Below are 124,598 nucleotides of genomic sequence, written 5' to 3'. Positions count from 1 at the left end.
CTCTATACTGCATGCTGACCACACGGCCTCTTTCGTTACTTAAAATCTAAAGCCCATTCCTACCTCAGGTCCTTGCATTGGCTGTTCTCTCTGCTCAGGGGCTATTCTTTTTATGACCTTTAAATGACTGCTTCCTTCTTAAAATTCAGACTCAAGTCCAATGTCACCTCCTCCAAGAGGCCGTTCCTGATTGTCTCCATGTCCCAGTCATTCCCTGTCACATTACCTGTTTTATGTGCTTCCTAACCATAAGTGCCATCTGAAATTACTTTGTCTTGTTTTCATTTTTATTTACCCCTCAGTACTAGAGTGCCCAGCTCCTGAGAGAGGGAGCTGTGCTATCCTAGTAAACACACCTATATGAATTCCGTGTTTCATAACTTCTGCACTTTTCACATGAACTTTCTTTTCCAAAAGCTCATCAGTATACTAGATCAAAGATTGTAAAACATTTCTCAGGACCAGGAGGGTTAGTAACTTTGTGGTTACCTGCCTATTACTTTCATTTACCAGTTATACTCAATATCATAGAAAAGATCTGAATTTTAAGGAAGATAAACAGCATTGAAGAATGTAGAAGCACTGAGTTCTAGAGACTCCTGGTTTATCTCACACGATTTCCACCCTTAAACATGATCAAGTGGGGCTCTTTCCTGGGCCCTGTGCTCTGGAGGTTTCTTCCCTGGCTTGGATCCAGGCATCACTTTCTCAGAGTGAGAACTCCAGGGACCCTGTGAATATGCCTACTCTCTCCTCCCTCACTAGACCGTACTCGCCACATCACACACTAGAAATCTCTCAGATTGAGTCTAGAGAAGAACAAAGGTGGAAGACTCACACTGCCTGAACAAAAGGATTTCCTTCTGTAAATCTCTAGTAATTGAGACAATGTGGTTTTGGCATTATATAGATAAATCAATCAGTGTCACAAGGCAAATTTTAGCAGTAGACTCACACATATATGATCGATTAATTTTCGCAAAGATGCCAATGCAAGTCAGTGTGGAAGAAAATTCCTTTAAACAAATGATCCTGGAACAATTGGATAAAACTGTGTACCTTCTCTCGATCTCTTTTGCAAACTTCTTTTCAACTTGATATCTGAATGGGTTTGGTGCTAGGGTACTTTCTCTTCTCAAGCATTCTCAGAGCTTCTCAGAAGTTGGAGAAAAAAACCTCAAACCCATCTCACACCATATTCAAAAATTAATACAAGATGGATCATAGATCTAAATGTAAATCTTTAACTATGAAGTATCTGGAAAAAATAAGAAAAGTCTTTAGGACCTCGTAGTGGGCAAATAATTCTTAGTGAGGAAAAAATAGCATAAAATACATAAAATGAGATAAATGGGAAAATTATCAAAATTAAAATCTTCGCCTCTTAAAAACATCATTAGGAAATAGAAAGGTAAGCAAGAGACAGGGAAAACATGCACAATACATATATCTGACAAAGAAGTTGTGTCCAGATGATTTAAAGAATTCCTAGAAATCAATCATAAAAAGACAAGCCACTACCAAATGTGCAAAGCACTCTGAATATACGTCTCAATTAAAAAAATACATGAATGGCCAACCTGTTTAGTCATTACTGAAATGTAAATTAAAACCATGATGAAATACTGCTTTGCACCAAATTTAGTTATAAGCAAATAAACAAAACAAACAAAAATCTCTAAAAAGTTCAAGTGGTGAGGATGTAGAACATCCCATAATTGCTGCTAACGATGTCAAATTATAAAACCACTTTAGACACACACCTGCCTAGCGTGTAACTCAGCATTCCCTCTCCTAGACATTTTCCCAAGAAAAATGAGTTCTATATCAATGAAAAGATGTGTAGAAAAATATTTATAATAGCTTTCTTCACAATAGGCTAAACTAGAAACAGTGAAAATGTCCATTAACAGATAAATGGAAAAACAAATTGTGGTATATTCGTGAAAAGTAAATATTACTTAGCAATAAGAAGGAATGACCCACTGGTAAATGCAAAGTCAGATTAATCTCAAAATCATTATGTTGAGCAAAAAAAACCAGACACAAAAGAGTATATACTGTATGTTTCCATTTATATAAAGGTCAAGAACAGATAGACTTAATCTAGAGTAGAGATTCACTCTGGCGTGACAACATGAGAAGGTTGACAAATCCTCTCACCAAAAAGCAACTGTGATACTGAATAAAACTCTATGAACATGATTTCAGCACATACGAAGGCATACAGCAAACTGAGAATCATTTATTTATGAGAACAATTGAACTTTAGGTAAGAACAGTGCAAGTCTATGGCAAGTTCTTGCCCAGGGCTGCTCCCATTCCTCATTAGTTCTGTCAGCACAGTAGTTCAAACTAGATAGGAGAGACCATGAAAATAGACACCTTGCAGTGTCTACTGGAGAGAGCTCACTTGATGAGAGCATTATTTGTTAAACTAGCAATCTCAGTGACAAAAAAGAAAAAAAACAAAGAAGGGCCTGTGATTTCCCCAGCCTGCAACGTTGAATAAGTTTGGAGCAAACAAGGTGCCAGAGGGTGAGGTGGGGTTTTAATAGGGAGGTGAAACAGCTGTTGAGGGTTTAATAAGACCTCCACAAGTCCCACATTAACCTGACGATGTGTACATGTGCCACAGAGGTGGAAATGAACCCAAGACACTCACACATCCCTGGCTGGCTGAGTCTGTGCACAGACACAGAGGAGACACAATATATTATCTAAAATATCTAATATTGAACAAAAAATTATGAGACGTGCCAAGAAATAGGAAAGTGTGACAAATACACACAGTAGAAAGAACACAAAGGGAACTTTCCTTCAGGAGATATAGATGTTGAACCTAGAACACAAAAACTTCAAAGCAACCATTATGAATATTTTCAAACAATTGAAGGAAATCATGTGTAAAACAATGAAAGGAAAGTATGATGACAATGACTCATCAAATAGAGAATATCAATAAAGGAATAGAAATTATTTTTTAAAAACACGAGCAAAAAATCTGGAGTGGAAAATTACAATGCCAGGAAGGAAGAATTCACCAGAGGGATTCAACAGTAGATTTGAGCTGACAGAAGAAAGAACCAATGTACTTGAAGATGCATCAATAGAGATGATACAATCTGAAGAACAGAAAGAAAACAGAATGAAGAAAAAGGAACAAAGCCTGAGATCTGCGAGACACCATTAAGTATACTAGCACAACGAGAAAGAGAAAGAAGCAGAAAAAATATTTGTAAAGTCATGGCCAAGAAGGTCCCACATTTGATTAAAAACATCAAGCTACACATCCAAGAAGCTCAACAAACCTCAAGAAGGATAAACACAAAGAGTCACACTTACATAGATGACACTCTAACAGCTGAAATCTAAAGACAAAGAGAAAATCTTAAAGGCAGGAAGAGAAAAATGACTCATCATATACCAGGGAAACACAACAAGAAAGATAACTGACATTTGAAACAATGGAGATCATAAGATAGTGGAATGACATAGTCAAAATGCTGAAAGAAAAAAGAAAACTATCGACAAAGAATCCTATGTCCAGCAAAACAATCTTTCAAAAATGAGGGCACTCCCAGATGAACAAAGACTAAGATAATTTGTGGTTCACAGACATGTCTTATGGAAAATAATAAAGGAAGTTCTTCAGGCTGAAAGGAAGTGACATCAGATGGTAATTCAAATTCACATGAAGAAACATCAGTAAAGGTCATTAAGTAGATAATTAAACAAAGATAATAAAAATATACACTTTTCTCTTACCTTTTCTTGACTGACTCAAGAAGCCTAAATCATTGATTTTGAAATTGTATCATTGGGCTTATAATATTAATGGTTACAATTCTTCTCACACAGAGTACTTGCTCCATGTTTCTCAGTTTAATGAACAAATGGTCTAATTACTGTCTTTGTGGACAATTTCAAAGAACAGTTGTTTGCCAGAAGAGTGATTTTCAAGGACCGCTTGCATTCCTATGCCACAGTTGAAAAGTACAGTAATGTGTGGTGTTCTTTACTGCCTTGGGATGGATGAGTGGGAAATGGAGCAATATTTATACAAGGTGTGGACATGCTAAAGTGTCTCCTTTTCCCTGAAACACATTTTTCTTACAGCAGACACTTTCTCAACTACTTCCTCATTTTTCAGCATGCCATAAAGTATTGCTTCTTCTGTGATCCGGCACCACACAATGGCTACTTTTTTATTACTTTCATAACCTTGATTTATACTTCTTTTTCTAATCAGCGTTTCTGAGGTATAATTGGCATACCATAAAATTCACCCATTTTTAAGTGTACAATTCAATGATCTTTAGTAAGTTTATAGATGTGTATGATTATCAACACAGTCCAGTTTGACAGCATTTCCAGTCACCCACCAAAATAATCTCATGCCCAATTTCCGTCAATCCGGATTCCCACCTCAGCCCCAGGCACCACTAATTTATTTTATGTTATTTTTTTACAAAGTGTGGTATTAATTATTGTTTAGTTATTCCTGGTAATATCTTTGCACCCACAATTCACAAAATGATGAGCAACAAATACTGCAAGAAATATAAGATTTAACACACCAAAGTTTCTATGAGATTTCCTTTTCTCCAAAAATTATGCCTGCTCTCTGTTTGTTTGTTTTCTAATTTTATAACCACTTTAAAGTGAACAGTTTAGTGGCATTTAGTACATTTACAATGCTATGAAACTACCACCTATATCTAGTTCCATGACGTTTCCATCATTTGAAAGTAAATCCCTTTACCCCTAAGCAGTTTATCCCTTTTCCCCTCCCTCATGCCCTTGGCAAATACCAGTCTGCATTCTGTCTCTATGAATTTATCTATTCTGATATTTCATATAAATGGAATCATATAATATGTGACCTTTTGTATCTGGCTTCTTTCACTTAGCATAATGTTTTGAAGGTTCACCACATTGTAGCATGTAACAGTGCTTCATTCCTTTTTATGGATAAATAATATTTCATTGTATGTACACAATTTGTTTATCCATCCATCCACTGATGCACACTTAGGCTTGTTTTACCTTTTGGCTATTGTGAATAATGCTGCCATAAGCATGCATGTACATCTACTGTTTAAATACCTGTCTTTAATTCTTTTGCTTATATAATGGTAGAATTGCAGGCTTGTATGGTAATTCTATATTTAATATTTTGAGGTATTGCCAAACTATGTTGCACAGCAGCTGCACCATTTTATACTCCCACTAGCAATGTATGAGGGTACAAGTTTCTCCATAGCCTCTCCAACACTTGTTATTTTCTGTTTTACAAAAATTATTACTATACCTATCCTAGTGGATGTGAAATGCTACCACGGTAGTTTTCATTTGCATTTCCCTAGACACTAATGATTTTGAGCATCTTTCATTTGTTAGTTGGCCATTTATATGTCTTCTTTGGAGAAATGTCTATTCAAATCCTTGCCCATTTTTAATTGGGTTGTCCCTCTTGTTATTGAGTTGTCAGACTTCTTTATATTCCTGGATGCTAGACTTATCAGATGTATGATTCGCAGATAGTTTTCTCCTACTCTGTAGGCTGTCTTTTCACTTTATTTGAGCACTTTGTTGCACAAAAGTTTTTAATTTTGATGGAGTCCAGTTTATCTGTTCTTTATTTTGTCACTTATACTTTGCTTTGGTATCAAATCTAAAAATCCATTGTCAAATCCAACGTTATGAACATTTACTTTTATGTTTTCAAGAATTTTATGGCTTTAGCTCTTATTTTTAGGTTGTTGGCATATTTTGAGTTAATTTTTGTATATGGTGTGAAGTATAGTTCCAAATTGATTCTTTTGTCAAGCAGAACACCATGCACCAGTTACCACTGCCCAGGGAAGACTCTAAATACATGGAGGATAGCAAAGATCATCACAATGCGTGCCACCAGGTGTAGAAGTCCAAACACTTCTGCCCACTGCATCTTGATATCAGAGTCACTAAGGAGAACACAACACAGTCAACTACTGGATGGAACAATGCTTTTACTCTCAGAGAAGAGACAAAGCAAGATCAGATCTAATAGTGTGCATCCATTCACCATGGCTAGCAGGCACCCCCAGCAGCCAATGCAGGGCAATTGTCCTATGCATACCCCGCCCCCCCCCACCCCCACCCCATGCTGCAGTGGAAGGACTCTGAAATACTGAAAGCTGGGGACATGCCTGATGGCCATTGATATACATGCTTAAGCAGAACAAAGGAATACTCTTTGCACCTGAATTTCATAAAATTCAGCATTTCTCGGCATTTCATAAGAATGAAATCATACGCAGTCTCTTCCATAAATGGTGGTAGGAAAATTAAATATTTGCACGTAAAAGAATGAAACTAGACCCTTATCTTTCACCACTCAGAGAAATTAACTCAAAATTAATTGAAGGTGTACATATAAGACTTGAAGCCATAAAATTCATAGAAGAAAACATAGGAAAAAAGCTTCTTGACATGGGTCTTGGCAATGATTTTTTGCATATGACATGAGCAAAAAAAAAAAAAAACCAGAAATAAGCAAGTGGGACTACATCAAACTAAAAATCTTCTGCAAAGCAAAATAAATGATCAACAAAATGAAAAGTCAACCTATGCAATAGGAGAAAATATTTGCAAATCATTTATCTGATAAGGGGTTAATAACCAAAACATATAAAGAACTCAATAGCAGAAAAGCAAATAAGCCAATTAAAAAACAGGCAAAGGACCTGAATATACATTTTTCCAAGGAAAGTATTCAAATGTCCAACAGGTATATGAAAAGATGCTTGACATAATTAATCATTACGGGAATATAAAGCATCTCATTCCTATTAGGATGGCTATCATCAAAAAGACAAAGAGAAATGCTGGCAAGGATGTGGAGAAAAGGGAATCCTTACGCACTGTTTTTGAGACTGTAAATTGGTACAGCCACTGTGGAAAACCGTAAGGAAGTCCTCAAAAAATTAAAAATAGAACTATCATATGATCCAGCAATTCCATTTATTTGTGTATATCCAAAGGGAACAAAACTACTATGTTGAAGAGTTATCTGCACCCCCATGTGCATTCTAGCATTATTTATAGTAGCCAAGACAAGGAAAGCACACAGGTGCCCGTCAACAGATGACTGGATACAGAAAAGGCCATAAAAAAAGAAGGAAACCCCACCATTGGCGACAACATGGATCAACTTGAGGGCATTATGCGAAATGAAATAGGACAAGAAGTACTGTTTAATCTCGTTTACATGTTGATTCTTAAAAAAATGAAATTCTTAACATGTGGATTCTCAATAAAACTGAAAGAAATAAATGAAATCATACAGCACATGGTCTTTAGCACCTGGCTATTTTCACTAAGTATAAAGTTATTGAGGTTTCTATCATATGCTTCTTTCTGCTGGGGATTGATTACATTTTCTCGTTTCTTTGCATGTTTCATAATTTTTTGGTCAAATACGAGGCATTTTAGACACACACACACACATACCACCCCTGCTACACGGTGCAGGAACTGGAGACATTTCAGGTCGTGGTCACCACCGGAGCACTCCGAGGCCAGGCAGCAAGAAGGAGCCAGTTTCCGTCCCAAGGCGTCAGCTCTGTCGGAATGGTCTTCAGGAGCGAAGATTCCACATCCCTGAGCGCAGGAGCCGGGTCCTCCCAGCCTGGCCCTGTGGCAATTCCACGGTCAGTTGACCAATCTCCTGTGAAGGCAGTTTGCGAACTTGAACTCCACTGCTGAAAGGAAACTGTTCATCCAGACAGCTCCATTTGCTAGAGCGATTTGACCTAATATCTTGCGATTTTTTAAAGAAGTAACATACGAGTGCTGGGACGGAGAGGTTTTTTAAAGGAAATTGAAGGTCAGGGCAGGTGCATTTAGGGAAGGCAGGAATGGGAAGAGATAAAGAATTCTCTGTTTCGTTTTAGGAAAAACTTTGAAACAATAGTTTGGGCTTATAGGAAACTTTAGGGACAGAAGGAGGACAAGGACTTTCGTGGCCGGTTAGCTCAGTTGGTTAGAGCGTGGTGCTAATAACGCCAAGGTCGCGGGTTCGATCCCCGTACGGGCCAGGCCAGGACGGCTGTTGTTATCTTTATTCGCAGATATCGTCCCTCAGTCTCACGACTGCTCCCAGGACTCAATCTACGGATAAAACAAAAAACTCGCTGAGAATTAAAAGATTCAACACACACCAGGCATTTCCCCCAAAGTTGAGATCCTTGTTTAGTCCCTATCTTCAGTGTCAAAGGACAGCAGTGACCCGTGAAGGGGCAAAGATCCACGTGTGGCAAGGTTTTCCATTGGGAAACTGATGCTTGCAAAAAACTGACCTATTGGGATTATTTCCTTCCGAAAAGAACTTATAAAACCATCTGCGCTTCCCACACTTGCACACTTGGGTCTCCACTAATTCAGTGAAAGATGAAACAAGCTTTTTTAATGACATATGAAAAAATTTTTATTAACATCAACGTAATAGGAAAGAAACAGCTTCGTTTTGAACTTTCTGAAGATCCATTCGACAGGTAGAAGCCTCGTTATTTTAAAAATGTTTCATTTCAGGTAAAATATATTCACACGTTTCACAGAAAACATAAAAAGGTACAGTGACAAGTTTCCTCCTCTCCTTGTACCTCATCTACCGGAAAACCATTTCCAACTTCTGTAGGTGAACTCTGCGCATAATTGCTTACTATGGTTTCCAGTTTCCTTTATACAAGTAGACAAGGTATATAAGTTTTTGTTTTCCCTTCTTTCCATGAAAGAGTCGGCTTATTTACACATCGTGCTGCAACTTGCCTTCATCACTTAACAATATAATGTGGAACCTCTATTTTATCAGTATTTAGAGAGCTTTCAAATAGCACTTTCAATATTGTACACTTGGCAAAATCGGAGCTTACTTTCTGAAAAGTCGACATATTCAGCAGAAGTTGACTCTGAAATATTCCAACCTTTCGCATCGTGGAAGAAGAGAATGTACACAAGAAGGAGACTGTGAAACCACAGAGCAGGAGGGGAGATGACGTTGAGAAGGTTCTTCTACAAAGGGGGACAAAGCACTTTCTGCTAAACTCATGAGCGTGAAAAGAGCCCTGAAATAGGGGCTCCCAGATGTTTTGGTGATGAAAGAAAATTAGGTATTAATTGGACAAATGTTTATTAATCCCGTCACTCTTCAGAATGCAATAATTAGTTGTTATTCTCTGTCTGGTAGATGAGGAAGATACATTTTTATGTGAACAAAGCAGAATCCAAGAGAGTTCGTGCAAGATTCTGATTCTTTTGTTTTAAAGTCAACTTCATTATGGAATGATTTGCCTACAATAAAATGCACCCATTTTAAGTATAAAATTTGATGAATTTTGACATATTTATACATGCATGTAAGAGCTAACATAATTAAAGTAGAGAACATTTCTATGATCTGAAAAAGCTCCCCATGCTTGTGGTAGTCAGAATAATGGCGCCCCCATAGATGTCCATATCCTAACCCCTGAGAGCTATGAATATGTCACTTTACATGACCAAAGGGACTTTGCAGAAGTGATTAAGCTAAGATCTTGAAATGAGGTCATTATCTTGAATTACCTGGATTGGGCCCAATGTCATCCCAAGACTCCTCTTAAGAGGGGTCGGCATCAGAGAAGGGGAGGAGTCACATCACGGAAGCAGAGGTTCTGGAGATGCAAGGCTATGGGCCCAGGGATGCCGCAGCCTCCTGAAGTTGGAAGAGGGAAGGCAACAGAGTCTCCTCTACAACTTACAGAAGGAATGCAGTCCTGGTGACCCATTTTAGACTCCTGACCACAGCTGTAAGACAATAAATTTATGTTGCTTTAAACCACTCAGTTTGTGGTTACAACAGCGATAGGAAAGGAATACATGCCCTTTCCCAGTCAGTCACATCCCCACCCCAGCTCCAGGGAACAGCAGATCTGTTTCCTTCACAATGGTTTCCCCTTTTCCGGAATTTCTTATAGATCATACACGATGTATGTTGTGTTCCTGGCTTCTTCTGCTCAGCACAATATTTTTGAGAGTCACTCATGTTGTTGCATGTATCAGCAGTTTATTTCATTTTGTCGCTGAGTTGTACTCGGTTGTACAGACATATAACCATTTGTTTTTCTATTCGCCTGTGTACGGACATTTGCATTGTTTTAATTTTCTAGCTATTATGAGTAGAACTGCTATGAACATTCATGTAGCAAGTATGTTTGAACGTATTTTGTATTAGTCAGAGTTCTCCAGAGAAAGAGAAGATATATAGATGGGTAAAGAGAGGGAGAGAGACTGAGATTTTAAGGAATTGACTCATACCAATGTGGAAGTAGCCAAATACAAAATCTGCGGGTTAGTTTGACTGGCTGGAGACCCAGAAAAGAACTGATGTTACCGCTTGAATGAAAAGGCAATCTGCTGGCAGAATTCCCTCTTCCTGGGGAGAGGTCAGTCTGTTTTCTCTTAAGGCCTTCAACTGATTGGCTGAGGCCCACCCACATTATAGAGGAAATCGGCTTTACTCAAAGTCTATTGCTTCACCTGTGAATCTCGTCTAAAAAGTATCTTCACAGCAACATGTGAACTACTGTTTGACCAAATATGTGGGTCCTGTGGGTCCAAATGTCCTGGCCTTCTTGGCACATAAAATTAACCATCACATGAGTCTTCATTTCTTGTTGTGAAATAGCTAGGAATGGAATTGCTGGGCCATTTGGTAAATGTGTGTTTAACTTTCTGAGAAACTACCAAGTGTTTTCCAAAGGTCTGGTGCCATTTTACATTTCAAATGATATTTTGTGAGAGTTCCAGTTGTACCAAACCTCTCCAACACTTTGTATTGTCAGTTATTTAGATTTTAGACAGTCTACTGTATTTAAAGAATAATCTCATCGTGGCATTAATTTGCATTCCCCATCACTAATAGTGAGCATTTTTTCGTATGCTTCTTGACTATTCATATCCCTTCTTTTTTGAAGTGTGTGTTCAAGTCTTTTGCCATGTTTTTCTTGGGTTTTGTCATTTAGTATTGAGTTGTAAGAGTCCCTCAAGTATTTTGGATACAAGTCCTTTCTCAGTTATGTATTGGAGTATGTTCCCACAGTGTGTGACTTGCCTTTTCGTTTTCTTACTGGGCTCTCGCAGAGAGCAGAAGTTTTTCATTTTGATGGGGAACATTTAATCAAAGTTTCGTGTTTTATGGTTCACATGCTCCATGGTCACGATGATTTTCTCCTATGTTTTCTTCTGAGAGTTTTATAAATTAGTGCTTTTGTTTAGGTCTATGATCTATTTGGAGTTAATTCTTGTTTATACTCTGAGATCAAGGTCAAAGTTAATTTTTTCCATGTGGTTATCCCATTGTTCCAGCACTATTATTTTTTTAAGAAAGAGAGACTATTCTTTTCTCGTCCACTACATTGTCACTACTGTCAAGCCTTGCTGTGGCGGCATCCCACAGAATATAGAGGAAGAGTGGCACAGATGTAAGCTCAGCAACAATCTTCCTCACTATAAAAAAAGAAAAATGCACATTAGAAAAGTAATTTCTGGAGAGTCCTTGAAAATTATGCAAACATCTTCATCCTCCTCAGGGTTTTACGTACTAGTTTGGCATGCATAAATAATTCGGTAAGAATCAATTATTCCTGTAATCCTTTCAAATTGACAATGTAGTAACTGCATTGTTCTCTTGACCTGTGTTGCTTAGAATTCTATTCTAAGGAGGAGGTTCTCCTCCTCTGCTTATTTATTCATTCATTTATTCATTCATTCATTCATTTCAAATGGATTCACGGATTCTTATTCAATGAGTTACAATCATTAACCATTTATTTTAATGCTCCAGTTGTCACAGATCTGACCAATGTGAGCTCTTCAAATTAACTCCAAAGTCGTTTTGACATGTACCATCATTTTTAAAGAAGTTCTTCATTTCTGAGACAAGGAAAGTCTCCTCCTTTATATCGTACTTTTTTTGCCCCAATTTTGAGATCAGCTATTTTTCAAAAAAGCTCTGGATCCATTCACCATCGAATGGTTTTTAGAAATCAAGATCCGAGTACTAGGTATGCTCATTGCTTCTAGGCTCTCTCAGGGGACAGAGATAGAAAATGTGCACATGCATACATATGCAAGTGTCTATATCTATATCTAGTTATCTACAAATAGATATAACCATGATTTCATACTGATGCCTCCAACTCAAATCCAACAACCCAGGGGTTATTGTACTTTATAACTTTTCTATTTGTAACTTCCTTCTCCAACAGATCAAAAATAGTTCTCATTATCTTCAGTCTGTTTTACTTACCTGGAAAAGAGAGAAGCACGTTGAAGAGGATCAGGAGTTCTGGCAATGCTGGAAAGCTCCAAGTAAGATATTTGTTTTCATTTTCCAGCAGTAATTTCCAACACTGTACATTTCACACCAGAGATTGCATGGGGCAGAACACTCCACAAGGTCCAGGCTGAGTTCTATAAACTAGCAAGCCCATGTTAGGATCCTAGGGTGCTGATTGTAATAGTTCTGCTTAATGGAACTTACTAATGCTCTTTTTGTGATATGCTACGTCACTAATTTTTGTCAGTGTTCCCTGTGCCCTTGAGAAGAAGGTATATTCTCTATACCAGGTTATTAATTAATTTTGATATATATCGGTACAAGTTCTACCTTCAGGTTTATGCGGATTTGGTTTTCTATATCCTTCCTCGTTTTGTGTCCATTTGACCTATCATGTGTGGAAGGTGTCATTTTAAAGCCTAGTATTCTTAGTGCTCTTTAAATCTATTCCCTGTATCTTTTGCAATTTTTATTTTACAAATGTAGTTGGTGCATCTTTTAGCACATAACTTTGTAACTGTTCTAGCTTTATTGAAATCATGGCCTTTAACATTAAAAGTTGATCTTTTTGGCCGTGTTTAATCTTTTTGGCCTGAAGTCAAATTTATCTAATGTCGAGATCACAAACCTTGCCTTCTCCTTGTTTCTACCCGGTGTACCTTAGCCCATTCCTTTATTTTCTTCTTTCTGAATCGTTTTATTTTAGACCTGTAGGACATTTGGTCCAGTCCAAAACGCCCATAAGAACTTTGGCACATCTGGAGGGCAAGAGAAAGGAGCTCACCACATTTGTTCTTAATGGAAACATAAAGAATCTCGTAGTTCCACTGGGAATTGAACCCAGGATCTTCTGCGTGTAAGGCAGACGTGCTAACCACTACACCATGGAACCCAAAGATAGTACGGTCTCTTAAGTGCTCTTACTAGAACCAAAATCAGAAAAGAAAATTAAAAATGGACACAGATAGGTATTATGGCTAAGAATTTACTCCCGTGAACCTGGTTCAGAGAGGAGGTATGCAGACACATGAACTATCTACATATTACACACGCAACGTTGAAAGTCTTAATGGGTAGTGTCACCCGCAAATACAGGATCAGAATGACTTCAGATGTTCGATGGCACTCTCCATTTCTAGCCTCCTGGAACACTCTCAGTCTAGTCTACATTTATTCAGTTTTTTGACCCATATTTATTGAGAGCTTACTATGTTCCAGATACTTTACAAGGCATTGGAGATACAGTAGTAAATACAAAGGTCAAAACCCTTTCTTGACGTGACATTGTGGTTTCTAATGCATGCCGGACACTAAATCAGTGTGTTCATATTTCCAGGAAACTGTGGCAGAATTTAGCAGCAATTTATATTACTCCTCCTTCACCCCTTGTCCTGAAGCCAGAACTTCCACATTTCAATTTAAAAGATGAAAAACCACATTCGTTAAGATCACCACCAACCCCATCATAAATATCGAGCATTATTATGAAATTGGTTTAGAATTTGCAGACCCCTCAGAAGAGTCCTGGGTTGTTCATATGCCTGACCTGGCTAATAGAAAGTTATTGGCCTGGACATAAACAACATATTTGTGCTATTGGGCTAATTTTTCTTGTGCTCCTATAGGCAGTCAAACATGCCTGAGCCAGCCTGCTAGTTCCACAGGAGTCTGAGACTCACACGGAACAGAGTCCACTCTCTCTCCCCTCTGAACCTATAGCAACGGACCCCCAGATGTTTGAGCAAGCCCAGCTGAGATCAATAAATTTACCCAGGTGAGCCCAGCCTACATCAACTGACCCTGAGCCAACCAGCAGTCCTGTGAGAATAAATAATTATGTTTTATGCTACCGACATTTGGGGTGATTTCTTATGCAGTAAAAGCAAATTGATTCTTAAGGAGACAAACTTTGAGAATATCCTCTCTGAGATGCAGGAGTTGACTTCAATATTCACCTGACTTCAAGGATATATCCTCACGTATTATTCACTTGTGGAGTGCCCACTTCCTTGAAAATATCAGTCACACATTGCATGAGCACACCTGCCCAGCCAGGAGGCCATTGAGTGATGGATATACATTCTGTGGGGATTTTCCACTCAGCAGTTAACCATTATTATATCCAGTTAATACTCCAATGGTCTCAGAGAGAAACTGGTTTTTGTTGACTTCTGGGATACATATTGACATATGCATACCAAAAGGAGACAGAGACATTAAAAAAAAGAAAACCACAGACCAGTAGCACTCATAAACATAAGCACACAAATCTTTAAACACATTTTGGCAAATCAAATTCAGCAATATGTAAAAAGCATAAGACATTGTTATTACATGGGGTTTATCCCAGTCTGCTTTAACATTCAAAAAATTAAGCAATGTTCCTCACCAAATTAATAGACCAAGCAGACAGAAAGCATACGATCTTACGAGTAGAGGCAGAAAAAGCACTCAGGTAAACTCAACATCCGTTCATAATAAAAATTTATGAAATGTAAATAAAATAAAATCAAACACAGAGTATCTACAAAAAATAATGTACACCTACCATCATACATAATGGTTAGAGACTGAACGCTTTCCCCCTTAACTTGGAATCGAGGCAACAATGTCCCTTTTCTCACTTTTCCGATTCAAGGAAAGTACTGAAAATCCTAGCTGCTACAATACAACAACTGTGCAGATTTTAAAAGAAGAAATGAAACTGTCTTTATTCACAGACCTGATCTTCTATGAGGAAAACCCCATACAATCTACAGTAAAACTCCTGGGCCTAATAAGAGAGATACAAGGTCAACATACAAAATTCAGTCGTATTTCTATATAGCAGCAATGAATGATTAAAATTTGAATTTTTTCAAAAAAGGAAGTATTTAGATATGTCTAACAATATATCTGTAGAATTCGTATGCAAATAACTGAAAAATGAGACACATATCTTGTTTACAGGTTGGAAGACCCAAAATTGTTAAGGTATCAATTCTCCACGAATTGATCTCTGGATTCCTAACAGTTCCAATCAAAATCTCAGCACGCTGTTAAATAGACAGCGACAAGCTGATTCTAAAATTTATATCGATAGGCAAAGAAAACAAAGTAGCCAAAACAATTCTGAAAAAGAAGAACAACGCCAGAGGACTCAAATTATCCCGTTTCAAGACTTAAAGCTACAATAATTAAGACAGTGTGGTATTAGCAAAACGATAGACACATACGTCAGTGGACTAGAATAGAGAAGTCAGGGATAGGGCCACACAAATATCGTCCACTGATTTTCGAAAACCATTCAGTGGAGAAGGACAGACTTTTCATGGAATGATGCTGGAAATTTGGAAGTCTAGATGCAAAAAAGGCCCGTGACACATACATCATGCCTCATACAAAAGTTAAGGCAGAATGTATCATAGACTGTATTTGTTTCCTATGGCTCCCCTAAGATATTACCACAGATTTGGTGGTTTAAAACAGCAGAAGCTGCTTCTTCACAGTTCCGGGGCCCAGAAATCCAAAATCATTATCACTGGGCTGAACCCCAGGTGTTGGTGAGGTCCAAGGGCTCGAGGAGAATCCATTCCAGCTTCTGGTGGCCACCAGAATTGTACCATATCACTCTAATCTCTGCTTCCATGGTCACCCTGTCTTCTCTTCTATCTGTGTGTCTTAAGTCCCCCCTTCTTCCTCTTATAAGGAGACATGTGGTTGCATATAGGGTCCCCCGGAATAATCAGGACAATCTCTCTATCTCAAGATCCTTAACTTAATCACATCTCAAAGTCTTTTACTACCACGTAAAATAACATCCACAGGTTCTCGGGATTAGGACACGGATACCTTGGGAGGGGATGTTATTCACCCTACTGATACCGGCCCTGATATCAGTTTCCCCACATTAAACCCAACATATATGAGGTTAAAACCAAAGCACTCATTCCCTGCTTACTCCCTGGCTTTCTGGCTCCAGAATCCGCTATCCGCCAGGGAGACAGACACCGCCAAGGATAAGCACCTGGAACCATTGTCTCCACCCCACAAGGAGATACAGGCTGGTGGGAAAGCTCTGACCAGCAAGGCCACAGGCTCCCCTACCTAAAACCCCAAATAAAACCCCCTGCTTTTAGCTTTTTGGGGAGTTTGGGATTTCAGTGTTAGCTGCCCTCTCTCCTTGCTTAGGGGTGTGCAATAATAAAATTCTTCCTTTCTTCCACTGCACCCGGTGTCAGAGATTGGCTTGCTGTGCAACAGGTGAGCAAACTCACTTCAGGTTCAATATCACTACCACATAGACCTAAATATAAAACAGAGATCTACAATACTTCTAGAAGAAAGCATAGGACATAATCTGTGTGACCCTGGGTTTCGCAATCAACTTTTAGATACAACAGGATTTTGATTTCACCTGTGTAAACACGAGTTACTTTTATCTAAATATGAAAACAGAGAGAGAGAAAGAGAGACAGGTGGTGGAATTTCCTGATCGTTACAAGTGCATTTATAGGCTCCTGATGTCTGCGTTTACAAATAGTTGATTACGCTATTCCCACGGATCCGACAAGAGGGGAGGTAGCAGGGAACAGCGCTGAGACTGAGATACAGGTCGGGGACAATCAGATCTGTCTTCTCCCTCCCCTGCTTCCTCGGCCTCTCGACTCTCCTCCTGTTTAAGTCTGGACCCTTAGTTTCGTGCTCAGCCACTTTGTTCTCTTTTCCTTGTGCTGCCCCCTTTTCCAGTTTATTTGCACTTCTTTCTATTCTTTCCCTCAAGTGCCGCCAAGTTTCCTCTTAAGTTTCATCTTCGCGGCACCAGGACTGGATGCTACCTTTACCGGTCTTTTGGGCTCATCCTCTACTACCCCGTCTTCAGCTAAATTGGCTTTCTTCCTCGGGGCCTGGCTGTCCTCTGTGACTGCAGCCCCGAGGGAGCCTGACTCGAATCGCTGGAGCAGCGAGACCGCTCGCAAGACTGGCTTGTCTGGCGGCCGCCGCTCCCGCCCGTGTACTGTATATTTTATAAAACATTTCATGTGCTACAGCAAATTGTTTGCCAGTCTTCGCGAATACCCGAAAATGGTCAGTTTCACGTGGGATACGAAGCAACAGCTTGGCCTCAAAGAGAAGAAAACCAACAGTGTTTGAGTGCCCGCATTTTGCCGATTGACTTACGCGTCGTTTCAGTTAAGCCTCACAGCGATCTTCCTTGCTTTGTCAATCGAACCGATCATTATCTCCCTATTACAGAAACTGAGAAGTATCGAAACTGAGAAATAGCTTCCATAGGAAGCCGCACAAACTCCTCGAAGTGAAAGGGCTTGGCTGCATATTTCAAGATCCAGCGGCTCAAGAAAGTTTCTTTTTTTCTCTCTCCCTTAGCACAGCGTATAACCAGCTGTGCACCTTTTAAGAGAGACGAAGAGAAAAGCTTCACGCAGATCCTGAGAATTAGTCCTGATACTCTTCTGCGGATCAAATATTCTTGAGAACTACGAAGGGCAGACTGAAAAGCAACATCACCTTCAAATGATGTGTGAGTCAGCGGCCCCGTGTCCTGGGCTCCGTGGCTTAGTTGGTCAAAGCGCCTGTCTAGTAAACAGGAGATCCTGGGTTCGAATCCCAGCGGGGCCTCTCAAGGCGACCTTTTGCAATTCACTGGACACAAATGCAGACAACTGGAGCTAGACCTCCCATCAAGCCCCACAAGTGCAAGGGACAGCTTCGGCCAAACAATCTTACGAAAAAACAAGCCAACAAAAATCTCTCCTGATTGCCTGTGACGGGAACACCAAAATATCTCCGCTGGGAACTCAAAACGTTTTTCTTCTAATATGATGACATGAGTATTGGAATTGCCTAGCAGAATCAGGTTTGCTTCTTGGTCTTCGTTTCCTTTACCGTTTTATCAAGTCTCACTCACCACTTAGCTTTTAGGTCATCTCTGTGACTCCCTTAAGGTTTTGTTGTTGTTGTTTTCTGGTTTTTTTGTTTGTTTTTGTTTTTGTGGGGTTTTTTTTTGTTTGTTTGGTTTTTTTGCCTCCTGGAACCTTCACCACAGCTGGCACATTGTCAATATTTGGGTTTTTTGAATGGCTCCTTGAATGACCACTCTTCGCCCCGCCATCCCACCTCGTCCAATTTTGCACCAAGTAGCTTTTTCGCCCACTGCATAGTGCTATGAGCCATGCTTCTCAGAACTTCGTGGGCATGGGAATCACCTGGTGATCCACTAAAATGCAGATTTTATTTCACTACGACTGTGACCAGGATTCTGCATTTCTACAAGCTCTCAGGTGATGTCTATACTGCTGTTACATGAACCGGGCTTTGAGTCATGTGAGCGAATCAAAGACGAGTTGAGTACTTCCCATGCTGAGAACTCAAGACGTTTTTCTTCTAATACTATGAGATGAGCTTTGGAATCAAAGAACAGGTGAGTATTTCAGTATGGTAACAGGAAAATGCTTTCTCTCTACAAATTAATTCCCAAACAAGACCTGGAAATTCACAGATACGCCTTTAACTAAAGTGTCTTATCTCAAACTGAAATCCTGTTTCTCTACTGGAGAAACTCTAACTGGAATACTCTACTGGAATACTCTAAGATTAATGCAGGCTCATTACCCCTAAATCCCATTAAATCTCACCTGGTCCATGACTTCCCATCACCAATGACTGCTCCTCATTTGAACCTTCCTGGCCTCGCCTTACGGTTCTTTTGAGCAGCTCTTAGACTCTGACAGAAGTTTTCCCGGGTGCTCTCTCCTAATCAATCACCTTGTGTGTTGAAGCTGGGTTCTATCCACTTCAGCATTCCTTGCATTGCACCTTCCATCAACATTTGTGTATTGGCAGATGGGATGGAAAGGGTGAAAGATTGAAATGTAAAGAGTGGGGATGCTGGAAAGTTGAGCATTCAGAAAAGAATGTCATGAGTGTTCCCACCAAGTTTTAAACCAGGACTCTTTGGTGTGTGAGGCAAAGGTGGAAACCTCAACATGACGGGATTCACATGGAAAGGACTTCTCTTGCAAACTCATAAGAGTCTTGGTCTTCATCAGCGCTTCTTACCTGGAATTGTACCCTGTTCTCTCTCATTGTAATGCTGCTTCATGTTGACCCTGCCTCTACAATTCCACGTTAACGTTGGTCCCAAGGTACTAGACCAGCCCAGAAATGTCCAACCCACAATCTGTATTGCGCTTGTGAAGCCTCACCTCACACGCATGTAGAGAAACCTCACAGGTCTGGGCACTTATTAGAACTGACGTTAACATTATAATAACACCACAGAAACACTACCCTCTCCGATGCTGGGGGGGTTCCTTCCTCTGTCATCCCTGCACCTCCATAATTTTCTCAGATAGCTGCACGCTGGGAACTAATGAATCATCCTAAAATCTGCCAGTCTTGCCCAGGCCCCTCACCCACTTCAAACTCATATGTCTTATCTCCACTTGTAGGTCACACAGGTCCTGATAACTCAGCACACTTCCAAACGGACTCCTTAACTTGCCTATGGAAGGGATTATTTTCCTGTTTTCCATCTCACTGAGGAATCTGGGCTCCAGATTGACTTGACTCAAAGTACCTCCTCACCCACCAAATCAAAAGTCAACTTCTGGTTTTGCCTCTGCTACCTGCAGAATTCCCTTCCTGGCTCTCTCGCCTGGGAGCTCTAATTTGAGCTCTTATTAGAGCGTCTTCCTCATTCCTTTGTCTGCATTCCTGGCCCCCTAAATTCCTTATTTGCATATCAACCAGAGAGATCTTTAGCTCCAAATGGAAAACGTCATCTCCCTTCTTCAAACTTTCCCAACTCTCCCCCTCATATTGATGCGGGGTCGGTGAGCTGAGGAGTCGAAAGAAAGATTTCTTAGACTCGCAAGACCTGGCAGTAGTGCTCTTTTATTTAGAGAGTAGTGTAGAATAGCATGGGGACAGGACCCATGGGCAGTCAGAGCTTCTGCTGCCGCCGCTTCTGCTGCCCCCGCTGGCATGGGGACAGGGCCCATGGGCAGGCAGAGCAGCTGCTGCTGCCCCCGCTGGCATGGGGACAGGACCCATGCGCAGGCAGAGCTGGTGCGTGGGGACAGGACCCACGGGCGGTCAGAGCTCCTGCTGCTGCCCCGAGTTGAGGGTTAGGGCTAATTTCATAAGGCATGGGTGCGTCACTTATTTTTACTGGAGAAAAGAAAAGATGATGTAAAAAGTCATTAAATGATTTCAGTGCAGATGGGGTCTGGTTATTGTGCGGTCATATAACTTTAGATATGAATCTGGCCATATAGATCGGCATGTAGGTGAGGATGCCCTGGGCTTCTCTCCCTGGGGCGGTCCTAATTCATACCATAAAAAAAGTCCACTGGGTCGTATAGTTTGGCATGTAGGCCAGGTCACCTTGGGCTTCTCTAGCTGGGGCAGCCTTAATCCACATCAATATCCCATTAAAGTGTCAAGTGGAAGACCCTCCCCTTTCTTCCTAGGCTGACCCTTATTTTCCCATTTTCTCTCATTTCTCCCTACTCCCGGCCTCAAATCCGGAACTCTTTGGAGTTTGCCCCAAACACTAGCTTCTCGCTCCATGCTGCTCGGAATGCCAGGTTCCCCTCTCCTCTCCACCTCTCCTCAGCCAATATCTTTCTTTCCACCTGTTAAGTCTCACATCAGTTATCGCTTCTTCTGATAAGCCTTTCCTAATGATTAAGAATCGAGAAATTGCCCCTTTTCTATGCTTCTGTGAAAACACCCTGAGCATTTGTCTCCGTGTTTTCACTTGGCAAGTTTAAAACTAATGACCCTATTTTGCGCAATTTTATCATAACGATCACTGCGTGTGCCCTTTGCTCCCCCAGGCCTTTCTAATTTTTCAGGACATCTGGTACCTGCCGGAGCCTGGGTCAGGATGGGGCACATTATGCGCCACTCATTAATTTCTTTAAAATAAACGTCTAATCAAATTGTTGACGAGTAATAAACAATATCATTGATGCTGCCGACTTGACGTCAGGAAAAAAAAAAATCGAAAGTCTTGCTGATTGGGAAATGCTGCGTGTCTTCTCTCTTTCCTGCCACGTTAGGACCAATCCAAGTTTTAGTTGCCAACAGTGGAGTTTTCAAGTTTGCTCTTCGTCGGAGACGCAGACGCCTTGCTGTCCTGTCACGAAGTTCTCTCAAAGGATTTGAGGGACGAGCACCATGTGCCTGTCGAGCATCTTCTAGAGCCCCATGGGGAAGCCTGGGAAGGGAAAAACGGGCAGCGACGAACGCGGGTTTAAGCGAGGAGGACAGTAAAGAACAGGCAAGCACACCGTCGGTTACACAGGTTGACGCGGGTCACTGAGCACAGGCGTTCCAGAGCAGCCTGAGGACCGCTGCAGAACCGGGTGACTGACGACTCCTAAACCCATTCCGCACAAGGTCCAGTCACATGACTTCCCAAAGCCTACCCCTCTTGTCACCCCCTCCCGAGAGTAGACGGGGCACAGCCCACCTCACCCCTGTCAGCAGTCCCCTGCAGATGAGCGTTGCCCTCGCGGAAGGTCGGATGGTCTCCGGCGCTCGGTGTCTTGGGTCCCGGCTCCTCAAGCTCAGGAAGAGAGATGGAAAGCAAAGCCACGGGAGAACGTCGGGTCATTCCGTGAAAGCGAATCCCCTAGGAGCCCGAGGTTACGGTGGCCGGCTTTCGGGCAGGAATTTGGCGTCTGGTTTGAAGTGACGTTTGGTTGTGAGTCATGAAGTTCCTAGAACGTTGTTTTAACAAACGAACAGTGGGAGGGAAAGAAATGCAGCGTGACTGAAAATACACTAGAAGAAAAATCATTCCAAATTGTTGGATTTGGGGGCGCCCGGGAAAGGAGAATGCGGTTCCATCCCGCCCGGCGAAAGGCTGCCGCCCCCGGGCGTTTCCGTAGTGTAGTGGTTATCACGTTCGCCTAACACGCGAAAGGTCCCCGGTTCGAAACCGGGCGGAAACAGCACGTCCGCCGACCTTTTGTCACCCTGCTCAGGAAATAGAAAGAGCCGCATTTCTCCAAATGCCTGAGCCTTCCGACACCCTCTCCGGTTCCCGCGCCGAAAACCAAGACTTGACCTTATCCGGACAGGAGGAGCCAGCGCTCCTCCTGCATCTTCACTCCCGCCGGGTCAGCCGCGCGACGTTGGCGGAGCGCCTTCCGCCAAGAACTTGGAAGAAGAAGGACTCCTCCTCAAAATCCACCGAATTATTTTTAAGAATTAGATCCTTTCCTCGCACTTTCTGTACTCTAAGAGTTCTTTACGTCATCTGGACCCGAGACCTTTGCGATACGTGCGTGTATCACGCCGATCTTCCAGTCTGCGGCTAGTGTTTCCTCGCTCTTAAGGGAGTCTTTTGACGAAAAAGGTGTTTGGTTTACCTGAGGCCCAGAGGATCAACCTTTCTTTCATCCTTGGTGCTTATGTCCTGTTTAGGAAACACTTGTCTGTCTCAGAGGCCTGAAGTCTTTTTCTAAGTTTTCTTCAACGGGCTTTGTTCTATGGGACATTGATTTGAACAGGCGCTTCGCGAAAGACAACCAGATGGCCAGGAAGCCCGTGAGGGATGCCCATACCTCAGTTACAAAGAAACAAATAAACACGCGCAGGGAATCAAACAAAATGGCAAAACAAACACACATGAAAAACAAAGGGTGATGCCACCAGATGCCATCCACCTCCGCCAAACATTTTCTTTCTTTCTTTTTTTTTCCCTAGCCAGAACTATTTCCAAAAACCCTCCGTACATGATGTGCGTGTGGAGGAGGTGCAGTGGAATGGAGTAGAGGGTGGAGGAAACCAGTAAGAAGAGTTTCCTGCCCGCAGGAACTAGGCGGAGATGCCCGCCTGGCAGAGGCGGTTGCTTAACCTCACTCTCCGTTCCTTTTCTTCCTGTTCCGGGATCCGCGTCCGCACCCTCTCCAACACCTCCGGGGACTCGGTCCGTGGTCGGTCCTAACCTGCATCTCTCCGCTCAGGTGTTTCCACAGCGCGCTCAGGGCCGAGCCGCACCTTTCCGGGAGACCCAGGCGGCGCGCGGTGATCTGGAGTCCGCCCGGCATCTCCGGACCGAGGCTTCCCCGGACCGAGGCTTCCCCGGGTGAGGGGGGCCACTCGCTGCCAGAAGTTGTCAGGTGGGCGCCGAGAGCCGCCGCTTCGGTGGGCTCCACGGACAGCGCCATTTAGGCACAGAACGGTCCCGGCTGGGATGGAATGGGGTTAGGGCGAGTTTACGTACTTGGGTGTGTGCTTAGAAATAAGTCTGTGGGACAGACGGACACGGAATCGGGCACTGGGCCCCTCGCAGGCAGGGTCCCTAGACCGGCGGCTGCTCCTCTCCGACATTTCCAGGGACTCAGCCTCCAGCTCAGCTCCAGACACTCCGCCGGGGTAGCAACCGGGGAGCCCGACTGTTCCCGGAGCAGGACCGCGCCCAGCGCCCGGCGCGCTCTGCATCTGCTGGGCTGTGGGTGGGATTTCTCGGAAGTGAAAAAGCAGAGGAGGGAACGGCTTAATGGTACCTTGAGTTGGTGGTCTGTGTGTGTTTTAGTCACATATCTAAAAAACAAGCAAAGAAAACGAAATACGGAATACAGGATTTCCGCTTGACTGAGTACAAGGCTACCAGGTTCAGGGAAGTTACACTCCAAGATCTTAAGTGCTAGTGCACCTGCATTTGCCCGGCGGCAGAGAATGGGAATTCCAGCTGGGGGAGCTGAATTTGCTGGGTTCTCAAGCGAGACCATCGCTTCTGTCCCTAGAGGACCAAAGGGAGTCACAAGATCCGAAATCCCGTGAGTTTCTCCAAATCAGTTGTGGGAAACTTAGCTGATTTTTACTTAGATTAGGTCAGACCGGATCTCAAATTTTGTGTACTTTGACAGGACAAAGGGATAAAGGCAGAAACTGGCATCTCTAAAAGAATTGACTACCACCTACACATGTCATAGCTATTTCGTTATGTAACCCTTCAGATAACGAAATCCTGAAATCCTCTCCATGGCCGCGCCTCTGTCTTCAGCCCCGTTTAATAGCTCACTGCCCCTTTCTCTTCAACCACACTGCTCAGTTTTCAATCAGTCCCTCTTACTGTGCGCATATTATTTGTTCTACTTGAAATACTCTTCTACACTTGGTTAATATCTCCTCAACCTTTAAACCTGAGCTCAATCATTGCTCCTTCAGAAAAAACTTCGCCAAGACTTTCCAAGTAAATCTTCGTATTTGTCTTAACTCTGTATCCCCCGGTTCCTTTTATTGCGAAGTTTGTGTTAATTTGCGTGATAATTTGATTGGCGTCTGTCTCTCTCACTCGAATAGTATTTCCAAAGGGGTAGGTGCCGTTCATCAACGAAACGCCGTCCGCCGCAGTATTGCACACAATAAACGTCAACAGAACAAATACGTGAATGCTGACCACGGTCCTGCAAGGTGAATGCCATCCCAGTTTTGAGAGGAAGAACCGAGGTTCCCAGGGAGGAGTTAATTGTCTAAGTGGCAGAGCTGGGACTCATGACCTGCAGACGCTGTGGAAGTGAGTAATGCGGAAGAGAAAGAGGAATTGAATTCTTCCATCTAAGGGGATGGATATTAACGATGGCATTCATGGCCAGCTTCATGAAAGAAAAATGCACAGATTGGAGTCTTTGAATGTGGCTTCAGAATCATCATAGTGAGACCTACACTATTCAACTCAGAGAGCTAAATGCTCTGTGGGAAGGTGTTCCATAGACAATAGAACCTTTCCACTTGCTAGCAGTCCTCTCCCCTCTCCAACCTCTGTCAACCGGCTCCCTCTCACGACATAGTCCCAACGGTGTAAAGAATTCTAGACAGGAAGTGCAGACATCTGGATGTCAAGACAGAAGTTAGAAACAATGATGAAAGAAGTGCCTCAGCAGAGAAGGCTGCTTCCTAGAAATGAGGACTCACACGCACAAAGAGGTCAGCTAATTTGCTAAGGCCATTCAGGCAAAAGATGGCAAAATCAGGATAGGAAACCTCTGCCTTCTGGCTTCCAACTTTGCGCTGTTAAGAACATTACTCTACCACCTCTCTCTTCCTCGACATCCAAGATCCTTCTCTTCAATCAGCTTCACATTTCGAGGTGTCTATTTTGCCTACTTTGAAAACTAAAATAAATAAATAAGCAGCCAAATTGTCTAAAGACGTCTGTTTTAAATGTATTTGGTTAATAAATCAGTTCCTAGATTCCAGCATTCTATGTCAAATGTGATTTCTAGAATGTGAGTGCCTTTGTTGAATTCTTGCCTCTTTTTGCCTAGTTCACTGTGTGTTTTTGTATGCTTTTATCTGCTGCGTGATTTATCACACAATTCTGCCATGACTCTCCTTCTTGGTGAGTTATTACCCTTTTAACAGTCAGAGGAAAAGGTGTGATTCTTACAGCCCAATGCATTTCCAAAGCAAATAAATGTATTTTCTTTCATGGTATTTAACTGAAAATAATACAGAGTATTCATTACTAGTCCCTGCGCGCATCATCGGGGCCCAAGATAAGTGCACAAGAAAATATCATGAAAGTGGAAGCGTGGCGGGTAAACAGACTGCGAAAATTAGTGAAGAGCTCACAAGTACACGGATAAAAAGACACACATACACAGACAGAAACTCGCTTTAAAGGAATGACATTCCTTCTATCATATACGTCACGCTCTAAAGATTAAATTTATTTCTTAAGTGTAGAAATTTAAAGCAAAAGCGTACTGTGTAAACTAATTAGAAAGTTCAGGACTCTATTAGAGTTAGCAGTTTTGTGCTGCTCATCTCTATCCTCACACCTGAACCAACGACTTCTAAAGCCCCCTTTTTAAAAGTTATGTTTGAGAAACCCTGGCCGCCACGGGCCAGTGGCGCAATGGATAACGCGTCTGACTACGGATCAGAAGATTCTAGGTTCGACTCCTGGCTGGCTCGTTCTCTTTATGCGAATCTTGTTTAAATCGAAACTGAAATCAATTCTTAAAAGCCTTTTCGGATTCCCATTACTTTGAAACGCCGCAGCCACCCCGCAACGCAACCTTGGCTGTTGCTTAATTAACTCCGAGGGGGTCTTTAGAGTCAGCAAAGAACATCATAAGTGTTCCTTCGATCACCTTTTCGATGGATACATGCTGGTTTATTATATTGTTCTGTTTCTTTTTCACATGTTTGAAATTCTCACAATAAAAACTTTAAAATTGTCATACTTTGATTGTTTTAAAAATGTGTGAAATGTATAAAAATATAATCCCATTCTATTGCTGAGCCGTACCCCATTTTAGACACTCTTTCAAACTCCGGATTCAGCGATGGCATGAAGATCAAAGGAGTCAACCAAAGGTGATTTCAGGGATGGTCGTGTGTATTCGTTTAACTGTTAGCGCTCCTTGGAGCGCACATTCGCGAACCTCAAGAAGCTTCCGCAGGGTGAAAAGCGTAAATTTAAGGAGCTCTGCTGTCCTGCAGGACGGCTTCTCACATCCTTTGACGACGCGGCGCGTCTGCAGCGCCCTTCCCGGAGGTCACGGCGCTGGGAGGCGAGGGCCGGGCTGAACCCGGTGCGGGGGCGACGGGACGCAAGCACGGGGCGCGCAGAGCCGAGCGGCGCCGATCTCTGGTCCCCACATCCGCAGGCTTTCTTGATTTAACATTACCTGGAGCGATGTCTCTTTTCTTTCTAATGAGAGCGGCGGGGCCTTTGCCCAACGAGAAAAATGGTGAGGACGACGCTCGTAGACCCACATTGTTTGCTTTTTTACTTTTTTCTTTTCTTTTTTCCTTTAAAGCCTCTCCGACGTAAAGCTGTCTGTAGGTCTCTGTATGTGATCGTCTCCCCATCGTTAGCGGTTATGAGATTTAAAAACAAAGGCTGAGGTTGTGAGTGTTCCTTTGCTGACTCTAAAGACCCCCTCGGAGTTAATTAAGCAACAGCCAAGGTTGCGTTGCGGGGTGGCTGCGGCGTTTCAAAGTAATGGGAATCCGAAAAGGCTTTTAAGAATTGATTTCAGTTTCGATTTAAACAAGATTCGCATAAAGAGAACGAGCCAGCCAGGAGTCGAACCTAGAATCTTCTGATCCGTAGTCAGACGCGTTATCCATTGCGCCACTGGCCCGTGGCGGCCAGGGTTTCTCAAACATAACTTTTAAAAAGGGGGCTTTAGAAGTCGTTGGTTCAGGTGTGAGGATAGAGATGAGCAGCACAAAACTGCCAGCTCTAATAGAGTCCTGAACTTTCTAATTAGTTTACACAGTACGCTTTTGCTTTAAATTTCTACACTTAAGAAATAAATTTAATCTTTAGAGCGTGACGTATATGATAGAAGGAATGTCATTCCTTTAAAGCGAGTTTCTGTCTGTGTATGTGTGTCTTTTTATCCGTGTACTTGTGAGCTCTTCACTAATTTTCGCAGTCTGTTTACCCGCCACGCTTCCACTTTCATGATATTTTCTTGTGCACTTATCTTGGGCCCCGATGATGCGTGCAGGGACTAGTAATGAATACTCTGTATTATTTTCAGTTAAATACCATGAAAGAAAATACATTTATTTGCTTTGGAAATGCATTGGGCTGTAAGAATCACACCTTTTCCTCTGACTGTTAAAAGGGTAATAACTCACCAAGAAGGAGAGTCATGGCAGAATTGTGTGATAAATCACGCAGCAGATAAAAGCATACAAAAACACACAGTGAACTAGGCAAAAAGAGGCAAGAATTCAACAAAGGCACTCACATTCTAGAAATCACATTTGACATAGAATGCTGGAATCTAGGAACTGATTTATTAACCAAATACATTTAAAACAGACGTCTTTAGACAATTTGGCTGCTTATTTATTTATTTTAGTTTTCAAAGTAGGCAAAATAGACACCTCGAAATGTGAAGCTGATTGAAGAGAAGGATCTTGGATGTCGAGGAAGAGAGAGGTGGTAGAGTAATGTTCTTAACAGCGCAAAGTTGGAAGCCAGAAGGCAGAGGTTTCCTATCCTGATTTTGCCATCTTTTGCCTGAATGGCCTTAGCAAATTAGCTGACCTCTTTGTGCGTGTGAGTCCTCATTTCTAGGAAGCAGCCTTCTCTGCTGAGGCACTTCTTTCATCATTGTTTCTAACTTCTGTCTTGACATCCAGATGTCTGCACTTCCTGTCTAGAATTCTTTACACCGTTGGGACTATGTCGTGAGAGGGAGCCGGTTGACAGAGGTTGGAGGGGGGAGAGGACTGCTAGCAAGTGGAAAGGTTCTATTGTCTATGGAACACCTTCCCACAGAGCATTTAGCTCTCTGAGTTGAATAGTGTAGGTCTCACTATGATGATTCTGAAGCCACATTCAAAGACTACAATCTGTGCATTTTTCTTTCATGAAGCTGGCCATGAATGCCATCGTTAATATCCATCCCCTTAGATGGAAGAATTCAATTCCTCTTTCTCTTCCGCATTACTCACTTCCACAGCGTCTGCAGGTCATGAGTCCCAGCTCTGCCACTTAGACAATTAACTCCTCCCTGGGAACCTCGGTTCTTCCTCTCAAAACTGGGATGGCATTCACCTTGCAGGACCGTGGTCAGCATTCACGTATTTGTTCTGTTGACGTTTATTGTGTGCAATACTGCGGCGGACGGCGTTTCGTTGATGAACGGCACCTACCCCTTTGGAAATACTATTCGAGTGAGAGAGACAGACGCCAATCAAATTATCACGCAAATTAACACAAACTTCGCAATAAAAGAAACCGGGGGATACAGAGTTAAGACAAATACGAAGATTTACTTGGAAAGTCTTGGGGAAGTTTTTTCTGAAGGAGCAATGATTGAGCTCAGGTTTAAAGGTTGAGGAGATATTAACCAGGTGTAGAAGAGTATTTCAAGTAGAACAAATAATATGCGCACAGTAAGAGGGACTGATTGAAAACTGAGCAGTGTGGTTGAAGAGAAAGGGGCAGTGAGCTATTAAACGGGGCTGAAGACAGAGGCGCGGCCATGGAGAGGATTTCAGGATTTCGTTATCTGAAGGGTTACATAACGAAATAGCTATGACATGTGTAGGTGGTAGTCAATTCTTTTAGAGATGCCAGTTTCTGCCTTTATCCCTTTGTCCTGTCAAAGTACACAAAATTTGAGATCCGGTCTGACCTAATCTAAGTAAAAATCAGCTAAGTTTCCCACAACTGATTTGGAGAAACTCACGGGATTTCGGATCTTGTGACTCCCTTTGGTCCTCTAGGGACAGAAGCGATGGTCTCGCTTGAGAACCCAGCAAATTCAGCTCCCCCAGCTGGAATTCCCATTCTCTGCCGCCGGGCAAATGCAGGTGCACTAGCACTTAAGATCTTGGAGTGTAACTTCCCTGAACCTGGTAGCCTTGTACTCAGTCAAGCGGAAATCCTGTATTCCGTATTTCGTTTTCTTTGCTTGTTTTTTAGATATGTGACTAAAACACACACAGACCACCAACTCAAGGTACCATTAAGCCGTTCCCTCCTCTGCTTTTTCACTTCCGAGAAATCCCACCCACAGCCCAGCAGATGCAGAGCGCGCCGGGCGCTGGGCGCGGTCCTGCTCCGGGAACAGTCGGGCTCCCCGGTTGCTACCCCGGCGGAGTGTCTGGAGCTGAGCTGGAGGCTGAGTCCCTGGAAATGTCGGAGAGGAGCAGCCGCCGGTCTAGGGACCCTGCCTGCGAGGGGCCCAGTGCCCGATTCCGTGTCCGTCTGTCCCACAGACTTATTTCTAAGCACACACCCAAGTACGTAAACTCGCCCTAACCCCATTCCATCCCAGCCGGGACCGTTCTGTGCCTAAATGGCGCTGTCCGTGGAGCCCACCGAAGCGGCGGCTCTCGGCGCCCACCTGACAACTTCTGGCAGCGAGTGGCCCCCCTCACCCGGGGAAGCCTCGGTCCGGGGAAGCCTCGGTCCGGAGATGCCGGGCGGACTCCAGATCACCGCGCGCCGCCTGGGTCTCCCGGAAAGGTGCGGCTCGGCCCTGAGCGCGCTGTGGAAACACCTGAGCGGAGAGATGCAGGTTAGGACCGACCACGGACCGAGTCCCCGGAGGTGTTGGAGAGGGTGCGGACGCGGATCCCGGAACAGGAAGAAAAGGAACGGAGAGTGAGGTTAAGCAACCGCCTCTGCCAGGCGGGCATCTCCGCCTAGTTCCTGCGGGCAGGAAACTCTTCTTACTGGTTTCCTCCACCCTCTACTCCATTCCACTGCACCTCCTCCACACGCACATCATGTACGGAGGGTTTTTGGAAATAGTTCTGGCTAGGGAAAAAAAAAGAAAGAAAGAAAATGTTTGGCGGAGGTGGATGGCATCTGGTGGCATCACCCTTTGTTTTTCATGTGTGTTTGTTTTGCCATTTTGTTTGATTCCCTGCGCGTGTTTATTTGTTTCTTTGTAACTGAGGTATGGGCATCCCTCACGGGCTTCCTGGCCATCTGGTTGTCTTTCGCGAAGCGCCTGTTCAAATCAATGTCCCATAGAACAAAGCCCGTTGAAGAAAACTTAGAAAAAGACTTCAGGCCTCTGAGACAGACAAGTGTTTCCTAAACAGGACATAAGCACCAAGGATGAAAGAAAGGTTGATCCTCTGGGCCTCAGGTAAACCAAACACCTTTTTCGTCAAAAGACTCCCTTAAGAGCGAGGAAACACTAGCCGCAGACTGGAAGATCGGCGTGATACACGCACGTATCGCAAAGGTCTCGGGTCCAGATGACGTAAAGAACTCTTAGAGTACAGAAAGTGCGAGGAAAGGATCTAATTCTTAAAAATAATTCGGTGGATTTTGAGGAGGAGTCCTTCTTCTTCCAAGTTCTTGGCGGAAGGCGCTCCGCCAACGTCGCGCGGCTGACCCGGCGGGAGTGAAGATGCAGGAGGAGCGCTGGCTCCTCCTGTCCGGATAAGGTCAAGTCTTGGTTTTCGGCGCGGGAACCGGAGAGGGTGTCGGAAGGCTCAGGCATTTGGAGAAATGCGGCTCTTTCTATTTCCTGAGCAGGGTGACAAAAGGTCGGCGGACGTGCTGTTTCCGCCCGGTTTCGAACCGGGGACCTTTCGCGTGTTAGGCGAACGTGATAACCACTACACTACGGAAACGCCCGGGGGCGGCAGCCTTTCGCCGGGCAGGATGGAACCGCATTCTCCTTTCCCGGGCGCCCCCAAATCCAACAATTTGGAATGATTTTTCTTCTAGTGTATTTTCAGTCACGCTGCATTTCTTTCCCTCCCACTGTTCGTTTGTTAAAACAACGTTCTAGGAACTTCATGACTCACAACCAAACGTCACTTCAAACCAGACGCCAAATTCCTGCCCGAAAGCCGGCCACCGTAACCTCGGGCTCCTAGGGGATTCGCTTTCACGGAATGACCCGACGTTCTCCCGTGGCTTTGCTTTCCATCTCTCTTCCTGAGCTTGAGGAGCCGGGACCCAAGACACCGAGCGCCGGAGACCATCCGACCTTCCGCGAGGGCAACGCTCATCTGCAGGGGACTGCTGACAGGGGTGAGGTGGGCTGTGCCCCGTCTACTCTCGGGAGGGGGTGACAAGAGGGGTAGGCTTTGGGAAGTCATGTGACTGGACCTTGTGCGGAATGGGTTTAGGAGTCGTCAGTCACCCGGTTCTGCAGCGGTCCTCAGGCTGCTCTGGAACGCCTGTGCTCAGTGACCCGCGTCAACCTGTGTAACCGACGGTGTGCTTGCCTGTTCTTTACTGTCCTCCTCGCTTAAACCCGCGTTCGTCGCTGCCCGTTTTTCCCTTCCCAGGCTTCCCCATGGGGCTCTAGAAGATGCTCGACAGGCACATGGTGCTCGTCCCTCAAATCCTTTGAGAGAACTTCGTGACAGGACAGCAAGGCGTCTGCGTCTCCGACGAAGAGCAAACTTGAAAACTCCACTGTTGGCAACTAAAACTTGGATTGGTCCTAACGTGGCAGGAAAGAGAGAAGACACGCAGCATTTCCCAATCAGCAAGACTTTCGATTTTTTTTTTTTCCTGACGTCAAGTCGGCAGCATCAATGATATTGTTTATTACTCGTCAACAATTTGATTAGACGTTTATTTTAAAGAAATTAATGAGTGGCGCATAATGTGCCCCATCCTGACCCAGGCTCCGGCAGGTACCAGATGTCCTGAAAAATTAGAAAGGCCTGGGGGAGCAAAGGGCACACGCAGTGATCGTTATGATAAAATTGCGCAAAATAGGGTCATTAGTTTTAAACTTGCCAAGTGAAAACACGGAGACAAATGCTCAGGGTGTTTTCACAGAAGCATAGAAAAGGGGCAATTTCTCGATTCTTAATCATTAGGAAAGGCTTATCAGAAGAAGCGATAACTGATGTGAGACTTAACAGGTGGAAAGAAAGATATTGGCTGAGGAGAGGTGGAGAGGAGAGGGGAACCTGGCATTCCGAGCAGCATGGAGCGAGAAGCTAGTGTTTGGGGCAAACTCCAAAGAGTTCCGGATTTGAGGCCGGGAGTAGGGAGAAATGAGAGAAAATGGGAAAATAAGGGTCAGCCTAGGAAGAAAGGGGAGGGTCTTCCACTTGACACTTTAATGGGATATTGATGTGGATTAAGGCTGCCCCACCTAGAGAAGCCCAAGGTGACCTGGCCTACATGCCAAACTATACGACCCAGTGGACTTTTTTTATGGTATGAATTAGGACCGCCCCAGGGAGAGAAGCCCAGGGCATCCTCACCTACATGCCGATCTATATGGCCAGATTCATATCTAAAGTTATATGACCGCACAATAACCAGACCCCATCTGCACTGAAATCATTTAATGACTTTTTACATCATCTTTTCTTTTCTCCAGTAAAAATAAGTGACGTACCCATGCCTTATGAAATTAGCCCTAACCCTCAACTCGGGGCAGCAGCAGGAGCTCTGACCGCCCGTGGGTCCTGTCCCCACGCACCAGCTCTGCCTGCCCATGGGTCCTGTCCCCATGCCAGCGGGGGCAGCAGCAGCTGCTCTGCCTGCCCATGGGCCCTGTCCCCATGCCAGCGGGGGCAGCAGAAGCGGCGGCAGCAGAAGCTCTGACTGCCCATGGGTCCTGTCCCCATGCTATTCTACACTACTCTCTAAATAAAAGAGCACTACTGCCAGGTCTTGCGAGTCTAAGAAATCTTTCTTTCGACTCCTCAGCTCACCGACCCCGCATCAATGTGAGGGGGAGAGTTGGGAAAGTTTGAAGAAGGGAGATGACGTTTTCCATTTGGAGCTAAAGATCTCTTTGGTTGATATGCAAATAAGGAATTTAGGGGGCCAGGAATGCAGACAAAGGAATGAGGAAGACGCTCTAATAAGAGCTCAAATTAGAGCTCCCAGGCGAGAGAGCCAGGAAGGGAATTCTGCAGGTAGCAGAGGCAAAACCAGAAGTTGACTTTTGATTTGGTGGGTGAGGAGGTACTTTGAGTCAAGTCAATCTGGAGCCCAGATTCCTCAGTGAGATGGAAAACAGGAAAATAATCCCTTCCATAGGCAAGTTAAGGAGTCCGTTTGGAAGTGTGCTGAGTTATCAGGACCTGTGTGACCTACAAGTGGAGATAAGACATATGAGTTTGAAGTGGGTGAGGGGCCTGGGCAAGACTGGCAGATTTTAGGATGATTCATTAGTTCCCAGCGTGCAGCTATCTGAGAAAATTATGGAGGTGCAGGGATGACAGAGGAAGGAACCCCCCCAGCATCGGAGAGGGTAGTGTTTCTGTGGTGTTGTTATAATGTTAACGTCAGTTCTAATAAGTGCCCAGACCTGTGAGGTTTCTCTACATGCGTGTGAGGTGAGGCTTCACAAGCGCAACACAGATTGTGGGTTGGACATTTCTGGGCTGGTCTAGTACCTTGGGACCAACGTTAACGTGGAATTGTAGAGGCAGGGTCAACATGAAGCAGCATTACAATGAGAGAGAACAGGGTACAATTCCAGGTAAGAAGCGCTGATGAAGACCAAGACTCTTATGAGTTTGCAAGAGAAGTCCTTTCCATGTGAATCCCGTCATGTTGAGGTTTCCACCTTTGCCTCACACACCAAAGAGTCCTGGTTTAAAACTTGGTGGGAACACTCATGACATTCTTTTCTGAATGCTCAACTTTCCAGCATCCCCACTCTTTACATTTCAATCTTTCACCCTTTCCATCCCATCTGCCAATACACAAATGTTGATGGAAGGTGCAATGCAAGGAATGCTGAAGTGGATAGAACCCAGCTTCAACACACAAGGTGATTGATTAGGAGAGAGCACCCGGGAAAACTTCTGTCAGAGTCTAAGAGCTGCTCAAAAGAACCGTAAGGCGAGGCCAGGAAGGTTCAAATGAGGAGCAGTCATTGGTGATGGGAAGTCATGGACCAGGTGAGATTTAATGGGATTTAGGGGTAATGAGCCTGCATTAATCTTAGAGTATTCCAGCAGAGTATTCCAGTTAGAGTTTCTCCAGTAGAGAAACAGGATTTCAGTTTGAGATAAGACACTTTAGTTAAAGGCGTATCTGTGAATTTCCAGGTCTTGTTTGGGAATTAATTTGTAGAGAGAAAGCATTTTCCTGTTACCATACTGAAATACTCACCTGTTCTTTGATTCCAAAGCTCATCTCATAGTATTAGAAGAAAAACGTCTTGAGTTCTCAGCATGGGAAGTACTCAACTCGTCTTTGATTCGCTCACATGACTCAAAGCCCGGTTCATGTAACAGCAGTATAGACATCACCTGAGAGCTTGTAGAAATGCAGAATCCTGGTCACAGTCGTAGTGAAATAAAATCTGCATTTTAGTGGATCACCAGGTGATTCCCATGCCCACGAAGTTCTGAGAAGCATGGCTCATAGCACTATGCAGTGGGCGAAAAAGCTACTTGGTGCAAAATTGGACGAGGTGGGATGGCGGGGCGAAGAGTGGTCATTCAAGGAGCCATTCAAAAAACCCAAATATTGACAATGTGCCAGCTGTGGTGAAGGTTCCAGGAGGCAAAAAAACCAAACAAACAAAAAAACCCCCACAAAAACAAAAACAAACAAAAAAACCAGAAAACAACAACAACAAAACCTTAAGGGAGTCACAGAGATGACCTAAAAGCTAAGTGGTGAGTGAGACTTGATAAAACGGTAAAGGAAACGAAGACCAAGAAGCAAACCTGATTCTGCTAGGCAATTCCAATACTCATGTCATCATATTAGAAGAAAAACGTTTTGAGTTCCCAGCGGAGATATTTTGGTGTTCCCGTCACAGGCAATCAGGAGAGATTTTTGTTGGCTTGTTTTTTCGTAAGATTGTTTGGCCGAAGCTGTCCCTTGCACTTGTGGGGCTTGATGGGAGGTCTAGCTCCAGTTGTCTGCATTTGTGTCCAGTGAATTGCAAAAGGTCGCCTTGAGAGGCCCCGCTGGGATTCGAACCCAGGATCTCCTGTTTACTAGACAGGCGCTTTGACCAACTAAGCCACGGAGCCCAGGACACGGGGCCGCTGACTCACACATCATTTGAAGGTGATGTTGCTTTTCAGTCTGCCCTTCGTAGTTCTCAAGAATATTTGATCCGCAGAAGAGTATCAGGACTAATTCTCAGGATCTGCGTGAAGCTTTTCTCTTCGTCTCTCTTAAAAGGTGCACAGCTGGTTATACGCTGTGCTAAGGGAGAGAGAAAAAAAGAAACTTTCTTGAGCCGCTGGATCTTGAAATATGCAGCCAAGCCCTTTCACTTCGAGGAGTTTGTGCGGCTTCCTATGGAAGCTATTTCTCAGTTTCGATACTTCTCAGTTTCTGTAATAGGGAGATAATGATCGGTTCGATTGACAAAGCAAGGAAGATCGCTGTGAGGCTTAACTGAAACGACGCGTAAGTCAATCGGCAAAATGCGGGCACTCAAACACTGTTGGTTTTCTTCTCTTTGAGGCCAAGCTGTTGCTTTGTATCCCACGTGAAACTGACCATTTTCGGGTATTCGCGAAGACTGGCAAACAATTTGCTGCAGCACATGAAATGTTTTATAAAATATACAGTACACGGGCGGGAGCGGCGGCCGCCAGACAAGCCAGTCTTGCGAGCGGTCTCGCTGCTCCAGCGATCCGAGTCAGGCTCCCTCGGGGCTGCAGTCACAGAGGACAGCCAGGCCCCGAGGAAGAAAGCCAATTTAGCTGAAGACGGGGTAGTAGAGGATGAGCCCAAAAGACCGGTAAAGGTAGCATCCAGTCCTGGTGCCGCGAAGATGAAACTTAAGAGGAAACTTGGCGGCACTTGAGGGAAAGAATAGAAAGAAGTGCAAATAAACTGGAAAAGGGGGCAGCACAAGGAAAAGAGAACAAAGTGGCTGAGCACGAAACTAAGGGTCCAGACTTAAACAGGAGGAGAGTCGAGAGGCCGAGGAAGCAGGGGAGGGAGAAGACAGATCTGATTGTCCCCGACCTGTATCTCAGTCTCAGCGCTGTTCCCTGCTACCTCCCCTCTTGTCGGATCCGTGGGAATAGCGTAATCAACTATTTGTAAACGCAGACATCAGGAGCCTATAAATGCACTTGTAACGATCAGGAAATTCCACCACCTGTCTCTCTTTCTCTCTCTCTGTTTTCATATTTAGATAAAAGTAACTCGTGTTTACACAGGTGAAATCAAAATCCTGTTGTATCTAAAAGTTGATTGCGAAACCCAGGGTCACACAGATTATGTCCTATGCTTTCTTCTAGAAGTATTGTAGATCTCTGTTTTATATTTAGGTCTATGTGGTAGTGATATTGAACCTGAAGTGAGTTTGCTCACCTGTTGCACAGCAAGCCAATCTCTGACACCGGGTGCAGTGGAAGAAAGGAAGAATTTTATTATTGCACACCCCTAAGCAAGGAGAGAGGGCAGCTAACACTGAAATCCCAAACTCCCCAAAAAGCTAAAAGCAGGGGGTTTTATTTGGGGTTTTAGGTAGGGGAGCCTGTGGCCTTGCTGGTCAGAGCTTTCCCACCAGCCTGTATCTCCTTGTGGGGTGGAGACAATGGTTCCAGGTGCTTATCCTTGGCGGTGTCTGTCTCCCTGGCGGATAGCGGATTCTGGAGCCAGAAAGCCAGGGAGTAAGCAGGGAATGAGTGCTTTGGTTTTAACCTCATATATGTTGGGTTTAATGTGGGGAAACTGATATCAGGGCCGGTATCAGTAGGGTGAATAACATCCCCTCCCAAGGTATCCGTGTCCTAATCCCGAGAACCTGTGGATGTTATTTTACGTGGTAGTAAAAGACTTTGAGATGTGATTAAGTTAAGGATCTTGAGATAGAGAGATTGTCCTGATTATTCCGGGGGACCCTATATGCAACCACATGTCTCCTTATAAGAGGAAGAAGGGGGGACTTAAGACACACAGATAGAAGAGAAGACAGGGTGACCATGGAAGCAGAGATTAGAGTGATATGGTACAATTCTGGTGGCCACCAGAAGCTGGAATGGATTCTCCTCGAGCCCTTGGACCTCACCAACACCTGGGGTTCAGCCCAGTGATAATGATTTTGGATTTCTGGGCCCCGGAACTGTGAAGAAGCAGCTTCTGCTGTTTTAAACCACCAAATCTGTGGTAATATCTTAGGGGAGCCATAGGAAACAAATACAGTCTATGATACATTCTGCCTTAACTTTTGTATGAGGCATGATGTATGTGTCACGGGCCTTTTTTGCATCTAGACTTCCAAATTTCCAGCATCATTCCATGAAAAGTCTGTCCTTCTCCACTGAATGGTTTTCGAAAATCAGTGGACGATATTTGTGTGGCCCTATCCCTGACTTCTCTATTCTAGTCCACTGACGTATGTGTCTATCGTTTTGCTAATACCACACTGTCTTAATTATTGTAGCTTTAAGTCTTGAAACGGGATAATTTGAGTCCTCTGGCATTGTTCTTCTTTTTCAGAATTGTTTTGGCTACTTTGTTTTCTTTGCCTATCGATATAAATTTTAGAATCAGCTTGTCGCTGTCTATTTAACAGCGTGCTGAGATTTTGATTGGAACTGTTAGGAATCCAGAGATCAATTCGTGGAGAATTGATACCTTAACAATTTTGGGTCTTCCAACCTGTAAACAAGATATGTGTCTCATTTTTCAGTTATTTGCATACGAATTCTACAGATATTTTGTTAGACATATCTAAATACTTCCTTTTTTGAAAAAATTCAAATTTTAATCATTCATTGCTGCTATATAGAAATACGACTGAATTTTGTATGTTGACCTTGTATCTCTCTTATTAGGCCCAGGAGTTTTACTGTAGATTGTATGGGGTTTTCCTCATAGAAGATCAGGTCTGTGAATAAAGACAGTTTCATTTCTTCTTTTAAAATCTGCACAGTTGTTGTATTGTAGCAGCTAGGATTTTCAGTACTTTCCTTGAATCGGAAAAGTGAGAAAAGGGACATTGTTGCCTCGATTCCAAGTTAAGGGGGAAAGCGTTCAGTCTCTAACCATTATGTATGATGGTAGGTGTACATTATTTTTTGTAGATACTCTGTGTTTGATTTTATTTTATTTACTTTTCATAAATTTTTATTATGAACGGATGTTGAGTTTACCTGAGTGCTTTTTCTGCCTCTACTCGTAAGATCGTATGCTTTCTGTCTGCTTGGTCTATTAATTTGGTGAGGAACATTGCTTAATTTTTTGAATGTTAAAGCAGACTGGGATAAACCCCATGTAATAACAATGTCTTATGCTTTTTACATATTGCTGAATTTGATTTGCCAAAATGTGTTTAAAGATTTGTGTGCTTATGTTTATGAGTGCTACTGGTCTGTGGTTTTCTTTTTTTTAATGTCTCTGTCTCCTTTTGGTATGCATATGTCAATATGTATCCCAGAAGTCAACAAAAACCAGTTTCTCTCTGAGACCATTGGAGTATTAACTGGATATAATAATGGTTAACTGCTGAGTGGAAAATCCCCACAGAATGTATATCCATCACCCAATGGCCTCCTGGCTGGGCAGGTGTGCTCATGCAATGTGTGACTGATATTTTCAAGGAAGTGGGCACTCCACAAGTGAATAATACGTGAGGATATATCCTTGAAGTCAGGTGAATATTGAAGTCAACTCCTGCATCTCAGAGAGGATATTCTCAAAGTTTGTCTCCTTAAGAATCAATTTGCTTTTACTGCATAAGAAATCACCCCAAATGTCGGTAGCATAAAACATAATTATTTATTCTCACAGGACTGCTGGTTGGCTCAGGGTCAATTGATGTAGGCTGGGCTCACCTGGGTAAATTTATTGATCTCAGCTGGGCTTGCTCAAACATCTGGGGGTCCGTTGCTATAGGTTCAGAGGGGAGAGAGAGTGGACTCTGTTCCGTGTGAGTCTCAGACTCCTGTGGAACTAGCAGGCTGGCTCAGGCATGTTTGACTGCCTATAGGAGCACAAGAAAAATTAGCCCAATAGCACAAATATGTTGTTTATGTCCAGGCCAATAACTTTCTATTAGCCAGGTCAGGCATATGAACAACCCAGGACTCTTCTGAGGGGTCTGCAAATTCTAAACCAATTTCATAATAATGCTCGATATTTATGATGGGGTTGGTGGTGATCTTAACGAATGTGGTTTTTCATCTTTTAAATTGAAATGTGGAAGTTCTGGCTTCAGGACAAGGGGTGAAGGAGGAGTAATATAAATTGCTGCTAAATTCTGCCACAGTTTCCTGGAAATATGAACACACTGATTTAGTGTCCGGCATGCATTAGAAACCACAATGTCACGTCAAGAAAGGGTTTTGACCTTTGTATTTACTACTGTATCTCCAATGCCTTGTAAAGTATCTGGAACATAGTAAGCTCTCAATAAATATGGGTCAAAAAACTGAATAAATGTAGACTAGACTGAGAGTGTTCCAGGAGGCTAGAAATGGAGAGTGCCATCGAACATCTGAAGTCATTCTGATCCTGTATTTGCGGGTGACACTACCCATTAAGACTTTCAACGTTGCGTGTGTAATATGTAGATAGTTCATGTGTCTGCATACCTCCTCTCTGAACCAGGTTCACGGGAGTAAATTCTTAGCCATAATACCTATCTGTGTCCATTTTTAATTTTCTTTTCTGATTTTGGTTCTAGTAAGAGCACTTAAGAGACCATACTATCTTTGGGTTCCATGGTGTAGTGGTTAGCACGTCTGCCTTACACGCAGAAGATCCTGGGTTCAATTCCCAGTGGAACTACGAGATTCTTTATGTTTCCATTAAGAACAAATGTGGTGAGCTCCTTTCTCTTGCCCTCCAGATGTGCCAAAGTTCTTTCGGACGTTTTGGACTGGACCAAATGTCCTACAGGTCTAAAATAAAACGATTCAGAAAGAAGAAAATAAAGGAATGGGCTAAGGTACACCGGGTAGAAACAAGGAGAAGGCAAGGTTTGTGATCTCGACATTAGATAAATTTGACTTCAGGCCAAAAAGATTAAACACGGCCAAAAAGATCAACTTTTAATGTTAAAGGCCATGATTTCAATAAAGCTAGAACAGTTACAAAGTTATGTGCTAAAAGATGCACCAACTACATTTGTAAAATAAAAATTGCAAAAGATACAGGGAATAGATTTAAAGAGCACTAAGAATACTAGGCTTTAAAATGACACCTTCCACACATGATAGGTCAAATGGACACAAAACGAGGAAGGATATAGAAAACCAAATCCGCATAAACCTGAAGGTAGAACTTGTACCGATATATATCAAAATTAATTAATAACCTGGTATAGAGAATATACCTTCTTCTCAAGGGCACAGGGAACACTGACAAAAATTAGCGACGTAGCATATCACAAAAAGAGCATTAGTAAGTTCCATTAAGCAGAACTATTACAATCAGCACCCTAGGATCCTAACATGGGCTTGCTAGTTTATAGAACTCAGCCTGGACCTTGTGGAGTGTTCTGCCCCATGCAATCTCTGGTGTGAAATGTACAGTGTTGGAAATTACTGCTGGAAAATGAAAACAAATATCTTACTTGGAGCTTTCCAGCATTGCCAGAACTCCTGATCCTCTTCAACGTGCTTCTCTCTTTTCCAGGTAAGTAAAACAGACTGAAGATAATGAGAACTATTTTCGATCTGTTGGAGAAGGAAGTTACAAATAGAAAAGTTATAAAGTACAATAACCCCTGGGTTGTTGGATTTGAGTTGGAGGCATCAGTATGAAATCATGGTTATATCTATTTGTAGATAACTAGATATAGATATAGACACTTGCATATGTATGCATGTGCACATTTTCTATCTCTGTCCCCTGAGAGAGCCTAGAAGCAATGAGCATACCTAGTACTCGGATCTTGATTTCTAAAAACCATTCGATGGTGAATGGATCCAGAGCTTTTTTGAAAAATAGCTGATCTCAAGATTGGGGCAAAAAAAGTACGATATAAAGGAGGAGACTTTCCTTGTCTCAGAAATGAAGAACTTCTTTAAAAATGATGGTACATGTCAAAACGACTTTGGAGTTAATTTGAAGAGCTCACATTGTTCAGATCTGTGACAACTGGAGCATTAAAATAAATGGTTAATGATTGTAACTCATTGAATAAGAATCCGTGAATCCATTTGAAATGAATGAATGAATGAATAAATGAATGAATAAATAAGCAGAGGAGGAGAACCTCCTCCTTAGAATAGAATTCTAAGCAACACAGGTCAAGAGAACAATGCAGTTACTACATTGTCAATTTGAAAGGATTACAGGAATAATTGATTCTTACCGAATTATTTATGCATGCCAAACTAGTACGTAAAACCCTGAGGAGGATGAAGATGTTTGCATAATTTTCAAGGACTCTCCAGAAATTACTTTTCTAATGTGCATTTTTCTTTTTTTATAGTGAGGAAGATTGTTGCTGAGCTTACATCTGTGCCACTCTTCCTCTATATTCTGTGGGATGCCGCCACAGCAAGGCTTGACAGTAGTGACAATGTAGTAGACGAGAAAAGAATAGTCTCTCTTTCTTAAAAAAATAATAGTGCTGGAACAATGGGATAACCACATGGAAAAAATTAACTTTGACCTTGATCTCAGAGTATAAACAAGAATTAACTCCAAATAGATCATAGACCTAAACAAAAGCACTAATTTATAAAACTCTCAGAAGAAAACATAGGAGAAAATCATCGTGACCATGGAGCATGTGAACCATAAAACACGAAACTTTGATTAAATGTTCCCCATCAAAATGAAAAACTTCTGCTCTCTGCGAGAGCCCAGTAAGAAAACGAAAAGGCAAGTCACACACTGTGGGAACATACTCCAATACATAACTGAGAAAGGACTTGTATCCAAAATACTTGAGGGACTCTTACAACTCAATACTAAATGACAAAACCCAAGAAAAACATGGCAAAAGACTTGAACACACACTTCAAAAAAGAAGGGATATGAATAGTCAAGAAGCATATGAAAAAATGCTCACTATTAGTGATGGGGAATGCAAATTAATGCCACGATGAGATTATTCTTTAAATACAGTAGACTGTCTAAAATCTAAATAACTGACAATACAAAGTGTTGGAGAGGTTTGGTACAACTGGAACTCTCACAAAATATCATTTGAAATGTAAAATGGCACCAGACCTTTGGAAAACACTTGGTAGTTTCTCAGAAAGGTAAACACACATTTACCAAATGGCCCAGCAATTCCATTCCTAGCTATTTCACGACAAGAAATGAAGACTCATGTGATGGTTAATTTTATGTGCCAAGAAGGCCAGGACATTTGGACCCACAGGACCCACATATTTGGTCAAACAGTAGTTCACATGTTGCTGTGAAGATACTTTTTAGACGAGATTCACAGGTGAAGCAATAGACTTTGAGTAAAGCCGATTTCCTCTATAATGTGGGTGGGCCTCAGCCAATCAGTTGAAGGCCTTAAGAGAAAACAGACTGACCTCTCCCCAGGAAGAGGGAATTCTGCCAGCAGATTGCCTTTTCATTCAAGCGGTAACATCAGTTCTTTTCTGGGTCTCCAGCCAGTCAAACTAACCCGCAGATGTTGTATTTGGCTACTTCCACATTGGTATGAGTCAATTCCTTAAAATCTCAGTCTCTCTCCCTCTCTTTACCCATCTATATATCTTCTCTTTCTCTGGAGAACTCTGACTAATACAAAATACGTTCAAACATACTTGCTACATGAATGTTCATAGCAGTTCTACTCATAATAGCTAGAAAATTAAAACAATGCAAATGTCCGTACACAGGCGAATAGAAAAACAAATGGTTATATGTCTGTACAACCGAGTACAACTCAGCGACAAAATGAAATAAACTGCTGATACATGCAACAACATGAGTGACTCTCAAAAATATTGTGCTGAGCAGAAGAAGCCAGGAACACAACATACATCGTGTATGATCTATAAGAAATTCCGGAAAAGGGGAAACCATTGTGAAGGAAACAGATCTGCTGTTCCCTGGAGCTGGGGTGGGGATGTGACTGACTGGGAAAGGGCATGTATTCCTTTCCTATCGCTGTTGTAACCACAAACTGAGTGGTTTAAAGCAACATAAATTTATTGTCTTACAGCTGTGGTCAGGAGTCTAAAATGGGTCAGCAGGACTGCATTCCTTCTGTAAGTTGTAGAGGAGACTCTGTTGCCTTCCCTCTTCCAACTTCAGGAGGCTGCGGCATCCCTGGGCCCATAGCCTTGCATCTCCAGAACCTCTGCTTCCGTGATGTGACTCCTCCCCTTCTCTGATGCCGACCCCTCTTAAGAGGAGTCTTGGGATGACATTGGGCCCAATCCAGGTAATTCAAGATAATTACCTCATTTCAAGATCTTAGCTTAATCACTTCTGCAAAGTCCCTTTGGTCATGTAAAGTGACATATTCATAGCTCTCAGGGGTTAGGATATGGACATCTATGGGGGCGCCATTATTCTGACTACCACAAGCATGGGGAGCTTTTTCAGATCATAGAAATGTTCTCTACTTTAATTATGTTAGCTCTTACATGCATGTATAAATATGTCAAAATTCATCAAATTTTATACTTAAAATGGGTGCATTTTATTGTAGGCAAATCATTCCATAATGAAGTTGACTTTAAAACAAAAGAATCAGAATCTTGCACGAACTCTCTTGGATTCTGCTTTGTTCACATAAAAATGTATCTTCCTCATCTACCAGACAGAGAATAACAACTAATTATTGCATTCTGAAGAGTGACGGGATTAATAAACATTTGTCCAATTAATACCTAATTTTCTTTCATCACCAAAGCATCTGGGAGCCCCTATTTCAGGGCTCTTTTCACGCTCATGAGTTTAGCAGAAAGTGCTTTGTCCCCCTTTGTAGAAGAACCTTCTCAACGTCATCTCCCCTCCTGCTCTGTGGTTTCACAGTCTCCTCCTTGTGTACATTCTCTTCTTCCACGATGCGAAAGGTTGGAATATTTCAGAGTCAACTTCTGCTGAATATGTCGACTTTTCAGAAAGTAAGCTCCGATTTTGCCAAGTGTACAATATTGAAAGTGCTATTTGAAAGCTCTCTAAATACTGATAAAATAGAGGTTCCACATTATATTGTTAAGTGATGAAGGCAAGTTGCAGCACGATGTGTAAATAAGCCGACTCTTTCATGGAAAGAAGGGAAAACAAAAACTTATATACCTTATCTACTTGTATAAAGGAAACTGGAAACCATAGTAAGCAATTATGCGCAGAGTTCACCTACAGAAGTTGGAAATGGTTTTCCGGTAGATGAGGTACAAGGAGAGGAGGAAACTTGTCACTGTACCTTTTTATGTTTTCTGTGAAACGTGTGAATATATTTTACCTGAAATGAAACATTTTTAAAATAACGAGGCTTCTACCTGTCGAATGGATCTTCAGAAAGTTCAAAACGAAGCTGTTTCTTTCCTATTACGTTGATGTTAATAAAAATTTTTTCATATGTCATTAAAAAAGCTTGTTTCATCTTTCACTGAATTAGTGGAGACCCAAGTGTGCAAGTGTGGGAAGCGCAGATGGTTTTATAAGTTCTTTTCGGAAGGAAATAATCCCAATAGGTCAGTTTTTTGCAAGCATCAGTTTCCCAATGGAAAACCTTGCCACACGTGGATCTTTGCCCCTTCACGGGTCACTGCTGTCCTTTGACACTGAAGATAGGGACTAAACAAGGATCTCAACTTTGGGGGAAATGCCTGGTGTGTGTTGAATCTTTTAATTCTCAGCGAGTTTTTTGTTTTATCCGTAGATTGAGTCCTGGGAGCAGTCGTGAGACTGAGGGACGATATCTGCGAATAAAGATAACAAAAGCCGTCCTGGCCTGGCCCGTACGGGGATCGAACCCGCGACCTTGGCGTTATTAGCACCACGCTCTAACCAACTGAGCTAACCGGCCACGAAAATCCTTGTCCTCCTTCTGTCCCTAAAGTTTCCTATAAGCCCAAACTATTGTTTCAAAGTTTTTCCTAAAACGAAACAGAGAATTCTTTATCTCTTCCCATTCCTGCCTTCCCTAAATGCACCTGCCCTGACCTTCAATTTCCTTTAAAAAACCTCTCCGTCCCAGCACTCGTATGTTACTTCTTTAAAAACTCGCAAGATATTAGGTCAAATCGCTCTAGCAAATGGAGCTGTCTGGATGAACAGTTTCCTTTCAGCAGTGGAGTTCACGTTCGCAAACTGCCTTCACAGGAGATTGGTCAACTGACCGTGGAATTGCCACAGGGCCAGGCTGGGAGGACCCGGCTCCTGCGCTCAGGGATGTGGAATCTTCGCTCCTGAAGGCCATTCCGACAGAGCTGACGCCTTGGGACGGAAACTGGCTCCTTCTTGCTGCCTGGCCTCGGAGTGCTCCGGTGGTGACCACGACCTGAAATGTCTCCAGTTCCTGCACCGTGTAGCAGGGGTGGTATGTGTGTGTGTGTGTCTAAAATGCCTCGTATTTGACCAAAAAATTATGAAACATGCAAAGAAACGAGAAAATGTAATCAATCCCCAGCAGAAAGAAGCATATGATAGAAACCTCAATAACTTTATACTTAGTGAAAATAGCCAGGTGCTAAAGACCATGTGCTGTATGATTTCATTTATTTCTTTCAGTTTTACTGAGAATCCACATGTTAAGAATTTCAATTTTTTAAGAATCCACATATGAGTGAGATTAAACAGTATTTGTCTCTCTCTGTCTGTCTTATTTCACTTCACATAATGCCTTCAGGGTCCATCCATGTTGTCACCAATGGCAGGATTTCCTTCTTTTTATATGGCCTTTTCTGTATACATTCATCTGTTGATGGACACCTGTGTCGTTTCCATGTCTTGCCTACTATAAATAATGCTGGAATGCACATGGGGGTGCAGATAACTCTTCAACATAGCGGTTTTGTTCCCTTTGGATACATACCCAGAAGTGGGAATGCTGGATCGTATGATAGTTCTATTTTTTATTTTTTGAGGAACCTCCATACTGTCTTCCATAGTGGCTGTACTAATTTACAATCCCACCAACAGTGCATAAGGATTCCCTTTACTCCACATCCTTGCCAGCATTTACCTCTTGTCTTTTTGATAATAGCCATCCTAACAGGCACGAGGTGATTGGCATTTCCCTAATTATTAATGATGTTAAGCATCTTTTCATATACCTGTTGAATATCTTCTTTGGTAATATGTATATTTAGTTCAATTACCTGTTTCTCAATTGGATTATTTGCTTTTACTGCAGTTGGGTTCTTTAGGTGTTTTGGATATTAACCCCCTATCAGTATATGATTTGCAAATATTTTCTCCTTTCCGTAGGTTGCCTTTTCATTTTGTTGATAATTTTTTTTTTTTTTTTTTTTACTTTGCAGAAGATTTTTAGTTTGGTGCAGTCTCACTTGCTTATTTCTGACTTTTTTGCTTGTGTCATATCCAAAAATTCATTGGCAAGATCCATGCTAAGGAGTTTTTTTCCTATGTTTTCTTCTAGGAATGTTATGGTTTCAGGTCTTACATTTACACATTTATTTCATTTTGAGTTAATTTTTGTGAGTGGTGTAAGACAGTGGTCTAGTTTCATTCTTTTACATGTGAATATTTAATTTTCCTACCACCATTTATTGAAGAATTGTCTTTGATTTTATTTTTATGAAATTTCCAGAAAGGGCAAATATACAGAGACAGAATACAGATTAGTTCATGGATCAGAGGACTTATAATTGTTAAGATGTTAACACTATCCAAAGCAATGAACAGATTCAATGAAATCCCTATTGAAATTCCAATGACTGTTTTTGCAAAAATGGAAAAGCTGTTCCTCAAATTCATATGGAATTGCAAGAGATTCCAAAAAGCCAAAACAACCTTCCAAAAGAACAAACTTGAAGGACTTACACTTCTCAATTTCAAAACTTACTATAAAGCTACAGTAATCAAAACAATGTGGTACTGACATAAAGACAGACATATAGACCATGGAATGGAACTGAGAATCCAAAAATAGATCCATACATCTACTGTCAATTGTTTTTCAACAAGGGTGCCAAGACCAATCAATGGGGAAAGAATAGTCTCTTCAACAAATGGTGCTGAGAGAACCTGATATCTGCATGCAAAAGTGTCAGGAAAGGCAATCTGCACAGTCTCTTAACTCCTGCTGAGCCAACATAAGAATGGGCCTTGGGCCTGGAACTCGTCTTTACCAAGAGATGAAGTGCCCACATAGCCTCTGCTGGGCCTATCACCTTGTGTGGAACATCTTTCCCTGTTTCCAGTGTAATGAGTATTCCTTTGTTCTGCTTCAGCAGGTATATCAGTGGGCAACAGGCATGTCCCCAGCTTTAAGTATTTCAGAGTCCTTCCACTGCAGCATGGGAGGGGTGCGCACAGGCCAATTGCCCTGCGCTGGTTGCTGGGGGTACCTGCTAGCCATGGGGGACTGATGCACACTATTAAATCTGATCTTACTCTGTCTCTTCTCTGAGAGTAAAAGTCATTATGCCATCCAGTGATTTACCGTGTTGTTTTCCCCAGTGACTCTGATATCAAGATGCAGTGGGAAGAAGTGTTTGGACTTCTACTCCTGGTGGCAGGCATTGTGATGATCTTTGCTATCCTCTGTGTAGTTAGAGTCTTCCTTGGGCGGTGGTAACTGGTGCATGGTGTTCTGCTTGAGAAAAGAAGCAAGTTGGACCCATACTTCACACCACATATAAAAATTAACTCAAAATGTGCCAACAACCTAAAAATAAGAGCTAAAGCCATAAAATTCTTGAAGAAAATATGAGTAAATGTTCATGACCTTGGATTCAGCAATGCATTTTTAGATACGATACCAAAGAAAGCATAAGTGACTAAAGAATGACCAAACTGGACTCCACCAAAATTAAAAACTTTTGTGCACCAAAGTACTCAAATAAAGTGAAAAGACAGCCTAGAGAGTAGGAGAAAACTGTCTGCGAATCATACATCTGATAAGTCTAGCATCACAGGAATATAAAGAAATCTGACAACTCAATAACAAGAGGAACAACCCAATAAAAAATGGGCAAGGATTTGAATAGACATTTCTCCAAAGAAGATACACAAATGGCCAACTAGCACATGAAAAGATGCTCAAAATCATTAGTCATTATGGAAATGCAAATCAAAACTACTGTGATAGTATTTCATGTTCACTAGGATAGCTATAGTAACGACTTTTTATTTTAAAGATTGGCACCTGAGCTAACAACTGTTGCCAATCTTTTTTTTCCCCCTTCTTCTTCTCCCCAAAGCGCCCCCAGTACATAGTTGTATATTCTAGTTGTGAGTGCCTCTGGTTGTGCTATATGGGGCGCTGCCTCAGCTTGGCCTGATGAGTGATGCCATGTCCACGCCCAGGATCCAAACTGGCGAAACCCAGGGCCGCTGAATCGGAGTGTGCAAACTTAACCACTCGGCCACGGGGCCGGCCCTTACAGTAATAATTTTTTAAAAAAACAGAAAATGACAAGTGTTGGAGAGGCTATGGAGAAACTTGTACCCTCATACGTTGCTAGTGGGAGTATAAAATGGTGCAGCTGCAACACAGTTTAGCAGTCCCTCAAAAAAATTAAACAGAATTACTGTGTGACCCTGCAATTCTACCTTCATATAAGAAAAAGAATTGAAAACAGGTATTTAAACAAGTATATGTATATGCATATTCATAGCAGCATAATTCACAGTCACCAAAAGGTGAAACAAGCCTACGTGCCCCTCAGTGGATGGATGGATGGATAAACAAATTGTGGTATACATAAGAAGGAATATTGTTTAGCCATAAAAAGGAATGAAGCACTAGTATGTGCTACAATGTGGATGAACCTCCAAAACATTAGGCTAAGTGAAAGAAGCCAAACACAAAACGCATTCCAATTATATGAAAGATCCAGAATAGATAAATTCGTAGAGTCATAACACAGAGTGGTATTTGCCAAGGGCGTGAAGGAGGGGGAAAAACGGAGAAACTGCTTGAGGGGTAAAGGGATTTACTTTCAAATGATGGAAATGTTGTGGAAATAGAAACAGCTGGTAGTTTCATAGCATTGTAAATATACTAAGTGCCACTAAACTGTTCACTTTTAAGTGGTTATAAAATTAGAAAATAGAGAGCAGACATAATTTTGGGATAAAACGAGATCTTAAGGAACTTTGGTGTGTTACATGTTATATTTCTTACAGTATTTGTTAGTCATGTTTTTTTGTGAAGTGCAGGCACACAGGTATTACTAGGAAAAACTAAACAGTAATTAATACCATGCTTTGTTAAAAAAAAAAAAGAAAGTAAATTGGTGGTGCCTGGGATTGAGGTGGGAATCTGGATTGATGGAAATTGGGCATGAGATTATTTTGCAAAGTGACTGGAAATGTTGTAAAACTGGATTGTGGTGATAGTTATACAAATCGATAAATTTACTAAAGATCAGTGAATTGTACACTTAAAAATGGGTGAATTTTATGGTATGTAAATTATACCTCAGTAATGCTGATTAGGAAAAGAAGTATAAATCAAAAGAAGTGCAAAAAAAAGCAGTCATTACATGGCGCCAGATCACAGATGAAGCAATACTGTATGGCATCATGAAAATTGAGGAACTAGTTGAGAAAATATCTATTGAAAAAAATGTGTTTCAGGCAAAAGGAGACACTTTAGCATGTCCACACTTTGTATAGGTGTTGCTCCATTTCCCACTCATCTATCCCGAGGCAGTAAATAACACCACATGTTACTACAGTTTTCAACTGTGGGATATGAATTCAAGTGGTCCTTCAAAATCACTCTTCTGGCAAACAACTGTTCTTTGAAATTGTCCACAAGAACAGTAATTAGAACATTTGCCTGTTAAACTGAAAAGCATGGAGCAAGTACTCTGTTTGAGAAAAATTGTAACCATTAATATTATAAGCCCAATGATACGATTTCAAAATCAATGTTTTAGGCTATCATTTAAGTCAGTCAAAAGATAAAAGTCTGTATTTTTACTGTCTTTGTTTAATTATCTACTTACTGACCTTTACTGATATTTCTTCATATGAATTTGAATTACCATCTGGTGTCACTTCCTTTCAGCCTGAAGAACTTCCTTTATTATTTCCCATAAGACATATCTGTGAGTAACAAATTATCTTAGTCTTTGTTCAACTGGGAGTGGGTTCACTTTTGAAAGATTGTTTTGCTGGATGAAGGATTCTTTGTTGATAGTTTTCTTTTTGTCTTTCAGCATTTTGAATACGTCTTTGCACTATCTTATGATCTCCATTGTTTCAAATAATAAGTCAGCTATCTTTCTTGTTGTGTTTCCCTGATATATGATGAGTCATTTTTCTCTTCCTGCTTTTAAGATTTTCTTTAAGATTATCTTTAGATTTCAGCAGTTAGAGTGTCATATATGTAAGTGTGGATCTTTGTGTTTATCCATCTTGGGGTTTGTTGAGCTTCTTGGATGTGTAGCTTGATGTTTTTAATCAAATGTGGGAAACTTTTGGCCATGACTTTACAAATATTTTTTCTGCTTCTTTCTCTTTCTCTTCATGGTGGTATACTTAATGGTGTTTCACAGATCTCTGAGGCTCTGTTCATTTTTCTTCATTCTGTTTTCTTTCTGTTCTTCATATTGTATCATCTCTATTGATGCAACTTCAAGTACATTGGTTCTTTCTTCTGACAGCTCAAATCTACTGTTGAATCCCTCTGGTGAATTCTTCCTTTCTGGCATTGTAATTTTCCACTCCAGAGTTTTTGCTTGTGTTTTTAAAAAATAATTTCTATTCCTTTATTGATGTTCTCTGTTTGATGAGCCATTGTCAGCGTATGTTCCTTTCATTCTTTACAGATGATTTCCTTAAATTGTTTCAAAATACTTATAATAGTTGTTTTGAAATCTTTGTGTTCTAGGTTCAACGTCTAAATCTCCTGAAGGAAGTTTCCATTGTGTTCTTTTTACTGTGTGTATGAGTCACACTTTCCTGTTTCTGGGCATGTCTCATAATTTTTTGTTCAGTATTAGAAATTTTAGATAATACGTTGTGTCTCCTTGTGTCTGTGCACAGACTCAGTCAGCCAGGGGTGTGTGAGTGTCTTGGGTTCATTTCCACCTCTGTGGCACATGTACACATCGTCAGGTCAATGTGGGACTTGTGGAGGTCTTACTAAGCTGCCAACGGCTGTTTCACCTCCCTAGTAAAACCCCACCTCATCCTCTGGCACCTTGTTTGCTCCAAACTTATTCAGCATTGCAGGCTTGGGAAATCATGGGACTTTCTTTTTTCTTTTTCTTTTTTTATCACTGAGATTGCTAGTTTAATAAATAATGCTCTCATCAAGTGAGCTCTTTCCAGTAGCAATAGCAAGATTTCTATTTTCATGGTCTCTCCTATCTAGTTTGAACTACTGTGCGGACAGAACTAATGAGGAATGGGAGCAGCCCTGGGCAAGAACTTGCCATAGACTTGCACTGTTCTTACCTAAAGTTCAATTGTTCTCATAAATAAATGATTCTCGTTTTGCTGTATGCTTTTGTATGTGCTGAAATGGTGATCATAGAGTTGTATCCAGTATCACATTGCTTTTTGGTGAGAGAACTTGTCAACCTTCTCATGTTGTCACGCCAGAGTGAATCTCTACTCTAGATTAAGTCTATCTGTTCTTGACTTTATATAAATGGAAACATACAGTATATACTCTTTTGTGTCTGGTTTCTTTTGCTCATCATAATGATTTTGAAATGGATCTGCATTGCATTTACCAGTGGTTCATTTTTTCTTCTGGCTAAGTAATATTTACTTTTCATGAATATACCACAATTTGTTTTTCCATTTATCTGTTAATGGACATTTTCATTGTTTCCAGTCTGGGCTACTGTGAAGAAAGCTGTTATAAACATTGTTGAGCACATCTTTTCACTGATATAGAATTCATTTTTCCTGGGAAAATGCCTAGGAGAGGAAATGCTGTGTTACAGCCTAGGCATGTGTGTGTGTCTAAAGCAGTTTTATAATTTTACATTCTCATCAGCAATTATGGCATGTTCCATGTCCTTACCATTTTAACTTGTTAGGAGTTTGCATGTGTTTTTTTATTTTCTCATAACTAAATTTGGTGCAAAGCAGTATTTCATCATGGTTTTAATTTACATTTCAGTAATGACTAAACAGGTTGGACATTCGTGTATTTTTCAGATTGAGGTGTTTATTCAAAGTGATTTTCCCGTTAGGTAGTGGCTTGCCCTTTTATCATTGATTTCTAGGAGTTCTTTAAATAATCTGGACACAAGTCCTTTGTCAGATATATGTTTTCCCTGCCTTTTTCTTATGTCTTCATTTCCTAATGATGTTTTTAAGAGCAGAATATTTTAATTTTGATAATGTTCACATTTACCTCTTTTTATGTATTTTATGCTATTTTTTTCCTAAGAATTATTTGCATACTGCAAGGTCCTAAAGACTTTTCCTAATTTTTCTAGATACTTTATAGTTTTAGCTTTACATTTAGATCTATGATCCATCTTGTATTAATTTTTGAATGTGGTGTGAGATGAGTGTGAGATTAATTTTTCTCCAACTTCTGAGAAGCTCTGAGAATGCTTGAGAAGAGAAAGTAGCCTAGCACCAAACCCAAACCCATTCAGATATCAAGTTGAAAAGAAGTTTGCAAAAGAGATCGCGAGAGGGTGCATGGTTTTATCCGGTTGTTCCAGGATCATTTGTTTAAAAGACTTTTCTTCCACACTGACTTGCATTGGCATCTTTGCGAAAATTAATCGATCATATATGTGTGAGTCTACTTCTAAAATTTGCCTTGTGACACTGATTGATTTATCTATATAATGCCACAACCACATTGTCTCAATTACTGGAGATTTATAGGAGGAAATCTTTTTGGTCAGGCAGTGTGAGTCTTCCACCTTTGTTCTTCTCTAGACTCAATCTGAGAGATTTCTAGTGTGTGATGTGGAGAGTACGGTCTAGTGAGGGAGGAGAGAGTAGGCATATTCACAGGGTCCCTGGAGTTCTCACTCTGAGAAAGTGATGCCTGGATCCAAGCCAGGGAAGAAAACTCCAGAGCACAGGGCCCAGGAAAGAGCCCCACTTGATCATGTTTAGGGGTGGAAATTGTGTGAGACAAACCAGGGGTCTTTAGAACTCAGTGCTTCTACAGTCTTCAATGCTGTTTATCTTCTTTAAAATTCAGATCTTTTCTATGATATTGAGCATAACTGGTAAATGAAAGTAATAGGCAGGTAACCACAAAGTTACTAACCCTCCTGGTCCTGAGAAATATTTTGCAATCTTTGATCTAGTATACCGATGAGCTTCTGAAAAGAAGGTTCATGTGAAAAGCGCAGAAGTTATGAAACACGGAATTCATATAGGTGTGTTTACTAGGATAGCACAGTTCCCTCTCTCAGGAGCTGGGCACTCTACTACTGATGGAAATCAAAATGAAAACAAAACAAAGTAATTTCAGATGGTACTTATGGTTAGGAAGCACATAAAACAGGTAATGTGACAGGGAGTGACTGGGACATGGAGACAGTCAAGAAAGGCCTCTTGGAGGAGGTGACATTGGACTTGAGCCTGAATGTTAAGAGGGAAGCAGTCATTTAAAGGTCATAAAAATAACAGCCTTTCAGCAGAGAGAACAGCCAATGCAAGGACCTGAGGTAGGAATGGGCTTTAGATTTTAAGTAACGAAAGAGATCATATGGTCAGCATGCAGTCTAGAGAGTGACCAGAGACGAGTTCAGCAGCTAAAGTATGCAGGGCCTTGTAGCCATGGTAAGGAGTCTGGACTTCATTCTAGTTGTAGTGGGAAGTGATTGGAGGGTTTAAGCAGAGGAGTTGCATCATCTGATTCCCTTTTGAAAGAATCACTGTGGCTGCCAGGAGGAGAATGAATTGTAGGGGCCAGGGGTGGGACAAGGAGACCAGGAGGGGAGCGAATCTCAGAATGTCCCCTCCTTTCTATACAGATTGTCATGGACAGACAGTAATACTATTTGTATAGCAATCTTGGTTGAAAAAAATGAGGTTGCTCAGTCAGGGGCAACCAGCCTGACCTGCAGTGTACCCCACAGGCTGAGGCAGTAAATATCCCAGTGTACCTGAGATCTGGGCCTGGCACCACAGACATATTGGTACAGAAGTTCTGAGAAGAGAAGGAAGTTGCGCAGCAAACCCAAACCCATTGAGACACTCAGTGCAAAAGACGTTTGCCAAAGAGATTCAGAGAAAGTGCATCCAGCAAAGTAGGAGGAAAACCAAGAGGATGTGAACAGTTGCAGTTAGGCCTCATTTTTCATTTCTCAATAGGTGCTGAGCACCCACGATGTGTCAGACCACAGTGCACATGCTAAACAAACAGAGGGAGGCACTGAGGCCAGACGTCTGCACGAGGGGCTGAGGTTCCAGAGCAGTAAGGTACAGGGCAGCACCTGGTGAGATGAAAAAGAAAGTTAGTCCTCAGGGTATGGGGTCAAGGAAGGCAGGGAGGGACTTCCTCAAGGTTAATGGGCTTTATGGCTTCTCTTACGAATCCCCTTGTCCTGACTCGCCTTTACTTCTCCTCCACACCCAGCTCCCTAGAGACACTCAGTCTCACTGACTGACCATGACCTGCTCCTTGTGGCTGCTGCTCAGGGTGGTGAACACGGCACTGTGGGCACTGCTGAGGCAGCCTAGGCAGGCACCCTTGGGATTGCGCCCACCCTCCTGGAACCTTGGGGTGTCCCCATCAGGAAGGCTTGACCAGAGCCCTAAATCCCTAGGGTTGGGAGCTGGGAGTGACAGAGAGTAGCATTTGATTGTGATTGGGTTTGGAAGAAAGACTAAAAGAGAGACAGAGACAGAGACGGACAAAGATGAATTGATAGGAAGAGAAACAGAGAGGAAAAGCATGAGAGAGGGTAAGAGATAGAGACTCATAGAGACAGAGAGATTGAGAAGACAGTGAATGAGAGAGAGGAAAGGTCTGAAGAGAGAGAAATAGAAGCAGAGAGAGAGAGAATGAGAGAAAGTGATTAAGGTGATACAGAGAAAAAGAATGAGAAACAGAAATGGAGAGCAGTGGAGATGGCCAGGGGCAGAGCAAATAAAGGGGGAGAATAGAGACACCGACTGAGAGACAGGGAAAGAGACAGATACTGTGACATAGAAAAATAAACAGAGGACAGACTAAGACACAGAAACACAGAAATGAAGATATTGACAGAAACAGGAGAAGATGGAGAGACAAATAGAGACAGAGACATGAAAAAGAGGAAGAGACTCAGGGAGAGGGCACTGTGAGGGCGCCAGAGAGAAGCAGAGACAGGTCAAGGTCTGAGGTCCAGAGAGAGAGACAGGTAGCAAGGCACCCAGCTGGTAGCTGAGTGGAATTTCAGGGGGAATCTGATTAGCAGGGGGCGGACACCAGCATGAAGAGCCACATTTCTTTGACATTTGACATTTAACCCAGTATTGACAATTAGAATAATCATCCACTTATATTTACAAACTCTTTGTCTGTAACAAAGCCCTTTGAGTCGGGAGTGAGGATGTTTGCAGACAGGAGTCAGTATAAGCAGAACAGGTGCTGAATCCCTATTCCTGGGAACTTCCTCTTTCAAAATAAGCTGCCTTCTTATGTCCAGTGAATGAGTTAGTCCAGGACTGAGGTGGCCATGCAAGGAGTGGCGAGAGTGTTTGGCTCAGACCTCCACTCCTACCCTGGCTCTCCTTTGCCAGCCTGAGCCAGGTCTGCAGCTGCTGGGAGATGATCTGTGGAGAGGTGGGAAGAATTCTGAGTCAGACCCCAGCACTAGTAGAGGGCAAGAACAGGTAAATTAGTACGCAAATGAGAATACAAATACCTCAGACTTCAGGCTCCACCTCTTTCTACCTCAGGACCTCTTCTTGCCCACTCACTCCCAGTCTTCCTTTCTCTGCCCCTCAGCATATCGTCCATCCCACTCAGGTGACCCAGTGCTCAGTCTCTCCCTCTCTTTGTACCTCAGTCCCCTCATCTCTCTTGCAATCTGCTCTCTGCTTCAGCTTCTCTCTCTGTCCCTCAGCCTCACCCTGGCTATTTTCCAGTCCCCCCTTTCTCCTCATCACCATCCCAACCCCCTGACCCACAATCTCACCACTTTCTTTAGACTCTGTATGGTTCTTTGAACATTCCAGGCTTGCTCCTGCCTCAGAATGCTTGCCCTTGCTGTTCCCACTCTGTGGATTACCATTTCTCCATAAATCCTCATGGCTTGCTCCCTCACCTCAATCAGATCTCTATTCAACTGGAAGACCAGAAAGGTCTTCCATGATCATCTTTTTAAGAATTGTCAAACGTACGGTTCATCCATGTTGTAGCATGTGTCAACACTTCATTCCTTTTTTATGGCCCAATAAGAATAGCCTGTTGTATGGATCTATAACTTTTATAGCAACCTATCACTATTAGAAATATTATACATATTTTATTTATTTGGGTGGTTCACCATCTGTCTCCCAGACTAAAAAGTAAGCTCCACGGGGTGTAGGATTTTCATCGCCTTTGTCCATTGCTAAATGCCTGGTCCCTACAACAGTGTCCATAGAGGGCAATCAACAAGTATTTTTTTAGTGAATGAATAATCCATCATCTAATGCTCCTGATTCTACTTTAAAAATATATCTAGAATCCCATGACTTCTCACCGTCTCCAGTGTTACCACCTCCTTCTGAGCCACCATCATCTCTGACTTGGAATAACACAGAAACCTCTCAGCTTCTCTCCCTGCTTCTGCCACGTGATTTATTCTCCACTCAGGAGATCCATGCCATTAAACATAAGTCTGATCATTTCTCCTTGGTTCAAAATATTTCCCTGGCTCCCCATCTTACTGAAAGTAAAAGCTATAGTTCTTTAAATGGTCTTTGAAGCTCCATATGATCTGGCTGCCTGTTACCTTCATGATTTCACTCCTTACGCCTCACCCCTGGGCTCGCTGCTCCAGCCACACAGGATTACTTCATATTTCACAAGCCTATCAACCACACTCCTTCCTCAGAATCTTTGCTCTCATTGGGATGCTCTTCCTCCACATACCTTTTCTCACTTCCTATAATTCCCTGTTCATCTTTCACCTTACCAGATGGGTCTTACCTGATCATTCACAGTATAAAATAGCACAATCTCTGACCTCTGACACTCTCTGTCCCCTCACCCTGCTGTTGTCAGTCTCTGATTATGATTATACGCTATTGCATTTCTCTCCCAAACTATTTCCCAGGATATAAGTTTATTGTGGGCAAGAATTTTTTCTTTTGTGCACCGCGTCATCCATAACACCAAAACCAAACTTTAAGGCAGTCAGGAGGTACTCAACAAATATGTAATGAGTAAAAGTTTATATGATGAATTAACTAATTCATCATTTAATTTTGTGGTCAGGAATGAACTCCCTAAGAATGTAGCATAAGAATTGAGACAAGAATGAGGAGCTGTTGGGAGCATGAGGTGATCTGGTGTAAGAAAGTTCCTGGCCCAAGGAACAGCAGCTGCGAAGACTCTAAGTCGTGAACCTGCTTGGCACCTTCAAGGAATATCAACAAAGGCAGTGGGGCTGGAGGAGATGAAATGAAGGAACTTGAACTAGATGAGTGGACAGAAGTCAGCAGAGACTCAACCCTACTGGCAGGCCATGGAAAGGGCTTTGGATTTTATTTAAAGTTGATATGTTGTCAAAGAAGGCCCTTTAAAAAATTAATATATTAGCAAATTTATTAATTTCTTTTTTGGTAAATTTCATGTTACTCAATTGTTTTAATGGCCAGACTGGAAAGAAAGAGATCTTCACTTCAACTCAACAATAAGAAGGCAAATAGCCTGATTAAAAATGGGTGAAGGATTTGAAGACATTTCTCCAAAGAAGATATACCAGTGGCCAATGAAAAGATGCTGAAAATCATCAGTCATTACTGAAATGCAAATCAAAACTATGAAATACCTCTTCATACTCACTAGAATGGATATAATTAAAAAAAGAAAGACTATGGCAAGAATGGGGAACATAAAATGGAACAGTTACTTTGGAAAACTCTTGACCTTGTTATTTTTAAATAGTTTTATTTAGGTCTGATTTACATACATTTATTTAGGTCTGTTTTTAAGTGTACAACTCAGCATTTTTCAGCAAATTTACAGACTTGTGCAACTATTACCACAATCCACTTTTAGAACATTTCTAATCCCCTCAAAAAAGACCCTTCAGGCCCATTTGCAGTCAATCTTCATTCCCACTCCCAGCCCCAGTCAAACACTAATCTCATTTTTGTCTCTGTGGATTTTTCTTTTTTGGACATTTCATACAAATGGATTCCAACAATATATGATTTTCTATGTCTGGTTTCTTTCACTTGGCATAATGTTTTTGAGGCTCATCCATGTTGTAGCATTCTCAGTACTTCATTCCTTTTTAGAGCTCAATAATATTCCATTGTATGGATATACCACCTTTACTTATTTGTTAATCAGTTGATGGGCATTCGGGTTGTTTCCACTTTGGCTATTATGAATACTGTTGCCATGAACATTTGTGTACAAATCTTTGTGTAGAGATATGTTTTCATTTCTCTTGGCTAGACACCTAGGTATGGAATTGCTGGATCATATGTTAAAATTATATTTGACTTTTTAAGAAACTGCTGAACTGTTATGCAAAGTGGCTGTCCCACTTGTTCGTGTAACTTCTCAGACTAAAATCATTGCATGGATTCACATTGTTAAGATCAATACAAAAATTCTTAACATGGCCTATAAATAGGGTAACCATATTGTCTAATTATACTTGATTCAATTGTTAAAAGAAAACTCAGGGAGTTTTTCTTGATATGAATATTTTGTTGAGTAAGAAACAAACTGTGAACAAGGAGACTGCAAACCTGAAACAGGTATGAAGCTCAGAGGCATGACCTACAGGATGGCTTATAAAGTGAAAACTAGGAAGTTATTTAACCTTTGCAATGATTGGTTCTTACAATGGGTGTTTGCATATGGCAGGGGGATTGGTTAAAACTGGTTATCTTATATCCTTTTAGGAAGATGACTTAAATTTGCTTTATAATTATCAGAGGCATTTACAGGAAATAACCTAAAGTAAGTTTTTCTTATATCCACGAAACAAGCTAGATTAAGTTTTGTTTATGTGGTTTAACTGGGTTTGTCTGATCGGAGGATTTTCAAGTGATCTCCATTTTATTTCATTTCAACAGAATCGATGCCTGCTAATTATTTTTAGAGCACCTTTCACTATCAATGGCTTCCAGGTTTAGTTCTTACTAATAGGTAACTCTACGTAGAAGGCCCTCATCTATCGCACTTCCCTCCTCCATCCTAGTCTAACTCTCCAGACACAGGCATCTTTTTAGCTCTTCTCTCTCAGGTTTTTATTTCCCATGTTCTCCCTGAGCTGTACAAAAGGAGACCCCTCAGCATACTGGCCTTTCCGTTCCCCACCTGCTTCTACATCATTCCCTCTGCCAAACACCATATGCTGCACCTGAAAGTCTCACTCACCTGAGAGAAGGTGACAATCTGGAATCTAGCATGCCCCCTAGTGAAACCACTACATTTCCCCTTCCTTCTGGTTTTGCCTCAGATCTGTAGTAGAGAATCCAGAACCAAGACTCAACTCATTTTTGCTCAATATAGTTAAAACAAGCAAGCAGACAAACAAAAACACTGGGCTCAGCCTCTCTGGCAGACACTTGGGCAACATCCATTAAATCACCATCCACGTATGCACAGAAACTAAAAACAATGGAAATCTATTGAGAGGGTAGGGACTGGTCATGAAGAGTTCAGCAGCAAGAGGGAGATGCTCACTGCATGCCTTTTTATATAATGTGACTGCATTTCCTATTCAAAAATTGAGAATTTAAGAAAATACTATAAATGCAGAGTAAAAGAGGGGCTAGGAAAGAAATGCTGAGCTCACATGAGTTCACCTCCTCTGAAATGGTCGCTGGGCAGTGCTGAGGTTTCTCAGATGACAGCAATTCACAGAAATGTGATTCGAGCTCACCTTGGAAACCTGAAACAAACAGGTAGGAAGGCTCCAACCCTCAGCCTGGCCATGGACAAGCCAGCTAAGTGAGAACTGAGAGATTCCATGAAAAATCATCCAAAGGAGAGTCAGGTGGTGGGATTGTCCTTTAAGCACAAAATTGGGGGGATGCCTGCCATTTTTGGTTCATCAGGTCAGACTCACCACATGCACATCACCATGCCCTTTAAGAAAAGCAGAAATTTCTGTCAATTCCTCATTTAGAACTTACAAGCTTAAACAAGCCAAGCCTTTCTCTGTCAAGTCCATGAATATGGCTAAAACCGATTGTTTATTTGTTTGTTTGAAGCAAAATTTCTCATTCATTTTATCAAGACAGGAGTGGGAGGCAGGGAGGGACTTCTTTGGCCTTCTAAGACCATCCACAGGAAGAATGCTGATGCACCGAACATTTTCAAAGAAAACACGGGCCAGAGGAATGGCTGGGGAGCTCAGTTGTGCTAGAGTGTGGTCCTAACCCCAGGTTGCAGGTTTGCTGCCATACAGTCCTTTTTCTCTGGTTTTCGTTCCTCTGAACTGTTCTCAGCAGATGTCATCTCTCAGTTTTAGCTGTAAAACTGGGGAATAAATTGAGATGCTCGAGGAAGCTTTAAATCTACCCCCTTGAACTTTTTTCCCCTTTTTCACCCATTCACAATCCAACAGACTCATCCAGCTGAGGGCAGGATGTATAGTGCGTTCATTCATTTAAAATTCCCAGCACCCCATACAGCACCCCATACAGCACCCTTGGTGAACTTCAATCAACCATTATCTTCTATTCATGAAATCCACTCACAAATTCAGGGCACCTTTGGATTTGTGTGTGTGAGTCTCCACGGAAACTTGGTTTCCTCCCAGCCCCTCCAAACTCTGCCCCAAAGATCTGGAGTCCCTGGCAGGTCACAGAGAAAGGAGGCTCTTCTGTTTCAAGCGACACTGCCCAAAAGATACAGCTTGCTGTCTCCTCCTTCCACCCCTGTCCCTTCCTTGGGAGTTTGCCTTTCGTATTTCTTAGACTCTCCTTCTACAGTGAAGCTGCTGCCTTCATTTTCTCCAGAACCTCAGGCACTAGAGGAAGGAATCTGAATTCAAGAAAGTCCTTGTTTTCTGCATCATTCTAGTGCCAGAAGTGACCTGAAATGAAGATGAGAAATAATTATTAATCATGCATTACCATGGGATTTTTTGCAACTAACTCAGAAAGTGTTAAACAATTGTGAGACATTTGTACAACAAAATCTCATCTACTTTCAGTTTATTTGTATGTTAAAATACATCTCCTCAGTACCTATGAACTAGGCATAAAATTAACACTGAAACATGGCTCACCATGGCAATGTTTAATTTATCATCATTGTATCAACTGATTTTAAATGGCGAGTTGTATTATTTAGATAAACATTCAATTATTTTTACCTGTAATTTTACTGATTAGTTTTCAAATTCGTAATATTTCTGTTATGATTAACTGTGTATGCCATAATTTTAATGATGATTCAATACAGAGGAACTCATAAAAATTAGAGCCTTATGCCCTCCCTCAAATTAATGATGATGGCCGTATATATTTTTTGTTGCAGGAAAGTAGGCTATACAAAGCTTAAAATAATTTAGAGCATAAAATTATTTTCTACTTTGATATCTATTTCTGGGAAAGTGAAGTTCAAGAAGAAAACAATGACATAAGGTTAAAGGCTATAAAAGAAATGTTTGTTCATGCATTTTTTTCATATCAAATTATTCAGAATTTATGTTCAATATATTCAAGTGATACCACAGTTTCATTTTTAAATTTGTCAATAATTATAACACAAAGAAAAGTAACTGCTTAATCTTATGGATAAAAATCAATTAGTTGTCAAAAAACGTGCCAGGTGCACATAGTTTTAAAATTGGGGGTAAAGGTACAGGTAACAAAATTTTGAAGGCTAAAGCCCAACTTAGCTAAGGATAAATCGTCTAAGCTTTGTTAATTCTTCAGCGTTTGTTTGTATCTTGTTTTTATTGGAATAGCCTCCAAACCCAGTTTTAAGAGGCCCCACTCAGACCGGAAATTCCAATACGTCCTTTTCTCCAAAGTTTTGAGGTCTGCACAGCTGCTGGGGCATCGCAGTGTCAGCTTTTTTTGCCTTCAGAACAGAAATCCGAGAAATTTGAAAGCGGCTCGGAAAATCTAGAGCGCTCGCGGGTGCCATTGTCACTCCAGAAATGGTCCGGATCCCTCTTTCCGCTAGAAATGGCCTTCGCCTGCGTGGGCAAACTCAGAGCTGGACGCTGAGTTGCTGGGAAATCGTCCAGGAGGAAGAGCTGCCTGTCTAGGATCTTTGTGAGGGCTCTGGAGCTCAGACTTGTCTCCTCTCCCGCCCCCGCACCCACCTCTCCCCGTTCCTGCACCCGCTAAACCTGGCTTACATCACCGTCCGTGTGTGTTTCGTGTGTAAAGAGAATTACGCGCCAGGCTTGTTGAACTTGAGAACTCTTGGTGTATGGGAGGCGCAGCGAGTGGGCGCTAAGGAAGCCTCTCTTGTGAATGTTTCATTGTGTTTTCTTGAGGGAAATCGACAAGTTTGAGAAAGTCTGTTTTCAAGGGAGAGGCGAAGTTCGTTTCTGCTGCAGGCAGTTTTTACCTTGTCTTTTTCGTTTTGCAGGAGCGCAGAAAGGGGAAATGGAAAACAGGAAGAGAGGCTTGAAGAAGCAACGTGACTTGATCTTGGTTAAAAAAAGTTAAACGAAAAAGTTTCCTTGGAAAGGGGGAAGCAAGATCTTTAATTTTAAATAAAAGAATGTGAACACACTTTTTATTTTTTAAATGAAAACGTCGACGTGCCAGTTGGCCGGTTAGCTCAGTTGGTTAGAGCGTGGTGCTAATAACGCCAAGGTCGCGGGTTCGATCCCCGTACGGGCCAAGGAATGTCAATTTTGCTGTAGTCCCCTCATGTATTGAAAATAGCCTCTCCGACGTAAAATTGGAATGAAACATAGACTTCATTTCGTAATCCTTAGCAGTGACATCTACCTTTTTTGTCCCTCTTTTCAACATGGGGGTGGGTGGGGGGGTGGAGGAGAAAAAGATAAAACTCTTGTGGAAAAAGTGGCATAAAGCCTTCAGATGGAAATTTTCCGTGAGAAAATGAGGATAGGAGTTTAGAGGTGGCATTGGAAGCGAGACGAGTGTTTGATGGCCTCTGATCCTCTGAAAACCCCGGTTTCCTTGTCCCTTTCCCAGAGTCAGTCCACTGAGTCTCTGATTGTCTCCTTGCCCTTGCGCTGCCTTTTCAACACTGTTGAAGTCGCTATTTCTTATTGATAAAATAATCACAATCGGACACAATGCATATTTTCCTTTCTTCTTCTTTTTTTTTAATCAGTAGGCTTTTACCAAAATTTCTGTCCATGAGGACAGATTTTTTTTTTTTTTTTTTCTGGATCTCTGAGGTGGAGAACAGTTCTCAACACAAAGCAGCCATTTGGTGAGTATTTGTGGATTGAATGCATGAAGCCTCACCATCAGAGTGTGTTTTCAAACGTTAAGATTAGTTTACGTTCTGAACATTTTACTTTGGCCTAAAAGAAAAATCACATTATTTATTTATTTATCCAAGTAATGTATAATAAAAACACCGATTTTATCGCTGAGCCTTTCCATTTAACTTTCAGTTTAGTGATGAAATGAATAGCAGAGATGTTGTTAAGGATAAGGTGAAAGATGGGTGAGGTTTAGGAATGTTGTAACTGCCAGGATGGATCATGATTACGGCTTCGGTGATGACGGAGTTGGGGTAAGAAACTGGAATATGTGGAGCACATCACCAGGTAACAGAAAAGTTAATTTTTATCTTGACCTTTCTGCATCAAATCAACCAGAAATAATTAGCTACCTGTGGTGGGTTTATTGCCTTAATGACCCCATTCCTTCTCCAGTCCCTTTATGCATGCTGTTTTTCATGTCACCTTGCAGTGTCTTCCCACTCTCTCTAGGCTGAGCACTGCAACTTACTTTGACCAATGATCCCATTGTAGCGAATTTGACAAAGAAGATGCTTGAATAAGCCAGTTGCTCTTTCTGCTTGCTTTTTTTGGTTGTTTCGTCTTTTGTTTGTTTTTTAAAATAGGCTTTATTTTTTAGAGCACTTTTAGGTTCACAGCAAAACTGAGTGGAAAGTTCTCACATCCCACTCCCACACCACACACATTCTCTCCCACTGTCAACATCCTAAATCAGAATGGTAGATTTGTTACAACTGATGAACCTACTTTCACATGTCATTGCCACCCAAAGTCCATAGTTTACATCAGGGTTCACTCCTGGTGTTGTACATTCTATAGGTTTTGACAAATATATAATGACATATGTCCACCATTACAGTATCATACAGAATAGTTTCACCGCCCTAAAAACCCTCTGTGCTCTGCCTATTTATTCCTCTCTCCCTCCTAATCCCTGGCAACCTCTGATCTTTTATTTTCTCCATAATTTTGTCTTTTCCAGATGTTGTATAGTCTAATCATACAGTACATAGCCTTTTCAGATTGGCTTCTTTCACTTAGTAATATGCATTTAAGTTTCCTCTATATCTTGCCACAGCTTGGTAGTCCTTTTTAGTGCTGAATAATTTTCCACTGTCTGGATGTATCACAGTTTATTTATCTACTCACCTACTGAAAGACATCTTGGTTGCTTCCAAATTTTGGCAATTATGGATTAAGCAGCTATAAACATCTATGTGCTGGTTTTTGTGTGGACATAAGTTTTCAAATCATTTGGGTAAATCCCAGGGAATGTGATTGCTGGATCATATGGTTGGTAAGAGTGTGTTTAGTTTTGTAGGAGACTGTCAAACTGTCCTCCAAAGTGGCTGCACCATTTTGCATTCCCACCAACCATATATGAGAGTTCCTGTTGCTCTGCATCCTCCCCAGGATTTGGTGTTGTCAGTGATCTGGGTTTTGGCCATTCTAATAGGTGTGTGGTAATATCTCACTGTTGTTTTAATTTGCATTTCCGTAATAATGTATAATATTGACCATGTTTTTGAATGCTTGTCATCTTATATCTTACTTGATAAGATGTCTGTTGAGATCTTTTGTCCATTTTTAATCCAGCTGTTCTTATTCTTGTTGAGATTTAAGAGTTCTTTGTATATTTTGGATAGCAGTCCTCTATCAGTAATGTCTTAGGCAAATATTTTCTTCTAGTCTGTGGCTTGTCTTCTCAGTCTCTTGACAGTGTCTTTTACAGAGCAGAACTTTTTAATTTTAGTCAAGTCCAGCTTATCAATTATCTCTTTCATGGCTTGTGCATTTGGCGCTATATCTAAAAAATCATCACCAGACTCAATGGTCATCTAGATTTTCTCCTATGTCATCTAGGAGTTTTATAGTTTTGTGTTTTACATTTCAATCTATGATTCATTTTGAGTTAATTTTAGTTGTGAGTATCAGATGTGTGTCTAGATTTATCTTTTGCATGTGGATGTGCAATTGTTCCAGCACTATTCGTTGAAAAGCCTGTCCTTTATCCCTTGCATTGCTTTTGCTCCATTATCATAGATCAACTGATTATATGTGTGTGGCTCTGTTTCTAGGCTCCCTATTCTGTCCCATTGATCTATTTATCTATTCTTTAAAAGTACCATAATGTCTTGATTGCTGTAGCTTTATAATAAGTATTGAAGTCAGGTAGTGTCATACCCCCAACTCTGTTCTTTTCTTTTAATATTTGTTGACTATTCTGGGTCTTTTGCCTCTCTATATAAACTTTAGAATCAGTTTGCCAATATCCACAAAATAATTTGTGGGTACTTTGATTGGGATTGTGTTGAATCTATAGATCAAGTTGGGAAGAACTCACATCTTGTCAATATTGAGTCTTTCTGTTCATGAACATGGAATATCTTTCTATTTGTTTAGTTCTTTAATATCTTTAATCAGACTTTTGTAATTTTCCTCATGTAGATCTCATACAAGTTTTGTTAGATTTATACTTAAGTATTTCACTTTAGGGGGTGCTAATGTAAATTATATTGTGTTTTTAATTTAAAATTATAATTGTTCATTCCCGGTATATAAGAAATTGATTGACCTTTGTATATGAACCTTATGTCTTACAACCTTGCTGTCATTGCTTTTTAGTTCCAGGAAGGTTTTTCTTTTTTTCCTGATTGCTTTTGCCCTGAGCCATTGTCATGAGAACTTGCCTGGGTTTAACATGTGAAGGAATAAGAGATGTTTGGAGATTAGCTGTTTGTCTGTTGTTCACCAGACATGTGAGTCAGCCCAGCTGGGACATAAACAGTCTGATCAATCCCCACCTAGATTAGTGAACCACAGTCTAGAGAGCTAACTAGATTCTAATAGTTTTAATCTACTGAATTTGGATGGTTTGTTAAGCCATATATTTGTGGCAATAGATTAGTGATATGTACATTAAAATATCATTCATTTTATTCCAGTAGAAGTAGCCTCCTTGCTATTCCTCAAATACACAAGGTAAACGCCATGTCAGGGTCTTTGTGGGCACTATAGCCTCTGTCTGGAATGACATTACCTGGATATTCCCATGACTCATTCATTTTCTCCCTTCAGATTTTTGCTCAAATTCAGCAATATTCCATTTAGAAGTTGAAAATAAAAACTCACCCCTAGTGTCCTTCCCTGATTACTTGTTCTCCTTAGAATTTATTTTCACATTATCTACCATTTTATATGCAACTTTATTTAAAAAATATTTCTGTAAACTTACCACTAGAAAGGAAAGATATTTCTGCCTATTTTGTTTAAAGCTGTTATCCCAGGGACTAATGCAGTATCTGGTACATAGCATACATTCAATAAGTATTTATTGAATAAATGAGTGATTAAGTTCTTCTTTGTCTAAAGCAAAGAGGACACATACTTGAAGAGAGGATAGGAAAGAGAAGCCAACATCACCTTAGATCTGGCCCTCCAGAGACGTTGGGTCAATAGAGCAGGAAAGGCACATTTCCCTTTTCCAGAAGTTCACAGAAGGATGCACTTGGTGTTGGCTTTCTCCATTTCCCTTCTCTCCCTCAATTATCTACAAGCTAGGTAGAGTGGGAGTTACCCAATTAGAGTTTTAGGAATAAGGTCACCTATACTCCAGCTGGAAGAGTCTCTCAGTTTAATAAGATCTATAGATCTTTAACAAGGTCTAGATTTTCCTGACCCCACTCAATGGTTGTAGTGCATTGATTTATATGCTGGCAATTAGGGATTAATGTAAATGAGTAAATTTCTCAGTGTCATTTTTTCTTTGAATCTATTATGTCTCTTCCATCTACCGTCCGATTCTCTTTGCTTTTTCCTGTTCCAATTCTCCCCCACCTTAAGAAATCCATGTGGCCACCTATCTAAATACTTGAACCAGTTTTGAGGCAGAGATTTTTATTGAAAATCAAGTTATAGGTCTTACAGGTCACTTGCCAGCCCATGGGTTGATTGCCTTTGAGAGCTCTGGCCCAATCATATATGACCAGAGGTTAGGCATCAGCATTATGTGTTAGAAAATATGACCACCCTCAAAAAGCAAATATCTCTTTTGTGATTGCAGACTGATGGTATCTGTTAAATGAGACTAATGATGAGGCAAGCTAGTGGACTGGCAAGTTTGTTACTCCATAGTGGACATCTGATGATTCCTTCCACCATTTTACACTTTAGCATAGTTCTAGAACCAGCCTACGTGTAATTTTGTCCTGAAAAGAAAAAATAACTGGGAAGAGAAACATGGAATTAAAATCTATATGTGCTATCATAAACCTTGGAAAATTCTTTAGTCTCCTCAGGGAAAGGAATTGTCTTGTATTCCTATCAGTGAATTACTAACGACTTAAAGAGAATTTTATCTGCATTGACTGGAACAATATTCTACCGACTATTGGGGTATTCTTATGAACATTCAAATACACTATTTGACTACTATCTTAAAAACATTTCTCTTGCCTCAACATTTCCCTCTAGCTACTACCCTATGTCTCAGATGACTTTATACAAAATCTCTAAGGAACTGTACAGATTTACTGTCTGCAATTTCTCTCCTCCTATTCTTCTCCTAATGAACTACATTCAGTTTTTCTGGCACCACCACTTCCTGTAAAGTTTTTGTCAAAATCACCAATGACCTCTAAATATCTGATACTAATGATTGCTTCCAAGTCCATGATTTCTCAGGAGCCATAGGCACCTTATCCTTCTTAAAATATTTTCTTCATTTGACTTCCAAGACACTGTTGTCCTGATTTTCTTTCTACCTCACTGCCTTCTCCTTCTCAATGCCCTTTGTTTCCCCTCCTCTCATCCACTTTTTTTTATAAGGGAATGTCTCAGGGCTTGGTCCTTGGACCTCTTCTTTATATACAATCTCTACCTGGTGATCTCATCAGTTCTCATGGCTTAAGTAATGTCTATGTGACTACAACTATCTAATTTGTATCTGCAGTCTAGAGTACTCCATTAAACTACAGGCTTGTAGATTCAACTCATTGCTTAGCATTACACTTGAGGGTTTTATACTTGGCATCTAAAAGTTAGCATGTCTAAAACAGGATGCCCAATATTTCCCTAATATTACTGGTACATCCTGGCGTCCCCATTTCAGATAATGGCAACTCCATCTTCCAGGTTGTCAGCAAAACACCTCAAAGTCATAATTGATTCTACTTCCCCTCCTCACATCCATTCTCGCAGGAATGTCTCTTGACTTTATCTTTAAAATATATCTAGATTGTGACTACTCCTCACCAACTCGACTGCCACCATCCTGTCCAAGCCACAGTTATTTCTGATATGTAGCATGATGAGAGAGACTTAGATCTCCCTGCTTCCATTCTTTTCTCCAAACAAAAAATTCTCCACAGAGTTGGCGGAGGGGCTGTTTAAAACACTCAAGTCATGTAAAGTTACTTCCCTGCTTAAAATCCAATGTCTCCTCATTTTATCAGAGTAGAGGCCAAAGTCCTTAAAGAAATGATCAGCTGCACTTGATCTCTCCCTTCCATTCTGTTTCCTCTCTGACTCCAGGAGCCACTCTCCACTCGACTGTTTCTCCTGCAGTTACAGTTGGCTTCTTGATCCTCCTTGCATTCATCAATCACACTTGTGTGTCAGGGAGACTCATTCTCTGTTCCTACCCATAAGGGATAGGAACAGCGCCTATAAGGATGAACAGCGACCACAGCGAAGGGCAGGATCTTCTCTAACCCAAGGGAATGGATAGCACACGATCGCTTGTTAAGGGAGGTGAGGGAGCAAGTCTGAGCTCTGGTCTTGCACTGTAATTCTTGTAATTGAAAGTCCCGGGCGGTAAAGTGAGCACAAAGATTTGGTAGTTGGTGGAAATGTGAGAGATTCAGATAGAACATTTCTAGACCAAAATTCAGAATTTTCGGGAAAATATAGCAGTTGTTTCCGCCCGGTCTCGAACCAGGGACCTTTCGCGTGTTAGGCGAACGTGATAGCCGCTACACTACGGAAACCTGTCTTCCTTATGTTCCTTTACCTTTTTTAATGAGTCATGATGAACCTTAAATTTACTCTCTTCTTCACGAGATTTTCTTAGTTGAGGCGCTATTTTTCCTTCTACACTTTCCGATTGTTAGAATCAATAATATCTAAACTCGTTAACTTATAGCCAGGCCAATGCTACTCCCAGAGCCCTGTTAGTTTACAGACAGCAGGCAGGGAAATCTTAGGCAGACTCTGGGGAAATTTTATTTCAAGAAATTTCTTGATATCTTCTATTCAATTTCTCTGACTGTGTAACGTGCTCTGATCTTCATCTCTCCCTGACTGAAATTCATCCTTTAGGAGCTAAAACCAACTGGCAGAGCTTAGGGGACTTCCTCGGGCCATGGTTGAAGCCTGAGGGGCAGACGGTGGGGTGGCGGACTGTGCCCAGCTGTCTGTCAGGCGAGAGTAGTGGGGTGGCTGGGAAGTTTGTGAAAGTGGAATCTGGCGAGTAAGTCCAGTAGACGTCAAACGAACTTCTCCCTTCTGTTCTGCATCACTCACGTTGACTGCTCTGGAACGTGTCAACTCGGTGTGCGGTGTCTGTTAACGTCTTATAGCTGGAAGATCACCTTTGTGACTTACCTGACTCTCCTTTGTTATTCACTCCATTTCAGCTATCCTAGGTCACTGTCCTTACACTGCACACTGCAAGCGATCTGCCTTCTATTAGGTTCTAAGGCTGATCCCCTGCGAAGGTGCTCAGTAGTGAAAAAGAGTTTGTCCCCAAAGTGGTCGTGAGAAGCTAGTCACAGGAAAGAGGCTTCTGGACCTTTGAGAAAGGTCACAGCCTGGCCCTCTTTTGTGGCCACTAAAACGTGACCTGATGGAAATATTGTGAGTGGTGGAGGAGAGAGGCATGTTCCTCTCCTCTATTAGCGCAATCTCTAGCTGCACCTTTTTTGCTCTGAAATAAGATCAGCAAGATAAAGAGCTGTTATATTTAAGGCATATGTGTGTTTGTTAAGCTTTCTCAGCAATTTGGTTTGATGCTTATTTTAAAGAAACCATTGAATAGCCCAGTCCCATTTTGTGCACTGGAGGTATCCAATGCCCTAAAGAAAGTGACAAACAGAAGGAGGGAAGGGGGACCTAAGCTGATCATAATGAGAATTTTGTACATAGAAATTTAACTACAATAAGATTTCTGCATGGAGTGACAGCTATAAAAGTCACAGGGTTGTCTTACATGGCAACAGAAAAGGGGCATCCCCTCCAGTCTTAACGGTCAGGAAATACTTGCTAGCGGAATTGATGTGACTTAGCTGATGAAAAAAAATGTGAGGTGGTTGAAGAGCTTTGAATGGAGAGAGGATTCCTGCATTGGGGTGAACACGGAACTGAAGGTGAAAGCAGTGTGAGGAGCTCCAATTGTAGGTTTGAATCAGAGTGTGTCTTTATTTATTCCTTTCCTCATGGAAATTTATTCCCCTGAGAGTAAGTAAAATAGCAGGTGCTGGATCAGGGGGAGAAGGGAAGGCCTTCCACAGCATGGAATTTAGATTTAATCTGGATGGGATGGGTGGGAAAGAATTGACTGTTCAAAGAAGAACAGGACATTTTCCATTTCCGTTCAAAGACCTTTTGGCTTTTGTGTAAACAACGAATGAAGAGGGCCAATATTTTGTGGTAATATTTAGAAGCATTCATAACATTTGAAAGAACTATATAGCGAACACCACATACATATTTACTTATTGGAGATTGGTCCTCACTTTCTTTGCTGAGGACTTCTGCTTAAAAGATAATATTTCCCTGACGATTTCCCTTGCCCCTGGGATGAATCTATTACTTGGCATTGCTTCCAGAGCAATCTCCAAGTACTAGCCTTTGTGAAATGTTGGGGGTCACTGAAAAGCCATCTTTTTCAGGGTACATTGGGCTCACTTTCTTTTGAGCACCTAGGGTTGCAGTGTACCAAATGTTGTTCTCTGTTCCCTAAGGAGTAAATGACCTCATAGGCTCTTTTCTTTTTGAAGCTGAATGGCCACAAGAATTGAAAGTTTATCAGACAGGACATTGACTTGAGTGTTCTTTTCCTTATGCTGGTAGCCTGTCAGGATCTTGGTAGTGAGATTCATTCAAATGTCCACTTTTAACACTCCTAAATGAGACACATTCTTGAGCTTTAAAAATGAAAGACAGAGCCAGCATTCAGGTAAACGTGTACAACAAGAATAAGGAGCCTGGATGGGTTTGGGGAAGTTTAAAATCAAGGCAGAAAAAATTAATTCATTAAGACCAATTACCAGGGAGCAAATACACAGACACACACACACACACACACACACACACACATACACATATATATACACATATATATAAACATGTATACGTGATTCCCACACTACGTATTTATTATAGTTTCATGCATATATTGGCAGCTTCCTCATGCATAAATATCTCAGCTTAGCTTTGTGAACAATATCTAGGGGATCAAATTTTGCCAATCCTGAGGAAAGGCAGGTGATAAAAAAGAGTTCTGCTAAGTGTGGTTACAATTTTCCTCAAAGAAAATCATGTTTAATCACCGTCTACTATTTGCTCCAAATGAAAATATAAGTTCCAAGAAGAAAAGAATACTTTGTTTGTTGTGTTCACTACTTTATTCTCAGCTACTTAACAATCTCTGTCTTATAATAAGAATTCAATTAATATTCCTTGAACAAATGAATGGATGGATGGATGAATTAATGAATGAATAAACAAGGACCAGGTAAAAACCAAGAATTCAGTTTTGTACATCCAAAGTTACTTTTTCCCAGTGTATTGTAACTGATGGGCCTTTTAAACTTGTGCCAAGTGAGATGCCTGTAAGGTTATTTAGCACTTAAAATATCCTCTTCAAGTGAGCTTGTGATGAGACTGTCCTTGGACCTATCAACTGAAGCCAACTTGTTGTTGGCTTCCTGCTGCTTCTAGCGTTCGCCCCTGTCATCCTCAGCAAGGACACTGGGTCTTACTGTAGTGGTTATCACTTGTGTGTTATATGCAGAGGCTCTAGTTTTTTTCCCCCGCTAGATTCAAAGTAAACCAAGCACTGATCCCTTTGTCCTGGGTTTTTATGTCATAACAGAGAGATCAGGAAGTTGTTTTACACTTGTTCCCATCTGGATGATGCCTGCTCTAGCGGACTCCAGGGTTCTGGGACCACACTGACATCTACATTTCCTCATTTCTTTCTGGCTCCCATAAGGAGCCACCCTAGAAGCGTTTTGAACAAAGCCCGAGTGCCTATAATTGCCAAATACTCTCAGAACATGGAAGTAACAGCAAATTTGGTGGCCTATTGTGGAAGCTATAGAAATGCGGCATGCTTCCAGCTTTGGCCAAGAAAGAGGAGGCCAGGGATTCAGATGACCTGAGCAGGCCTTGAGTCTAGTACCATGGAAAGGAATTAATGGTCAGGAATAGAAGGTAGTTTCATTTGTGGCTCCTAAAAGTGGAGCTCCCGTGGGTCCTGTCCCTTAGCTCTATATTCTGAGAAGTTGGAGCAGCAGGGGAGGGGGGATATTGGTGACTGAGCCAGCATTTGTCACAAATCAGAAGAGTAACCAGAAATAACAACAGCTTGCCAATGAAGTTCTGACCACGTCCTGAATGTGACATTTGTTTCTTCAGCTTAACCTTATTAGGTTGGAATGGTAAGTGTTGAAATGAAAGACAGTGAAATTTGACTTAAAAAATTATTTTCTAGCCTCTTTAGTATTTTTATTCCAATATAAATGATGGTTCCCTATCACCACCTACTATTTTACTTATAACTTGGGTTTCATAGTGATGAAAAATCATAGTAAGTCAGAGATAGACTTAGTTATAATTATGGCAAATTAAGCACAGCATTTGCTTTCTCTCTTTCTCAAACTACACGATAGAGAATATTAGGGGATGTTTTAAGAAAATGCACTCACTTTGATCCTGACTTTAAGTTACCAAACACTCTCTTATCTAACAACCCAGTTTTCCAGCAATGCTCTGGACACCACTCTTCCTTTTTACCATCCATAGAATCGTGTCTTCAATGCTGTGTCTTCAACGACAACAACAAATCCACGCTGTCCTTTTCTTACTCCTGACCTTCCTCTGGTGAGAGAAGAAAGTAAAAGAGAAAACTCTCAACTTTCACAATAATGAACCTCACCTCTAAGGGAAAATTTACTCAAATTCTCTGGTCTTGACCCAAGAAAAAGTGAAATATTTCAAAGGGAGGATTTCTTCCTCCTTTCCCAGGAAGTCTCAGAGAAAAGCAGAAGCTCTCCAAAACCATAAAATCAGAGTGAAACTGGTCCAAGGATCCACCAACAGAGCTTGGAAGACTCAGCTCCCTTCTCAGTGCATAGGTTCTTTTCCACTCCTGGAGGAAATTCCAGGCTCGCCTACTTCTTATGTCTGCTTTTTTTGGTGACCTCATGAACCAGCAGCTTTAAACAAGCATGTGCTCTGCAGGCATCAAAGGTTTTTTCTATCTTATTATGGCTTTACTGCTTGAGAAAAAAAGGCAAGGAAGTATTAGGAGCTGTGGCAGTCTCTAAATTCTCTTGATTCTTTCTGCATCTCAGAAACTTCACACACTTGGAATATAAGGGGCACTCAGTGAATGTGTGGGAATGAATCCGTAACCTGTTAATTTGTTTCTCCACTACAAGGAAGTTAGTAGAAAGTGGTTCTATCCAGTTTTAGACTTGAGGAGTGGCTCATAGGGCCCCAAGTTTTCTCCTAAGTGTTTTCAAAAGCTGCAAGTTTGGGCCAGCCACAGGGCTTAGTGGTTAAGTTCAGTGAGTCCGGCTTTGGTGGCCCAGGTTTGGTTCCCAGGTGCCAACCTACACCACTATTTGGTGGCCATGCTGTGATGCTGACCCACATAAAAAATAGAGGAAGATTGACCCAGAAGTTAACTCAGGGTGACTCTTGCTCAAGCAAAAAGAGGAAGATAGGAAACATATGTTAGCTCAGGGTGAATCTTCCTCAGGGGAAAAAAAAGTTGCAAGTTAGACATGGAGGAAGAATGTGACTCTTTTCCAGATGAGTGCTCCAGGAACTCCAATTATGGAAATGCCTGGAAATAAAGTTTACCTCTCTGTCAAAAGAGCTGCAAGCAGCTTTCTTAAAGCAACAACTGTTTGTCCTGACTTCCATGATGGAGGAATCCTTAAGATGTGGGATCAAAGATGCTCAGATCTGGAATCACGGCAAGCTTCATGGATGAGACCAGTGCAGTTGCACAGAACTTCACATTCAGAAGGACCCTGTGCTTGAGGATTAATGCCCTGAGGTCAATCTCTTTAAATTCTTAATAATTTTATCTTTGAATTTGTATTTTGTAAGTGAAGACTATGAGACAGTGGAGCATGCACTGGGGGCTCAGACTTTTGCATATGGTCTGCCTTCTGCTGGCTCCCTGCCTCCCTGGGATACATTCTTGGCCACCTGCTCCTGTTTTCTCGCCCTGGGACACACCTGGCCTTCCCTGCCCTGCCTAGCCCCATGACTGCTGCCACCCTCCACCTCAGCTGGGGCCTGGGCTCTGGGTCCAACACTCCCACCCAGAGTGGGGAAGGCAACACCACCACTCCTTAGGTGGGCAGCTAGGGGAGGCCAGCCCCTGTCCACCCATATCTGAGTAGTGAGTGAGTCTCTGCACTGAGGTTGTAGTCCTTGGCATGGATTGGGGCTGCAGCCTGTGGGAAGGGGAAATTTACTTCCTCAGTTCTAGATAGAAAGCCTGTATGTTTTATTCTGAACTAAGCCCAGCATATTATTTAGCCAATCCTATGTGGGGTAATAATAATCTGTACCCTGGGGCAAGCATTTTTCATAGGGCTTCTTACATGGAGGATCCAAGACAGAAAGAGGCTAAACAATTTGCTCAAAACTACAAAGCAAATAAATTACAGAATTGATATCAAGTATCAGTGAAGTCTGGCTTCAGAGTTAGCGCTGCTGGCGACATTCCATGCTGCCTCCCATCCCCCAAGACCACACTCTTACAAGGATTTTCTCCTCCTTTGAACTTTCTGTAAATTCTCAAGGCAATTTGTGTAAGCTTCACTTACTTGTTTTAATTTTATAATTTTTAATATATAGTTTCTTGGTCAAATATAATTTTTAAAGTAAATATATTTGTTAAATTCTTGCTTCCATTTTTACTTTTTTTAGTTTTTGTGCCTTTATCTGCTGCATACTTTTATCTCACATATTGACAAAGATTTTACCCCTTAGTGAGTTATTCTTTTTTGACAGTTGAAAATATTTTATAATTTATTTAAAAATGTGTTCCAGTGCATTCTGGTTATTTTTCTTATGTAAATTTAAAAACAAAAAAGATGTTAATCACTGATTCACCCATACTATTGGTCTCCCATATAAGTATATAAAGAAACATGAGAATTTAGATGGAAATGTGAGAAGCTGAACTGACCACAAACATTAATTTTAAAAAACTCACTGGTTCGTTAAAAAAAATACCACTTCCACACAAATATGAAACTGTTAAGGGAAGCACCATCTTTGCATAACATAGAAAATATTTGAAAGAGAAACTTTGCTCTTTTTCGTTGTCGTTTAACTAAAACACTGTAAGTGAATGTGAATTGTGCAAATTGATCATGTCATGCTTCCTGGTTTCCGGGATCTACACAATCCCCTGGGAGACAGTTCCTTCTATTTCTCTTCAAGTCTTGGATGCAGAGGCACCCCACAAATTGGAAATCCAATGTAGTCCTGGAAGGGTTTCTGAAGGGTCTCATTCTTCTTGCGATGGTTCTCCGAGTCTTTTGATCTCCCTTGCTCTCGCGTCCAGGGTCAGGCTGGGACGCCATTCAGTCACTCTGCCTTTTCCTGTCAGATCTCCTGAGTGACCTCAGACCGCGATTGTGCGAATCTCTGCCTTCACCTGTATCGAAGGGCTCCTTCCGAACTCTCGGCACAGCTAAGATTTGGAAATATGGTTCCAGACACCACTCCAAAGGCCGCTGGCAAGACCCCGTGAGCCGTGGGCTGCCTTTCAGTTATCACAGTGGTCCTCCTGTTATAGTAACAGACGTGGGACACTGAGCATGCACATTCCATGTCGGTGGATCACTTGACGTTTTTTAGGCTCTCTGGGCTCTGAGTCCAGTCATAGGAAGTACGATCCTCCCTTCTTGTGTGCCGCTGCCTGGCACAGAACGGGCAATTTCCAGAGTTCAAGTCCACCGGACCTCGGTTATTTTCCTGGGATCATTTTCTGGCGCCCAAAAGATGGAGATCACAGAATCTCCTCAGGTCAGATAAACCTAAATAGGACAAAAGCGAGGAGTTTTTCTGAAATCTACCATCCACCGAGGCTGCTTAAAATTTCTGCCCTGCGTTTAGAAAGCTATTCTCTTCCGAGGGGTAGTCTTTGCTTGGGGTGAGTCAATGACTCTCATAGTATTGATTTGAATACATGGAAGAGTGTAGCTACTTTGATAATTTCTTGAAAGAAAAGGTCAATTCAATGCTGCCGAACCTGGGATAGCCAGAAAATGTATATTCACCATTAGAGAACAGAACACCGAAGACGTCGAGGTTTCCGTAGTGTAGTGGTTATCACGTTCGCCTCACACGCGAAAGGTCCCCGGTTCGAAACCGGGCGGAAACAACTGTACTCTGACGAGCTTCGTTTTTCAGTTTCTGCTAAACTTTCCAGCTGACGTGTCTAAAATTGCACCACAGCACTATCCTCAGGGTGGGCTTGTCAATGGAATAAGGCGCCAGAGGGGATGTGAATGGGGCTTGTCTCCGCTTTGTTAGGAATCCTCAGTGTGTCCCCGACGGCTCCTCGGATTTCTAACAGGAAAAGATCCGAAACCGAGAGTAACCGAGTGTCGAAGGCCACTCGAGGGTTCATTGTCTCCAGCAATTTATTTATTGCTACACAAATACTTTCAGGTATCACCTGACTTTTAGAGACGAGGGAGAAAAGAAGTATGGGGTATCGTAGGGGGCGGGGGGTGGCTAAAACAAGATTCTGCAGGGAGATCTCAGCGGAGCAGAGCCCACTGCTGACCCTGGCGCTCGTGAGTCCTCCTTCCCTGGGTGCTCCCACCGCCTGGTCCCCAGGAAGACCCAGGAACAGGGTTCACAGCTTGGTTAATGGCCCTTTTGCCGTGGGTATTCCCACAGCCGGGCCAGCTTTTGTGGAAAGCTGAGGTCTTGCAGAAGCCAGGGTTGGACCTGCCCCTCCAGGTCAAGACAGTTCACCACACTCACTCCTTTCCAGGACTGCCAGGAGCTCAGCTTCAGTGGGATCAACGTGAAGTTCCACTTAGTCCAGAACGCTCCAGGTGGATTTAGGATGCGGTTAGGGTGTGCTTCCCTGCACGTCTGTGCCCTGGAGTTCTCACAAGGAACCTGGACGTGCAATGTTCTTGCTGGACATTTCCCAAGACTCAGCAACCAGCTGGTGATCATCCAGCTCTGACCAAGACCATTCCCGGCGGGAGGAGGGATTCGGCAGCCTCTAGGTAAGTGTGGCCATTTGCTGGGGTTTCTAGAAGTGAGGGAGAAGACAGAGAAAGGTTTAATAGTGACTGGGTTGTGTGTGTTAGTCTCATATTTTACTCAAGAACCCAAACCATGCTCGACGGTCTTTCTTTTCAAATGGCTGAGTAGTTGAGGGGCATCACGTAAGTGTTCAAAGCCCACTTAAGTACATCACATTTGGCTCGTGTTCAACTCAAGGACAAAGTCCCCTTTGCTGGATGTGAGCCCAGAATTAGTAAGAATGTGAATCGATTTAAAACATTAGGAAATAGATTCAGGTTATTTATGTATTGTTTTGCCTCTTAGGCCTAAAAACAACCCTGCCTTTTGTCTTCAAGCTTAAAAATAAAGTGCCTCATTGGGAGTGTTGAGCAGATTCTTCAGTGAATCTAGCACAGTTCTATCAGGCTGCCAGCACTGGAGAAGTGCTAATGCACTACTTCCCATCTTGTAATATCCCTGAAAGAGAGCAGTGAGGGGGGAATCCTCCTAATGGGCAAAGCTTTGGGCAGCGGACTTAGTCTTCTACTGCTTTCAGATTAAGAATAGACATGAACTCATGCACAGTGAGTTTGGCTGGTTGGTCAGAGAGAGCACAAAGTATGAAGATCTTTCTATCACATGTTAACCTCCACCAGAGCGCATCCACCACAGAAGAAGTACTAAATAACCAAGTAACCAGAATGCTTCTGCCAGTTGTTGTCAACCAGGCTTAGTACCTAGCAACTCCAGTGCTGGCAAATTGGTCACATGAGTGGAGTAGCAAGGTGGCAGGGATGGGCCCAATAACAAGGGATCCCATTCATCAAGGCTGATCAACTTATTGCCATCACCAAACATTGAACCTGCCAACAGGACAGACCAATGCTGAGTCCTTAATGCAGCACCTCTGCAGGAGAGCAAGAAGCCACCTGCCTCTTACTAGTTTACTCAGGAGGAGTGAGCAACCTGACCAATCAGAGTCCTAGAGAAGATATTCCCAGATGGGATGAATCATTATGTGAAGGAAGGGGCTCTGAGTAGCAGAAGTGGTGGAGTGGATTGGATGAGATGGATATTATACCCAGAAACATTCCCTTCTAGTGCAAGACACCCATTTCTCCCAGCAGTCTGGAGTGTGGTTTGCTGATAGCTCAAAGCTGACCTCCTCCCAGGAATTGCTTCAACTAAAGGAAGCTTCTTTGTCTAAGGTTACACCCTCTCTCTGGGAGCAGCCTACATCTAATGACAGGTCTCTGAGTGGATGCAACAACTTACTTCTTGTGTTTCAATTCAGGGCAACACCGAAGGGTCATTGCGGCTCCAGAGCTCCCTGAGGGATTGGATGAGACCTCTGTTGCAACAACATCACAGTTCACAGTTTCTCTTTATCCTCTGAATTCCTCCTGTATATTCTTCCTGGAAGCACTTCCCAGTAAGCTTCCTTCATAAAAACTACCCCTCTGAGTCACCCCAGTGAACTCAGTCTAATACATTCCTCTATAGTCTACTTGCAAAAGAGTTACTAAAGACATTATTTTAAAGCATAAGTCACATGTGTCTCTCCTGGAATCAGAATTATCCAGTAGCTCCCCCCTTGTACTTGAAGTAAAGCCAAATTCCCAAGATCTCCTACAAGGTCCTACACGTTCTAACCCTCCATTTCTCTCTGTCTCATCTCCATTATTCTCTCTCTCATTTGTGCTCTGGCCACATGGACCCTCTTGCTATTCCTCAAACAATCCATGCAAATACCCAGCTTTTGACTTTTGCACAGGCTGTGCTCTCTGCCTGTGATACCTCACCACCTTCTTCCAGTCAAACGTGCTGCTACAATGTTAATAAGCCTACACTAACAACTCTGTTTAGAATCCCAGCCTATTCTCAACACTACAGTTCCCCCTACGTAACTGTATTTTTTCTATCACATTTAACAGCCCCTTATACATTATGTGATTCCTGATTTTTGTCATGTATATTAGTTTTATCCGTTTCCACCCTCTATGAGAAATTTTGTTGTTGGTGGTGGTAGTAATGTGTTGTGTCTGTAATTCCCTAATGCCTCCGAAGTGCCTGAAGCTGGGAGATCTTTATGCTGCAAATTTGTTCATGTGACTTCTCTGTCTAACATCCTTCCATGCATTCCCATTGCTGTTGGAATCAATTAAAAAATCTTTATCTTCATGTACAAATAATGATCATTCTTAGTTTACACCTGACATAGATCAATTAATGCCTGTTAATTATTGTCAGCACTCTCTTTACCAACAAAAGTACCCTAATTTAGATATTGCATTCTACTAGAGGGTCCAGGTTCATCTACACATTCTCTCCTCTTCTGGCCTCATCTCCTAATACTCTCCCCCACCACTCTGCAGTTCAGTCTTACTCTCCAGGCACACTGGCAGGTCTTAGCTCCTCTCTCCTCAGGTGCTTTTGTCCATGCTGTTCTTTCTGAGGTGTAAAAAAGGAAGCCACTGCTGGCCCTTCTCCTGGCTGTCCACTTAGCTTCTTCCTTCTCCTGTCTGATTCCATGACGTTCCCTGTGTCACACACCATTAACTGCATCCCCAATGTCTCGCCTACCAGAGAGAAGGCGATATTTCTGAATCAAGCATGCCTGCACTGTGAATTCCTCCACGTCTTCACTGACTGTCTGGTTTTGCTTCAGACCTGTAGCATGTAGCAGGGAATTCAGAAAGAAGAAGGAGTAGGAAATGTGGCCAGGACCCTATTTATTTGTGTTCAATATAGTTAAAACAAAAGAGCATACTGGGGTCAGCTCTGTGAAGCACAATCAGAGAACGTCTATCAAAATTGCCAATGCACATTTTCTTTGATGCCGTTTTCCCACGTGTGCAAGGTATCATAACATACACGAGATACGGTGTATGTTCATAGATATGAACAATGTTTGCAGCAGCAGGATGGGGAAAATTAAGCAAACTGTCCGTTAAACTGTGGTACATTCCATATAGTTGAATACCATGCAGATTTAAATGAAGATGAAAAATTCTTTTCTGTTCTGATACAGAAAGACCACAAAAATACATTCTAAGTAAAAAAATAAAAAAGAGCAAGACAGAAAAATATCTGGATAAATGCCACTCTCTGAAAAAAAGAAAAGAACATATATCTGTGTAACTTTACACATTTAAAATCTCAGGAAGGATAAACAAGATACTAAAAACAATGGTAACATTTTGAGGGGACAAAGACTGGGTAGAAAGGTTGGGCACCTAGAAAAATTGGGTTTCACGGCTTCTGGAATGATGACTAGAGTCACATTTCTAGGACTGGGCAGTACCGATATTCCCGAAGTGACTTCCGATTTGAGGTCACCCCAGAAATCTGAGCCAGCAGGTGAATGGGAAGGCTCACGAATGTCGACCAAGTCCGACCCTGGAGATGCTGGGCTAGTGAAGCCTGGCAGACTCCGGGACAATCAGGAGTCAGACCCGTGGGAATACTCTTCGGGCACAAAATTTTATCTGTTAATGAGCGGCTTTTCCGAAGCCTGGACTCGCTCGCAGTTCAGGGCATCAGGTTCATTATCCGCACGTGCTCATTACCAGCCTTTTAGAGAGGAGCAAATACTTCCAGGGATTCCCGGACCATTAGCCGCAGTTTGAAACGTTTGTTTCGACTTTCATGTGTATGAATACGACTTGCAACCAATGTTCTTTCTTTTGTTTTGTTTTTGTTACTCGTGAGAGAAAGCGTCTGATTCCGTTTATGGAAAGCAGCAAAGAAATTCTCCTAAGACAAACAACAGTAACAATTGTTTTGACTTTAACACTTCAAAAAAAGGACGGTAGCTAAGAGTTCAAGGCTGGTTAGCTCAGGCGGTTACAGTGCGGTGCTAATAATGCCGAGTTTCGGGGTTCGATCCCCGTGAGTATCTCTGGCTTGCTTCCACCTCTGAAAGGAGACTATTGATTATCTTCAGAGAAACTTGATTCCTAACCTGTGAAAAGCGGGGAGTAACGCACAATGCGCTAAGGGTTCCCAATCCATTGCTGTCTTTTTCCCTTAACCAACTCAGTTCCCGGGTTCCCTTAAGTTGAACATTTCCCCAGGCAGAGTTCCTCCAGGAGCCATGCAGAGAGCCCAAGAGTGGAAGCTTTGCCTAATGGAGAAATAAAAGTGGAAAAGATTGCTGGCAACTTTTTGTGAAAAGCTTACTTGATTTTAAAATCGTCTTTCCAAAGCAGTTTTGTAACCCCCTCCTTTCTCAAATCATCAAGAGAAACAAAGTAAAGAGAGGTTCTTAAAAGGTTGCGCTTTCCATGTCTCTGAAGATCGTTTAAGGTTTCACTGACAGCTGACATGACCCCGTGAGGAAGCACCACGGAAGGTGAAGGACTGGCTCAGGAGACTTCCTCTCTCGACGTGTCTGTATCACTTTGAACAGGAAAAAGAACAGAGACCTTTTCTTTTTGTTTTTTAGTACAGGAGTCCAATCTGGATTCTTGTGATAAATACATAGACATGCATCTTGCATCATTGCTTCTGACTTGAAAGGATGGTGAAATATCACAGCTACCCCTGATCTCTGTGGGTAGTCTTTCTCCAGCCTGGTAAAGTTCTCCTGCCAGCATGCGATGATCAGTATTCAGCTCAATGGGAAGTTCTTTCTGGAGTTTTCTGTTCTCACAGCTCTCTCCTTTCTGCTACTCTGTGCTGCCAAGTCCAGCTGTCTTGGTCTCCTGGACTATCAGCTCCCTCTCATCAGCTCAGGGAGTTCACCAGCCTCTGCCTGGGTTCCCCTTCCCTGCATTGGGCCCAGAAACTCTCTCAAGGCAGTAAGTTAGGGGCAATCCTCATTCTCACTTCATTTTCCCCCAGGATGGCTTCATTTTTTTCTCTTTCGGGGATTACTCTCCTTCTTTGCCTGATGCTCATTGTCTTAAAAATTGTTGTTTCAAATATTTTTTCAGGTTTTAGTTCTTTCAGGCAGGAGGGTAAATCTGATCCCTGTTATTCCATCTTGGCTGGAAACAAGATTCACCACTATTTGGAGGACGAAGAGGGGGAAGTTAAGCCCTCTGCTGTGTCTGCTGTGCGTTGCAGGCTTTTGTGAGCAGACAGGGGCCCCTTGGTAAGCACAGTGGCCTGTCTTGGGGCAGTTTGCACTACCCTTCTGGGAATTTTGGGACCTCAGGTGGCTTGTGGCAGGCAGTCTGCACAGATACTCGAATGACTCTCCAGGACCCAACTGAGTCAACCCGTCTGGAAGGTCAAGGCTACAAGCCTCCTCGTGGATCAGAATGTCTTCTTCCTGGTTTTCTGTGTGCCAGGGCTGGTTAAGGGGGAGGATGGCACTTACAGGAGGACAGGGCCTGGGACCAGGGCTCCTGAGAGGACAATGCAACCAAAATGGGCATGTGGATTTCTGTTGAACTGGAAGGCTAAAGGTAGGAATTTTCGGATGAGGGGGCCAGAGACTTGGGGTATGTGGGATCTGTGTACTTTTTCTTTATTGTCACACTGCCTTTCACTTGTGGGAATTCTGGTCGTCCTCTAAGAAGTCCTGGTAGTGACTGCCACCTGACACAGCCTCACAGGCTGCAAGTGGATAAATGAATGGGACCTGCCAGCCCCTGAGTCCACTGGAGGGACGCCTCTCAGTCCCTGGCTCAGACCATCTCTGTCCCTGCCCACATCAGAGGGTGTGGAGAGATGAGACATGGCTGGACTCACTTGTGGCCTGGGTGGGTCTTGAAGGGAACAGCTGTTTGCCGATGATCTTTAAGTGAACTTTCTTGTAAAAGTCACATTTAATCTGTACTGATGATGCTGTTAGAAAGAGTAGTTTGTGTACTATTTGATTTTGAAATGCTCAGGAGAATAAGGGCATCCTCAGTGAGTCTATTTTGGCATAAATATTAAGGTAATTAAATTAGACCTTATGGTATTGATTATAAAAATTGACGATTTTTGTTGCCCTACAATTATATTCCAGATGAGCAGCTTTATGTTCACCATTTCAAGTAGTTGATTTTCTAATTTTAAAGTGTATTTGAAGAAAATTTAATTGGGAAAGTATAGTCTCTTCAACAAATGGTGCCGAGACAATCAGATATCTGCATGCATAGGTGTCGGAAAGGCAGTCTATGTTCATAGTCTCTTGACCCCTGCTCAGCCACAAAAGAATAAATAGTACACTTAAAAATGGGTGAATTTCATCGTATGTAAATTATACCTCAATAATGCTGATTAGAAAAAGAAGTATAAATCAAGGTTATAAAAACACAGAAATAGCGGTAGTTACACGGTGCCAGATTACAGACAAAGTGATACTTTATACATCCTAGAAACTAGCTCAGAAAATATGTATTGTAAGAAAAGTATATTTCAAGCAAAGGGAGACACTTCGGCATGTCTACACCTTGTCTAGGTATTACTCCATTTAACACTCATCTATCCTGAGGCAGTAAATAACACCACACACTATTGTAGTTTCAACAGCGGCATATGAATTCAAGTGGCCCTTTAAAATCAGTCTTCTGGCAGACAACTGTCTTTTGAAATTATCCACAAAGACAGCAATCAGACAGTTTGCCCATTAAAGAAGCATAGAGCAGTTTGAGAAGTACCCTGAGAAAAATTATGACCATTAATACTATGAGCCCAATGATACAATTTCAAAATCAATGCTCTAAGCTATCAGTTCTTAAGTCCGTAAAGAGGAGATCAGAAAAGTGCATACTTTTACTGTCTTTGTATAATTATCTACTTAATTGCCTTTACTGATACGGTCTTTCTTCACATGTATTTGAACTATCATCTGACGTCACTTCCTTTCAACCTGAAGAACTTCCTTGATTATTTCTCATAAGACATGTCTGCTACCAAGGAGTTATCTTAGTTTTTGTTCTTCTGGGAGTGCCTTCATTTTTGAAAGATGGTTTTGTTGTATATAGGATTTTTTGGTGATAGTTTTCTTTTTTTCTTTCAGCATTTTCAATATGTCATTCCACTATCTTATAATCTCCATTGTTTCAGATAATAAGTCAGCTATTTTTCTTGTTGTGTTTCCCTGGCGTAGGTGAATCATTTTTCTGTTCCTGCTTTCAAGACTTTCTCTCTGTCTTTAGATTTCAGTGGTTAGAGTGGTGTATATGAAAGTGTGGATCTTTGTGTTTATCCTTCTTGGGATTTGTTGAGCTACTTTGATGTGTAGCTTGATGTTTTTAGGCAAATGTGGGAAGTTTTTGGCCATTATTTTACAATATTTTTTCTGCCTTTTAATCTTTCTGTTTGTGGTAGTACAATTAATGGTGTCTCACAGATCTCTGAGGCTGTATTCTCTTCTCTTCTTTCTGTTCTCCACAGTGGATAATCTCCACTGATGCATCTTCAAGTATATTGGTTCTTTCTTCTGACAGCTCAAATCTACTGTTGAATCCCTCTGGTGAATTTTTCCTTTCTGGCATTTAATTTTTTCTTTCTGGTATTGTACTTTTTCATTCCATATTTTTTGCTTGTGTTTTAAAAACATAATTTCTATTCCTTTATTGAAATTCTCCATTTGATGAGTCATTATCACCATACTTCTTTTAATTGTTTAATGTGGTTTCCTTTAATTGTTTGAAAATATTCATAATTGTTGCTTTGAAGTCTTTGTCTTCTAGGTTCAACATCCAAGTCCTCTCAAGGGCGGTTTCTATTGTCTTCTTTTTTTCGTGTGTATGGGTCACACTTTCCTGACTCTTGGCATGGCTCATAATTTTTTTGTTAAATATTAGATATTTGAGATAATATGTTGTGTCTCCTCTGTGTATGGGCACAGCCTCAGTCATGCAGGGGTGTGTGGGTGTGGTTTTTGTGTGTGGGGGTGGTTTTTGTTCACTTCCGTCTCTGTGACACATGCACACATCTTCAGGTCAGTGTGGCATTTGTGCAGATCTTTTTAACCCTCCAATGGCTGTTTCAGCTCCCTGTTAAACCCCACTTCACCCTCTCACCTGTTGTTTGCCCCAAACTTATTCAGAACTGAAAGCTGGGAGAATCACTGGTCCATCCGGTGTTTTTGCCCCCAAGATTGCTACTTTAAAAAACAGTGTACTAATCAAGTGAGCTGTCCTCAGTAGCAACAGCAAAGTTGCTATTTTCATGGTCTCTCCTATGCAGGTTGAACAACTGTGCTGACAGAACTAATGGGGAATGAGAGCAGCCCTGGGCAAGAGCCTGCCATAGACTTGCAGTGTTCTTTCCTAAAGTTCAGTTGTTTTCATAAATAAATGCTCCTCGGTTTGCTGTATGCCTTTGTATGTGCTGAAATGGTGGGCTGCAGCAAGTGCCCAGTGAGGCTAGGAAGGGTAAAATGCTCTTCTATTCTGGGTCACTCATATTTATACTGCTATATCTTACATATACCAATTGTGCTATCAACTAATTTTTTATGTGATACTCCATTTTTTTGGCCCCATTTCATCTGATGTGCATCACTGTTCTTTCTCCTCTACAATGTTTACCCAGAGTAGCTAGAAGTAAGCTACATTTTCATTTGAAAATTTTTCCATGCCAGGGCAGAACCCCACAAAGGCACTCGACAGTAAGACTTTTCCCCACAAATAAGAAACAATTTGTGATGTCATCAAAATCCTTTTCACACCAATGAAGATAAACTTGTAGTTCATGTAGCAAGTTTCTTGTGCCCTGTTAATGTGGATAATTAAATTAATATATTTCCTAATGTTACTGAGATTTTAGGAGTATCTCTCCACTGACTGCATAGGTCCAAATTCCAAAGTGTTTCAATTCTGACTCCCAAGGCATAGATGAGGATGGCTTTCCTGTTCCCTGGCTGCTTGTTAACCATGTGATCATGATGAACTTACTTAAACATTCAGTAATACCCAACCCTCAGGAATGTGGCTACCACAAAGTAGGGCATGTGATAGTTGGTGCATGTCTCCCCTTCTCACTTTTCAGGGAGTGAGTTCCATTGGTCCAATGCGACAGTGATCAAACCAGGCTAATCTCACTCTTGGGGCACAGGACGACCTTGCAAGAAGTGCAAGTGCCCAGCATCAGGCGATCAATTTCCTAATCATCAACTACCATATGGATTTAATCTAAAACTGACCTTTCTGAGAGCACTCCTGATATCAAGGTATACATTTCTTAATGGCCTTTTCTCACATTGCAAAAGGAGTATGTTCCTCTTATTCTTCTAAAATCTCACCAAGATTGATTGCCTCAAAGTGCAACAAACTACAGCATTCAACACAGGGACAATTAGAATGGCTTGGGAAAGGTTAAGATAATTAAATTATTCTAATACCTGGGTAACCATCCTTTAGCAAGTCAGGAAGTTTCCGGTTATTGACTTGTAATAAATTAAGGGAGAATCTAGTCAAGTTATCAAATGTAATAACATATCAAAAATAATTACTGATGTGGACTACTATGTGATTTTTCTGGAAAGAACTCAGAAAATGTTAAATGATTGTGAGACATTTGTATAACAAAATCTGATCTACTTTCCTTTTATTTGTATATTAAAATACATCTCCTCAGTAGTTATAAAAGAGGCATGAAATTAATTCTGAAACATGACTTATCATGGCAATGTGTATGTTTATTCATGATTGTGTGAACTAATTTTAAAAGCCTAGTTGTATCATTTAAATAAGCATTCAGTTATTTTTACCTTTAATTTTACTGATTAGTTTTCAAATTCATAGTATTTCTGTTGTTATGATTAATTGTGTATAGGTAATAATTTTGACAATTCAGTAGAGAGCAACTCATAAAAATTGGAGCCTTAAGCCCTCCCCTAAAATAATTGTGATGTGCATGTATATTTTTTGTTTCAGGAAAGTAGGATTTAGGAAGGTTAAAATAACTTTAAGAATGAAATTATTTTATATTTTGATATATATTTGTGGGAAACAAGTTCAAGAAGGAAACAATGGCCTGAAATTAAAGGCTGTAAAAGAAGTACTTGTTTATGCATTTATTTTTTCATAAAAAATGATTGCATCAAATTATGCAGAATTTATGTTCAATATTTTGAGAGTGATGCCACAGTTTCATTTTTAAATGGTCAATAATCATAACACAAAGAAAAATAACTGCTTAATCTTATGATAAAAATTTATTAGTCGTCAAAAATCGTTCCAGGGGTACATAGCTTTCAAATTTGGGGGATGGCTATCGGTAACAGAATTTTGAAGGCTAAAGTCTCAACTTCAAAAAGAATAAAACGTCTAAGCTCTGTTAATTCTTCAGCGTTTGTTTGTGTCTTGTTTCCGTTGGAAACAGCCTCTAAAGCCAATGTTAAGAGACCCCGCTTAGATCAGATATCCCAACACGTCCTTTTCTCCAGTGCTTGGAGATCTGCATAGCTGCTGGGACTTCTCACAGCAGGGGTCTGGTGCCCAACTATCAGTCACTCTTTTAGCCCTCAGAATAGAAATCTGAAAACTTGAAAGCGGCCCCAAAATCTAGAGCGCTCGTGGGTACCATTGTCACTCCAGAAATGGTTGGGATCCCTCTTTCCACTCGAAATGGCCTTCGCCTACGTGGCCACCAAACTCCGAGCGGGACGCTGAGTTGCTGGAAACTTGCCCAGGAGCGAGAGCTGCCTGTCCAGGATCTTTGCGAGGGCTCTGGAGCTCAAACTTGTCTCTTTCAACACACACACACATGTACACCCGCTCCTGCTAAACGCGTTTCTGAGTTGTTGTCCAGCCTCTGTTGTGAATATTTCTCTATGTTTTCTTGGGGCGGAATCGAGTTTGAGAAAGTCTGTTTTTCACCAGAAACAAAGTTCGTTTCTGCTGGAGGCAGAGTTTTCGTTTTGTCCTTTTCTTTGCGCGGGAGTGCAGAAAGGGGAAACGGAAAACAGGAAGAGAGTCTGGAAGAAACAATATTACTTGATCTTGGTTAAAAGAAGTTAAACGAAAAAGTCTCCTTTGGAAAGGGGCAAGAAAGATTCACCTTAATTTTAAACAAACACAGGGATGTTAACAAAAATACGCTTTTCACTTTCCGATGTAAAAAAGAGTGCTCCATCGGTGGCCGGTTAGCTCAGTTGGTTAGAGCGTGGTGCTAATAACGCCAAGGTCGCGGGTTCGATCCCCGTACGGGCCAAGGAGAGTTAACACATTTTAAATCAAAATTAATCTTGTAGTCACGGCGAATATTGGAAATGGCGTCTTAGACATAAAATTGGGATTAAATGTGGACTTCATTTAGTGATCCTCGGCAGTGACACCTACCTTCTTCGTCCCTCTCTTCAAAGGGTAGGGGGCAGGGGTAAGAGAAAGCTTGTGGAAAAAGTGGTATAGAACCTTGAGTAAGGAATTTTAGTAAAGATAATGAGCGTACGAGGATAGAGATTGGCATTGGAGGTGAGATTTGTGTCTAATGGCCGCTGACTCTCTGAGAGCCCCACTTTCCTTGTCCCTTTCCCAGAGTCAGTCCACAGAGGCTCCGTGAGGCCCTTACGAGCTTCGTCCACCCTATTGTCTCCCTGACCTTTGAGCGGGTTTTTCAAAAGTATTAAAGTCGCTATTGTTACTGTTAAAATAATCAGAATCGGACACATTGCACATTTTCCTTTCTCTTCCTTTTCTTTCTTTCTTTTCTTTCTTTTTTTTAATTATCAGTCGGCTTTTACCAGAATTTCTGTCTGTGAGAACAGATTTTTTTTTTTTACTTCCGGATCTCCAGGACCAAGAACAGTTCTGAACACAAAGGAGGCATTCGGTAAATGTTTGTGGAGTGAATGTATGAAGCCTTGCCATCAGTGTGTTTTCAAAAGTTGGGATTTCGTTTGCTGAATCTGATTGGTACACACATATAAAGGAAACAAAGCCTACCATAGTCACCATTTATGACAAAACATCGTGATTGTAGAGGCCACATCATTGTATAGACTACACAAGAATTTCAGAAGTGAAAAATTAATGACAAATATAACCCCAGCAAAAAATGAAATTTAGAAGTTTCAGATTTGACAAAGGGGCATTTTCAAAGGGATGAGGAAACTACTGCTGATACTTGAAATACAAAGTCAAAGCTCATTTAAGGAGACAGCTGTGTTGGTAAAGCAGAGACTGAGAGAGCCCATGGATGATGTTTTGTGGGGAAGGGGCTTAGGGGAACAAAGTCTTTCAGAGGCTAAGTGGGTTGACATAACCTGTGGAAGCCTGGTTATTTGGGAGAGGCTGTTGTTTGGTTGGCACTCAAAGGTGTGTTTAGTGAAGTGAGTCTATCCCTGGATGGCTGACTCTCAGAAGGAAAGGGTTGGCAGTGATTGGTTGTCTTGCAAAAGTATGTTCTCAGTATGGTTTTATCATTGATAGACTGAATTGGATTAGTATTGGTTCTGGTGGCTACTTGTTACATAGCCACAGAACAATCAGTCTTTTTCTAAGTTTGTGATTAGTTCACGCTCTCAGCATTTTACTTTGGCCTAAAAGGAAAATCACATTATTTATTTGTTTCAATGTCCAAATAATGTATAATAAAAATACCAATTTTATCTCTGAGCCTCTCAATCCATCTTAGACACCTGTAACTTTCAGTTCATTTGTGGGATGAATAGCAGAGACGGATTAAGGACAGGGTGAGGGATGGGTTGGAGGCTTAGGGATGTTATAACTGGCCAGATGGGTCATGATCATGACTTGGATGATGATGGAGTTGGGGTAAGAAACTGGAATATGTGGAATATATAACAATAATATAAAAAGGATTTTTTTAAATAGAAGAAAAAAACAATTTTAATTACTTATGTATGTATAAGAGTTTCACAGATGATTGAGATGTATATACCATCATGGGATACACAAAGGAATAGGGATTTGGGGTTTCTGAGTGGGATGAGGGGCAAATTATGGGAAGGTGAGGGAGAAAATATATGCTAAATAAATGCTGCCTGTTGTGCAGATAAGAGTCTCAGATGATTACAGTTGTCTCTGAGAATTGTTCTCTTCTTGGTACAGATACCTTTCCTAATGGAGATTTCCTTTATAAGTGTAAATTTCCTTTACAGAAGTGGAATTTTTAGACAGTTTTATTTTACTTTATTGTCTATATTTATTGTCTATATTTTAGACAGTTAAAAGGGAGAAAAAGATGGTGGTTTCTTTTGCCTCTGCTTCTTCTCCATTGCCTTTAGCTAAAAATTATCCATATGTCAAAGTAACCTGTTTTGGGGTGGAATGTTCTAACCTCTTCAATATTTAAATAGTTTCAAAAAGATAATTTTTATTTTGACCTTTGTACTCAAATCAGTCAGAAATAGTTAGCTGCTTTGGGTGCGTTTATTACCTTAAAGATTCCGATTGTTCTCCCTTCCTTTCATCCATGCTGTTTTTCATTTGACTGTGCAATGCCTTTCCACTCTGTCCTGGCTAAGCACTGAGACTTGGTTTGGCCAATAGGATATTAGCAAACTTCACAAAGAAGACTCTTGAATAAGACCATTTTTCTTTTTGCTTGCTTTTTTTGGTTGTTTAAGTTTTTTGTTTATTTTTTAAAATGATCTTTATTTTTTAGAGCAGTTTTAACTCTTCTAAAAACCTTCATTTTTAGAACAGCAAAATTGAATGGAAAGTTCTCACATACTCCCTCCACTGCCACACACACAATCTCTTCCACTGTCAATATCCTAAATCAGAATGGTACATTTCTTACAACTGATGAACCTACTTTGACACATCACTGTTGATGCAGGCTCGGTGAGTCAAGGAGTCAAAAGAAAGATTTCTTGGACTCTCAAGGTCTGGCAGTAGTGTTCTTTTATTCAGAGAATAGCATGGAGCAGCGACCATGGACAGTAAAGAGCTGCAGGCATGGGGACAGGACCCATGGGCAGTAAGAGCTACATACTTGGGTTGAGGGTAGGGCTAAATTTAAGGCATAGGTATGTGAGTTATCTCTTTACAAGACAAAAGAAAGATTAGTAAAAAAAAAAAAAAGTCATTAAAATGGTATCAGTGCAGGTGGGGTCTGGTTATTGGGTGGTCCTATAACTTTAGATAAGAATCAGATGGGATTAAGGCAGGCCCTCCTATGCTTCCTGGAGGATGATATAGATCAGTATGTAGGGCAGGACACCTTGGGCTTCTCCCTGGGGCAGGGGCAGCCTTGATCCTCATCAATTATCACACAAAGTCCAAAGTTTACACGAGGTTTAACTCTTGGTGTTGTACATTCTATAGGTTTTTACAAATATATCATGCCATATGTCTGCCATTATAGTAGCATACAGAATAGTCTTACTGTCCTCAAACTCCTCTGTGCTCTATTTCTCTCTCTCTCTCTCCAAACCCCTGGCAAGCACTGATCATTTTATTGTCTTCATACTTTTGCCTTCTCCAGATGTCATGTAGTTGAACTGTACAGTATGTAGCCTTTGCAGATTGGCTTCTTTCACTTAGTAATAGGCATTTAGTGCTCCTCCATATCTTTTCATGGCCTGGTAGTTCATTTCTTTTTGGTGCTGAATAATACTCCATTGTCTGGATGTGCCACAGTTTACTTATTTATTCAGCTACTGAAGAACTTCTTGGTTGCTTCCAAATTTTGGCAATTATGAATAAAGGGCTATACATATCTGTGTGTAGGTTATTGGGTGGACATAAATTTTCAGTTGTAGGGGAGGAAGAAAAATCCTTTACCCTCTAGGTCCTTCTGGCTGGGCTATGGATTAAATTGACATGAGACAGAATATCAGGAGAAAATCAAACAATGCTTTATAACATCTATACATGGGAGAAACTGAAGAAAATTGAGCAACTTGGCAGGACGGCTGAGGTTGCCATATTAAATACCATCTTCAGCTAAAGGACAAAGGAGAATATTGGGGGTGGTGGGAGTCAGTTATGGGAGATTACCAGAAAAAACACTCTAAACAAGAATAAGGTTATTACGCAGATCTAAGTCCTTGCCTTCAGCATTGATAAGAGTTTCATGAGATAAGGTCATCTTGGTATAGAGAGTGAAATATCTTTACAAATGGAGATTTCCCTTACAAATGTAAATCTCTCTTACAAAGAGTAACTTCTATTTGGTTTTTCAGAGCTTTCCCCATGTATGCAGTTTCTTAAAAATTAACCACCCAGAAATAATCCTCATGCCAAAGAGACACATCTTGAGGTGGCAAATTCTGATCCCCCACACAATTCATTTGGGTAAATACCAAGAAATGTGATTGCTGGACGGTATGGTTGGTAAGATTGTCTGGTTGTATAAGAAACTGTCAAACTGTCTTCCAAAGTGGCTGTTCCATCTTTCATTCCCACCAGCAATGCATGAAACTTTCTATTGCTCCACATCCTTCCCAGCATTTGGTATGATCAGTATTTTGGATTTTGGCCATTTTAATAGGTAAGTGGTGGTAACCTCATTGTTGTTTTAATGTGCATTTCCATAATGACATAATGTTGACCATCTTTTCATTTGCTTATTTGCCATCTGTATATCTTATTTGTTAACGCATCTGTTCAGATCTTTTGCCCATTTTACTCAGGTTGTTCATATTCTTGTTGTTGAGTTTTCAGACTTCTTTGTATATTTTGGATAGCAGTCCTCTATCAGTTGTGTCTTATGCAAATATTTTCTTCCAGTCTGTGACTTGTCTTCTCATTCTCTTGACAGAGTCATTTTCAGAGCCGAAGTTTTTAATTTTACTTGAGTCCAACTGATCGATTGTTTCTTTCATGGCTTGTGCCATTGGTGTTGTATCTGAAAAGTCATCACTAGAATTAATGGGCATCTAGATTTTCTCCTATGTCATCTTCTAGGAGCTTTATAGCTATGTGCTTTACATCTAGATCTATGATCCATTTTGAGTTAATTTTTGTGAAGAATGTATAGAAGAGGATGACATTTCCTCTACCCAATCTGGATCCTTCTGACCAGACAATGAATTAAATTCATGTGAGACAGAATAACAGGAGAAAATTAAACAAAGCTTTATAACATGTATACATGGGAGAGACTCAGGCAAACTGAGCAACTCGCCAAAATGGCGGAAGCTTTCACCTTAAATACCATCCGCAGCTAAAGACAAAGGGCAATGTTGCAGGTGGGGGCAGTCAGTTATGGGAGATTACCAGAAAAGCACAGTAAACAAAGGTAAGGTTATTATGCAGATTTAAGTCCTCGCCTTCGGTATTTATTAAGAGTTTCTAGAGATAAGGTCATCCTCCCTTCTTCCTGGTACAGAGAGGGAGACACCTTTACTGAGGGAGATTTCCTTTACAAATGTAAATGACTCTTAACAAATGGTAAGTAAATTCTACTTTTCACAGTTTGTTTCCTGTCTGCAGTTTTTAAAAGTAATAACCCCAAATAATCCTCATGCCAAAAAGACATATCTTGGGGTGGCCAATTCCAGTCCCCCACGAGTGTCAGTTCTGTGCCTAGATATTGTTTTTTGCATGTGGATGTGCAATTGTTCCAGTACTATTTGTTGAAAGGACTGTCCTTTATCCGTTGTATTGCTTTTCTCCTTCATCATAGATTGACTGATTATAGTTGTGTCAGTTTACTTCTGCACTTCTTATTCTGTTTCATTGATCTATTTATCTATTCTTTTGCCTATACCACAATGTCTTGATTGTTGTATCTTTATAACAATTATTGAAGTCAGATAGAGTCAGACCTCCAACTTTGATCTTCTTTGTCAATATTGTGTTGACTATTTGGATCTTTTGCCTCTCCATATAAACTTTAGAATCAGTTTGTCAATACCCACAAAATAACCTGCTGAGATTTAGACTGAGATTGTGTCAAATTTACAGATAAAGTTGGGAAGAACTGACATTTTGTTAATATTGAGTCTTTCTACCCATGAACATGGAATCTTTCTATTAGTTTAGTCCTTCTTTGATATCTTTCATCAGAGTTTGTAATTTCTCTCCTATGGATATTATATAAATGTTGTTAGATTTATACCTAAGTATTTCACTTTAAGGGGTGCTAATGTAAATCATATTGTGTTTTTAACTTAAAATTCCAATTATTCATTGCTAGATAAGAAAGTGATTGACTTGTGTATATTAAACTTGTGCCCTACAACCGTGCTCATAATCACTTGTTACTTCCAGGAGGGTTTTTTTCTTCTTTTTTTTCCTGGTGGCTTTTGCCCTGAGCCATCTTGAGAACTTGACTGAGGTAGGCATGCTGGAGAATAAGAGATGTATGGAGATTAGCTGATTGTCTGTTCACCAGAGATGTGAGTCAGCCCAGCTGGAACATGAACAGTCTGGTCAATCCCATCTGTGCTAGTGATTCATAGACTAGTGAGCTAACTAGATTCAAATTGTTTTGAGCTTCTGAATTTGGATGGTTTGTTAAGCAGTATATTTGTGGCAATAGATAACTGATATGTACACTACAATATCACTCAATTTACTCCAGCAGAATTAGTCCCCTGATATTCCTCAAATACACAAGGTAAACTCCACATCAGGGTCTTTTAGGGTACTATATCCTATGTCTGGAATGAATTTACCTAGATATCCCCATGGCTCATTTGTTTACTTCCTTTGGACTTTTGCTCAAATGTCACCTAATAGTCCATTTAGAAATTGAAAAGGAAAACTCACCCTTAATGTCTATGGGGGACTGGAATTGGCCACCCCAAGATATATCTCTTTGGCATGAGGATTACTTTGGGCTGGTTACTTTTAAAAACTGCAGACAGGAAAGAAATTCTGAAAGGTAGAATTTACTTACCTTTTGTTAAGAGTCATTTACGTTTGTAAAGGAAATCTCCCTCTGTAAACGTATCTCCCTCTCTGTACCAGGAAGAAGGGAGGATGACCTTATCTCTAGAAACTCTTAATAAATACAGAAGGTATGAACTTAAATCTGCATAATAACCTTACCTTTGTTTACTGTGCTTTTCTGGTAATCTCCCATAACTGACTGCCCCCACCTGCAACATTGCCCTTTGTCTTTAGCTGCGGATGGTATTTAAGGTGAAAGCTTCCGCCATTTTGGCGAGTTGCTCAGTTTGCCTGAGCTTCTCCCGTGTATACATGTTACAAAGCTTTGTTTAATTTTCTCCTGTTATTCTGTCTCACATGAATTTAAATCGTGGTCTGGCCAGAAGGACCCAGAGTGGGTAGAGGAAATGTCTTCCTCCCCTATATACCCTTCCCTGATCAATTGTTCTCCTTAGCATTTATTATCATATCATCTAGCATTTTATTTGCAACTTTACTTTTAAAAATTTTCTATAACCCTGCCACTAGAAAGGAAAGAAATTTTTGTCTATTTTATTCACAGCTGTTATCCCAGTGATTAATGCAGTATCTGATACATAGTATATGTTCAATAAATATGTATTAAATGAATGAGTGCTTAAGTTCTTCTTTGTCTAAAGCAAAGAGGACACATGCTTGAAGAGACCGTGAGGGAGGAGCAAACATCACCTTAGATCTGGCCCTCCAGAGATGTTGGGTTGATGGAGCTGGAAAGGCATATTTTCCTTTTCCTAAAGAAAGGTCATAAGAGGAGACACTTGGTGTTAGCTTCCTCCATCTCCCTTTCATTGCTCTATTATCTAGAAGCTAGCTGGAGTGGGAGTTACCCAATTAGGGTTTTAGGGATAAGGTCACCTATACTCCAGCTAGAAGAGTCTGTAAATTTAACAAGATCTATAGAGGGTCTAGATTATCGTGACCCCATTCAATGGCAGTAGTTCATTGCTCTATATGCTGGCAATTAGGGATTAATTTGAATCAGTAAATCTCTCAGCGTCGTTTTTTCTTTGAATCTATTATATCTCTTCTGTCTACTGTCAGATTCTCTTTGCTTTTTCCTGTTCCAATTTCCCCCCTAAAAAATCCGTGTGGACCACCTATCTAAATATTTGAACCACTTTTGGAGCAGACTTTTATTGAGGATCAGGTTATAGGTCTCCTTACAGGTGACTTGTTAGCCCATGGATTGACTGAGTTTGAGAGCTCTGGCCCAATCAGATATGGCTGGAGGTTGGATGTCACGGTTACATGTTAGAAAACATGGCCACTCTTAAAATTCATTTATTACTTTTGTGATTTCAGGCTGACAGTGGAGCAGTGTCTATTAAATGAGACTAATGACAAGGCAAACTAGTGGATTGCCAAATCTTTTACTCCATAGTGGACATCTCATGATTCCTTCCACCATTTTCAATTTTAGCATCATTCTAGTACCAGTCCTCATGTAACTTTGTCCTAAAAAGGAAAAATAACAAGGAAGAGAAACATGGAATTAAAATCCATTTGTGACATGTGCTATCATAAAACTTCAGAAAATTCCTTGGGCAGCTCAAGGAAAGGAATTTTCTTGTATTCCTATCAGTATTACTAATGGCTCAAAGAGCGTTTTATCTGCGTTGACTAGGCCAATCTTCTGACTATTGGATTATTCTCATGAACATAAAAAATACTATTTTACTCCTATCTTAAAAAGGTTTTTCTTGCCCCAAGATTTTCTTCCAGCTACTGTCTTATTTCTCAGATGACTTTATACAAAATCTCTAAAGCACTATACAGATTTATTATCTGCAGTTTATTTCCTCTCATTCTTCTCCAAACTCACTGCATTCAGCTTATTTGCCCCCAACGCTTCATGGAAACTTCTTGTCTAGATTACCAATGACCTCTCAGTGTCTAAAATTAATGATCACTTTCAAGTCCTTGACTTCTCAGGAGGCATAGGCACATTATCCTTCTTAAAATATTTTCCTCATTTGACTTCCAAGACAGTGCTGTCCTGATTCGCTTTCTACCTCACTGGCTTCTCCTTCACAATATCCTTTGCTTCACCTCTTCTCACTCACACTTTTGTATGCTGGAATGTCTCAGGGCTTGCTCCATGGTCCTCTTCTTTATCCACACTCACTCCCTGATTTCTTCTGTTCTCATGGTTTAACTAATGTCTATGTGAGTGCAACTCACTAATTTGTATCTGCAGTCTAGATCACTCCATTAAACTCCAGATTTGTATATTCAACTAATTTCTTAGCATTACACCTGAGTGTTTTATACTAGGCATCTAAAAGTTACCGTGTCTAAAATGCCCAATGTTTCCCTAATAATACCGCTACATCCAGTCTTCCTCATTTCGCATAATGGCAGCTCCATCCTTCCAGGTTTTCAGCAAAATACCTCAAAGTCTTCATTGATTCTACTTTCTGTCCCTCTTCACATCCCCCTTCTCAGGAATGTCTCTTGATTCTATCTTTAAAATATATCTATACTGTGACTACTCACCAACTCGACTGCCACCATTCCATGTGAGCCACAGTGATTTCTGATATGTAGCACGATGAGACGGACTTAACAGATCTCCTTACTTCAATTGTTTTCTCTGTGCAAAATATTCTCCCCAGAGCTGGCAGAGGGGCCCTTTTAAAACACTCCAGTCGCGTAAAGTTACTTCCCTGCTTAAAATCCAACGTCTCTACATTTTATCAGAATAAAGGTCAAAGTCCTTAAAGAAATGATCAGGCTCCACTTGATCTCTCCCTTCCGTTCTGTTCCCTCTCTGACTCCAGGAGCCACTCTCCCCTGGCTCTTTCTCCTGCAGTTACAGTCGGTTTCTTGATCCTCCTTGCGTTCATCAGCCACGCTTGTGAGTCAGGAGAGTCATTCTCTGTTCCTGCACATAACGGATGGGAACGCCTCCTAGGACGGTCAGCCGCCGGAGACAAGCGCAGGATCTTCTCTAACCCAACGGAATGGATAGGTCAGGATTACTTGTTAAGTGGACCGAGGAAGCAAGTCTGAGGTCTCATCACGTTATTTAATTCTTGTAAATGAAAGTCCCGGGCTGTAAAGTGAGCACAAAGATTTGGTAGTTGATGGAAATGTGAAGAAATTCAGATAGAACATTTCTGGAAGAGAATTCATTTTTCACAGGAAAACGTTGTGCTTGTTTCCGCCCGGTTTCGAACCGGGGACCTTTCGCGTGTTAGGCGAACGTGATAACCACTACACTACGGAAACTCAACTGCCTCGTGTTTCCACATTCATCAACTAGTCACAATGAACTGAAAATTTGTTCTTTAATTCGTACTTCGATGAGGCGCTGTTTTCCTCAACGCCTTCCGATTCTTAGATCCAACAACATGTAAACTCGTAATTCACAGTCAGGCAAATGCTACTCTTGGAGCCCCACTTACTTTACAAGCACCAGGCAGGGAAATCTTAGGCAGGCTTCTGGGAAATTTTATTTCAAGAACTTTCTTGATATCTTCTCACATTTCTCTGACTTTGTAACGCCCTCTGATCTTCATCTCCTGATGACTGAAAATCATCCTTTAGGAACTAGAACCGCCTGGCCTAGCTTAGGGGACTTCCTCGGGCAACGTCTTGAGAGACCGAGGGGCGGAGGGCGGGGTGGCCGACTGCGCCCAGCTGTCTGTCAGGCGCGGGTGTCGGGGTGGCTGGGAAGTTTGTGGAAGTGGAATCTGGCGAGTAAGTCTAGCAGACGTCAAACGAACTTCTCTCTTCTGTTCTGTGTCACTCATGATTACTGCTCGGGAACGTGTCATCTCGGTGTGTGGTGTCCGTTAAAGTCTCATAGCAGGAAGATGACCTTTGTGACTTACTTGACTCTCTTTTGTTATTCACCACATTTCAACTCTCCTAAGTCGCTGTCCTTACCTCGGACACTGGAAGCGATCTGCCTTCTACCAGGTTCTAATGCTGAACCCCTGCAAAGGTGCTCAGTGGTGAAAAAGTGTTTGTCCCCAAGGTAGTCTTGAGAAAGTAGTGACAGGACAGAGGCGCCTGGCCCTTTGAGAATGGTCGCTGACTGGCTCCCTCTCGTGACAGCCAGTACTTGACCTGATGAAAATATTGTGGGCGGTGGAGGAGAGAGGCTTGTTTATCATTAGCACAATCCTAGCCCCACCTTTTTTTGCTTTGAGATCAGATCCGCAAGATAAAGCCCTATTATATTTAAGGCATATGCGTGTTTGTAAAGCTTTCTCAGCAATTTGGTTTGACGTTTATTTTAAAGAAACCATTGAATAGCCCACTCCCACTTTGGTCACTGGAGGTATCCGATGCCCTAAAGGAACTGACAACCTAGAAGGCGGGACAGGGTACCTGAGGTGATCATAATTTAGTTACACACAGTAATTTAGTTACAATAAGAGCGCTGCATGGAATGCCAGCTATAAAAGCCACTGTGTTTTCTCATATGTGCACAGAAAAGAGGCATCCCCTCCAGTCTTAATGCTGAGGAAGTACTTGCTAGGGGAAATGATGTTACTTAGTTGATGGAAAAAAAAAATGGAGGTGGTTGAATAGCCTTGCATGGAGAAGGTATTTCTGCATTGAGGTGAACGTGGAACAGAGGGTGAATGCAGTGTGAGGAGCTCCAATTGTAAGTTTGAATCAGAGTGTGCTTTTATTTATGCCTTTTCCTCAGGGAAATTTATTCCACTGAGTGTAAGTAAAATGACATGTGTTGGATCAGGGAGGTAAAGGAAGACCCTCCATACTATGGAATTTGCATTTAATCTGAATGTGATAGGGGATGGAGAACTGACAGTTTAAAGAGGAACATGACACTTTCCATTATGATCCAAAGACCTCTTGGCTTTTGTGCAAAAAATGAATGAAGATGGCCAATATTTTATGATAAATTTTTCGAGCATTCATAACATTTGAAAGAACTATGCGGTGAACAGCACATGCATATTTACTTATTGGAGGCCGGTTCTCAGCTTTCTTTGCTGAGCACTTCTACTCTAAAAGACAATCTTTCCCTGACACTTTCCCTTGTCCCTGGAATGAATCTATTGCTTGGCATTGCTTCCAGAGCAACCTCTGTGAGCCTTCGCCTTTGTGAGGAGGTGGGCATCATTGAAAAGCCATCTTTCCATGGCAGGTTGGGCTCACTTTCTTTTGAGCACATAGGGGATGCAGGTACCAAATGTTCTTCTCTGTTGTCTAAGGGGCAAATGGCCTCACAGGGTTTTTGTCTTTTTGAAGCCGAATGGCCTGAAGAATTGAAGTGTTATCAGACAGGACATCAATTTGAGAGCTCTTTTTCTTATGTTGGTAGCCTGTCAGGACCTTGGTAGTGAGATTTTTCAGACACCTGCTTTTTTTTTTTTGGCCCTGAGCTAACATCTGATGTCAATCTTCCTTTTTTGTTTTTTTCTCCCCAAAGCCCGAGTACGTAGTTGTATATCCCAGTTGTAAGTCATTCTAATTCTTCTATGTGGGACGCTTCCACAGCCTGGCTTGATGAGCAGTGTGTAGGTCCATGCACCAACTTAACCACTACGCCACTGGGCCGGCCTGAGACACCCACTTTTAACACTCCTAAAGTAGACATTTTCTTGAGGTTTGAAAAACAAAGACAGGGGCACTGTTCAGGCAAAGGTGTGCAACAAGGCGTAAGTAGCCTGGATGATTTGTGGGAAGTTTAAAATCAAGGCAGAAATAGTTTATTCATTAGGACCAAAACCAGGGAGAAAAAATATATATGTACACATGTATACATTTCCCATACTATATATTTATTGTAGTTTTATGCATATATCAGCTTCCTCATGCATTATTATCTCAACTTAGCTTGTGAACAATATCTAAGAAACCAAATTTTGTGAGTCCATTTCTGGACATGTAAACTCACTTTTTCCCAGTGTATTCTAACTGATGGGCCTTTCAAACTTATGCCAAGTGAGATGCCTGTAAAGTTACTTAGCACTTAAAATATCCTCTTTACTTGAGCTTGTGCTGAGACTGTCCTTAAACCTGTTAACTGCAGCCAATGTGTTGCTGGCTTCTAGCGTTTGCCCCTGTCCTCCTCAGCAGGGACACTGTATCTTAGTGTAGTGGTTATCACTTGTGTGCTACATGCAGAGAGCCCTAGTTTTTTTTTTTTTTTTTGAAGATTGGCACCTGAGCTGACATCTGTTGCCAATCATTTTTCTTTCTTCTTCTCCCCAGAGGTCCCCAGTACACAGTTGTATATTCTTGGTTGTGCTATGTGGGATGCTGCCTCAACATGGCTTGGTGAGCATTCCATGTCCACCGCTGGGATCCGAACCAGCCAAAACCTGGGTTGCTGAAGGGGAGGGTGCGAACTTAACCACTTGGCCCTGGAGCTGGCCCCTAGTTTTGTTCCCCACTAGATCCAAAGTAATCCAAGCACTGACCCCTTTTTCCTGGGTTTTTATTTCATAACAGAGAGACCAAGAAGTTGTTTCACAATCTTTCCCATCTGGGTGTTTCCTGCTACAGTGGACTGCAAGGTTCTGGGATCTCACTGACATCTACATTTCCTAATTTCTTTCTGGATACCATAAGGAGCCACCTAAAAGTATTTTCAACAAAGCCTGAGTGCCTATAATTGCCAAATATTCACAGAACACAGAATTAATGGCTGATTTGGGGGACTATTGTGGAAACTATGGAAATACGGCATGTTGTCAGCTTTAGCCAATGAAGAGGAGACCAGGGATTCAGACGGCCTGAGCGGGCCTTGAGCCCAGCACCAGGGAGAGAAATTAATGCTCAGGAACAGAAGATAATCTCATTTGTGGCTCCTAAAAGTGGAGCTCATGTGGATCCTGTCCCTTAGCTCCATATTCTGAGAAGCCAGAGCAGCAGGGGAGGGAGGATGGTGGTGACCGAGCCAGCATTTGTCAGAAATTAGGAAGAGCGATCAGAAACAGCAACAGCTTGCCGGGAAAGTTCTGACCATGTCCTGGAGTGACATTTCTTTCTTCAGTTTAACCTAATTAGGTTGACATGGTCAGTGGTGAAATGAGAGACAGGGAAATTTGACATAAAAAATTATTTTCTAGCCTCTTTAGTACTTTGATCCCAATAAAGGATGCTTCCCTATCACCACCTACTATTTTACTAATCTTTGGTGTTTCACAGTAAGTTAGAGATAGAGAATTATAATTATGGCAGATTAAGCACAGCATTTGCTTTCTATCTCAAACTGTACTACAGAGAATATTAGGGATATTTAAGGCATAAATGCACGAAGATAAACAGATGAGAAAGTGGAGACAACAGCAATTTTGAAGACCAGAGAGCAGAATGATTAGCGTAACAAAGGAAAAATGATTATTGTGCTTAATATTTTTTTTAAAGTTTCTTTTTAAGGTTCATGCATGTTACATGTACATCTACTCTATTACACCTCATAGTTGCATAATATTCAATATGATGCATTTATCACACCTACCTATTTAGCACCCAATGATGGCATCAGGGTTGAATTGGATCCTGAAAGACCAAAAATAATGCTGCAGTTAACATACCCATATGATACAATCTCCGCCTTTGTGAGGCTTTTTGTGTGTGGGAGTGATCATACATACCCAGGCGCAGAATACCTGTATCGTTGGGATGAATAATCTTAACTTGAGTAAAAAGTATTAGACTGCTGTTCAGAATGGCCGCACCAGTATAAACTTCCACCAGCAGGACATGGTAGGGTTATTATATCCCCATTCCTGTGATAATTGACACATCTGCGTCTCTGATTCTTCCAGCTTATTCTAAGTAGAGTAATATCTCATTTTATTTTGCCTTTTTATACATTACTGATAGTATTAAATGTTTAAAATCTTTGTTAATCTTTTCAGAGTCTTCTCTATCTTGACTCTGATTAATATCCTGCCCCCCTTCCTTTCCCATTTCCTATTGAGCTTTCTGTCTGATTTTGCTGATTTTCATGGCTCCTTACTGTACTATATAAAGTTGTCATTTTTAAACATTTCAGATATTTTTACTTCTATCACATCTATTTACTTTTTCATTGTCATTTACTCTGTCATTGAAAATATCTTTGATTTGCATAAAGTAAACTACACCAATGCTTTGCTTTACTGTCTGTTCTTTTAAAGTATTTTTACTTTTTTAAAAGTTCCTCTGTGTTCTCTGGGTCATAAAGACATTTTTCTACATAGATTTTTATTAATTTGCATCTGTTACATTTAGGTATTTACAATCTCTAGATAAGTATATTTTATAGACTCTACAGATGATTTTACCCTATGTTAAGAACCACAATAATAGAATAATATAAGAACTCCCATGTGTGCCAATGCATGGGGACTCTTTTTTGAGTATGCCCCTTCTTGCACTAACTACATTCTCACTCCTCCCAATGCAGCTCTGACGCCAGCACTGACAGGCTTGCTTTTCTCTCAGTGTGCAAAGGCAAGAATCTCTCATGCCATCTCTTTGCTTGCTGGCACAGAGTGTCTAAAAGGCCAGAGACAGAGCACTGAGCTGGATGGACCAATGAAATGCATGACACATTCCTTTCTGATGGTTTCGTCAGGCAATAGAGGGCATACGTTTGTGAACTTAGTAAGCTCTGTGCCTTACCAACAAAAGTTGGATTCCTTTTGCATCAGTGGTTTTAAGCCTGGCGAGAGTTGTCCTTGGACCTTTTATACTTGTGTCTTATAGGTGACACAACCATCTCACGTTGCAGTTCTTTCTTCTGGTAACCAAAATAACAGAGAAGTATCTATGTATTTATTTTAGTGGCTCTCAATAGGGGTTTTACGCTGTTTATAAATTAATTCTATTCCAAATCCTACTGAGGATTTGATTTCATCTGTGGTTCCAGATGACTTCACAGAATTTCAACACAAACCCCCAATTATCCATCTGGGACTTGCTTGAATGAGTTCTTAAACAACTCACTACCCCATTTATGAAGTATTTGGCAGTGTCTTACTACTTGGTAGATTATGTGGCTCAGTGCCTAGCACATAGTAGGTTCTCAGGAAAGAGATTTCATTAGTAGATAGTTAGAACTCTTGGTTAAAATATTTCCCTATTAAAACCAACGTCACGTATTCAAACTCCAAACTACATTTGCACACACTCGGGTTTTCCAAATTTACTTCAGGGGGAGTTTGTCTCAATATTAACTATCCTCCAGCTCCAGACCTGAAGCCCTCACCTGAACAATCAGATTCAATGGGTTTGGAATGGGAGCTTAGATTCAGCAGGCAAAACAGTGTTTTCTGATGAGGAATAAGAAGTGTAGATACCACCTTTGTAGCGTTATGAGGCAGGGTTCATATAGCTGCATTCTCCCTACCTGTATTACTCCACTTCCTTGCCCCTTTGGCTTTTCTTTCCAGATTCGCTAAAAGAAGCATCTGTTGAGCATAGAAGAGAAAACACAGGGCAGCGAAGTTTCCGTAGTGTAGTGGTTATCACGTTCGCCTCACACGCGAAAGGTCCCCGGTTCGAAACCGGGCGGAAACAGCTGTGCTCAGAAAGGCTTGTGTTTTGAGGATTCTCCTCCCCAGACGTATTTGCAATTGCACCAAAGCAGGGTCCAGGAACCTCTGCGCTCTTTGTTCTGTCTAGAAGAGATGGTTGTTCTCTCAGGGTTCACCACTGGCACGTGGACAGCTGGGTGTGAATAGAATGAGGCCCCTAAGGGGGTGTGGAGGGGGCTCATCTCCGCTTCGTTAGGAATGGAAAGTGTCCCCCTGAGGGCTTTCTGAAAGGAAAAGGTCGAAAACCGAGCGTCGACAGCCACTTGTCTCTAGCAATTTATTTATTGCCAGGCAAATATTTTCAGTTGTCACCTGATTTTTGGGGGACGAGAGAGAAGAGAAGTATGCGGGTACCGTGGGGAGGGAGATGGATAAGACAAGATTCTGCAGGGAAATCTCAGTGGAGCAGAGCCCACTGCTGACCCTGCCTTTCGTGGTGACTCCTTTCCTGGATGCTCCCATCGCTTGGTTCCCACGAAGAACTCAGAAGCTCGGTTCACAGTCAGCTTGATCATCACCTTTCCGTTCCTGGGCGTTTCCACTGAGGTGCCCGATTTAGGGAAACCTGGAGTCGCGCAGAGCTCTGAGTGGGCCTTGCCCCCTTCCGGCCAAGAATCGGTTCAGGGTGCTCAGGAGTGTTCCAGGAGTGCCAGGAGTTCACTCGCTCAGCTTCAATGGGATCAACAGGAAGTTTCACTTAGACCCAGGACGCTCCAGGTGGATTTAGATGGGCTTGGGGTGTGTTTCTCTGCACGTCTGTGCACTGAGGTCCTCGCAAGGAACCTGGACGTGCAGATGTTCTTGCTGGAGGTTTCCCCGGGACTCAGCCCACAGCTTTCAGAGATTACTGAGCTCTGACCAAGACGATTCCCAGTGGCAGGAGGCAGCCAGCATGATGTAGATAAGTGGGACCACATGCTGGGTTTTTTTGGAGGTGAGGAAGAAGACGGGGAAAGGTTTACTAGTGACTTGCTTGTGTGTGTTAGTCTCATATTTTACTCAAGAACATGAGCCATGCGCAACGGTCTTTCTTTTCAAATGGCTGAGTAGTTCAGCGGTGTAACTTAAGTGGGTTCAAAGCCCACTTAAGTACATCGTATTTGGCTCCTGTTCAACAAGAAAGTCCTTTTTGCTGGTGCTAGAGCCTGGACTTAGTAAGAATGTGAATCGATTTAAAACATTAGCAAATATCTGCTGGCTCTTTGTTTATTGTTCTGCTTCTTAGGCCTAAAAACAACCCTGAATTTTGTCTTCAAGCTTAAAAATAAAGTGCCTCATTGGGAGTGTTAAGTAGGTTCTTGAATGAATGTCTCTAACACAGTTCTATCAGGCTACCAGCGTTGGAGAAGTGCTAATGCACTACTTCCCATCCTGTAATATCTCTGAAAGAGAGCAGTGAGAGGGGAATCCTCTTAATGGGCAGAGCTTTGGGCGGTGGACCTAGTCATCTACTGCTTTCAGATATCAGAATAGACATGAACTCGTGCACAGAGACTAATAGCTGGGCTCACTGTTCAGAGAGAGCACAAAGTGTGAAGATTTTTCTATCACATGTTAACTTCCACCAGAGTGCATCCGCCACAGGAGAAGTACTAAACAGCCAAGTAACCAGAATGCTTCTGCCAGTTGTTGCCAGTCAGTATTAGTACCTAGCAACTCCAGTGCTGGCAAATTGGTCACATGAGTGGAGTAACCAGGTGGCAGGGATCGCCCAATAGCAAGGGGTCCTATTCAACAAGGCTGATCAACTTTTTGCCACCACCAAACATTGAACCTGCCAACTGTACAGACCAAGGCTGAGTCCTTAATGCAGCACCTCTGCAGGAGAGCAAGAAGCCACCTGCCTCTTATTAGTTTACTCAGGAAGAGTGAGCAACCTGACCAACTAGAGTCCTAGAGAAGATATCCCCAGAAGGGGTGAAGTCATTATGTGAAGGAAGCGGCTCTGAGTAGCACAAGTGGTGGACTGGAGTGGATGTGATGGATGTTCCACCCTGAACCACCACTTTCTAGAGCAAGGCAGTCATTTCTCCCAGCAGTCTGGAGTGTTTGTTGATAGCTCAAAGCTGAGCTCCTCCCAGGAACTGCTTTCAACTAAAGGAAGCTACTTTGTCTAAGGTTACACCCTCTCTCTGGGAGCAGCCTACATCTAAAGACAGGTCTCTGAGGGAATACAACAAATCCTGTGTCTCAATTCAGGGCAACTCTGAAGGGTCATTGCAGCTCCAAAGCTCTCCGTGGGCTTGGGTGAGGCCTCTGTTGCAATGGCATCACAGTTCAAACTTTCTCTTTATCCTCTTCATTCCTCCTGTATGTTGTTCCTGGAAGCACTTCCGAATAAACTTCCTTCATAAAAACTACATCTCAGAATCTGTTTGTCAGAGAACACAATCTAATACATTCCCTTAGAGTGTTTGCAAAAGAGCTACCATATATATCATTTTAAAGCATGTCAGATTTGTCTCTCCTAAAATCAGAATTATCCAGTACCTCCCCATTGTACTTGCAGTAAAGTCAAATTCCCAATATCTCCTACATGACCCTACACAATCTAACCCTCTATTTCTCTCCATCTCATCTCTGTTATTCTCTCCCTCACTTGTGCTCTGGCCACATGGGCCCTTTTGCTATTCCTCAAACATCCCATGCAACTACCTGCCTTTGGTTACTGGCTGTGCTCTGTGCCTATAACCCCTTATCCCCTTTTTCCAGTCAAAAAGTGGGTACAATAGTTGAAACACAGAGAAATCGGGTTTAATGACTTTTGGAATGGTGATCAGAGCCATGGTTCTAAGAAATGGACAGTACTGAAATTTCCGATGTCACGTCAGATTTGAGATCACTCAGGAAATCTGAGGCAGCAGGTAAGTGGGAAGGTTCCCGAATGTCGACCAAGTCCGACCCTGGAGGTGGCGGGTATTTGAAACCTGGACACTACGGGTCAATCGAGAATCACACCCGTGGGAATATTCTTCAGGCACAAAGTTTTTACCTGTTAGTGAGCGGTTCTTCTGAAGCCCGGAACTGCTCGTGGTTCAGGGGGTCAGGTTCACTATCTGCACCTGCCTATCACCAGCCATGTAGAGAGCAGCAAATACTTCCAGGAATTCCTGGGCCGCTGGCCTGAGTTCGAAAAGTTTGTTTCCTCTTTCAAGCGTATGAATACGACTTGAAACCAATGTTCTTTTTTGCTTTTGTTTTGTTTTTGTCTTAAGAGAAAGCGTCTGATTCCTTTTATTAAGGAGGCAAAGCAGCAAAGAAATTCTCCTGACAAATAACTAGCGATTATTTTGAACTTCCCACTCAGGGGGTAAAAAAATGATATCCCTGGGCTGCTGACTGTTGAAGGCCGGTTAGCTCAGTTGGCTAGAGCGTGGTGCTAATAACGCCAAGGTCGCGGGTTCGAGCCCCGTACGGGCCAATGGTTTGTTCCATCTCCGAAAATAGGCTGACAACTATTCTTGCTTCTTAATCTTAAAAAGCAGGGAGTAACGTAGAATGCTCTAAGAAGTTCCAATTCATCGCCTTCATTTTACCCTGATCCACTCATAAATCAACTCAGTTCCAGGGTTTCCATAAAGTGAGCATTTCCCCCAGGAAGTGTTCCTGTACAGGAGCAATGCAGAGATCTGTCCAGGGGCAGAGAGGCCAAGAGTTGGAGATTTTCCTAATGGGGGAAAAAAGTGGAAAAGATTGCTGGCAACTTTTTGTGTAAAGCTTGTTGATTTTAAGTCGTCTTTCCAAAGCAGTTTTGCAACCACCTCCTTTTTCAAATCATCAAGAGATACAAGTAAAGAGAAGTTCTTAAAGGGTTGTTCTTTCCATGTCTCTGAAGATTCTTTAAGGTTTCACTGACAGCTGAGATGACCCCGTGAGGAAGCACCACGGAAGGTGAAGGACTGGCTCAGGAGACCTCCTCTCCCTACGTGTCTGTATCACTTTGAACAGGAAAAAGAACAGAGACCTTTTCTTTTTGTTTTTAGGACAGGAGTCCAATCTGGATTCTTGTGATCAATACATCTTGCATCATTGCTTCTGACTTGAAAGGATGGTGAAATATCACAGCTACCTCTGATCTCTGTGGGTAGTCTTTCTCCAGCCTGGTAAAGTTCTCCTGCCAGCATGCGATGATCAGTATTCAGCTCAATGGGAAGTTCTTTCTGGAATTTTCTATTCTCACAGCTCTCTCCTTTCTGCTACTCTGTCCTGCCAAGTCCAGCTGTCTTGGTCTCCTGGACTATCAGCTCCCTCTCATCAGCTCATGGAGTTCACCACCCTCTGCCTGGGTTCCCCTTCCCTGCATGGGGCCTAGAAACTCTCTAAAGGCAGTAAGTTAGGGGCAACCCTCGTTCTCACTTCATTTTCCCCCAGGATGGCTTCATTTTTTTCTCTTTCAGGGATTACTCTCCTTCTTTGCCTGATGCTCATTGTCTTAAAAATTGTTGTTTCAAATATTTTTTCAGGTTTTAGTTCTTTCAGGCAGGAGGGTAATCTGATCCCTGTTATTCCCTCTTGGCTGGAAATAGGTCTCCCCACTCTTTGAAGGGTGAGAGGGGGAAGTTAAAGCCTCTGCTGTTTCTGTTGCGTGTTGCAGGCTTTTGTGAGCAGTGAGGGGCCCCTTGGTACATGCATGGGCCTGTCTTGGGGCAGTTCGAATTGCCCTTCTGGGAATCTTGGGTCCTCAGGTTGCTTATGGCAGGCAGTCTGCACAGATACTGGAATGACTCTCCAGGATCCAACTGGGGCAACCTGTTTATAGGGTCCAGGCTACAATCTTCCTCGTGGGTCAGATCATCTTTCCCATGGTTTTTCGTGTGTCAGGGCTGGTTGTGGGAGAGGAGGGTGCTTGTAGGAGGGCAGAGCCTGGGATCAGGGGTCCTGAGAGAACAATGCAACCAAAATAGGCATTTGGATCTCTGTTGTGCTGGGAGGCTGAAGGTGGGAATTTTCTGATGAGGGAGTCTGAGACTTGGTGTATGTGGGGTCCGTGCACTTTTTCTTTACCATTGCTCTGCCCTTCACCTCTGGGGAGTCCCCTCAGGGTCCTCCTAGGAGGCCTGGCAGTGATTGTCACCTGACACGGCCTCAGAAGCTACAAGTGGATAAAGGAGTGGGACTTGCCCAGCACCTGAGTGCACTGGAGTGACCCCACTCCGTGTAGGCCATCTCTGTCCCTGTCCACATCAGAAGGTACAAGAGATGGGATGTCGTTGGACTCATTTGTGGACTAGGTGGGTCTTAAAGAGAACAAGTTGTTCACCAACGATCTTTAAATGACCTTTCCTGTGAAAGTTGCATTCCCCAAATACACACTAAAATTAGAAAATCACCTACTTGAAATGGTGAACATAAGGCTTCTTATCTGGATGGAACTGAAGGGTAACCAAGATCATCAATTTTTATAATAAATATCATGAATTAATTAGCTAAATTAATTAGGAAGAATTTAATTAGCATAGATGGGGATGGCTTTCCTGTGCCCTGGCTACTTGTTAATCACGTGATCATGATGAACTTACTTAAACATTCAGTAATACCTACCCCTCAGGAGTGTGGGTACCACAAAGTAGGGGACGTGATAGTTGATGGATGGCTCCTTTTTTCACTTTTCAGGGAGTGAGTTCCAGTGGTCTAATGCAACAGTGATTTAACCAGGCTAATCTCACTCTTGGGGCACAGGAAGACCTTGCAAGAAGTACAAGTGCCCAGGTAGCATCAGGCGATCAATTTCCTAATCATCAACCACCGTATGGATTTTACCCAGAACTGATCTACCTGAAAACACCCCTGATATCAAAGTGTACATTTCTGAATCACCTTTTCTCACATTGCAGAAGAAAAATGTTCATCTCGCTTCTCAAATCTTACTGAGGTTCATTGTCTCAAAGCGCAACAAGCTCCAGGTTTCAACACAGGGACAATTAGAAAGGCTGGGGAAAGGTTAAGATAATTGAATTATTCTAATATCTAGGTAACTATCCTTTAGCAAGTCAGGAAGTTTCCAATTATTGACTTGTAATAAATTAAGGGAGAATCTAGTCAAGTTATCAAATAGAATGTGAAAAATAATTATTGATGGTGGACCACTATGTTATTTTTTTTTTGTGAATAACTCAGAAAGTATTACACAATTGTGATAAGTTTGTATAATAAAACCTAATCTACTTTCATTTTATTTGTATATTAAAAATACATCTCCCCTGGAGTTATAAACTAGGCATAAAATTAACGCTGAAACTTGACTTATCATGGCAACATGTACATTTATTTATGATTGTATGAACTAACTTTAAAAGCCTAGTTGTATCATTTAGATAAACATTCAATTATTTTTCCCTTTAATTTTACTGATTAGTTTTCAAATTCATAATATGTCTGTTGTTATGATTAATTGTGTATAAGTAATAATTTGGTTATAATTTTAATGATAATTTGGTACATGAGGGACTCATAAAAATTAGAGACTTATACTCTCCCCCAAACTAACTGTGATGTGCCCATGTAATTTTTGTTGCACGAAAGTAGGACATAGGAAGCTTAATATAATTTCAAGCATAAAATTATTTTATATTATGATATGTATTTGTGGGAAAGTGAAGTTCAAGAAGAAATCAATGACACAAGATTAAAGACTGTAAAAGGAGTACTTGTTCATATTTTATTTTTTCATAATGATTGTATCAAATTATGCAAAATTTGTGTTCAGTATATTCAAGAGTGATGCAACAGTTTCATTTTTAAATTGTCAATAGTTATAACACACAGAAAAGCAACTGCTTAATTTCATGGCAAAATCAAGTAGTTGTCAAAAAATGTGCCGGGGTACATAGCTTTAAAATTTTGGGGAGAGGCATGGGTAACAAAATTTTTAAGGCTTCAGGCTCAACTTGGCTGAGGATAAAAACGTCTAAGCTCTGTTAATTCCTCAGCGTTTGTTTGTATCTTGTTTTTTTTTGGGAGCAACCTCCAAATTCAATGTTAAGAGACCCCACTCACTAGCTATTCCAGCAGGCTTTTCCCTGGAATGCTTTGAGGTTGGCATAGCCTCTGGGGCATCTCACAGCTGGGGGCCAGGTCAGCATCACTTTTTTTGCCTCCTGAAAAAACTTGAAAGTGGCCAATAAATGTAGAGCTCTTGCGGATGCCATTGTCACTCCAGAAATGGTCGGGATCCCTCTTTTCTCTGGAAATGGCCTTGGCCTGAGTTGGCACCAAACTCTGAGCAGGATGCTGAGTTGCTGGAAAATTGTCCAGGAGGAAGAGCTGCCTATCGCCTATCCAGAATCTTTGTGAGGGCTCTGGAGCTCAGACTTGTCTTCTCCAACACACACACACACACACACACACACACTTGCATCTGCTAAACCTGAGTTGCATCGCAGGCCTTGTGTGTTTTGTGTGTAAAAAGGCACTGCGCGCCAAGATGAACTTGGGAACCCTTGGGTTGCAGGAGGCTGGGCGGGTGAGGGCGAGGAGCCCCAGGCCCGGCCAGATGAGAAGAGATGCGGAAGAAGCCTGGCTGAGATGGAAGTGCTTGGAATTCATCTTGGAGCAAGAGGAGCGAGAACTGGGAGGAAGTCTTTTTTGGCCGACGAAGATCTCTGAGACGTTGTTGAAGCTGTTTCTCTACCATCTCCCACCCAACCACCGCACTCCACCTCTGAGGAAGTGAATTGATTTCTGTTGAAAATAACTTTCTGGAAAAAAGAAAAAATGGAAACTCTTGGCATTTGACCTGGAGAATCCTCGCGCTCGATTCCGAAGACCAGATCAATAGCAGAAATGACGTTATGGACCCCTTTCCCCCATTCATTAAATTAAGTGACCGAGAACCTACCAAGCTGTGCGGGCTCCGCGGGTACCAGAGGAATGAAGACAGCACAGTCCTCGCCCTCAAGGACAAGACAGAGAAACACAAGCAGGTAACGATTATAAAATGGTAAAGGGAAGCAGCAGGCATTCACACTGCCGGGAGTCGTCAAGGGAGTGCAGAGAAGGAGCATCTCCCGAGTCCTTAGGAATCCGGATCTGCCAGAGATTTCTTTCCTTCTGGGATGGAGAGGAATCCTCCTGCCGGGAGCCAGGACCAAACCCAGCAGCCACGTCTGATGGAGGGTCAATTTAGAATCTGCCCATTCAGGAGTAATGCTCTGGACGACCAACTTCTCCTCCCAGATCCTTCCCAGGGTGGGAAGAAGGAAGCCTCTGCTGTGAATGTTTCTCGGTGTTTTCTCCGGGCGGAATTGATGAGTTTGACAAAGTCTGGTTCCACCAGAGAGGCCAGGTCAGTTTCTGCTGGAGGTAGTGTTTTCGTCTTGTCTTTTTCATGTCGCAGGAGTGTAGAAAGGAGAAATGGAAAACAAGAAGAGAGGCTTGAGAAACAATGTTATTTGTTCTTGGTGAAAAGAAATTAAACGAAAAAGTCACCTTTGGAAAGGGAGAAGAAAAATTTTCTTTAAACACAAGAATGTCAACACACTTTTTATTCTTTAAATGAAAATTCTCAGTTCTTACGCGACCGGTTAGCTCAGCTGGTTAGAACGTGGTGCGAAGATTGAGGGTTCGATCCCCCTACAGGTCAACAGGGGACCTTTTTTTTTCCTTAATAAAAATTGATTTTGCTTTCCTCACCTCACACATTGGAAATAGTGTCTCCGACATAAAATTGGGATTAAATGCTGACTTCACTTCTTAATCCTCGGCAGTGACATCTACCTTCTTTGCCCCCCTCTCCAAAAGGGGCGGGGGAAGGAAAAGAAAAAACAATCTTTGGAAAAAAATGGCATAAAGCCTTCAGATAGAAATTTTAGGAAAGAAAATGAGGGTAGGAGAGTAGAGGTGGCTTTGGAGGTGAGATGAGTGTCTGATGGCCGCTGACCCTCTGAGCGCCCTGGTTTCCTTGTCCCTGATCCAGAGTCAGTCCACCGAGGCTCCGTGTGGCCCTTACAGCTTCGTCCGCCTGGTTGTCTCCTGGCCCTTTTCGCTGCCTTTTCAACACTGTTGAAGTCGCTGTTGCTTATTGTTGAAGTCGTCACAGTCGTGTGCGTTGCATATTTTCCTTTCTCTTCCTTTTTTTAAAAAAAATTTATTTGCCAATTGGCTTTTATCAGTATTTCCGTCCATGAGGACCGATTTTCTTTTTCTTCTGCATCTCCAGGATCAAGAACAGTTCTGAACACAAAGGGGGCATTCAGTAAATATTTGTGGAGTGAATGTATGGAGCCTCACTATGAGAGCGTGTTTTCAAACGTAGGGATTTTTTGTTGTTGTTGCCAAATCTGATTAATACACCAAAGCCTAGCAAAGTCACCATTTATGACAAAATGTCGTGATTGTAGAGGACACATTATTGTATAGAATATGCAAGAATTTCAGAAATGAAAAATTAATGACAAATATAATCCCAGCAAAAAATGAAATTTAGACATTTCAGATTTGACAAAGAGGCATTTTCAAATAGAAATAGAAAGTCAAAGCTCACTTAAGGAGACAGCTGTGTTGGTAAAGCAGAGCCTCTGATGTTTTGTTGGGGAGTGGGCTTAGGGAAACAAACTCTTTCAGAGGCTGACATCATCTGTGGAAGCCTGGTTATTTGGGAGAGGCTGTTGTTTGGTTGGCACTCAAAGGCGTGTTTACTGAAGTGAGTCCATCCCTGACTGGCTGGCTCTCAGAAGGAAAGTGTTGGCAGTGATTGATTGTCTTGCAAAAGCATGTTCACAAAATGGTTTCTATTGATAGATTGAATCAGTTTAATATTGGTTCTGGTGGCTACCTGTTATCATGCCTACAGAACCATCAGTCGTTTCCTGTTTGTGATTAGTTTATGTTCTCAATGTTTTACTTTGACCTGAAAGCAAAATCACATTATTTATTTATTTAAATGTCCAATTAATGTATAATAAAAGCACCGGTTTTATCTCTGAGCCTCTCAATCCATCTTAGACACTTAAACTTTCAGTTCAGTGATGGGAGGAAAAGCAGAGATGGAGTAAGGACAGGGTGAGGGCTGGGTGAGGCTTAGGGATGCTGTAACTGGCAGGATGGGTCCTGATGGAGTTGACGTAAGAAACTGGAATATGTGGAGCACATAACAGGGTAATAAAAAAGATGGTTTTTATTTTGACCTTTCTGCATCAAATCAGTTTGAAATAATTAAGTACTTGTGGTGGATTTATTGCCTTAATGATCTGAATGCATTTGTTTGTTTGTTTGTTTAATTTAATTCAATCTAATTTTTAATTTTTATTTTTTTAAGATCTCAGTTCTTCTTCCTTCCATTTATCTGTGCTGTTTTTCATGTGACCACGTACTGCCTTCCCACTCTCTCTTGGCTGAGCACTGAAACTTCTTTTGGCCAATCAAGTATGAGCAAACTTGACAAAGAAGATTCTTGAATAAGCCCTTTGTTCTTTCTGCTTGCTTTTTTGGGTTGTTTTAGTTTTTTGTTTGTTTTTTAAAATAGTCTTTATTTTTTAGAGCAGTTTTAAGTTTACAGCAAAACTGAATGGGAAGTTCTCATATACCACACCCCCTCGCCCCCACATACTCTTCCACTATCAACATCATAAGTCAGAATGGTACATTTGTTACAATTGATGAACCTTCTTTGACACATCATTATCCACCAAAGTCCATAGTTTACACTAGGGTTCACTCTTGGTGTTGTACATTCAATAGGCTTTTACAAATATATAATGTCACATGTCTACCATTACAGTATCATACAGAATAGTTTCAATGCTCTAAAAATCCTCTGTGCTCTGCCTATTTATCCCTCTCTCCCTCTTAACCCCTGGCAACCCCTGATCTTTGTGCTGTCTCCATAGTTTTGCCTTTTCCAGAAGTCATATAGTTGAATCGTACAGTATGTAGCCTTTTCAGATTGGCTTCATTCACTTACTAATATGCATTTAAGTTTTCTCTATATCTTTTCATGACTTGATAGGTCATTTCTTTTTAGTGCTGAATAATATTCCATTGTCTGGATGTACCATAGTTTATTTATCTGCTCAGCTACTGAAGGACTTCTTGGTTGCTTCCAAATTTTGGCAATTATGAATAAAGGCCAAAAACATCTGTGTGCAGGTTATTGTGTGGACATAAGTTTTTAACTCATTTGGGTAAATACCAAGAAATGGTATTGCTGGATTGTATTGTTGGTAAGATTTTGTCAGAAACTGTCAAACTGTCTTCCAAAGTGGCTGTACCATTTTGCATTCACATCAACAATGTATGAGAGTTTCTATTGCTCCACATCCTTGTCAGCATTTGGTGTTGTCAGTGTTTTGAGTTTTAGCCATTCTAACAGGTGTGTGGTGGTAACCTCATTGTTGTTTTAGTTTGCATTTCCGTAATGACATAAAATGTTGACCATCTTTTCATTTGCTTATTTGCCATCTGTATATCTTATTTGGTAAGGTATCTGTTCAGGTCTTTTGCCCATTTTTTAATCAAGTTGTTCATATTCTTGTTTTGGGGTTTTAAGAGTTCTTAGTGTATTTTGGATAGCAGTCCTCTATCAGTTATGTCTTATGCAAATATTTTCTCCCAGTCTGTGACTTGTCCTCTCATTTTCTTGACAGGGCCTTTTGCAGAGCAGAAGTTTTTAATTTTAATGAAGTCCAGCTCACAGATTGTTTCTTTTATGGCTTGTGCCGTTGGTGTTGTATCTAAAAAGTCATCACCAGACTCGATGGTCATCTAGATTTTCTCCCATATCATCTTCTAGGAGTTTTATAGTTTTGTGTTTTACATTTAGGTTTCTGACCCATTTTGAGTTAATTTTTGTGAAGAGCATGAGGTCTATGTCTAGATTGTTTTGGATGTGCAATTGTTCCAGCACTATTTGTTGAAAAGACTGTCCTTTATCCATTGTTGGGCTTTTGCTTCTTTGTCATAAAGCAACTGACTATATTTGTGTGGATTTACTTCTGGGCTCCCTATACTGTTCCATTGATCTATTTATCTATTCTTTTACCCATATCACAATGTCTTGATTATTGTAGCCTTATAATAAGTATTGAAGTCAGGAAGTGTCGTACCCCCAACTCTGTTCTTTTCTTTTAATATTGTGTTGACTTGCTGGGAGCCGTGGCTACATCATTTGATCGGCTGTTTGACAGGGTCCAGCCGATTAACGCCGAGGGGTGCAGGGCCGCCCCTTGGTGAAGAATAATCGGCCACCCCCTCACATAGTTCTGAAACCTGTGCTGCTTCTAATTGCCCTTCATTCCTCTTCCTATCTTAACCTCCAGTTTTCACTCCTTTGGGTGGCTGCTTGGGAGGCACTACCTCCTGGGAAAATTAGATATAGTAAGAGAATGTGACCACCTGCAGGTAACTTTCAAGATATTTTTCAGTTAATTAATGGAGGAGCACACAGTCCCATTTGAGACAAGCAGAAAGGGATCCTGCCCAGATAAGATGTCGAATTAGGTTTATGGTCTCCATCTGGTTAATGTTTCCTTCTCCCTCCAGTTCTTTGTCTAAATATACATATGCATCGTCCTTCTAAGTTTGCTGGTTAATTGGATGATCAAGAAGTATCTATATATTATTCTTGACCTTCTGCTTTCTGTTAGAATGTTATAGAGGTTTTCTCCTAAAAGCAATAAATAATAAATAATTGGTGAGTAGAAGGGCCGAGGGGTGCAAGAATGCCCCTCGGTGAAGGATGGCAACACCCCCGATATTTTCTGAATTATATGCATGCTTTCTATCAAGGTTATGTGTATACTTATTTCTCTTTTTTATTCTTGAAGATATATAGTTTAGTTTAGCTTTTCAGCCCTTTACTTTACTAACAATATGATACTTTCTCCGGCAGTGTACTTAAGGGACCGTTAGCTCTAAATCTAAAAGACAAAGGAATGCTTCCACCCCATAAAGGGCGTGAAAAAGTAAAGATGTTTAACTGCCCGCTGAGAATGCAGATAGCCCTGGGGATAAGACACCCTGGAGTCGCCTTTTGTTCCCATTAACCATCTACACTAATGGCGTAAATGATTGAGGGAGGCAGGGATGGCTCCACCAGGATGTAACCAGACAGACTGCTGTCCTGTCCAGAGGCCTGGACCTTCTCTCTTTGATTTAACTTTACCGTGAATTACAACAGATGCCTAGGTACCTATCTCCTTTAGCTTAGAGACAACAAACACTAGTTAATTGCAGAGAAGACGATCATTAACCTTATGCTCTATAGAATGGAATGCTAATAAATATTCTTGTGCTCGTTTCTTACTTCCTTATCTCTCTGAGAATATTTGTAAAACTATTTCTGTACTAATCCTGAAAAATATATAAACGACACTTGTGCACAGTAAAGTCGGACTTGCTAACACCAACCCAAGTCTCACGTCCCCTTTATTTTCCCCCTCCCTCATCGCGCCGACGCCGTCCATCCCTCAGGAACCTGGACTCCGCCGGGGCGGGACCCCGGCATTGACTATTCTGGGTCTTTTGCCTCTCCATATAAACTTTAGAATCAGTTCGTCAATATCCACAAAATAAATCCTGGGATTTTGATTGGGACTGTGTTGAATTTATAGATAATGTTGGGAAGAATTGATGTTTTGTTAATATTGAGTCTTTCTATCCATGAATATGGAATATCTTTCTATTTGTTTAGATCTTTGATTTCTTTCATCAGAGTTTTGTAATTTCCCTCATATAGATCTTCTACAAATTTGGTTACATTTATACTTAAATATTTCATTTTAGAAGGTGTTAATATATATCATATTGTGTTTTTAATTTCAAATTCCAATTGTTCATTGCTGGTATATAGGAAAGTGATTGACTTAGGTATATTAAACTTGTATTCTACAACCTTGCAATAATCACTTATTACTTCCAGGAGGATTTTTTTTTCCGGGTGGCCTTTGCCCTGAGCTGTTGCCACGATTACTTGTCTGAATTTAGCATGCAGCCGAATAAGAGCTATACGGAGTTCGGCTGATTGTTGTTCACCAGACGTGTGAGTCAGCTCAGGTGGACATAAACAGCCTGGTCAATCCCAATCTATACTAGGAAATCATAGACTAGCGAACTAACTAGATTCTAATTGTTTTAAGCTACTGAATGTGGCTGGTTTGTTAAAGCAGCGTATTTGTGGCAAGAGATAACTGCTATGTATATTAAAATGTCATTCGTTTTACTCCAGCAGAATTACCCTCCTTGCTCTCCCTCTAGTACACAAGGTAAACTACACATCAGGGTCTTTGTGGGCACTATAGCCTATAGTCTGGAAGATTTTACTTGGATATCCCCATGGTTCATTCATTTTCTTCCTTCAGAATTTTGCTCAAATGTCACCAATACTCCATTTAGAAACTAAAAATAAAAACTCATTCCTAATCTCCTTCCCTAATTAATTGTTCTCCTTAGCATTTATTATCACATCATCTAGAATTTTATGTGCAACTTTACTTTTTAAAAGTTTCTGTAACCCTACCACTAGAAAGGAAAGAAATTTTTATCTATTTTGTTCGTGGCTGTTATCCCGGTGACTAATGCACTATATGGTACATAGTATACATTCAATAAATATTTATCGACTGAATGAATGATTAAGTTCTTCGTTGTCTAAAGCAAAGAGGACACATGCTTGAAGAGACAGTGGGGGAGGAGCAAATATCACCTTAGCTCTGGCCCTCCAGAGATGTTGGGTCAATAGAGCAGGAAAGGCACACTTCCCTTTTCGAAAAGCTCATAGAAGGACCCACTTGGTGTTAGCTTTCTCCGTCTCCATTCATTCTCTTCTTCCCTTATCTGGAAGCCAGATAGAGTGAGAGTGACCCAAAGAAGGTTTAGGGATAAGGTCACCTATATTTCTGCCAGAAGGACCTCTCAACTTGACAAGATCTGTAGAGGGTCTAGATTATCCTGACCCCCCTAAAGGAAGTAGTTTTTGATATATATACTGGTAATTAGGGAATAATGGGAATCGGTAAGTCTCTCAGTGTCATTTTCTCTTTGAATCTATGATGTCTCTTCTGTCTTCTGTCTGATTCTCTTTGTTTTTTTCCATTTCCACTTCCCCCTGTAAAAAGTCCACATGGACCACCTATCTAAATACTTGAACCATTTTTGAGGCAGAGATTTTTACTGAGGATCACATTTAGGTCTCCTTACAGGTCACTTGACAGCCCATGGATTGACTACCTTTGAGAGCTCTGGCCCAGTCAGATATGGCCAGAGGTTAGGCATCAGCATTACATGTTAGAAAATATGGGGACCCTAAAAAGCATTTAGCACTCTGTGATTGCAGGCTGATAGTGGAGCAGTGTCTTTAGATGAGACTAATGTCATGGCAAGCTGGAGGATTGCCAAGTCTATCGACATTGCTAGATGTCCATAGTGGACATCTCATGATTTCTTCCACCATTTTAAAGACTAGCACAGTTCTCAAGCCAGTCTTTATGTACCTTTGTCCTGAGGAGGGAAAATAACTGAGAAGAGAAATATGGAATTAAAATCTATTCTTGACATGTGCTATCATAAACTTCAGAAAATTCTCCTATCTCTTCAGGGAAAGGAATTTTCCTGTATTCCTATCAGTGAATTACTAATGACTTAAAGAGAGTTTTATCTTCATTGACTAGAGCAATCTTCTCCTGAATATTGGATTACTCCCATGAACATTCAAATATGCTATTTGACTCCTATCTTTAAAACGCCCCAATATTTTCTCTAGCTACTGCCCTATTTCTCAGATGATTTCATAGACAATCTCTAAAAAACTATACAGATTTACTATCTGCAGTTTCTCTCCTCCCAGTCTTCTTCAAAGCCACTGCATTCAGTTTTCTGGCACCCCCACTTCATGGAACCTTCCTGTCAAGATTGCTAATGGCCTTTAAATGTCTAAAATTAATCGTCACTTCCATGTCCTTGACCTTTCAGGGACCATAGGCACATTATTCTTCTTAAAACATTTTCTTCATTTGACTTTCAAGGCACTGCTTTCCTGATTGTCTTACTGCCCCACTGGCTCCTCCTTCTCAATATTTTGGTTTCCCCTCTTCTCACCCACCCTTTTTTACAGTGAAATGTCTCAGGGCTTTGTCCTTGGACCTCTTCTTTATATGCAATCACTCCCTGGCGACTTCATCTATTCTCGTGGCTTACGTAATGTCTGTGTGACTGCAACTCGCTAATTTGTATCTGTAGTCTATTCCACTCCAGTAGACTCCAGCCTTGTAGATTCATCTCATTCCTTAGGATTACACTTGAGGGTTTTATTCTAGGCATCTGAAAGTTGGCGTGTCTAAAACAGAACACCCAGTATTTCACTAATGATGCTGCGCATCCAGTCTTCTCCACTTCATTTTATAGCAATTCCGTGCTTCCGGGTTTTCAGCAAAAAACCTCAAAGTCATCACTGATTCTACTTTCTCTCACTTCTCCCATCCATTTTCTCAGGACTGTCTTTTGACTCTGTCTTTAAAATATACCTATACTGTGACTACTCCTCACCAACTCGACTGCCACCATCCTGTTCAAGCCACAGTCATTTCTGTTAGGTAGCATGATGAAAGGGACTTAAGAGATCTCCCTGCTTCCGTTGTTCTCTCTGTGCAAAATATTCTCCACCAAGTTCGCAGAAGGGCACTTTTAAAACACTCAAGTCACGTAAAGTTGTTTTCCTGCTTAAAATGCCATGTCTCCTCATTTTCTCATAGTAAACGCCAAAGTCCTTAAAGAAATGATCAGGCTCCACTTGATCTCTCCCTTCCATTCTGTTTCCTCTCTGACTCCAGGAGCCACTCTCCACTCGACTGTTTCTCCTGCAGTTACAGCTGGCTTCTTGATCCTCCTAGCATTCATCATCTTCGCTTGTGTGTCAGGGAGATTCATTCTCTGTCCCTGCCCATAAGGGATGGGAACCTCATCTCCTAGGATGGACAGGCACTGTAGCCAAGCGCAGGATCTTCTCTAACCCAGCAGCATGCATACGACCTGACTACTTGTTGAACGAGGGGAGGAAGCCTTTTCAGCTCTGGTCTTGTGCTACAATTCTTGTAATTGAAAGTCCTGGGCTGCAAAGGGAGGGCGGAAACGAGAATTGGTGGAAATGTAAAGATTCAGATAGAACATTTCTGAACCCAAACTCAGAATTAGCAGGAAAAAAAAAAGTATATTGAAATTGTTTCCGCCCGGTTTCGAACCGGGGACCTTTCGCGTGTGAGGCGAACGTGATAACCACTACACTACGGAAACCCACCCCTTTAGCTATTTTCCTTTTGAATTAGTTAAAATGAGCCTTAAATTTATTCTTTTCTTCATAATATTTTCTTAGTTGAGGTGCTATTTTTCCCTCTACACTTTCCAATTCTCCGAATCAACAGTATCTAAACTCGATCACTCCTAGCCAGGCCAACGCTACTCGCAGAGCCCCAATTACTTTACCAGCATCAGACAGGTAAATCTTAGGCAGGCTCCCGGGAGATTTTATTTGAAGATATTTCTTGATATATTTTACGCTCGTTTCTCTAACATTCGTAGAGCTTCATCTCTCGATGACTGAAAACGATCGTTTAGGAATAGAATCGACTGGCGGAGCTCATGGGACTTTGAGCAATGGCGGGGGACTGAGGGCGGAGGGCGGGGTGGCGGACTGCGCCCAGCTGTCTGTCAGGTGAGGGTGGTGGGGTGGTTGGGAAGTTTGTGAAAGTGGAATCTGGCGAGTAAGTCTACTAGACGTCAAATGAACAACTCTCTTCTGTTCTGCATCACTCACGTTTACTGCTCTGGAACGTGTCAACTCGGTGTGTGGTGTCCATTAAGGTCTCATAGCAGGAAGATGACCTTTGTGATTTACTTGACTCTCCTTTGTTATTCACTCCATTTCAAGTATCCTAGTCAATGTCCTTACCGCGGACACCTCAAGCGATCTGCCTTCTACTAGGTTCTAAGACTGTTCCCCTGCAAAGGCGCCCGGTGGCAAAAAAGTGTTTGTCCCCAAGGTAGTCTTGAGAAAGTAGTGACAGGACAGAGGTTTCTGGGCCTTTGAGAAAGATCACCGACTGACTCCCTCGTGTGGCAGCTAAAACATGACCTGATGAAAATAGTGTGGGTATTGGAGGAGAGAGGCATGTTTCTCATTGGCACAATCCTAGCCCCACCTTTTCTTATTTTTTGCTTTGAGATCAGATCAGCAAGATAAAGAGCTATTATATTTAAGGCATATGTGTGTTTGTTAAGCTTTCTCACCAATTTGGTTTGACGTTTATTTTAAAGAAACCATTGAATAGCCCACTCCCATTCTGGTACTAGAGGTATCCGATGCCCTAAAGGAACCGACAACCTAGAAGGAGGGGAGGGGGACCTGAGGTGATCATAATTTGGTTACACACAGTAATTTACTTACAATAAGAGCGCTGCATGGAATGCCAGCTATAGAAGCCACCGCGTTTTCTCATATGAGCACAGAAAAGGAGTATCCCCTCCAGTCTTAATGGTCAG

The 124,598-nt window shown here is 41.6% G+C and overlaps 18 non-coding genes across 18 annotated transcripts; 10 read left to right on the top strand and 8 right to left on the bottom strand.

The window, feature by feature from the left end:
• Window positions 1–8,010: 8,010 nt before the first annotated feature.
• Window positions 8,011–8,084, top strand: TRNAI-AAU (transfer RNA isoleucine (anticodon AAU)). The gene has a single exon. It is a non-coding gene; the product is annotated as a tRNA-Ile (tRNA).
• Window positions 8,085–13,180: 5,096 nt separating this feature from the next.
• Window positions 13,181–13,253, bottom strand: TRNAV-UAC (transfer RNA valine (anticodon UAC)). Its single transcript has one exon. It is a non-coding gene; the product is annotated as a tRNA-Val (tRNA).
• A 4,653-nt stretch (window positions 13,254–17,906) lies between these two features.
• Window positions 17,907–17,980, top strand: TRNAT-AGU (transfer RNA threonine (anticodon AGU)). Its single transcript has one exon. It is a non-coding gene; the product is annotated as a tRNA-Thr (tRNA).
• Window positions 17,981–22,253: 4,273 nt separating this feature from the next.
• Window positions 22,254–22,326, top strand: TRNAV-AAC (transfer RNA valine (anticodon AAC)). The gene has a single exon. It is a non-coding gene; the product is annotated as a tRNA-Val (tRNA).
• Window positions 22,327–26,229: 3,903 nt separating this feature from the next.
• TRNAR-ACG (transfer RNA arginine (anticodon ACG)) lies at window positions 26,230–26,302 on the top strand. Its single transcript has one exon. It is a non-coding gene; the product is annotated as a tRNA-Arg (tRNA).
• A 1,105-nt stretch (window positions 26,303–27,407) lies between these two features.
• TRNAR-ACG (transfer RNA arginine (anticodon ACG)) lies at window positions 27,408–27,480 on the bottom strand. Its single transcript has one exon. It is a non-coding gene; the product is annotated as a tRNA-Arg (tRNA).
• Window positions 27,481–31,383: 3,903 nt separating this feature from the next.
• TRNAV-AAC (transfer RNA valine (anticodon AAC)) lies at window positions 31,384–31,456 on the bottom strand. Its single transcript has one exon. It is a non-coding gene; the product is annotated as a tRNA-Val (tRNA).
• Window positions 31,457–35,729: 4,273 nt separating this feature from the next.
• On the bottom strand, window positions 35,730–35,803 carry TRNAT-AGU (transfer RNA threonine (anticodon AGU)). Its single transcript has one exon. It is a non-coding gene; the product is annotated as a tRNA-Thr (tRNA).
• Window positions 35,804–40,456: 4,653 nt separating this feature from the next.
• Window positions 40,457–40,529, top strand: TRNAV-UAC (transfer RNA valine (anticodon UAC)). Its single transcript has one exon. It is a non-coding gene; the product is annotated as a tRNA-Val (tRNA).
• Window positions 40,530–45,625: 5,096 nt separating this feature from the next.
• TRNAI-AAU (transfer RNA isoleucine (anticodon AAU)) lies at window positions 45,626–45,699 on the bottom strand. The gene has a single exon. It is a non-coding gene; the product is annotated as a tRNA-Ile (tRNA).
• An 18,004-nt stretch (window positions 45,700–63,703) lies between these two features.
• TRNAI-AAU (transfer RNA isoleucine (anticodon AAU)) lies at window positions 63,704–63,777 on the top strand. Its single transcript has one exon. It is a non-coding gene; the product is annotated as a tRNA-Ile (tRNA).
• A 6,515-nt stretch (window positions 63,778–70,292) lies between these two features.
• On the bottom strand, window positions 70,293–70,365 carry TRNAV-AAC (transfer RNA valine (anticodon AAC)). Its single transcript has one exon. It is a non-coding gene; the product is annotated as a tRNA-Val (tRNA).
• Window positions 70,366–77,944: 7,579 nt separating this feature from the next.
• Window positions 77,945–78,017, top strand: TRNAV-CAC (transfer RNA valine (anticodon CAC)). The gene has a single exon. It is a non-coding gene; the product is annotated as a tRNA-Val (tRNA).
• Window positions 78,018–89,912: 11,895 nt separating this feature from the next.
• Window positions 89,913–89,986, top strand: TRNAI-AAU (transfer RNA isoleucine (anticodon AAU)). Its single transcript has one exon. It is a non-coding gene; the product is annotated as a tRNA-Ile (tRNA).
• Window positions 89,987–99,779: 9,793 nt separating this feature from the next.
• TRNAV-AAC (transfer RNA valine (anticodon AAC)) lies at window positions 99,780–99,852 on the bottom strand. Its single transcript has one exon. It is a non-coding gene; the product is annotated as a tRNA-Val (tRNA).
• A 6,191-nt stretch (window positions 99,853–106,043) lies between these two features.
• On the top strand, window positions 106,044–106,116 carry TRNAV-CAC (transfer RNA valine (anticodon CAC)). Its single transcript has one exon. It is a non-coding gene; the product is annotated as a tRNA-Val (tRNA).
• Window positions 106,117–109,480: 3,364 nt separating this feature from the next.
• Window positions 109,481–109,554, top strand: TRNAI-AAU (transfer RNA isoleucine (anticodon AAU)). Its single transcript has one exon. It is a non-coding gene; the product is annotated as a tRNA-Ile (tRNA).
• A 13,726-nt stretch (window positions 109,555–123,280) lies between these two features.
• TRNAV-CAC (transfer RNA valine (anticodon CAC)) lies at window positions 123,281–123,353 on the bottom strand. The gene has a single exon. It is a non-coding gene; the product is annotated as a tRNA-Val (tRNA).
• Window positions 123,354–124,598: the final 1,245 nt, after the last annotated feature.

Source organism: Equus caballus, chromosome 20 (assembly GCF_041296265.1).
Source record: "Equus caballus isolate H_3958 breed thoroughbred chromosome 20, TB-T2T, whole genome shotgun sequence".
Classification (NCBI taxonomy): domain Eukaryota; kingdom Metazoa; phylum Chordata; class Mammalia; order Perissodactyla; family Equidae; genus Equus; species Equus caballus.
This window is presented reverse-complemented; position numbering and strand designations above follow the sequence as displayed.